The 144179-nt window shown below is 39.1% G+C and overlaps 3 protein-coding genes and 1 long non-coding RNA gene across 13 annotated transcripts; 2 read left to right on the top strand and 2 right to left on the bottom strand.

Annotated features, from left to right (window-relative positions):
- Positions 1-8756: 8756 nt before the first annotated feature.
- LOC138107387 (uncharacterized) lies at positions 8757-41450 on the bottom strand. Of its 2 annotated transcripts, XR_011149473.1 has the most exons (6): positions 41317-41450; positions 39762-39821; positions 39339-39498; positions 29109-29183; positions 27194-27293; positions 8757-9437 (listed from the first exon to the last, which is right to left on the bottom strand). It is a non-coding gene; the product is annotated as an uncharacterized lncRNA (long non-coding RNA). The 2 variants fall into 2 exon arrangements; XR_011149472.1 differs by lacking the exons at positions 39339-39498; positions 39762-39821.
- Positions 41451-55592: 14142 nt separating this feature from the next.
- On the top strand, positions 55593-76907 carry ALKAL2 (ALK and LTK ligand 2). Of its 3 annotated transcripts, none has more exons than XR_011150025.1 (7): positions 55593-55672; positions 56558-56881; positions 59291-59344; positions 59454-59534; positions 61929-61995; positions 68534-72584; positions 76027-76907. XR_011150025.1 is itself a non-coding variant. In XM_069011507.1 (6 exons), exons 2-5 carry the CDS (start codon positions 56623-56625, stop codon positions 61991-61993), a joined length of 459 nt encoding a protein of 152 aa, XP_068867608.1. In that variant the 5' UTR covers positions 55618-55672; positions 56612-56622; the 3' UTR covers positions 61994-61995; positions 68534-72495. The 3 variants fall into 3 exon arrangements, 1 of the variants encoding a protein (XP_068867608.1); XR_011150026.1 differs by lacking the exon at positions 76027-76907 and having other exon boundaries at positions 68534-70121; positions 72396-72495; XM_069011507.1 differs by lacking the exon at positions 76027-76907 and having other exon boundaries at positions 55618-55672; positions 56612-56881; positions 68534-72495.
- On the bottom strand, positions 72582-93481 carry ACP1 (acid phosphatase 1). Of its 2 annotated transcripts, none has more exons than XM_069011510.1 (6): positions 93275-93481; positions 82198-82271; positions 81812-81925; positions 76927-76988; positions 74585-74690; positions 72582-73697 (listed from the first exon to the last, which is right to left on the bottom strand). In XM_069011510.1, exons 1-6 carry the CDS (start codon positions 93315-93317, stop codon positions 73620-73622), a joined length of 477 nt encoding a protein of 158 aa, XP_068867611.1. In that variant the 5' UTR covers positions 93318-93481; the 3' UTR covers positions 72582-73619. The 2 variants fall into 2 exon arrangements, with proteins under 2 accessions (XP_068867611.1, XP_068867610.1); XM_069011509.1 differs by lacking the exon at positions 81812-81925 and adding an exon at positions 81981-82094 and having other exon boundaries at positions 93275-93467.
- An 82-nt stretch (positions 93482-93563) lies between these two features.
- On the top strand, positions 93564-142499 carry SH3YL1 (SH3 and SYLF domain containing 1). 6 transcript variants are annotated; one of them, XM_069011502.1, is made up of 11 exons: positions 93564-93683; positions 105022-105352; positions 108193-108303; positions 109354-109467; positions 109968-110032; positions 112637-112749; positions 115979-116107; positions 116828-116972; positions 117644-117716; positions 118422-118478; positions 141902-142499. In XM_069011502.1, the coding sequence occupies exons 2-11, from the start codon at positions 105292-105294 to the stop codon at positions 142099-142101; spliced, it is 1068 nt and encodes a 355-aa protein (XP_068867603.1). In that variant the 5' UTR covers positions 93564-93683; positions 105022-105291; the 3' UTR covers positions 142102-142499. The 6 variants fall into 6 exon arrangements, with proteins under 6 accessions (XP_068867603.1, XP_068867602.1, XP_068867606.1 ...); XM_069011501.1 differs by having other exon boundaries at positions 116828-116990; XM_069011505.1 differs by lacking the exon at positions 115979-116107 and having other exon boundaries at positions 116828-116990.
- Positions 142500-144179: the final 1680 nt, after the last annotated feature.

Here is a 144179-nt window from a genome sequence, read left to right as displayed (position 1 = left end):
AATAAAGAAAGAGTAGAGCTGCATCACTCCTTGGGAGCCATGGAGAAAGTACTTCTGCACACCTGAAGGAATGTAAATTGATTTGTAAGGCATCCCCTTCTTTTTTTAAATCGGTTTGGCAGGAGGAAGGGTTGGGGGCTGGGACTCTTCCCCTTCACTAGACCCACTGCGACTGGCATACCAAAGATGGATGCAGGTAAAAATCCACACTGATGGCATCTGTTTCAGACCCTTCACTGGTAGAACATGAGAAACAACCTCAGTTCCAGTGTAAATTCACCTCCACAGCTAATCCAAATTTAGGAGCATATTAGATTCCTTACACTCATACACTCAGCTGACTGTTATCAGATGGCTGAGTTACTTAATCACCCAGGACTTTCAGTGATGAAAATAAATAGGTGTCTACAGTAATTCAGTCTTATCTGAGAGCACAGATCAGAGTGAACTGCCTTCTGAAAATATCTGTCATTTCCTCTCTTCATTGAACACCAAAGTTCCTCAGCTAAGCAGCTGAAATTAGGAGAGGTAAATCTGGGTCTGTTAGTCCCAGAGGCACTACACCTTTAAAAGTGCTAAGGGTCTGCTTTAAACTTCTGCTAAAGGAGTACCATGGTTCTGCCATTCTGCTTGTACATGGTTCTATTGTTCTCTTAATGGTCTTCTTCCTGGTTAATAAAATTATAGTTTAATATTTTATTCACTCTTTACTTTTGCTAAATTTATGCTTTATACTGGATGCTAACCACTTTGAAATCCAATACTATGCAAAAGTGATGGTAAGACAGGATAGGATCTTCATTTTGTGGGACAAAGTGCTGAATAAAAGCACTCCATTTACTAGCTGAGATAATCAGTAATTATAGCAGCTCTTGTTAATAGAGAACAAGATAAGAGATGATTCCTTGACAGTCAGATATAACATGTTCACATCAAATTGTTTTGGACTCCTTTTTGAAAGTTGACCACTAGTGAAATAAAGTAGCTGATTGAAAAAATTCATAACTTAAATTCAGTTGTCCAGATTCCTCCTTATAATCTCAAAACTCAGTCCAAAGGGTTGTCTACATATGGAAGAAGGAAAACTCACCATCTTAGAGGAAGTCTAATGAAATCAATGACTTAGCATTGCACATAGGTAAAACCTTATAAAATGAAGGCCTTGTTGCCTTTGTAAAATCATGGCTCAGGCCTGTTACTTCGGCTAAGTAGAAAAGGACTGTGGGAAAGAGACACAGCTGAATTAGGGGTAGAAAAACAAGCTGTGCAACTGTCACGTGCTCACATCGTGGTGTATGGTGGTTGGTTGAATTATGTTTGTTATGCCTTAAAATTATGTGAACTGATAACTGGCTAAGTGCTTAAAGAGGCCAGGTTTTTGCAATAAAGCAGCTCTCCTTTGCACCTGCCTGGGGAATCTGCATTGCTCCTTATCGCTACAACTTAGATTAGATTTTTCACACTCATCTGGTCTATCCTGATTTACAACATCCATTTTTCTACAACCATAACAGTTTCTGGGAGATGATAATCAATTGGGTAAGTGGTGGGAATACATTTATGTTTTCCCAATTCACAGCATTGTTGCTGATAAAGAGCCTCATCAAATAACTTGGTTTTCTCCACATAGAAGCAAGTGACATATTTTTGTTTTTCAATCAGGCTGCATCAAATAATTCATATTTAAAATGAGGATTTTTTTCACTCATACATTCTGCAGCCTAATACAAATAATAATCAATAAAAATATTTACAGTTCTCAAAGAACTTTTTGGATGACATATTTGTTTAGGCACTTTTACAATTTTACCTCTGGATTGAAAAAGAAGACATCACTGAAATAATACTGCTCTTTAAGTTGATACTCTCCAAAATTATGAGCATAGTCAAAAAATCACAGAAGTGTTAAGTTTGGATGGCATCTCTGGAAATAGCCGAGTCCAACTTCCAACTCAAGAGTAGGGTCACCTGAGTAGGGTGCCCAGCACTGACTAATCTGGCCTCTATGATGGGAGTGTCTGCATGAGTGGCTAAGGAAGAGCAACTGATGTTGTTTACCTGGACCTCTGTAAGGGCTTTGGCCGGGTCTCACACAACATCCTTGTCTCTAATAGGAGAGATTTGATGGATGATATATTTGATGGCTAAGCAATAAGCTGGATGGATGCACACATAGAGCTGCAGACAATGATTCAATGTCCAAATACAAAACAGTATCTAGTGGTGTATCAATATCTTTATTAATGATATAGACAGTGATCAGTAAAAGGTCTTCAGTAAGAAACTTGAGAATTAGCACTTGTATTCCATTCTTTTTTCAGAAATATCTGGAGAATGAGATTGTAACAATATGCTACTTGTGCTACAAATACTGCAAATCTATGTGCACCTGTGCACTTCCATTTACCTGCATAAACATAAAAGATTAATAAACAGGATAACTTATGCTAATCTTGAATAGAACTGGTTTTCTGATCCTTACTAATTCTTTGTTTCAGAACATATTACTGAGACTTGCTAACAAAGCACATGCTTCACTCACCTCATGTGCTAGCCTGCATAAAGATGAGTAATCTGCAATTGCCTGGTGTTAATGAAGACAACTGTACTACTTTATTGCTTGTTGTTATTATTTTAGATTTGCATAGTTTCCAAAATGTAGTCTCATCCCTTAATATCAAAGGGATGATTTGTGATTCATCTTATCTTTTTTTTTCTACTTAAAGTGATAGAAAATTGGAAAATCTGTTTTCAGACTCAAGTTGGTAAAAACACATGGTTGTCCATATACTACCATTAAAGTACTTTGAATTTAAGAGATGTTTACCTAGGTCCATTCACATATACTAAGAAATTCCTGCTTAATGCTTTCTCTCAGTAAATAAAACCTTTGTAGATTTTGCAGTCTCTTCTCATTTGTCCTGTATTGTGGCTGAATTAGTAAAATCCTCAGACTGTGTAATCTCTATCTGTAATGTCCAAAAACATCTTCACCTAAAAAACACATATCCGAAACCTTTTTTCCAACAGTTAGATCTAGTATGCCTTGAATTTAATAGACATCATGAGATAAATAAAGAATTACATCTACAATGCAATGTCTTTACGCATTTTTCAAAGTATGCTCATAAACCCTGTCTGCTCAGTCATGAAAAACTTCCAGTTGAACAGTGAACAAAACAGCAAACAATTTTAAGCCGAATTGCCAGAATGTTCCCCACAAATAATTTCTATGAATGAAGTTTTTCTGTCAGATGAGCAGTGTCACTTTTTACAACAAAGCCAGATAGATTCATGAGGCCATAAAAGGCACATGTCCTCTTCCAGCTGCAACAAGGCTCAAGTGCATGGCCACAAAAAGAGACAAGGATTTCTAATACGCTCTAAAGAGGTTTTATTTTGTTCCAGTTTTTGTCAAGACTTGATATAAAAGTAAAGGTAGGTGACAGAATCAGAGTAAACCTAAAGCAGAGAAGACTTTTCCTGCTAGCAAGCAAGCAAGCAAGAAGTCAGCTGAGCAGAATGATCCTACATCAAGTTAGAATGAGCTGCTGGAGATACCCAGTGGACCAGAGTCTAACAAGCTCTTAAAATTCTGGCTTTTTCAGCTTTAAACAACAATTGCTTTTAGTCTACAAGAAAATTCACGAGACAGGACACCACCACTTTAATTTACCACAATAGCAAGTGTGGCAATTCTAATTCCCAGAGAGGTTTGAAGAAATACTAACTATCATAATTTTATTTTGGATTCCTAACTCTTGACATTGGGGATAGATCTTTGATCACCAGCAAGTCCCACAGAGAAAAAGCCATGTTTGCTACCAGGATCACCAATGGTCCTGTTCTATTTAAGTCATCATGCAATTTCCGGATGTTAATAGTCCCAGACTGAGAAGGCCACTGTGATCTCTGAAATCTAGGATATCTGTGGCCACCAGGTCTACCTGAATTTTCATGTTTTCTTTATCTAAACTTTTTCCTGTACCTAATTCACTCATGCCTTGTGTCATAATCGAAATTTTACTTACCTCAGGCTCTAATCTTTAGATTTTTTTATAACCTTACTTACTAGATTTGGAAAGCTTTTCAACTAGCAGTTTTCTGTTCCTTATGTAGCTACTCAGAGACAAAAGTCAAGTCTCTCTTTTGCCTTTCTGTGGGCAACTCATCTCAGCGTACATCAGGAACATCTGAGCAGACTTTACATTAGTTTGAGCTCATTCTTACACACTCTGCTGTGCAATCATGACCCGATTTTCCTCTACAAACTAGATTACAGATGTGCATAGTCAATGATTTTTTCAGTCTCTTGTTGATAGCACAGTACCAAATGTAGTAGGATTTTAGAAGAAACATTTTACTTTCTATTCTAGAATTATGACATTTATTATTCTAAACCCAAACAATTTCTGTACAAATACCTTTTACTTTTTACTAGTGTTTTCCTTTTTGATGTTTTGTATTTTTTTTTTTTTTTGGAGGGAGGTGTTTCATTTACAAAAACTTTTTTTCCTCTCTCAGAATTACCCCCATCCCCCCAAGCTTTCAGTCTATGATTGACTCAACAGCTATTAAGATCAGCTGGAAAATTAAGTTAATCTTTGCTGGGTTTTAGACCAAAAATAAAAGTCAACATGTTTACATTATGATGCTAAATTACAGTCTGTTTTGAGTACAAAGAAGATTCATTTCACCTAAAATCTGTGTCTAAAAAGTTAGATGTCTAACTCAGTTCCTCCCTTTATATATAATGGTGTATGAGAAGTATCTTCACCAAATGACTCATAGCATCATAAAATAGGTGTCTAAGATGAGTTAGTTACCTGACTCACCCTCTCTTAGTATATTTTTCTCTTCACTGACTATAGAAAGGATTATTATCCTAGAGTTAGAAGAACAGCTTTTAGGTATTTCAGGAATGATTCAGGTGCCTATACAGAGCTGCTGAAGATTATCTGACCTATCCTCATGGAGCCAACACAGAAGTGGAGGCCCACATCCATCTGCAGCACTCTGATCACTCAAAGTTGAGCCTCCTGAGGTTTTGGGAGGGTAATTTGACCAGAACCATGAAGGCCATGAGCATACTGGATGTATCCAGATGCAGGTTTGTGTGCCAAACCAGCCACTGAGCATAGAAGTGCCAAGGCGAGCAAGTTCAAGCAACTTAATAGTGGATGAAAGCGAGGGTGTGTTTCCTCAAGATCAGTGCTCCACAAACGCAGTTGTCCTCTATCTAAGTGGTGATATTACACAGTGCTGTGCTCTGCAGGTCTACCGGTCACTAAGATTATGCACTACATATTAGTTCAACTTGAGGCACATGAAATCAAGCATTAGAACCCCAAAAGCTCTGCCTTATCTGATTTCTTGAGAAACCTACATTTCTTTTAATCCACCTTTCTTGAATGAAATCCCCAGAACAGTGAAGCAAGGATGAAAAGAATTCTCTCATAGTTAAATAAATTGTCTGATCACTGGAATAATGATTAATTTTTTTCCTTTTCCTCCTTCCTTTCTGCTCAGTAAATAGTAATTAAATAATGCAAAGTAGAAGAGTTTTGCATTTCCTTTTGGCAACAAGAAGAATGAGCTTAAATGGACACATTTTGGTCTCTTCTCACTCAGGGAGGACCAGTTCTGGTTTAGGCACTTACATCAGGGACCTAATGAATAAAAATCAGCTCTAACTCAAGATTATTGCTTGAAGCTATGCTAAAGCACATAGAGGACAGGAGGTGATTTGAGACACCCAGCACCGCTTCACCAAGGGCAAGTCCTGCCTGACCAACCCAGTGGCCTTCCTTCAGTAGAGTGACTACAGCAGTGGACAAAGAAAGAGCTACAGATATCATTTATCTGAACCTGTGTAAAGACTTTGACATCATTCACAAAACATCCTCCTCTCTAAATCAGAGAGATGGATTTGATGGGTGGACTGTTACATGAATAAGAAAGTGGTTGACAGTCACATCCAGAGGGTAGTGGTCAAAGGCTCAGAATCCAAGTGCACATCAGTGAAAAGTGGTGTCTCTCAGGAGTCCATACTGATACCAGTGTAATTAATATCATCATTAAGTACATGGATGAAGGGATCAAATGCACCCTCAGCAAATTGCAGATGACACCAAGTTGAGTGGCGCAGTGACACACCTGAAGGACAAGATGCCATCTAGAGGGACCTGGACAAGCTCAAGAAGTGGCCCATGGGAATCTCATGAGGTTTAAAAAGACCAGAGCAAGGTGCTGCACCTGGGTTGGGGCAACCCCCGGTATCAACACAGGCTGGGGATGAACAGATCCAGAGCATCCTGGCCAAGAAGGACTTGGGGGTGCTGGTGGATGAGAGGCTGGACATGACCCAGCTGTGTGCCCTTGCAGCCTAGAGAGCCAAATGCATCCTGGGCTGCATCAAAGGCAGTGTGGGCAGCAGGAGAGGGAGGGGATTCTGTGCCTCTGCTCTGGTGAGACACCCCTGCAGTGCTGCATCCAGCTCTGGGATCCACATGAAAGACATGAAAGACATGGACCTGTTGGATCGAGTCCAGAGGAAGCCACAAAGATGATCAAGAGGGATGGAGCACCTCTGCTATGAGGAAAGGCTGAGAGAATTGTGATTTTTCAGCCTGGAAAAGAGATGGTTCAGAGGTGACCTAATTGTGGCATTCCAGTACCTGAAGTGAACCTACAAGAAAGCTGGAGAAGGAATATACACGGGCATGTAGAGACATGACAAGGGAAAATGGCTTCAAAGTGAAAGAGAGTGGGTTTAGATTAGGTATTAGGAAGAAATTCTTCATTGTGCAGGTGGTGAGGTACTGACACAGGTTGCCCAGAGAAGCTGTGGATGCCCTGGAGGTGTTCAAAGCCAGGCTGGATGGGGCTCTACGCAACCTGTTCTAGTGAAAGGTGTCCCTGCTCATGGTAGAGAGATTGGAACTGGATGATCTTTAAGGTCCCTTCCAACTGAAGACATAGTTTGATGGATCAGAGTGAATCTATTGCACTGAGGTACCCAACCCTATGTGCATTACTAGCCCATGTCAAATGTGTTTAAAGTGCATTAGATTAAACTTCTTTCACTGAAACGTAAAATAATACATTTGCCTTACATTTAGGATGAATTAAGAGTGTGTAGGTGGCAGCATACAACAGATGGGTGACTGTGGAAGTCTCTGCAGAGATTCTCTCCCCCTGCTACGCAGCCTTGAAGGAACTCAGTTCAGAATTAAGACACCCAAAGACAGGTGTTTACACATAAATGTCTGTAGATATGCTGTTTCTTGAATTTAGATTCAATGGACTATTATTCAACAGAGTCAACCAAAATTAAAAGAGTTACTCAGCTAACCATAAAAAGGATATTTGATGGTATAATCTGAAGTTGAATTTCGAACACTATCACTAAATATCAACAGCTGACCCACCACTATGAGGTGATTATTTGTCCACTCTGACTGCAGAGAGATCCTAAACCAAGAGATCACCTCAGAAGCCAAATTCTTACATGGCTGGAACTAGACGAGATCAATCTCACTGGTTTTATTGCAAGCTTTTTCCTTTTTCTCACTCTCATATTCATCCTTTGGCCATTATTTCTACAAATTTCTCTGCTACATGATGAGTAAGCAGCTAACATTGTTAGCAGTGGTTGAAAAAAAAATGGGGACATATCCTGATCATTTTAATTTATTTTCTCAAGTTTCTGTAGACTATTTTCAAAATGAAAGAGGTAAATAGGTCTTGGCTTTTCAGTGGAAAAATAATTTGATAAATTCTGCTTTCCTAACATGTATTTTTAGTTGCTCAGGACAGTCAGACTAGGGAAAAAATCTTTGAAAGCAATATGACTTGTAATGATGAATCACAGCTGAGAAAGGGGATATACCAAATCATCTTCTTGGCTGTATTGATTTCAGTGTACAGACAGCTCAATCTCTGATGTAATGGGAAGCACTGTCCATGGCACTTCCCTAAGGACTAAGAGGCTTTATGCTATTACATGAATGTCTCCTAAATGAGAATGAGGATTAATTTTAAGAACTCTGAAACAAAAACTGTAAATTTTGCTCTCTCACACTCAGTTGGATCTGTTACATAGTAACTCCCACTACTTTACTCTCCAAATTGCAGCAAATTGGCCTTGACTTTTTGAAAGTTGGCCTTATCTCATGCAACCCACAGATAAACTACATTATTTTGTATTGGTTTTCTAAATTAAAAGAGCAAATTATACAAACTAAAGTCCTCCCAAAGTGTTCTGTTGAAATATGCACCTAAACATGCTGAGCTGGGAAAAATATGAACTCTTGATCCTTTTCTCAAATCTGACACAGAGATGAAAAATCAACAAATTTTGTTTTCAAGTGATACAGGGTTTAGGATTGTGTCTTTACTGTTAGAGAGTCATTGATTAAATTAAATACAGTGCAATTTGAGATCTGGTCAAATCAAGCACAAATCTTTTCCACAAAGAAATTCTAAGAGTCCACTATTTCCTTAATGATGTCAGTGTTCAAATATATATGCACCATGTATAGCACCTTCATGCTGAAATTCACAATCTCCATTTCCTGTCATTGTCTTTCTTCTTATTTGTATATAGTTCAAGGAATGGAATATAATAATATGACCTGTTGAGAGCACTGAATCTCCAAATAAAATGTTTCAAGCAGCATGATTTTTATTGGCTCAGCACTACTAAACTCGGACTTGGGTATCTATACAAATGCAGGCTGTTAAATTACAGGTTCATGTTTGACATTGTTAATGGAAATATATTTTTATGTATGCACAAATACGGACCAATGGCACACAGAACAAAAGCCATATGCTATTAGATTAAGCATTTACCTGAGTTAAAATCATGGTGTTATCCTGAAACTTGATCATTTTTCTTTTGACTGAAACACGGAATTTTTTCCCTTTGTTGAATGTTTTTTGGTAGGTGTCTTGTTAGAGAGACTGACAAAGCAGAGTCACACAGAGTAAATTAAAAACAAAGAGCAGTTTTCATTTTAATAGAACAGATATTGTTAAAATGAGATACCAACTGAACTATGTTACTCTGAGTCTTTCATTAATAGTGTGTGAGTTGTCTTTCAGTATTACAGCAAATACAGCTGAAATTCATTCAACATGCAACAACAGCCTGATGCTTCTATCACTCCACAGAAACCATTACACAGTTTCAGAATTGCCTACAGCTTCATATATTTACCTTACTGAATCATTCTTTTAAGACAGAAGTTTAATCTTCATAGCCATCTTCATGTTTAAAGAGGCTGGCAAATTAAAATGAATCCTCTTTGGAGAACAGCTGAAGAATACACTAGGAAATCCCAGGTGATTTCTGATCATGCATGAGATACTGTATGACTGACAGGCTTGTTCTTCCTTCATGTATGATGCATGTAAAAGATCATGTTGGGTGACTGCAAACAGTAGGTAAAAGCCATTCAGAAGAGGAGATACAGATCTGTAGGAGTTTTTGTATCTAGGGCACTAGAATAAGACCGCAATTAGCCATGCTTGGTATGGGCATGGAATTTATATTCTGATTAAAAATCTATCATATCAAAAATATCCAAACAGAAAATATATCTTAGTGAAGTTATGGACTGGCCAACACTTGGCAGTTGCCATTTAAACCTTAAATTGTGCCCACAACTGTCATTTGGCATATATATCACACAGGACAGAGAAATAGTGACATTCCTGTCTGACTACTGTTTAAAAATTATCTAACACAATCCATCTTGAAATCTGGCATGGAAGACCACAGGTATTTACAGCAGCATGAGACCTTTTCTCCCCACATTCAGTGTGTTACGCACTTGTACTCTGACAGTCAAAAGTACTTGCAAGAAAGTTGCCTTACATAAATTTTCTTAGAAAATTTAAGATAGCTACAAAAAAAAGGAAAGGATACTATAGTGTTTTTACATTAGTTTCACCTTTATTTGAATGCCACAGGAATCCAGTATTGCTACTTTTATTGATTAGTCTCTTAGGAACTTTGTCTTCTGCACCATCACAAAGACTCAGACTAAATAAGAGAACTTTGGGAGAAAAGACCTTGCTAAGTATCTTTATCCTGCTACAATTAATAACACTACTACAATATTTTACCCTTGGCTATTCAGTTACTTGGGTTCTTCAACATTTTAACTATGTTCTTTGTAACTCAGATCCGTAAAACCTTGATTTCCTGACCTTGTTGTAAGAGCTGGTAATAATTATAATACTTTCTCTAAAATTCTGTTAAATATTCAACTTTTCCATTTCAGAAAGCCTCCAGTTTATAAAGGAAGAAACCAATGTTTTAAATTTTCCAAGAAGTAACTTCCACATGGGCTGCGTTGAACTTTTAAATGTCTGCCATTTATTTCATTATATTAATGATGAACTTGAAATAATTCAGCTTCCAAAACTATCTTGACCTGACCATAAACTTTTTGAGAGGATGAGCTAAGATTGTGGGAGAGAAAGGGGGAAAGAACAACTGTGGAAAGATGGCTAGGGGTGAATTAGAGGACACTGAGAAGTTATATTTGCATCCTAACAGAAATTATAACAGTACGGGGATTATAGGGTAAAACGCATCTGCTGCTCCCTGGCCGGAATGCAGTTGGCATGCTTGAAACCTATTCCACAGTGATTCCCTGTACACACGCACCTAATGAGGGGGTGGAATGGAGGGTGGAGCAGAGTGGAGACACCGTGGCCAGTCTCTGTTGAAATCCTTGAAGGGAAGAGAACCTGACGGTATTTTGCAGCTGATAAACCACATAACACCTGTCAGCCAGGGCAGATAGGGGAGGAGATGTCCTGCTGCTGAGCCAACAACTGTGGCAAAATCTCTCTCCTCACATGAACTTGGTTCATTGTAGCCTCATTGTAATATTAATACACACTTCCATCCCAGTGTTACTCATCTCCATGGTATGACCACCCCTCACTGGGCATGCACTCTAAATTCTTTTTGAATGTATCTTTAAAAGCAAAGCAAGAAAATTTTACACCAATCAGTAACAAAGATATGCATGACTAGAGTCACTCATGCTCTACCTAAACATAGAGCAATAGTGTAAAACCAAGTTGAGAATGGGGAAAAGTTAGGGAAGGCTCCATTGTAACTGCTGGGATCAGTCAATGGGCTGAACCCGTCCTCTCCCCTGTAGGGAGGCCTGTTGGGTAAGAATCACAGTCTGTGTGCACTGGACATTTTACTGGGGATTAGAGCATGTCCATGTATTGCTTTGAATATATTTCTGCAGTCAGATACTATCACCAGCAATCCTCAAACTTGAAGTTGTCACGATCTTATATTAATAAAGAGGGATAATCCATCAACTGTTGGTATGAGTCCTTCTTATGGGCTGGCAGTCCCCAGCAGCCGGGAACGTACTGGAGTAAAGAGGAACACCTGCTGAGGGGTCTCTCTTTTGCTGCTGGTGCATTTCCCTGAACAAGTCGGTCCTGCCCTCCCATCCAGCAGGACTGCTCAGTGAAGGGTCCCCATAACGCGACTGACAGACTGGCCGGGCACAAGGGTCTCGGCTTTCCTGGGGTGCTGACAGACAAATCAAACAGGGTCGAGGAAATCTCCCCCTTTTACATGACAAACAAGCATGACCAAGCATTTCTTTTTGGAACTCCAGATTTAGATATGATGCTTTTGGGCTGGTAGAAGCTAGAGGAACTAATGAGATATAGCAGTAGCACACAGAATATCAGATAAAGGTGAGAACACAGCAGTAGCAGTATGAGTGGCCAGGGGGGTGTGGTACAGATGTAGAAAGAGAGCCAGATCTGGAAGAGGACTGGGGGGGTGAGGCCAAGGCAGGCAGGTCCAGGTCAGCAGAGGATAGAGAAAAGTAGCTAAACCACGCTATTATGTTTTTGTCAAGGCATAATGTCTTTGTGCACAGATTTGAGAGCTGACTGAACAGGATAGGATGTGACCATCCCAGCATCAAATCCCATGTTCTCCAGATGTCTTGGACTCACCAGAAAGGCTCAAAGTTCCAGCTTGTCCCAGGCATCTTTCAAAAGGTATGTGAGCACCCCTGTGATTATCAGTTGTTTCCTGTTTGTGCATCCCCAGACTGTCTGCTGTCATGACAGCTACAAAGACCAACTCTACATATGGGTGAGTAACTATTCCTGGGTCCAGACATCCAGGCATAATGTACTCTTGAGTCCAACTTTAGGCACCTTCTCATCACTGATAACAAGCTGCCTTATTGGGCTGCACACCTAACACTCTGACCCTCAGGCTATGCATCTTTCCCTTTATAAATGGACAGCAGGATTGTCATTCTCAAAAGAAACATTATCCATTAATAAGAAGTCAACAAAAGGTCTTGCTGTTGATATATCTTGCTGACTGAATTTCATATCATGCATCAGAAGCATGCTCTGGCATCTGGTGACAATTTGGGTAGGGAAATATCTGTCCTAAATAATGACACTGCACTCCTCTAGACTGTGCAGAAATGCCCAGAACATAGCCAGAATGTGTGGCCACTCGTCTAGGGAGATGTTCATTTGCTACTAATGAAAAAGATTTCAAAAAGACCATGAAATATCTCATTAGCTAAAATTAGGGTCTGCCTTCTTAAGAACAAAGCTAAGAAATCAATATTATAGAAGTTCTGCTTGAAAGTGGTATGTTCAATTTTTTCCCACAAGTCATCTGAGATAAATGAATGAAGTTACATCTATTGTTTAATCAGACTAAACATCCTTATCCTGGTTATAAAACCAGGTCCACTGACAAAATATACTGTATACACCTACAACACATCTGCACCAATTTCTCTGTATGAAAATAGAAATGTGGGTAGCATTACATAACTAATTCTGTAGTTGCTTCTCAAATTTCAGTAGTAATCTGCAAAGATCTATGAATCTATATGATGGTCTAGATTTGACCATCTTATGTGTTAACATGTACAGTAACATCCTGCATTTTAGACAACCTTTTCTCCAAAGCTCATAAACCTATCAAATCCTTATGCATATCATCAGTTTGATAGACTGAGGAGGGGATGGAGAACCATTCTTTCAAGAGATTCATTGTCTCAAGAACAATGATCTGTCAATCAGCAGTGCATACCATTTGCTTTTAACATTGTAATTTTTGTTTTAATCATGTGCCAAAGAGGATAAAAATACTCAGGGTAGAATTGGAATAAACAAATTACAGAATGGATGACATTGCAAAAGACCTGTGGAAACTGTCTAGTCCAACACCTAGCTCAAAGTAGTGCAGGTGATGCCTTAGGTTTTAACTTTTATATTTTTCAAATCCTGTACTGCTTAGTGTGTAACTCTGAAGTTTCTTGTAGCCTGTTAATTTCTGCTCTCTCATGCTAGGTAGACATAACAAAGCCTCTCCGGGCCTGCTCTTCAAGGACACCCAGACCGTCCTAGACCCAAAAAGTATAAACCAAAAGGCCTCTAAGGGGGAGCAAGCTGAGAGGAATTGCATCATTAAACTGAAGCTTTAATTGGAGAATTAACCCTGATATGCAAATGAACCAAACCTATAAAAGAGTGAAGAACTCGTGACCTGTTGTCCATCTTGGGGTCCATCTTGGCAATAGCCTCTGGTTCCACAGGGTGTACCTTTGAAGGTGTCATACATGAAATCCCTATTTGTGCTTGGTCTTTGCATATTAAGTGCTTTAATTAATTTGAGCTTAATATTTTTAAATTGAATGTTAAAATCAATCCATCAGTCCAGGTACACTAATCAAGTTTTTATGGTCTTCCTGTGTTTACTGTATACCTTTACAAGTGTTTTAAGATGTGTTGGATGTATTTTTATGTTTTACTTGTATCTTGGTTTCAAGGCCGATTTTAAAAAACCCCAGTTGCAACAAACAGCCCAGCCCCCCATAAGCACATGACCCTTATCTCAACTAATATCACCCCTCTGACCAGGAGGAGCCATTGGTGGACAGAGGTGGTCTGTCAAGGGGAAAACACCAACCGCCTTGAACCAGGGGGGTGGACTGTGGGCGGACTGTGGGCGGACTGTGGGCGGAGCAAAAGCTATAAAAGGAAGAAAAGACACGCCTTCCTCTCTCTCCCTTCCTCTCCAGCTTGCTAAGGCAGTGCTGGAGAAACCTACCCCTTTCTAGGGGCTTTTAGAAATAGATTTCTTTTTTGACCAGCCAAAACTGCAAGTTTATTTTTTTCTCTACCTGAGGTTCAGAGCTGTCTTAAGCCTAAAGTTCCTGAATCCCTGCGCTCCTGGGGCATACCTTTTGAGCCACTTGGATCCAAAATTTTTATATTTTGTTAGGTTTTTTTGCAATTTTTCAATTTTTCTGTTTTAATAAATTGTTTTAATTTCTACAAAGAGTTGTCTCATTCCTCACAACTCTTTTGGGGGCTCTCCGGGATCCTATTTTTGCCCTAAAATCCAGGTATTTTGGTTAATTTTACTATTTTTGAATTTTTGCGATTTTTTTTGGTTTTTCCCCTTGGATTTTCTGGGCTCCAACAAGGATTACTGCAGCAGAGAAAGGACACCTCCGGTGGAGAAAGACTTGTGGTAAGGCTTGAACCCTTCTTAAAGGGAACTTAGTTAGGGACTTACCCTTTTTAAGGGCTATTAGTTTTTGGGGAACCTCCGAGTGGAATTCCTTTTGTGAGAGTGTGTGTGGGGGGGTTGGCCGCCCCCAGTGTGTGTGTGAGTGTGCTTGAAAGGGTTCATTTTTAAGGGCACCACGAGGGATCACCCTTTAGAGACACAGAGGGGAAGATCGAGTGTGGTGATCAGCCTTTCTAGGGGGAGGTTTCCACGTTTTAGGGGTGTGCGCAGCCCCAAATTCATTTTTATTAGTGTCTCAGTCTCCTCGGGTCTAGAACTGAGGAGAAACCTCATTTTAAACCCCTCTCTTTTTCTTTCGCCGTGTGGTCGGCGGCCATTTTGAAATTTCGGGCCGCCGCGTGGTCGGCCGCCATTTTGAAATTTCGGGTTTCCACGTGGTCGGCCGCCATTTTGTGTCCTTTTAATTTGAACTGCACCCCTTTTGCCGTTTTAAGTGCATGTGTGAACTTGTTTTAGCTGCACTCTTGTGGTCAGTGCTATCTAGCACCTTTATACTTCCTGTTAGTTTGGAGTGTTTGGGTTATTGGATTGTAGTTGTAATTTGTTTTATCTGCTCTAATCATAAGACACTACTTTGATATTTTGAATTACTGTTTGTGTTATTCATTATGATCTTTTTCCTTTAATTCGATTATAAATATTTTAAATTTATCTCTCCTTTGATAATAAAGACAACTCTTGTTTCTTAAATTTTAAGTATATATGTATAAAACTATCTAAATTTCAGTTATACTTTAACCAATTTAAATATTCACTAATTATTCTTTTTATAATTAAAATTAATTTTTCTTGCAACATATTTGTTTCTCACCAGCCTGCCATATTTAATTTTTTTGCCACAGATTCGCCATCATTTATTCCCTTATATATCTACTAACCCTGCTTGCTTTTCTCTACATTAGTTGTATTGTATTTTATGCTTATAACTTTATTATCATTTTTTTTTATTGTGATAGTGTATTGAATTTAGGTTATTTTGTAATATTATTTCCTTATGCAATATTTTAATTGTTTTATATAATACAATACTTTGGTTTATTTAATTAGAAAAAAAAAAAAAAAAAAAAAAATTTTTTCTTCTGCACTAGCTACTTGTTTGCTTCCCAGTAACAAAATGGGACAAGCGAATAGCAAAAAGAAAGACCTAATGAAGAAATACAAAATCTTCCCAGACAGTCTGTTAGGGCAAATGCTCCTAAAGTGGGAAGAAAATCTTTTAACTAAAGAAAAAGACCAGTGTCAAATGATTAGGTACTGTGTTTTTAAGTGGCCAAAACATAAAATTAACAAAGATGGACTCAGATGGCCCAAGTATGGGTCTTCTGAAAAATGGCTTTGTGAGGCTTTGCATTCTTATGTACATTACAAAGCTCCAAAACATTCTGATGAATTAGACTATGCTAAAATTTGGTTAAATTATTGGCAAAAACAAAATGAAGACCAAAGCAAAAAAATAGAATTGGAAGAGGAAACTAAATCTAATTCAATTGGACTTAATAAAAATTCAGACCAAATTTTTTCCATTGCAGAAGAACACAAACAGAAGGAAAAGCAAAAACCTAAATTAAATAAACCAAAGTGGGACCCCCTAGACTACCTTCCTCCAGTAACTCCTCCAGAAAGGAGGGTCCAAATTGAACAAGAAAGGGTCCTTCCTTCATCAAGCCACCCAATCGAAAGGGACTCAGAAAATGAGAATGAAAGTGAAAAAGAAAATTCTGTTCCTTCCTGCTCTCACAAAAAGACAACCGGACAAAGGATTTCTTCTAGCCAGGATGGCCCAGCATCTTGCACTAGAAAGAAATCATTTAAAACACCTGACTGTCCCATCTGCCTTAGCACTCCCCATGAGTCTAAAATTTTACCTCTTAGGGAGGTACCCATGGGAAATGCTCAAGGAGGAATTGGTTATGTAGTTGTACCTCTAGCTTCATCTGAGGTACGGGAATTTAAAAAAGAAATGAAAAGCCTGATGGCTGACCCCATTGGTCTAGCTGACCAATTTGATCAATTCCTCGGCCCTAATATTTATAATTGGGGAGAGATACAATCCATCCTTCACTCCTTATTCACCATTGAGGAAAGAAAATTGATTAGAGCTGCAGGAGTGACAGTCTGGGACAGAGAAAATAATTCTAATCAGGGCCCAATTGGAGAACAAAAATTACCACTGACAGACCCTGAATGGAACCCAAATTCAGAAGAGGGCAGGAGGAACATGAAAGACTACAGAAATTTAATTATAAAAGGGATTAGAGAAGCTGTTCCTCGAGTTAATAATATGAAAAAAGCATTTTGTGGGGAACAGGAAAAGGATGAGTCCCCAACAGCTTGGATGGCTCGGTTAAGGAATAACATTCAACTTTATTCTGTCATTGACTTAGACAGTGAGGGAGGCAAAACTATGCTAAAGGTACATTTTGTGCTTCACTCCTGGCCTGACATCAGGAAAAAATTAGAAAAATTGGAAAAATGGCCAGAGAGGGAACTAGATGAATTACTGGAGGAAGCCCAAAAAGCCTTTGTTAGGAGGGATGAAGAGAGGATGAAGGCTAAAAGCCGAATAATGAATAACAGTACTAATGCTCCAATCCACAACCCTCCTACACAAAGAACTTCCCAAAGGGGCATCCCACAACAGCAAACCCAAATCTGCTCTCAGCAACAGCCACAGGTTTGTGTTTGCAATAAACAATCTACCCCAATTGTTCAAAGACCTGAGAGGTTAATTTGCACATACTGTAATAAACCAGGCCACGGGCAGTGGTACTGTTTTAAAAAGCAGAGAGACCAAGGAGTCCTTCAAATGGAGGGACAAATTTTGAACAGCTGAAGGGGTCAGGGGCTTTATTCTCTGGGGCAAAAACATCTTAAAGAGCCCTTGATAAAATTAGAAGCTGGACCCCAGAGACAACAAGTGGAGTTTTTAGTGGACACAGGTGCTGAAAGAACCTGTGTCACTGAAACACCTCCAGGATGTTTTATTTCTCAAGATACATTAGATATATATGGTGCTAATGGTGAAAGCTTTGCTGTTCCTGTAATTAAAAATGTAACCCTTTCCATACAAGGACGTACCCATACAGGGGATGTGCTATACCTACCTCAAGCTGGGATCAATCTTTTAGGACGTGACTTCCAAATACCTCTGAGGGTTGGGGTGGTACCGCAGGGTGGAAAAATGACCACTAAATTGTTTGTTTTATCTTTAGTAGATGAGCAACACATTGACCCGGTAGTGTGGGCCAAACCTGGCAACCGGGGAAAAATGGACATCACACCTCTAACAATTGAGTTGCTCCCAAATAGCCAGCCAGTACGTGTACCACAATATCCCCTCTCCAAGGACAAAAGAAAGGGCCTGAAGCCTGTTATCATGGACTTATTACAAGATGGAATTCTTGAGACCTGCAAATCCAGTTACAACACTCCAATTTTGGCTGTCCAGAAACCAGATAAGTCATTCCGGCTTGTACAAGATCTGCGTGAGGTCAATAAGAGAGTCCAAACCAGGTACCCACTGGTGCAGGACCCCTATACACTCCTGAGTCGGGTACCCCCAGCACATGCCTGGTTCTCTGTTATTGACCTTAAAGATGCTTTCTGGTCATGTCCTCTAGATTCTCGTTGCAGAGACATCTTTGCATTTACCTGGGAGGATCCAGACACTGGACGGAGGCAGCAGCTGCGCTGGACTCGCCTGCCTCAAGGGTACACCGAGGCACCCACACTCTTTGGCCAAGCGCTAGAAGATTTGCTAAGTTCCTTTTCTCCACCCGAAGGGATTCAGGTAACTCAGTACGTAGACGACCTGCTCCTCTCTGGGGAACAGGAGTCTACGGTAAGAACTGCTACAATTCAGTTACTGAATTTTCTAGGGAGGAACGGGCTGAGGGTGTCAAAACCTAAATTACAATTTGTGCTACAGGAGGTGAAGTATTTGGGACATCTAATTGGCCATGGCACAAAAAAACTCAGTGCTGAAAGAGTAGAAGGAATCCTAAATCTACCACCTCCAACTTCAAAACGAGAAATCCGGCAATTATTAGGCCTATTTGGATACTGCAGACTGTGGATTGATCAGTATTCACAATCTGCCAAATTTTTATATGAAAAACTAATAGAAGAAGAACCTTTTAATTGGACTAATTCAGACACACAAAAATTACAAAATCTGAAAGAGAAATTAACAAAAGCACCTGTTTTAAGCCTTCCTTCACTAGAAAAACCCTTCGATCTATTTGTTAATGTGGAGAAGGGAGTTGCCTATGGCGTCTTGACCCAGGAGTGGGGAGGAGTCAGGAAGCCGGTTGCTTTTCTTTCCAAATTACTAGATCCAGTGTCCAGAGGATGGCCCGTCTGCATCCAGTCCATCGCCGCAGCAGCTGTTCTGGTCTCGGAGAGCCAAAACCTCATTTTTGGTGGAGACTTGACAGTGCATACACCACACTCAATCAAAACCATTTTAGCTCACAGGGCTGCAGAGTGGTTAACTGACCCAAGAATAGTCAAATATGAAGCCATTCTCATGCACTCAGACCACCTGAGGTTAGTTGTGTGTACACACCAAAATCCAGCTCAATTTCTTTATGGGACCCCATCAGAAAAAGAAATTGAACACAATTGCATTGAGATAATTGACATCCAAACAAAAGTCAGAGAGGACCTGGTGGACTGTCCCCTCAATGAAGGGGAAATCCTCTTCATTGACGGGTCATCTCGAGTGGTGGATGGAAAGCGATGCTCTGGCTATTCAGTGGTCGATGGACACCAAATGTGTGTGCTAGAAAAGGGCAGATTGCCACCAACCTGGTCAGCTCAGGTCTGTGAGCTCTATGCCCTAGAAAAAGCACTCCACCGACTAGCAGGAAGCATCGGGACCATTTACACTGACTCCAGATACGCTTATGGCGTAGTCCACACCTTTGGAAAAATCTGGTCCGAAAGGGGGTTCCTAAACACCAAAGGGAAAGATATCCTACATAAGGAATTGATCCTAAAAATTCTAAAAGCACTGCAACTGCCTCAGGTGATCTCAGTGGTGCATATTCCAGGTCATCAATTGGGAACCACAAAAGAAGCTCGAGGGAACAACCTAGCAGACTTGGCAGCAAAAGAAGCAGCAGTGGAAGAAGAGGTAAAAGTGATGGAAGTAAACCAACTTCCAACTAACACCACCACATCTGACACTATTCCACAAACTAACATTTTACCCACGCCCATTTTTACTGATCAGGAAAAACAGAAATTAGTTTTAATTGGTGCCAATGAGGATTCTCAAGGCCGCTGGTATTTACCAGATAAACGCCAAATTTTAAACAAAAATTTAACCCGAGAAATTCTACAAAATATTCACCAAAGCAATCATTGGGGTTCAAAGGCTCTGGCGGATCACTATCTCAGAACCTTTGGATGCACTGGTGTTTATGAAATAGCCAACCAAATAACCCGGGACTGTGTAATCTGTCAAAAAGTTAACAAAAAGGTAATGAAAAAGAACACGGGCGGAGGAATTGAATTAGCAATCAGGCCTTTCCAAAACATTCAAATTGACTTTACAGAAATGCCTCCTGTCCAGAGGTGGAAATACCTATTGGTAATCGTTGATCACCTTACCCACTGGGTGGAAGCTATTCCAACTGTCAATGCAACAGCCCAGACAGTGAGTAAGGTGATCCTCGAGCAAATTATCCCCCGTTATGGGATAGTCCACCGCATAGATTCAGATCGAGGTACTCATTTTACCTCCCAAATTGTACAACAATTGGCTCAGCAATTAGGAACAAATTGGAGATTACACACCCCGTGGCATCCACAGAGCTCTGGGAGAGTGGAACGGATGAACCAGACAATCAAGAACACCCTCACAAAATTAATGCTGGAAACAAAATGGACCTGGGTAAAATGCCTTCCACTTGCTCTTCTTAGAATTAGGACACAGCCAAGATCTGATTTGGGTTGTTCACCATATGAGATGTTGTATGGATTACCCTACCTTGCTACACCACAAGAGTTGAATGTGAAAGAGTGTGGAAACACCAATGTACAACAATATGTACAGATAATTGCCAAAAATCTAGAGTTGCTAAGGGAAAGAGGTTTTCTACCACAAACTCCCCCACTTGATTTTAATTTACATCACATCAATCCAGGTGACTGGGTGTTAATAAAATCCTGGAAAGAAAAGTCATTAACCCCATCCTGGGAAGGTCCATTTCAGGTCCAGCTAACCACTGAAACTGCTGTCCGGACATTTGAAAAGGGCTGGACGCATGTCAAGAGGGTGAAGGGTCCGGTGGCACCACCAATTGAAGAGAAGAAACCTCCAGACAAACCATCAAACTAAACACCCTGTTTGAAAGCTCCACTCAGCATCCCTCACTCCAAGTTAATAAAATCCTGTACTCCCAGTTCTTCCCCAGTTATACCTCAGTAATAAGTGCTAGCTACAAGTTGTTAAACTAAGTTGAAAATATTTTGCTGTTAATTCTGTTCTTTGTTATTCCCTTTTACAGATTCTGCCTTCACACAACCATATTGTCACATCAACTGTATAGTAAGGCTCCATTTGAAGCCAGCATTCTCTTCCAATAACAGTCCAATCAGACTCCAAAATTATGGGCACGATAACTCTAATCTTTGACAAGGCCAACCCTAAAATAACCATGAGCTTCCAGAAGCCTGAGGTCACTGAAGAATCATCTGAAGGTGAGATGCCTAAAGAAAGGACGAAAGAAGCAAAGATGACAACCCCCACCAGCAGAGGCAACCCAAATGCTGACAGCTCCTCTCGGGTATGCCTAAAGGGGAAAGTGAGCAACATCCTGCTACTAAGTGTCATCTGTCTCTGGGTCCTCTGGCCTCCCTTTACACAAGCAGCCGACAGCCGCTGTAACAGATGTTACAAGACTGTGTACCAGGCAGAAGGAGGCTCTTTTCAAATTCGACACTTTTTCCGAGCACATACTTATGTTAATCCATCTTGTTACAACATAACAAGGTTGAGTATCTGCTCAGAAAAAGGTCACAAGTACTGGATTGGCAAAAACATTGGCACCCAAATACATAAGCAGAAGGGAGAGTGCCCCTCCCAAGACGATTGGCTCTGTTTCAATTTTAGATACATAACCAAGACAGAAGATTTGTTGAAAAGAAAGACCTATGACACTGACCTGATCCAAGAGGTGGTCATAGAAGAAAAGGAAAAACAAAAAGAAAACAATCCTTTGATGTCAAGGAAAAACTTGTTTATTGACCTGGCAGAAAGGATTGGACAACAGCTAAATTTAACAAATTGCTGGGTGTGCGGAGGAACTTTAGAATCGGAGAGTTGGCCTTGGCGGGGAGTCAGTCTTGGACCCCCCGATTTACTCCGACTGAGTAATCTCTCCCCCACAACCAGACATGACAATGAAACCTGGCTGCTAAGCAATACTGTTATTGGAGAAGAATGCATCTGGAGGAAAGGAAGAAAATTTTTAGAAGAAGTTGGTGAGACAATATGCAAAAGGTACCTGGTAACTGATGGGCAAAAACATTGGTGGATACCTCAAGAACCAGATGTATTCTGGTCTGCAGAAAAGGTTAAAAACAAAAACTGCATTTTGAATCCTGTTAAAAAACTCTGGCAGTGCTGGGATCAAGGAAATCCATATTCTGTCCTGCCACAAATTTCCAAGTACTGGATTACAGCAGCAAGTATACAACCCCACTTCTGGGAAGCACCACAAGACCTCTACTGGATCTGTGGTAACCGAGCTTATTCCAACTTACCACCTCGCTGGAAAGGGAGCTGCACTCTTGGAGCCATTCAACCAAACTTCTTCCTACTTGCTGAAAATGCTGGAGCCCACCTTGGAATCTCCCTTTATGATGAACTTTTCCGTACTAAGAGACATGTAATAGGAGGGACCCAGAGATGGGGAGAAGAAGAGTGGCCAGCTGAGAGGATCCTAGAGACATATGGACCTGCAACATGGGCACAGGATGGGAGCTGGGGGTACCGAACTCCCATCTACATGCTAAACCGGATCATCAGACTGCAAGCACTAATTGAGGTAATCACTAATGAGACCTCTCTTGCTCTTGAACTACTTAACACACAGCAAGGGCAAACTCGAGCAGCCGTGTACCAAAATAGGCTGGCATTGGACTATTTACTAGCTGAAGAAGGTGGAGTATGCGGCAAGTTTAACACCTCAGACTGCTGCATCCATATTGATGATCACGGTGAAGCCATCACCAAGATTACCCAAAACATCAGGAAACTAGCCCATGTTCCAGTGCAGAAATGGCAGCCCTTGATCACTTCTGAATGGTGGGAAAATATTTTCCAAGGACAATGGTGGAAGAAAGCTTTAATTATTGTTGGACTTTCCCTTACAGGACTTATTTTTCTCCCTTGTTTAATCCCTTGTTTCATCCGTCTAATCACCACTGTCGTCCAAGGCATGCCACTGATCCAGGATCTTCAAGGACAACAGCAGCGTCCACCATTCGCTCAAAAGATTATGCATGTCAATAATAGTAACAATAAGAAAACTAGAAAGGAGAGAAAAATTGCCCAGCAAGTTGGGACAGTTTTAAAGAGCTTGAATCTATCCCTGAAGAGTTATCCACCTCCACTTAAATGCAAAGACCAAAGATGTGAACATAAGAGAAAAAGGGGGGACTTGTCATACATGAAATCCCTATTTGTGCTTGGTCTTTGCATATTAAGTGCTTTAATTAATTTGAGCTTAATATTTTTAAATTGAATGTTAAAATCAATCCATCAGTCCAGGTACACTAATCAAGTTTTTATGGTCTTCCTGTGTTTACTGTATACCTTTACAAGTGTTTTAAGATGTGTTGGATGTATTTTTATGTTTTACTTGTATCTTGGTTTCAAGGCCGATTTTAAAAAACCCCAGTTGCAACAAACAGCCCAGCCCCCCATAAGCACATGACCCTTATCTCAACTAATATCACCCCTCTGACCAGGAGGAGCCATTGGTGGACAGAGGTGGTCTGTCAAGGGGAAAACACCAACCGCCTTGAACCAGGGGGGTGGACTGTGGGCGGACTGTGGGCGGACTGTGGGCGGAGCAAAAGCTATAAAAGGAAGAAAAGACACGCCTTCCTCTCTCTCCCTTCCTCTCCAGCTTGCTAAGGCAGTGCTGGAGAAACCTACCCCTTTCTAGGGGCTTTTAGAAATAGATTTCTTTTTTGACCAGCCAAAACTGCAAGTTTATTTTTTTCTCTACCTGAGGTTCAGAGCTGTCTTAAGCCTAAAGTTCCTGAATCCCTGCGCTCCTGGGGCATACCTTTTGAGCCACTTGGATCCAAAATTTTTATATTTTGTTAGGTTTTTTTGCAATTTTTCAATTTTTCTGTTTTAATAAATTGTTTTAATTTCTACAAAGAGTTGTCTCATTCCTCACAGAAGGCCTTTCAAATAAATACCTACCTTATTCCTGTACTCTTGTCTAGTCTCTTCTAGGAGGCCTCTCAAGGCATCACAGGTAATTCAGGACTATGTCCACTTTGGCTTTGAATATCTCCAAGGATTAAGCCTCCACAACCTCTCTCGGCAACCTGTTGCAGTGTTTGACTCTCATTATATAAAGTTTTCTTTTCTTATATTTAAACATCTTTTTTCTGTGTTTCAGTTTGTGCCCACTGCCTCTTGTCCTGCCAGCAGGCACCAAGGAGAACAGTGTACTTCCCCTCTTCTCCATTTCCTCACACTGATATGGTCCCCCTGAGCCTTCTTTTCCCCAAGCTGACTTCTAGCTCTCTCAGACTCCTCTCTCCATCTGACAGATGCTTCAAGCCCTAAATCATCTTTATGGCCCTTTGCTGGACTTTCTCCAGTATGTCTGTGTTCTCTTTTGTACTAGGGATACCATAACTGGACACAGTACTCCGGTATGCTCTCAGCACCACTGACTCAGTCATGACATTCTGCTAGGCCCATTTCTCCAGCCTGCTGAGGTCTGTCTGAAGGGCAGTACAACCGGCTGGTGGAACCGACCACTCTTCTCAGTTTTGTATTGCCTGTGGACTTGCAGAGTGCAGTCTGCTACCCCATTTAAATCATAAATGTCAAATAGAATTGGGCCAAATATCAGTCTGTGGGGTATACTGCTAGCGCCTGGTGTCTGGCCCAGCTTTGTGTTGTTGGCCACAAGCCCTTTGAGCCCAGCAATGCAGTTTTCAGTCCTCCTCACTGTCTATTTCTGTAGCCTTTGTCTCATCCATTTTTCTATTAGGAGGTGATGGACACAGTGTCAACAGCCTCATAAAGTCAAGATAGGCAACAGTCACTGCCCTTTCCTTATCTACTGACATGGTCATTTCACTGTGGAAGACTATGAGACTGTAAAGGTATTATTTCCCCTTTGAAAATCCATGTTGACTACTCCAAATCATATTTCTGTCCATCACCTTCTGAGGCATTGAAGAGAAACTGCCTATCCTGTAATTCTGTGGATACTCACTCTTGGCCTTCTTGAAGATAGGAGTGTTATTTGCTGTCCTTCAGTTGTCATGAGCCTCCCCCAGTTACCATGACCCTTTAAAGATTATTAGAAGTGGCCCACATGGGTATTGGCCAGCTCTCCTGACATTTCTAGAAACATGCCATCACATCCTGTATACTTGTGCATTTCCTGTTTTTTGGAAAGCTGGGAGGAGACACAGCCTGGACAGCTGACCCCAACTGACCAAAGGGATATCCCAAACTATATGCATCATGCTTAATATAAAAATCTGGGGGAACAAGGAGGAAGGGGGGTATATTTGGAGTGATGATGTTTCCCCAGTCACCATTATGCGTGATCGAGCCTGGCTTTCCTGGGGATTGCTGAACACTCACTGGCTGATGGGAAGTGATGAATTGATTCTTGGTTTTGCTTAGCCTGTTTGTGCAGCTTTTGCTTTCTCTATTAAACTGTCTTATCTCAACCTATGAGTTTTCTAGTTTTTAGTCTTTCAATTCTCTCCCCATCCCACTGGTGCAGGACTGAGCATTCAGCTGTGTGGTGCCTGGTTGCCAGCTGGGGTTAAACCAAGACAGTGCTACTGCCATGATGTATATTTTCCTTTGACCATTTGGATGTAGAATTTCTAATGACTTCTTCCCACAAAGGATATAAATACTATGTCTCAAGCCTCCTGAAGAAAACTGAGAAAGTAAACAACACTGTGTGGTTACTCCGTAATTAATATTTCCCCATTTGAAAAAAAGCTTTCTTGTGTTTGAATGGGCAAAAATAACTAATCTCTATATATAATTGTTAGAATATTTCCTAATTCTATTTTGTAGTCTATGATAGGGAAGTCCAACTGCTGGAAAATTTTATCTCTTGCCCCAGTCATAATGTTCACCATCATCACCACTTTACTGCTGTACTTACCACCTTAGTCCTCTGCTCTTTTTTTCCAGCAAATGCAGCAGGGTTTCCTTGAAGAGGAACCTGGGGGGCTTGACTAAATTCTTACCCTGAAGGGAAAATAAACTGGGGTCTCCTTCATATTTTCTCAATTTTTGTCCTTTCAAGCTTGATCCTGTCACAGGCTGCAGCATTTATGGGCCACAAAAACAACTGGCAGAACTTCCAAGATAAGGCAGAAACTAATAAACCCAACTCAGCAACTGTGCTGAAAGCAGCTCCAACTGGGTAAAAGGAGATTCTGGCAGGGGGAGATCTGCAACCACTGACTCAGGGGCCACTGACACAAGAAACCCATTGACCCAAAAGAAGAGAAACACTGAGAATGGCGACTGATTAGCATGAGAGGCGAGAGAATCATTAACCAACAGAAGACAGAATACTAATTAATAAGAGAACTATGTAACTTGTAGCCAATGACCACTAATTCCTTTGTTTGCTACAATGTATAAATAATAAAAAGTTGTGATAGTTGGTGTGCTTGATTTGAGGAATTCCACAAGCACCCAGGCTTGCACAACTCTGAAATAAATAATCAGTGTCTCACATAAGTGTTAATTATTGGCTTTTTGCACACCACGTAACATCCGATTTTTGCAGACAACATGTGAACTGAGATCTCTTGCCACAAGTTTACAATCTGAATAAAAATTCGACCATGAAAACGTGTTGGAATGTTAAAAATGCCTCAAATCCTTACATAACTTGCTTGCAAATGGGGATTAGCAGTTACCTTTACTTGCCAGCAGATGCTGGCAGAACACTTTTTCCCTGCGGAGGTTTCTCTCCATCTGCAATTTTAAATAACTTTGGATTCCTCTTTTGATCCATTTATCAACAAAGGTCAGAAGCAAACTTTCTGTTTAATGTTTCAAACCAGCATCTTAGTAGGCAAAAGGGACTGGGTAGTAGATATGTGTGCTCACATACCCTTACTGTTTTTCATACTGTTTGTTGTTTTTGTCCAGTCAGTGGCACAACTGCTGGAAGAATGGGTAAGGTTCTTATATCTACTCACTCTTATGGCTAGTCAATCAGGATATTTTGGAGGAAATTGAAGTAAGATGTTAAAAATGCTGGGAAGAACAGAAAGTGAGTTATTCAAATTCTAAAAGTGTGCACATACCTCTAAATCCTTAAGTTGTAACCTTTAGCCTGGGAAATCTTGTGCCAGGCTCATAAGTAACACATGTATGGATCTCTTCTCCTCCTCACTGAGTATCTTCCTGAAGGACAAACACTAGCATTGTGAGATCTGTGTTGGACTCTGGGCTGGGCTTACATGCTAATGTGTAGTTTTTCCTATTGTGGAGCTAAAGACAGCCAGCCCTAGAGGATGGTTCCGTTGTGTCAAGATAGGACAAGCAAGAAAATTACTGTGAAAGTGTTCTTCCTTAGACCTTTTACCTGCCCACTACTTCCTCATTTAGAGGCATTGTGAATTTCAGATAAACATCAACAGCTCCGGCATCTGTTATATCTTTTACAAATATACACTACCATGTCAGCTACAATGTCAGCTATGTTGTGCTTGTGATGATTGATTCTGTGTTTATAACATTCCAGCTGACAGATAATACAGTTGAACAGATTGGAAAAATATTGTGCCCTTAACAGTCTGGCTTCTGTGATAAAATAGTACATTAGATAAATGACATATTATGTTTTGCATTGATGTCTCAGCAGAGTTTTACATTTTCAGTATTACCATTAGGTAAGCAGCCTTCACAGTATGTCATTATTTACACTTATGCAGTATCTTTGAGGGTAGCATCCAAGAGCAGATGTCAGACGTTCTAGCCTTGCAACAAAAGCCTCCAGCATATGATAAACATATAAAAGGAAATGTTCTTAAGAAGGCTGTCAGGTCCCTGCCTTTCTGAAGCCTATGAGCCACATGGCACCCAGTGGAGTAAATGGAAATCCTTCCATTAACCTCAGTGAGCTTCGGATTAGTACTTTCAATTTCTGTAGTAGTCCTGATCAGCCTCTATACAAATGTTGATGAGATGAACTGAACAATGCCCTTAGAAGCTGCAAAGACAGAAGACATTGTTTCATCCATCCATTTCTGGCAAGGGTGAAGTGCCATGATGGAGGAATGCAAGGAGATACCACACAGTGTCTCAACATGGGAAATGAAAATGCTCATTATACTCTAAAAATCCGAAGGGATTTAGATGGATGAATTTTTGTCGGCTCCCTAATAATTCCTCTTAAGGATAAATCCATAAGAGGAATTAGAATGGCGATAATGACTTAGGTTGATATACATTTGCTGAAACTTCTTTCCTGTCAGGAACATGCCTGTAGGCTTCTCAGCATTTTAGTACCACTCCTGAAGTGGAAAGTCACAAATGAATACTTGGAAGTAAGTAAAGTGATCACAGATGATCACTCTGAATTCTAAAACAACCCCTACTGTCTCACAATGCTAACTAATTGCTACAGCAAATTAGGGTTAATAAAGACATAAAAATGAGTTCAAATTTTTGGTGTATTTTTGGAAAAAATATTCTTCAAAAAGTATTAAAGATAATGGTATGGATACTGACTTTTGTGAAGTTTCTATGAAAAATGTTCATGCCAGGACATACTTAGGAATACTATTTCCTAAGAACCCACTCTTGGCCGCTATCACTAAGTGGCTTAGATAAACTGGGATGTCCTGATTTTCAGTGCAAACCCAAAACTGTCTGCTACTGGGTCAAACAGCCCATCTTAAATGTTGTGATTATCAGGTAGGGAGACAGAAAATAAGGAAGACAGAACAAAGACATTTAAAGACATAAAAAGAACAGTTGTGCATTAGGTGGAGGTGTCTCACTGACATACACAGTTCATGTTACTCTTCTGCAACAGAAAACATCATGAAAACATAGCAAAAAAACAGCTTACTGAAAGCAATAAAACTTGAATTAATATTAAGGTAAATAGTCCCATATGTCTATACTTGGTAAGCTTTTGTCCACTAGGTTGTCACTTGCCAAGATCATATGTCTTGAAATAGATATATATTGTATGTATCTTGGAAAACTTACAAATTGCTGTGTCTCTCCTTCAAGCAGGAAAGCCTGGGTGGAAGATGTTTCTCACTGTTCTCACATTAAAACTTCCTGTGTAAAAACAGAAAAATGTCATGATACCTATTAATTTTGTGAACCCTCAAATAATTTCCTAACGTGAAAAGAGAGGACACTTCAGAAAACAAAAACCTTTAGACTATTATAACATGAAGTGTTGGTGATACCATGTTTATTTATTACTGATTTCATGTTTGTTTATCTGTACACTTCCAAATTGATTTTATTCCAATATGTGGTACATTTTGCAGTATACAAACAATTAAGCTATTGGAACAATCTCTGTCAAAACTGTGAGAAAGTGAAATCATACATTTCATTTTTAAGCAAGATATGATTAAAAAAACTTTATTTTAACACAAGAATTACTGGGTGAAATTCTAATATAATTACACTGAATACCAGACTGAATTAATGCAGTAATTTTGTTGGAATATGATACATTCCACACAGGAAAACTAATTTTGAAATTTTAAACATATGGAGGTTGACATGCCCTGTTGAAAGAATTAATAAAGTTACATGAAGAATTTAAGAGCACTGTTTGATTTCCAACTAGTCCTTTGATTCCTTGACAACTAGAAAGAAAAGAAATTCATACTAAATGGAAAACTACTAACTTTGATGTAGTCAGAATTGTACTGTATCTGCTGCATATGGTTATGCAGCTGCAGGTGTATTTCCTTGTTTATAAAATAGTCATATTGCTTTTCTTTCTCCTTTGTCTTCTAATATTTTGCATAACAAAAACAGCTGCATCTTTTAAGCTACTTCTCACATTTCAAGACCATAAGTGAAATATTTTCACAAGAAGTTAGTATCAGCACTGAAATAGGTATTTTTCAAAGTAATTTACTTAAGAAATATAATATTTTTCTCCAGAATAATTTATTGCCCATCTTAATATGCTTATGACCATAATTAAAAACATAACAGCTTGATAATGATCTCAGCATTTCATTCAATCTTTTCTCTCTTTATGTATTACTTTTTCCTTGTTTTGTGACTTAGCATCAAGGGTTTTGCCACAATTTCAAATGAAATAATTTCCAGAGCCATGTAATTTGCTCTTGCTCTTCTAGTGAGCCTCAGAATAAATCCTTTATGTTATTGATACTGAGTCAGATATCTCTTTGGAATGCTCTCTTTACACACCTAATCAGAGTTTCTGGTGGTCATTTATTTACTTATTTCACTCAGAACAGCAAGAGCAAAAGGATATACTGGATGTCAAGTCTACTTTAACATTGAAATGCTGCAACTTGTTGTTCATCTGTCCACAGATGATAGCTAAGTCAGCATAATCATATCATAGGACTGTCTTTTCTCTATTCCACAACTTTCTGCTCCTCTCCCTATGACAGATAGCAAAGCCTGACAAGAAACCCTGTCATAATTAAAGACAGAAATTCTTCCTTAGGAATCACATTCCTATTAAAAATGGAAATAGCAGCAACACATCAATGCAATCAATGCAGCAGCAACATAAAAATGCTGTTTTGCCCATTTGGGAATTTTATAGGAAGTTATGTTTTGGAAACAAGCAATTTGTCCTACATGGGCTTCCCTGCTGTGACTACTATGTGGACAACTTTGTTTCCATGTGCATCTTGCAGGAAGACAAAGGATTGTGGCGTTTTGACTTTGGCCGGCAGAGACACACCCCTACCCAGCTGCTCTCTCATTCCCCTTCCTCAAAAGGATGAGGGGAGAAAATAAGGTGGAAACCTCATGGATCAAAGTAAGGACATTGAGATAATTTAACAATTAACATCACAGGCAAAAGAGACTCAGCTTAGGTATAATTAATTTGATTTACTGAAAATTCAAAATATAGTGGGATGGTGAGAAACAAAGACCTCACCACACCCTCCCTTTTCCCAGGCTCAACTTCACTACTTAATTCCTGAGTCCTTTATGTCTTTCTCCCAACCCCAAGTGGCACAGGGGGATGGGTAATGGGCACTGCGATCAGTCCATATGAGCTCCTCTCTGTCGCTCCTTTTTCTTCCACTTTTCATCTCTGCCAGTCTTTCAGGGTAAACGTGCTCCAGCATGATGTCCCCCACTGGCTGCAGCTTCTTTAAGGAGTCTGCTCCAGCATGGAGCAGTATATATCCATGGCTACAGCTTCCTTCAGAACACATCCACCTGCTCTTTGTGGTGTCCTCCATGGACAGCATTGTCCCCTCCACAGGCTGCAGGGGAACCACCTGTGTCACCGCAGGCTCCTCCAGGGGTTGCAGGGAAATCTCTGCTCCAGGGCCTGGAGCAGCTCCTCCACCTCCCTCTGTTCTCACCTTGGTGTTCACAACGTTGTTTGTCTCATCTGTCTTTTCCTCAACACCTTTTGTGCAGTGTTTTTGCCCTTCCTTACACACACAGTTGCTGAGGTGTCCCTGCCACAGCCGTGGGCGCAGCCACGCCCTGAGATGGATGGCTGGATCCGGCTGGATCCGGCTGGATCCGGCTGGGGCAGCCCAGTCCTCCCCTCAGAGCCCCCACAGTTCCCGCTGCTGCCAGGGCCTGGGTATAGGAACTCCATAGAGCATCTCTGGAGAACATCAAACCAGCAGCTCTGAGCACAAGCACCCTCTTCAGACTGGCAAAAGCGACGTCCTTGACTAGTAGAGCTTCTTTAAAGCATGCCTTTGAGGGTTACGTATCTTTTAGACACCGTAATGATTTTCTGTCACTATGGATACAGCCTGCTTACAACTCAGTGTGGATACAGTGTACCCAGAGAAGTGAAGCTCTGCAGTAAAAACGAGGATGATTTTTTTGCAACTGCACTGCCCACTGTATGATGGGGCCTGGGATGCAGGATGTTGACAGGAGACTGTCATGACTTGTCCAGCCCTCACGCTGTTCCCCTGATTTCTCCAATGGCATGGATATGCTGGTCAGTAATGACATTACCAGGAAAGACCCAGAGTGTACCAAGCATGACTGCAAGGCTCTTGGGGCAATGGTCAAGGGCATGGTAGCCCAGGGTTCTTTCTCTGTAATCCTCCTGGGTGAGAGGGAAGAGCTCAAGGAGGATTGGAAGGATCCTGTGGGTAAACAACTGTTTGCAGACCTGGTATCATCATCAGGAATTAAGCTTTCATGACTATTTTTGAGGATTAGAGGACTTCCAGCAAGATAGAGAACCATCTGAGCAAGTGGGGCAAAATCATCTTTGCCAACTGGCTGGCCAACCTGCTGAGGAGAGCTTTCAGCTAGGAAAGATGGAAGAAAGGAGGTGATGATCAACAATCACATGAGGAAATCAGAGATGGGTGGCAAGCAAAGGATGCAGGGTGATGTGGTCAGGAGAAATATGGTAATCAAATCAAAATCATCATGGTAATTATAATGGTAATCATTGAAAGAGGACTGAAGACACCATTTATGATGCCATAAATAAGGGAATGATGAGAGGGCTGCATTATGGGAGAAGATGTCACACTTCTGGGAAATCAGCACAGCTATGGGCTGTACGCTAATTCATGTAGCATGGGGAACAAGCAGGAGGAGTTAGAGGACTGTGTGCAGTCTCTAGGCCTCTACACCACCCATTAAAAGAAAGCACTCATTCTGATGATTCAGATGTACTTTATAACTTTATCTCATCCACAACACTGTTGTTTTCAAGATATATCAATGAAGTGGTGCTAAACTGAACTGTTGCAACTTCTTAGACTCCTGTCTAGCTTCTTTTGTTCTCTGATGTTTTGAATGACTTCTCTGTGGCTACAGCTAATAATGAGCTGTACGAGTGTTGTTAAGTTGGGTGGAAAAAAGAGACAGTGGAAAAGAACAGATGTCCTTAGAGACAGCATCTTTTTAAAGTTAGGAGTACTATAACTGACATAATAGAAAAGGTTTAAGTCACAATTCTTCAGATTTAAACTAGAATCCTTCATCAAAATGACCTCATCCCATTTACACTGTCAAATATATCTAAAGATACACAAAGCTCAGTTTTAAAGACAGAGGTCACATCTATAAAAATATAGGGCTTTTGCAGATTAGTCTAGATTTTGAGGCAGCTCTTTTTCAATGAAATTCATTTTTTATCAGTGTAATGGATCTGACAGAGCTGGAGCTCATTTTCACCACAGCAGCCCTCATGGTGCTGTGCTTTGTATTGGTATCTAAAAAGGTGTTGATAACACACCAGTGTTTTGGCTACTGCTGAGCAGTGCTGGCACAGAATCAGTACTGTCCCTCCAGGTGGGCAAGATCTTGGGAGGGGAAACAACCAGGACAGCTGACCCAAACTGTCCAAAGGGATATTCCATACCATATGATATCTGCTCAGATGCAAAAGCATTCATCATTACAATGCTTGTCTTCCAGAGCAACTGCTACGCATACTCAAGCCCTGCTTCCCAGGAAGAGGCTGATGGGAAGTAGAGAATAAAGCTTTGTTTTCCTTTGCTTCTGTGCCCAGCCCTTGCTTTTGAGTTTATTAAACTGCCTTTATCTTGATCCATGAGGTTTTTCCATCTTATTTCTTGGCACTATGGATAAGAGCCTGGATCCATCCTCTGACACCTCCTTTCAGATACTGACAGACATTCACAAGGTCCCCTCTCAGCTGTCTCTTCTCAAGTTTGAACAGGCCCAGCCGTTCTTTGTAAGAGAGATGCTCCAGTCCTTTAATCCTGTTCACAGGCCTCCGCTGGACCTGCTCCAGGGGCTTCTTGGTATTCTTGTACTGAGGAGCCCAGAACTGGATACTCCAGATGCAGCCTTACTAAGGCTGGGTAGAGGAGCAAGATCACCTCCCTTGAGCTGCTAGAAAAAACTATGAGGAAAATGTTTTTATTAACATCTCTATAGCCTAAATTATCCCTGGTGTGCTTATTTCCATTCCAACAAAGAGCTAAGAGGGATTTCATGTCTTATTCTGGAAAAATACTAAGAATGCAATCTTTCTGTCTTTTCCTGATTACTGCAGACATGTGCATACACATCCCTTGTGAAGTGTGGAAGGATTTGACTTTGTTCCTCAGTCTAGACACACACACACTTTCGAGTGACTCACGCAGTTCTCTAAGAGTTGTCATTTTGCGAGAGGAAAGGACATTCTTCATATCTCCTGTAGACTTTTTATACTTTGAAAGATTTAGAGAATCATCCATGATTTCGTATTTCTGAAAAAATAAAGATTTCATCCAAGAAGTAAAGACGTAACATTGATACCAGGTAGCTAGGACAATCTTCTGGAAATGAGGAGGGTTGTTTATCAAACTGGTAACTATCTAATATAAAATGTAGATGGTGAACAAGGAGCAGAATTACAACGGAATTGCCTTCTCAGCCGAGATGCCTGGTCACTAAACTAGGAAAGCACAGTCCATCCTCTGGTCTCACACTCTTAATCTTGAACCTTTTCTAGAATGGAAAAACAGCTTCTGTAAGGATGCAAAATGCCTGGTCAACACCACCCAAAGCAACCTTAAAATAATACTCTTATGGAGATGTAATCTCCTGGATCACATGATTTCCCTTGACTAGCACATGGCATACAGTTCAGGTTCTCTGCTTTCTTGATGGAAGCTGTAACTACGTGCCACTATACAGAGGGGAAAAAGGATTGGACTGAGCTTGGTTAAGCTTGGCACAAAATTATGCTCATGTTTGCAAAGACTTCTGTTTGTACAGGGCACCTTGCACCAGCTCAGCATCTACCGAAGACACACAGTAGAACACAAGTAAAGGTTTCTGCTCAGAGTTCTCTAAATTCATCTAAATGTTTTAAGTATGTACCAAATGGGAAAATTGTAGGGAAAGGAAGACTGCATGTTAATTAAGCATTTAAGCTGTCAAATTTTGCCTTCCTAAATGAAGAAATGCATGAAAATATTTGAAAAAAACTAAATTTTTTTTTTTTAAAAAGTTTTGCCACCAGGCTACTGAATGTGAAACTGAGGGCAGCTATTGAATTTAAATACAAAAAATTGATAGGGTCACTGGGAAGTAAAATTGTCTACACAGAGTTTGGGCAGCTGGTAGAGCTAATACAAGTATTTTACATGTAAGGACTAATTATGATAGTTGTTACTGCTAGTAGAGAGCTCTGCACATTTAGACTGTGACAGTTTTAATTAATTTATTTGCATTAAAAAAAGCACAAGTATTTATTGAAACAAGTGTGGCAGAAATATTAAAAATAGGCATTTTTATGCTTATATTTTAAAAGAAAAGCTCTCAGGTCTAGGGGGATTTTTGAAGGTAGCAGGGAATTTTTTAAGCTTTGAAAGGTAAAGAGCATTTTTTTCTTATGAGGGCTACATGTCTTACTAAATGCTCTCAAATCCTGAGTTTGTAGGTAAGGGACAATTAAAGAGACCCCAACTATAATTAAACTTTATCATACTCAGAGTCAAAAAGACATAAAGAAACCCACTGTGCTTTAGAGGTCTAAGGTAAATATTAAAACAGAACTCTGATCTCCCCAAGATGAGTTCTATTGGTACTACTTAAAACATTCAGAAAGATCTAATACAAATGAATAATTTACTTTCAGACACCTAAAAAGAACTACAGAAAAAATAACCCTACTTTAGTTTCAGTCACACAATCAACAACTTGGAAATAGCTACATTAAGGTTTCCTGTGCTCTCTCAGTTTAATTCTTTGTTTATTATATGATAATTTTTTTCCTAAATTTATTCAGTTGTAAGCAAAGCATTCAATGATACATGCAATTATTTTAGAGTATGGAATTAACAGATTTTTGGAGTAACATTTTTTATTTGTTTATTGACACTGAAATTTTGCGTGGAGTAGCAGTCTTGGGAAGACTTTATTTTCAGCACCTGTTAGTATACTAGGACTGAGTTCATATATTAAATAGATCACTCTTACAACTGTGTTCTGTTGTTTAGGGTAACTTTTAGGGAAAGCAGGTGGAAAAAAAATAAAACTGAAATAATTTTAAAATAAAAAATTAAGGAAGAAAATTAAATGTTAATAAAGTCATGTAATATTTCATAAGCTCTACAAGCAACTTTGTACTTAGTTCAACCCACCAGTAATTTTTTTATATATAACATATATTGGTAACATAAATTAACATCTCAGAATCTAAAGCTCTAGTTCTCGATTATTCAAAAACTATGAGTTTTTGGAGCTGTCAGATAATAAATCCAAAATTGGTTTAGTTACACAGTCTAGAGTAATGAAGTATTTTAAAGCTCAGTATTTTATAATAGCACATAATGTATTTGTATATACTGTACCATAGTGAAGTTAAAGGTAGCACTTCATCTTGACATTTTATCTTGTAAGCATTTTCACAGAGTTCACATAGAAAAAAAAAAAGTAAAAAAACCCCAAACCTACATCTTTATTTTGTCCAGTAATTCTCAGATTAGTGTTACTTTTTTTGTTTTTTTTTTTTTAATAAGCAAGGAAAAGAATTTAAGTGTTTTTAGTGAGCATCAATTCTGGATTCTGAAGTCTCTTGGGCATGTTATGTTATTAAATAACTCACTCATTAATAGAAAATACAAGGAAGCATCTGTAAAAAGATAAAAAATTAACTCTGATACAGAAAACATAACACAATTTTAATTAAGTTCGGCAACTGAGTACTGAATTTTTATTCTAAAGGTGAGCAGCAACCTTGTTTAAACAGTGAAGTGGGAAAGCAAAGTCTATTATTTAATGCATGTAAGAAGTTTTTACTTCAGACCATGGAATATCTTAAAACAATCATATCACGAGGAAAAAGATTTGTGTATTTGTAATGAGGATATATACACATGTATGATAAAGATGTATATATAAGATAAACCCTGCTTCATACATTTTTTTCTTAAATAGACTCAAACTGGGAGGGAACCTCGTGATGCACTTCAGAAGTAAACCTACCACAGGTCACATATCAGGCAAGTCTCCTGTGGCTGAGAACAGAAACTTGGCTTAGCACTGCACTCCCTGGAGTAGCACTGGCAAACTCCTAACACTGATGCCAGGTTTGGTACCAGCAGAGATTTATGCTAGCACCAAAAATGCTTAAAGCACATTTAAAATAAATTTTTCATTAGATGTGAAAAATCTTTCCTATTACACATTTCCAGATCCCAGAGAGAAGAATCTGAAAAGCTAATTTATTTGCATTTGCAAGGCCTATAAAGTTGGTACAACAGTGAAGGCCAACAATAATTCTAGCTAGTTCCTTATCTTTTTAAGATATTTGCCTAAATTTGGAGTTACAGTTATAGTTGGACTGAAGATCTAGTTTTATTTTTGGATTCTGAACACAGATACCAGAGAACATGAGAAAATAGCATTAAATGAGTTAGGGAAGGGAGTTCAGCCTCTTAGTATGGTTAAGGCCGGATTAGAAATAGATTTAGTGTCTCAGAAGAGAAGGCTGAAGATCTAGGTTAATTTCTGGATTCTTCAGTGCCTAGAGAGCTAATCCAGGGGTATATGAACAGACAATGACTTCTGCTTACTTTGGAGGCAGATGTGAACTGCTAGTTCAAGAAAAGCGGTAAGATCCCCCCAGGAGAGATACAGGAGCATAGTGTTATTGGCAGCACTTGAAAAGCACAAAGGGCTGTGAAAGACTTGGTGCTAGAGCAGCAAATTGGTTTTGGTTAATTGTCTAGATGTTATTGGTTCTCGGTACCAACTGGGTTAGGGATAAAGTTTAGCTCTGGGAATATGATCAGAATTCACCAGCACAGGCAGGGTTTACCAGCAACGCTACCTACGACAAGTATGAATTAAGTATCTCTGAAGAAAGCTTTTATTTAACCTTGAGAACATGAAAAAGTGAACAAGATTTTTTTTCAGGTTCCTGCAGCTCTTCACTCTAGAATGCACAATATCAGAGGCTTGAAGTGGGACACATACACAATAAGGTACAGTGCACAACTGTAGATTACAAATAAAATTTATATTTTGTGGGCAGTTTAACTTTGAAAGCAGGAACTGCATTTTTCTGTTACGTGTGATTTACAGGCCTAAGATGGTATGTTTAGCAGAATCAAATAGGTCAGAATGACATGGACCTGGCCAGCAAGTCTACTGTTTGGTTTGTATTTCATTCCAGTTCAGAGATTCAGGCCAAGATGTACTGAAGATGTGGGGAACATGTAACCACTAAGGCTCACAGAGTCAGGGACAGAAAGGGTTAAATTGCTAAGACTATTTTTGGAAGCAGCAAAAAGACAGAAAACAGGATCTGCAAACTGCATATTTCTTGTAGTTGACCTCCTGTCTTTAAGAATCCTAACTGCAATAAATAACTTCTTTTTAACAACAGTCAATGTCCGCATCAATATTAAACAGCCTTTCAAAGACCATCCCACATCTTGGTTTAGAAGATGCTGAACTATACTGTTACCAGCTTAGCTCTAGAGCACTTGCTTTATAGCACCATGAAACAAGCAGAAATATAGCTTTAAATAAGATATACAGTCTAAATATGCTTCAAACCTAAAGAAAACTCACTCATCCCAATTGCTTAGTATTTATTCCAGATCTGAGAGACCTGTAGTTCCAGTATAAACCTAGATTTTGGGTATCATGTCTTCTAGCTCCTGAGACACTCACCCTTGCTCTAGTCTTAACCACAGTTTTCCTTTAAGCACCAGCTGTTTTAGTCTATACAGACTGGGCCAATTAACTTTTTTCAGCTGCTAATGAACTGTTATACTCCCTTACAATCACACACCTATCTTAAATTTATGTGAAGGACATTTCAACAAGAAATAAAACCATTTATCCAGACCAGTTGTGGGATCACCCTAATTCTGCAAGAATTAAACCCACAAAATTCCCGAAAGTTTTCAGCACCTCTTGTACAGAGCTTACATGTCACTTTCAATTGTAACCCTTGTCTCAGCTTTAAGGACCCAAAAATACCTTTACAGAACCTTTTGGTCCTGTATGCTCTGCTCAGTCTTGCAATAAGCTTAATTTCTTCCTCTGATCCTCTCACCTACTTCTATTCCTAAACCTCATTAGAACATTAAATTCTTCAACACAATCATCATAAAGACTCAAAAGAAATAATTCACAACATTCACTGGAGGGGTTTTCAGCCACTGGGAGCTGGCAGAAGGGGTTTTACCCCTCGCGTGCCGACACAAAGAAGTCCAGAGGTCAACGCTGAAACCCCTCTGGAAGGCGGCACTCAGTGCCCATCACACAATGAAAAGGGGCAGAGCTCCTCACCCAAAAGGGGCTGGATCTTCCTGTCACTGTTCAGCAGGCACGCAGGCGAAGGCAGAGAAGTAAAGAGAGGGGATTCTCCATATGTGTTCCACGCAGTTTCATTCCCATGAAATCACAGGGACGAAGAGGCCACTTGGTGGGAGGGACCAGGGATCTTATACTGGGTACAGAATAGGTGGGGAAGGAGATCTCAGCCCATGGGATAGAGACAAGCAGGTGGGATTGACAGGAAGGGAACCAATGGGGACAACACATAGGAGGGACTCAGGGAAGGATCCAATGGGGCATCGAGGAACAAGGAACTTTCTAGAGCTAATACATATTAAAGAAGGAAAATTAATATACATAAAACAAAGTGACAAAATATTAACCAATCGGGGAAAAACATGCAAAAGATAAAACAAGGGAATCATGGGTTCTCACCATGACTGAAGGTACATGCTAAACTTGGGTTGCTGACCACCACAGCTGCTTCTTTGAGTTCTGCTCAGGAGAAAGAGTTGTTGCAGTCATCTGTACTCCTACACTCTCTTTCTGCCTCTTCAAGTTACATGTTTAGAAACTTTAGTCCCTGTTTCTCTTAGTACTACTCCATACCATAAAATTAGCCCCAGAGTATACCTTTTTCAGTGAACTATACTGCCTTCCCTTCCAGAAGTAATTTTCTCATTCAGGCCAAACTGAGCTACAATCTGTCTGATCCTACAAATTTCACAGAAAAAGCAAAGCCATTATCCCAACTCTGTAGCCATTGTTACTATAATCCTCCTTATTTTTAAACTTGCTAACAGTAGTCTCTTCTACAGGAAGGAGTCTCTAAGGAGTACCGCCTAGGAGATAGCTCTGTGGCCACCCTGGCCTGCTACTGTGCAGTTAGGACAAAGGAAAAGATTGTGGTTATGGCAAAATTCATTATATTGTGAAGGAATGCTAGTTGGCAAACTGAGACTTGGGCTGGAACTGGCAAGGTCTTTTATCTTACAGTTAATTCCTAGGTTATGGTAGGCTAATGGTAAGTCTAAGAGTAAGATTTGACTTTGGTGTTGGTAGTGCTATTGGGGAGAGGAGATCATAGAAATTTCAGAATATAGCCACAGTGCTTTCACCTGCTCTCCTGCAGGTGAAATGTCCCACCCCCTCCCAGTTTTGAGATTAAATTTAAGAATAGGAGTGATTGATTTCTTGAGGTTATTGCCAGATCTTGATAAACATGCAAATATTTGATGAAAGCTAGCTCTGGAATGCCTGTATCCTTTTTCCTTCTCAACCTGATATCAAAGCATACATCTACCTTTAACCAGAAACAATGGAAGTTCTTAACACCCATCTTTTGCTATTGTTTCACTCTATGCTATAGACTTCCTACTCAGAAGTTCTGCAACCACTGTATAGAAGTGTCCAAAAACATGCATATCCTTAATCCCAAAACAAATGTCTCTGAAAACTTCTGAGGCAGCTGCTTATCTTTTCTCTTATCCTGACGACAGAATCTTCATGTCTGTTACTGTGCCTCATTCCTGAAGATCAGGTGCCAGTTAAAGCATCAACAACTTGCTAAAAGTAATAGATCCAGGCCCTGTATATTATAGTCATCCTTCACAGATGCCACAGAATTCCATGAAGATCAACAGCTTAATCTCTCTTAAAGAAGTAAAATACACTGTTGGTCCATGTATACCCTAATAGCTCCTGAGAATGCTTTTCTTGTTTAGATCAAGCAACTAGTAAGACCTAGCCTTCACTTTTAGTTAATACTAGACCATATTTTGACATGTGACCTTACATTCCCTACATGAATTCCTGCAACAGGTCTGGGATTTTCCAAACTATCTTCCACAAACTGGATAGTTTGACAACCCAAGGGTGTCTGGATCACATTAAGCCACTTGAAAGTTCTACAAATGCTTCCAGGTTACCCTCAGGCTGATTTTACTGGGAGACAACAATTCCCTGTGAGTTTCAACATCATTGCACTTACCCTGTGTGCTGGTTTTCTTTTTATTGTGGTCTGCTGATCAGAGCAACAGCTTTTAATCCTTTTCCTTAGTCCTAGAGCCTCTTGTTTTTAGTGTTCCTCCTGGAGCAATTGCTCTTACTGTGCCATAAGTTTTTGCAAGTGCTCACCAGTTCTCGGGATCTGCTGCTGCCCCCTTTAACGGCACCTATAGGTACATTTGATGCACCTGTTGCTGGTGGTGTGCTGCTACCTCCTGGTTTTCTTACCAAGGAACTCTGAATCTGCATTTCTACTAGTAACAGTCTTGCTGCAGACATTCTCCCTCTCGGGTAGTCTGCCTTTGCCTATGGTCACCACAGGATCACAGGTATCACTCCACTGAACAACTCTTGATCAGTGTTTCAACACAAAGCAAATGTAGCAAGGCTAGCCAGGGAACAACAACAGAGCCCTTCTTCCTTGAGCAGACATCATTTTTTCACTTATTACAGAAGAATCAGGACACACACACTGGCAGCCCCACACTGTTAAAATCCACAAATACTTGAAAAATTGATATGCAAGCTCTTCTACTCCTTCACTGAGGTAGGAACTGACAAGCATGTGTGTATCATTTTATTATGGAATACAGTCAATTTGCTATTCAAAAAAAAGACACATGAACTCTATTTGAGGGAACTAACAAAATTAGTTCTTGTGAGTCATCACTGTATTGCTTGTAAAGTGAAAGTATTCAGAACAGGAAGAATAAATTAATTAAACTTGAATGCTGCAAAGCTCACATGGCTAAGATAAAACCAGGAACCAGCAGGCATATAATGGGGTTTATTTTATTTTATAGCCAGTATTGATAGGTGGTTTATAAGGCTACCAGAGCTGAAGAGCAAAGCATAGTCATCTACAAGATTATAGAGATCATAATTGTTATGGGTTTTCGATCTACAGTAGAGTTAGTTCTGCTTCCAATTAAGGTTTCTCAACAGAAACAGCTGAATTATTTTTAAGAGGGATTTTCAAGATGTCCAGGGATGCCTGTAGGTCTGGAGCCAGGACATTTATTTCTGAAGCAAGTATGATCATCATATCATGTAAGAAATATAGTTGGTTTTCAACAACTCAAAATAAATTACAGTGCATGTGATGGCGTCCTAGATTGCTATTAAGCAAATGGTTTTGTCTGGAAATGGGCTTGAGTTCAGGACTGTAAAGATCTGGGACAAGTACTGTACAACTCAAATATTTGGTTGACTAGGGTGAAAGCTGTATTTAACAAGTATGGGATTTTGGTCTTCTTGGGTGCCCAGTGTGAGGCAGTGGCCACAGGCATCGGGATTTCCACATGGAAAAATTGCACTTGCCTATGAGTTGCTCTTGCCAATGAGGAACCTACCACCTGTGATCACCTCATGATCACCTGTCAAAAGTGACGGAGATCTATTGGATCTCCTTGGAAGATCCTTGGATCCCCCAGGAAAGATAGACACCAGAAGAGAGCAGAGACCATGGAACTACCAGGTGCAATGAACCAGGACTTGAAGAGGAAAGCCACAGACACTCCTGAGGAGTCCCTTCGAAAGAGGAAGAGAGAAGAGAAGGAGGAGAATGATAGAAAATGAAATCAGAAAAAGAATAAAATCATAAGAGTCTTCAGCTAATAGACTCCAATAAACTAAAACCACCAAAAGTTTAATCTGAAACGCAGAAAAAAGATCTGCTGCTCCTGCCACTGCCACATATGTCTGTTGCACAGTCTGCACTAAAGTCAACCAAGATGGCCCAAAAAGAGACACGTAACTAAGACTGACAAGCTTGCCCCTATGGATAACACTGCCAGGAACAAGAGCAACCACAAGGATCCTTTGCTCACCATGCAGAGGAAAGTGAAAAGAAATCACATAGAACTGTCAAAGGGTGTCAAAGGATCTGCAGGAGATATTAAAAATCGTTTCCCAGTGCTTTCTTTACCAAATGGTACTTTCAAGTCAAGGAGGCCTCTAATCAATTCTGAAAAACAGCATTCAAAGAAATACCACTTAGAAGAGACCAAGAGGCTGAAACACAAAGCTGATGCAACGACCGAAAAGGCTGGAAAGGCATTTCAGCACCAGGCAGAGGCTGCCTTTTTATTCATCAAATATGGGATTGCCTTGAAACTGGATGCACTAGAACCAAAATCAGTTTACAGCATATTCAGCGACACCATAGTTCTCATCAAATTCATTATGACATTGAAACCATTTGCAGACTGCTCAGTATCTTCACATAGAAAAATCTTTTGCATGTTATGAATGTGCTGCAAGTCCATTTTGTATATGGCCATGTTTGGTAACATTATTCCAGGCTCCTGAATGACCACTTCAAGAGTAATTCCACAGTAAAACAAGCACTTCTCCAGATGTTGCAAGAAGCACAGACCTGCCTTCTTCTCTTTATCCAATACCCTCTCCTGCCAGTTTTGTGAGTTCTCAGCTGGGATCAAATTCCAGCAACAGCATTGGCAAGAATGGCATTGTCTAGAACAGCTTCACTTCTGAATACATTTAAACTCTTACCATTTGGGGCATCTTGTGTCAGGGTGTTTTGCAGATAACCACAGGCTAAGAAACGCTTCCTATCATCTGTTTTGAATCTAAGGCCCCCACACATTTCATTGCAAGGCAGAAGCATTCCCTATTTATTACTCTGCCAATAGCACTCTTGACTTAATATTGACTGGATTTTGAGCAACAGGATGATATTTTTAACATAACAATCTATTCTAATTCAGAGATGACATTCATAATAATAATAAATTCAGTCTCCTTTCTCTGTAAAATCTAGATTTTTTTCCCCATTTTGCTGAACAACAGATGTATCTGTACTGAGTTTCACCTGCCATTGCAGTGACCATACAGTCTTACACAGCTCTTTCCTACTTTTTTTATGGTCAGGCTTTCCTGAATAACTTAATATTAGTAAACACTGTCACATTTCCCAAGGAATGGCTCATTTATGAATATGCTGGAAATTATCAGTCTTAGGACAGATTCCTGAAGGGCTTTATTGGTCGTTTTACAGAATCAGCTAGCTTGGAGAAGACCTTGGAGATCATCAAGTCCAACCTATGACCTAACACCACCTTATTAGCTAAACCATGGCACTGAATGCCACATCCAGTCTCTTCTTAAACACCTCCAGGGATGGTGACTCCACCACCTTCCTGGGAAGCCCATTCCAATGCCCAACCACTCTTTCTGTAAAGAATGTTTTTCTAATGTCTAGCCTAAACTTCCCCTGGTGCAGCTTAATACTGTGTCCTCTTGTCCTGTTGCTGGTTGTCTGGGAGAAGAGACTGACCCCCACCTGGCTACAACCTCCTTTCAGGCAGTTGTAGAGAGTGAAAAATTACTGCTTAATCCAGTTTCCATTTTCTGTTTTCTACACATCTACATGTGTAACAATTTTTGTTCTAACTCAGTGGATGCTTTATTTATGTAGGAGCCTTTTGAGATAGCTTGTTGACAATATCAGTCAGATTTCCCTGATACGTGCTTATTTCTCAGACAAAAGCACAACAGGTATTATGGAATTTTAAGGTATGACTTCCTTCTGCAAATTTTGTTTAATAATACTGCGACACAAAACCCACCTGAACTAAAACCACCTGGACTATAGGAAAGCTAACAACAGTGGAAAAAAATCCATCTGCAGCACAGCTAAGAGTGAGGAATTCTAATGCACTGCAAAAGAAATGAATCATAGCAATGAAACGGCCTTTTAACTAGACATGGATTGTTAAATTATTAATAGTGCAGAAAAGGAACATTTATTCAATTAATACTTTTGTTCTGTCTTTAAAAGAAAGACAGATAAGATACATGTGTCACATAGGAATAAAGGCAAGATTCTTAATTCACTAGCAACTGAGAAAGATATTAGACAACATCACAACCAAATAAGCATCTTACAGGTGCATAAGATGTTTCCAGTAACACTTAATTGTTTGCTGAGGAAATTTCTGGCCTCCTAATTTGAATTTCATTTATTTATTACAGTGACAATAAAACTGTAGAAGACTGAAAACACTATTTTTTTTTCACCAATCAGGATGAGGAAGTGGAGCGTTAATTGATTAGTCTGATTCCAGTCAGAAGTAAATTAATCAAAAATTATTTCAGAATCAATCAATAAATAATTAATATACAGAATTCTAGTTAATCTCAGTTAACAAATATTTTAAAAAACCCAAATATTTTTTTAAACAAGATAGAATGGATTTTTGTAGATAATATAGATCTACAGATAATATAGATAATTTAAAGAATATATATTTTTGATAATATTTTAGATGGTCTATTTTTGTTTACAAAAGTCTGTTAACCAAACAGATACTGTATCATTAAGGAATTAAATACATGCTACTGACATCATAACTCAATGCCATCCTGTGGCAAAATGATTGAATGAGTTTGCACTTGAGTTTACTAACAAGAGATACACAAATGGAAATCTAGATACAGCAATGGTTACTGTCATACTATGACCTCTTCATGTTTCCTTTTATAAAATGTAGTAGGGGAAAACATGGAAGTCCCACAAAAGAGGGAACATAAAAATAATTTCAGGGTTGTAGAAAGTGCGAGAAGAAACATTCTACATAAATTGGAACAGGAGTCAGGTGGTCTTGCCTTGAATAAAATGAAAATCTGTGAAAATAGGCAAACACAGTAACTTATCTCTGTAATCTTTCATTAACCCATGATTAATCCACTGATGTTTGAATAGTTAATTGGGCTGGCTTCATTAAGACCTTTTCTGGAGTCATAAAGTATATGGATATTTCATCAACTGAGAGAATTAGGATCCAGGTTAATGTGGTTTTACTGAGTTAAATACCACCAGAATTTGATTTTCTCCATGGATTCCTTTGGGTAAGATAAGAAGGAATCATTCAACTTCCCTCTCATGGCAACAAAAATGTACCTGTTTTCCACATTATCTGGAGCAACTAATCAAAGCATCCATTTGTTCCGGACACATATATTATTAATATTGGAATAATGTTTCTTTTCCAAAGTATGCTATATAAAACTGCTTGCCATTCTTGTGGGATACACTGCTGACAGGGTCATCTCACCTTGAATATAGATTAAGATTAATAAAATGAAAATACTGATTTTTTTCATGAATATAAAACCCCAGAACTTTTTCTGACTTGTCTTCATGTCTTTCTGTTCAGTATGTATCTGCTAGCCTACAGAAGGACTTGCTTGTTCAATACAGTGAGTTTTACCTTGTCTGCAGAACAACAAAAAATCCAAACAAACAGCAGCAATATTTAGTGTTCTGGTACTAAGAAATACCCTAAATGGATCATGCTCATTTAATTTCTGTTCCTTCACCCAGTTTCTCAGACTGAGAACTTCCTACTACAAGAAGAGAGCAAGTAAGATATTTTCAAACATGGCAATATTTCATTTGAGGAACACTACTTTGTTGAAGTGCTGCGGAAATATTTTGCTATCAACCTCTGACAAATCACAAATGCTGCTTCCTAGTAGGTTGCACTACACAGATCTATCTCTTCAGAGTCCAGCAGCTGGGCACTTAATGGAACAGCCAATCTCAAGTTTCCTGGCACAGTCAGGAACTGCAGAACATCGTGGAGCCAGGAACACGGCAGCCTTGGGAAATCTATATTCAAGCTTTAAAGAACCTGGAAACATCTTCAAGGCATCCTGTTCCACATGTTCATTGTGCTAGTCCTAATTCTGGGGAATTCCCCAGAATGCTCCCACTTCTGAACAAGATGTGTGCACTGTTTAATTTTGGAAAAATCACAAGATATTCTGATTGCCTGAAATTCTTTTAATATTTATTCTCTATTTTAAATATCTTTGAAGGTTTTTTATTTGTTTGTGAGATTGTCTTATATAAAATCTAAAATATTTTGAAATGTTGGACTTTTTCAGAGAATGGAGGTTCTGGATTTCATCTAGCTTCTAATCATTATTACTGTGGTCATGATGCTTTTCCTTTGAGTATTGTTCTCTTGCTCCTCTAACATGTGAGGAATGGACAAAGAAAAGGTGATAAATAGCTCCATCTGAAACAAGGGTTTTTTTCTTTATTTTGAATCTAATGTTTTCAAATAGAATAATTGCAGAGCTCACAGTTGCATTGGGTGACAATGCCCAGGGAATATTCTCATTCTATGACAGTTTCTAACAGAAACATCTGCCTGCAACTTGTGACTTAACTGACACTACCGAAGTGGTATTTCCACTAAACCAGCACTGCAGAATAAGAAAACGGGCATAAATATTGATATCTATGTGCAGTACCTGATGACTGTGACAGAAGTCCATCAGCTTTCCTTTAATCATAGAGACAAATTCTTCGGTATATAACAACGTTTTACAAAATTTGCATACAAGAGAATGAATATGTTAACCAGAAATTAACATTTTAAGATAGAAGCCCTTCTCTTGTGGTATTTGTCATTAAATCTTTAAAAAAATGGATGAAGACTTCCCCAGATGAGTATGCCATCTGGAAAAGGCGAAAACAATTGCGCTGCTTCTGTTATTCAGGCTGAGCTCAATGTAAAATTTAAATCAATGGCATAAAACAGTGAATCATCAATTCAGTTTTTATCTTTTATGCTAACCATGTATGTACTAATTCAGCAACACAAGGTCTTCTCATACCTGTATCTGTTGTTGTTGTTCTTTGCTAAATAGAGTGAAAATTGTAAAAGAGACTTTTATAATGTGATTTTTTGAATATGATACTGCAACACCAACAATAACACATCCCATAGAAATTGAAGCTTGGCCCCATTTGGGGATGTGTCAAATTCAAGTCAATTTCCAGTTTCAGAACCATTTGGCATTAATGTTCTGAGACAAACTGGAACACACCTGACATTTTAGCTTAGAGTAAGGCAAAACCAGAAGTGACTATTACTACTACTACTACTACTACTACTACTACTACTACTACTACTACTACTACTAGTGCTACTATTAAATGACCCCTCAAATGAATCAAATGTTTTGACTGGTCTCAATATGGTATTATTCTTTCATGTGTGAAAATTTCTCCATTAAAGAATATGAGTAATTTTGGCAGCAGATGGAGAGGGGATCAGGTCAGGAAAGAGGTTGAAAGAGCAGTCATAATAGCAAAACATTCAGTAGGTATGTTATAGCTTCTTAAAAACAATGTAATGTGAGACAAAGTTATTTTCTGTCTTAGGAGAAAGACCAGATTGTAATGGTCATATAAAATTATTTTTTAATCTTTTCTTTTTCTTTGGACTAAAACTAAAGATATTGATAATTTTGGCCCATTGCCATATGAGATCTAAAAGACCTTGCATTTATAAAAACAGTTGATTTGAGGGGAAAAGAAAAAAAACTTTTTATTCTGTTGTGTAACTAAGTTGATTTCACTGTGGTTTTGCCCAAGTTGCATTGATTCTTTGCTGCCTCCAGGGGAAGCTGTGTACAGCTGCCTGACCATAAAAACATGGAACTATTTTTTAAAGCTAATTTCAAGTCTTGAGGCTGCTTTTAGAAGCTGCTGCAGTTCCCAGATTCTGATGCTTATTTTATTCCCATTTAGGCCATGATGCAAAAAAGCTCATGTCAGTCTACAAACTGGTAAGAGTCCCCAAAGCTTTTGCCTCTACCCCTTGAACACAGGTGGGATCCACAGGTTGTGACTATACCAGAAGACAAATGTGAAAACTGCCAGGGAGGTTTCCTGGCACTGGAACCCAGACATCAATACTGTGAAATTGTTAGGGCGGTCCCTGGAACATGGTTAGTCTGTGACAACTCTCCTGATCGATCCCTGTGTACTGTTGGGAAGCCAGGCAGCCCAGGAAGTGTTCCTAATGAGTAGTTTGCGTAAGGCTGTCCTCTTGCTGGCAGCAAGAAGGATGGACAGAATAGATGTGGCCTATCTATGTGCCAGCTGGCTTAAGTGCCACAGACTTTATCAGTGCTCTTGAGCGCATTATATTTATTCCTGCAGATGTATCCTGCATATTCCAGGTCCTCGGCTTCCCGCAGTTCAGCTGAACCAGAATGTTTTCTCTCCTCTAAAGGACAGCAAACTTCCGTACAAGAAGAGATAATATTCCTTACCCTGGGCTTGTGGATGTACAATACAGTATATTGAAAATATATTCTGGACTTTCATATCTTTGCATCACTTCAAGTGCAGAATCAAGAAAAGCTAGAAGTTGAACTCGGAAATCTAGAGACAGCCCTTAAGAGTCTTCTGTTGCTGTTGAATAAACTTTCTGGCTTTACTGTGAAGATATCTTAATCCCATTATGAAGCTGGCCATGAGGCTGCCTGGGTACAGTTTGGGATTGCAGTGCTGGTTTCTGGAAGAAGATAACCTCTGGTCAACAGTGAACACATGTAGGGGGCTCAGTGCTGCACAGCAGTTGAACTGTTTATGGCCTGAATGATAGCTGCCTAGAAGGGGATTAATCCCCCTTCCTTCCTCAGCAGCTGTTGTAGGCACATGATCTTCCAAAGGGTGTGCTTGCCTACAAGAGGTCTCTGGAATACAGTCTGGCCAAAGGGGCCTGCTTTGCATCTGATCTGTAAAAAGTCATCCAGCTCTCCACTGGATAGTCATGAGACCTGCTCACTAAACCAGCAGTGTGCCTGCCTACTGATGACCTGCAGAAGGAAACAAGTACCTCTGCTTTTTATAGTTCTTGATGCTTGTACTTAGCATTCATATGCTGATGGTAAGTCATATGGGATATCCTTATGTTGCCTGAGATGGCATTTGTTTTTCAGCATAAATTTTTTAAGAAATGGTGCAAAGACAATGTGAGATAACATTCTCAGATTTAGAGTACACTATCAAAACATGTCATCATTTATCAGCCATGGCTCTAAAAACCACGTGATCCACTTGTCTCTTTGAGCTAAGAACCATGGCTGTGATGGAAGACGAAGCTACTCTGCTTCTAAAATTACTAAGTTCTTATGTACACTGAAGCCATCCTCTTTCCTTTGGCACAGAAAGACCAGAGTAGGCCAGAAAATGTAATGCACTCTATCAGCTAATGAGACATCAGCTAGGGCTTTTACTTGTAATCTTAATTTGATGTAGAAAGAGTTTCTGTGGCTGCAGCTATATAACCCTAAGTGAACAGATAGGAGTCCACAGTGAATCCACATGTAGCAGACTCACTGCTGCACAGTAGCCATTAAAGGTAGTTTCTTAGAAGGCATAAACTCCTACCCTCACTTACCTGCTTAAAAGTTCAGGGTCTGGTCTATGTTAGAGTATTCCTGTAGGCAATAGTCTACAGTTGGAGAGGTTTGACTTGCTTCACTGGGGCATTTATCTTTATTGTGTTAAAGTATCTCTGAAAACCTAAATACAGAATAATTGAGAGAAGTGGTCTCTGAGACTTCAGGGGGTACCCTGAAGACCATGAAAAGCATCTAAAAAAGTGAGACTATTCTCTCAAGACACAAATTTCGTCCTGCTGGTTCAGTAGGATTTCCAAAGGAGCTTTGTGTGGGTGCAGCACTGTTGTCCTGCTGCAGCACTGCAAAGCTGATTGAACATAATTTTAAAACTGGCTCAATAACTGATGCATTCGCCAACTCAGAGCTGTCTTTAGCCTTGAATTTACAGGCAGAGAAAAGTTCTAGCCAAAAATCTGGTTGGGAATTTTTGTTGTGGTTTCTTTTTTTAACTTACTACCAAACATCAAGCCGGCCCTGGCTTCAGTTCTGATGAAACATTTGGGAACTGTATCAAAGTTCTTCAATTTTGGTTGCAGTGATGATTAATGGGATTTTAATCTTGTTGGCATTTGCATCAGGTAGGAAGTGGGGAAAGCCCTTAAAATGCTCAATTGGCTTTAATACCCCTAACATCTGTTGAAGTTTTTGTTCTAGTTATATATGTTCTCTGGCTGATTTCAGTGCTATAGGAGTTCTTAATGCCTCATCTTTAGTCTCCCCAGCAGCTGTCATTGGACATTGCCTCTGAGAGTTGGAGGCTCACAGAAATGACTGAGCCAGGTGCATAAATATTATTTTATACTTATGTACAATACATTATATTGAAAACATTCTGCATATTCATTAACTTGGAACAGAGATTTTGGAAAGTATCATCTGTTGGAAGCAGTGTATATATTTTTCTATACAGATTTTAAAAGTAACTATCACACATCCAGATTCCACGTGTGTGGTCAACATTTTGTGAGCTGAATAGCCATGTCAACCAACTGATACTCAACTCAACAGAACTACCAGCCCCATCTCATTCTATAATACTAACTAGTGGGATTGGCATGTAACCTGAAGATTAAATACTGCTTTTCTTTTGTGAGGCATGAAAAGTCTGGTTTTTAAACCAAGGGTTTGGTATATTGATGTGATGTCTAAGGGAAAAAATGTATTTCAAAAATTTTTTTTTTGGTTCTGAGGTCAATAAAGAGCAATGCAAGAAGCATTTCTTTAGCCTATTCATATGAATGTCCATTGGAATTTTCTTCAAGGTGTACACACAGTACAGGTTCAGGTTATGAGCTTGATTTAGACAATCAGCTCTGCTCTGCAATCACTTTAGAAAATGTTGCACTTGCTTTTATTAAATATAGATAGGAACCCTTATGTCTGTTATAATCAGCTGAAACAAGAGCATGCTTGAAACTTTAGGGCTCTTAGCATGAAAATTTCACCAGTCTAAGACAACAGAACCAAAGAGAACACATTTTCTTGTTCTCATGTACACCACGTAAGTAAAGGAAGTGGAGATGTCTTTCCTTTTCTGTCTTAGCATGGCATACTAGAATGGCATACTAGAATGGAATTGGAGAAAACAGTGACTAATGTGTGTTATTTAACAAAGCTAGAAATTCTGCCTGGCATTTGGTCTGAATCCCAAATGTAGTGCCTCTGTTTCATAACCAAGGGAACAGGGAACAGTACACTGGCTAAAACTATCCACCAAACACTGCATTTGATCTCCTCATTTGTCTATGCTTACTTTATGAGGTTCTTATCCTGAGGATCACAGTGTTTTCTTTAAAGATGGGGCATTTTTAGTAACACTGTATATCGATCTACACATAGATTTTGATTGTGGAAGAGTTAACTAACTTGGCGTCCTGTAAAAATAAGACCAAAATATCACATCACTTTTAAATGAAAACCACTCCTCCAGGACAAGCCAAAAAGCTAACTGCATAGCATTACCTCTAGGGATCTGCTCTCTCAGGTACATGTTGCATTTTGAGACTGAGTTTCATATCTCCCTCTCCACCTTCTTTCAAGGAAAGCAAGCAGGTTTTTGTCCTGGCAGGGTAGGTGTGTTCATCTTTCATCTCTGCCTGAAAGGATTAAAACTTACATCTTGTAATTCCTGGAAGAATGCTTTCTTCACCATCCTGGCTGTTTAGTGTTGACAAGAGTCAGGCGCTTCCCGGTATCCAGGGAAGAAGTCCAAGATCCTGTGAGCAGTCATGGCAAACAGTGCACCTACTCGCTTTAGAAGCCTCAGGAGTCACACTGAGGGTGGGTGGAAGGCTTGGGGATTGTAGTTTTGACAATATATATGCAGAGTGGGAGCTTGGTAGCATATAGGCAGTTATCATCTAGATGGCTAGCTTAGATGGAGCCCTAAGAAAATGTACTTGAGAAAATCTAACCTGTTGGAATATTAAATTACCATCCTAAACCTATCAGTGGGAATTTCAATTTAACTCTATTGAAGTCAAGGGAGCTATTATATCTTTGAATAATTCAATGTAAACAAATCAGAATAGACCCTTGCCTCAGAAAAAGACAACAAACTGTTTATCTACCTCATATCTCAGCTAATACCTTCATTGTACTTCAAGTGTATGTTTATATTAGTAAATTTAAAAGGAGTATTCCTGAGCATTGGAATTGAATTGTTTATGATATTAACTTGTCCTTAGTGTGTCTTAGGGCAGTTCCAGCTACCCCATTCTCAGACTCATGGTGGAGATACCTCAGAAGAGGGATTAATGCAGTTTCTCCTAAGGTCCACTGTCTCTTCAAAAGGAAGAGAGCTACATAAACCATATTATTCAACAATTTGCTGGTTGTTCCTTGACAGCTGGTCTCCATGCCAGACATAAGAGGCATGTCTGGGTACATCTAAGGTAGTAGAAATGATGCAGCCTAGCATTCCTGACTTGAATTGGTGTGTACTCAAAACTCATCCTTATAGGATGGTGATCAAAAATGACATAGAAATTGTAGCTGTAAGGAAGGGGAGAATCCACCCAAGTGTTTAGCTGAATTCCTCTTTCAGTTCTGCAGTTGTATCTACCTTTTTCCAAAGAGATTACTTCGGGTGAGGGAATACTTGCCATGTAATCTTAGAACAGAACACCAGGCTGTATTCTGCCCGCCTCGTTTTCCATCTTCCCTGTCTCCAATTGGTGACCTCAATGTGTCAATATTTGGAATGACTAACATGTAAATACAGCCATACCAAGTCATGTCATGCAAAGGGACATTCTTTCTCACTGTTGAACTGATTGTTCACTTTCTTTTTTCCCCTCAGTCTTAAGGTGACTGGAAACAAACCATGAAGCCAAGAGGAGGAAGGATTCTGGACACCTGACAAAGCACTCCTGTTCAGTCTTGCCTCTGGGTCTCTTTCTTCATCACGTGGTGTGTATTTTTCTTTTTTTTCTTTTTTTTTTTTTTTTTTTTTTTTGGTGTGTGTTTTTGTACCTTCACTGTAACAGCATGGGCTGAGATTTTTGTAGTAAGAGACATGTGTGCCATTCACATTTGCTTTTGAAGAGAAATCGATTAAAATAACGAAGTAGTTGGGGAACCCAACTGCATACAATATAGAGGAATCCAGAGGATGAATTTGTGGACGCCCCATCTCTGGCAGCGTTCCAGGCCAGGCTGGAGGGTGCAGTCCGGGGCGGTGGAAGGTGCCGCTGCCCGTGGCCGGGGGTCGGCACCCGGCGGTCTCTGGCCCCGGCCGGGCCCTCAGCGCTCACGGACGTGGGGCGCTCAGCGCCTCCTGGCGGCGGGCGGCGGCAACGCCGGGCGCGCGCGGGGTGGTGGCCGCTGGGGGTCGCTGTTCCGGCTGCGCGCGGGGAGCCGGCGGCGCGCGGCCCCCGGAGAGGCGCCCCCGGGCCCGCGCGAGTCCCTCAGGGCTCGGGAAGCGCGCCCGGCACGGGGGCAGCTCCGCGCGTGCCCGCCGCCGCTGCCGAGGGACAGGTTCATGCACACAGGCACAGTAAACACGGAGAGTTCCGCCGGGTCGGGTTTCAGCCTCCCGCTGCCGCGCCCCGAGGGGCTACGCAGGGTGGGCGGCAGCCTGTGTGTGCTCTGGGGAAGGGCTCTCGTAAAGGGGTCGGCGCTCCCCGCAGACTGCCCCGCGCCGCCGGTGCCCTTCGGTCGGGCTGTCACCCCTGCCGAGAGGCCGACAGCTGCCGGAGCGGACAGGGCGCTCCCGGCGGTGTCACTGCCTTCGTCGTCTTCCTCCTCTTCCTCCTCCTCCTCTCCCGGCCCCGCCGGGAGCCCAGGAAGCCGCCTCGCCACCCGGGACCGCCTGTGCCAAGAATCGGCGAAGAGGCGGCACGCCCGCTCCTTCCCTCTGCCCAGATCCACTCCAGCCGCCCTCTCCGCGGGCTTCCCGGCCGGCGGGAGCAGAAATAGCCTTCCCCTTCCCCGGCAGCTCGCCCCCGCCCCAACACCTCCCCTTCCCCGCCGCAGCCGGGCCCGGAGTTCCCGGTAAACAGGCGGCTTCCCCGCCTGCCCCCCGCGGGGCTGCAGCCACGGGCCGGGGACCCGCCTGAAGAGAGCTGTGCCAGGGACATCAATATTTCAGTGACTCCTCAGCGCGGTTCTAGTTAAAGGCTCGGGCGATGCGCCACCCCCGTCCCCATCTTCCCGCCGCCGCCCCCTCCCACTCCAAACACACACACTTGGGACCGTCTCCTTACGTCGGAGAGCAGCGAAGGAGTGACTGAGCCCTGCCCGGGAAAACCGAGCAGGGGGAGGGACGGGGGGGAACCGGGGCGGGAGGGGAGAGAGGGCGGGAAGGGGGGGGCTTGTGCAAGCAGCGACGCTCCCGAGGTTGCCAAGTGGACTTTTATTGTTTTCCACCCACTTCCAAGTCGATACTATCTGCCGTCTCATGTCCATCCTATAGCCTATATAAGCGGCTGCGCTGGGGCTGACGGCGATGGAGTAGTTTGTGGATACGGCGGGAGCGCAGGGACGGGAGGGGGGCGGGCGGGCCAGTCGCGGAATACTCGGACTCCCTGCCGTTCGCGGGCTGCTGCCGTCCGGGGAGCGGCTCCCGGGGGGAAGACACCTCGGCTTCTGGGACGGAGACACAGGTAAAGCAGCCGGCGAGCACCAGCAACCTCCTTCCCCTCCGTCTCCCTCCCCACGCCCCCATCCCTCCCGCCCCGCCGGGCCGAAGCGCTGCGTGCGGCGGGACCGGTGACAGCCTGCGGGCGGGAGCGGCCGCCGCCGGACCCCGCCGAGTTGGCAGAGCAGAGCCGCCTCACGGAGCGGCTGTGTGTGAGGGGCGGTCAGCCGTCCGAAGGCGAGCGGCTCCAGGCATGATGCTGGCCGCCGCTCCGGGCTGCTCCTGCGGGGAAGGGGAGTGAGGAAAGGGACGGAAAAACGGGAGACTGGCGGTGCTGTTCCCTGCCCCGGCCAGTTGCCCCCCAGCCGTGCAGCTCCCGTCCCGCCGCTCCTGCCCGCAGCCCGGGCGCTGAGCTCCGCAACCGAGGGTGGGGACCCGCTCGGTGCGCAGCTGCCGCGGCTCTCCGGCAGAAACTTCGGGGAAAGTTGTCGCCCCTCGCCTGTGCTGCTCTGCTCCGCTCCGTGGCCGGGCGGGGAGAGGCGGGGCGGAACGCCCGTCCCGGCCGGGGATCTGCTCCGCCGGGGCACCCCCAGCCTGGCCCCGCTCCGGGGCTGCGCCCCCGCCCTCCCTCGGGGCCCGGCGCCGGCTGCGGGGAGGCCGTGCAGGCGCTACCCGCGGCGCTCGGACGGCTCTGCCCGCGGGGCGGGCGCTGCGGGGCGCGGGGGCAGCGGCGGGGCCCCGCGGACCCCCCGCCCCGTCCCGCTCCGCCAGCCCCCGGCAGCCCGGGGTGGTCTGTGCCCCCGCCTTGTGTAACCTGCGAAGCGGTCGCCGCTCTTTTCTCCGCCAGTGTTTCCCATTTCATCCCCACGAGTCTCCCCACCTTCGACCCACCCCCAATTTTCTCTTCCAGTGAAACAGGAAGACCTCCCATAGCAGCAGATCCTTCCTCTTATGCACTCTTCAGGTCGGACTGCAATGAGTGGACTGAGGTCTTCTGGGCTGCTGGGGCTGGTACTCTTAATGCTCTCAGCAGGGTACTGCAAAGAGAAAACGGACTCCGCAGATTTGAAGGACAAGCAAAGTCTCTTGAATCTCATCATGGAGATCATTCAGGAACTGAAAAGGTACCACCTGGAGAAGGACAGTGGGATGCAGTACTTCTCCAAGCATGACTATAACTTGGATCGAAGGCAAGTGGCTGACTACGGAGGGTACCAGGATGAACAGAGAGTTGGTAAGTCATAGTCCATTTATTTTCCCTATGATGCCTTGGTGAATGAGATAATAGGTTACTAATTTTGTATTAAGAATTCACCACTCAAAATACTTGCAGATTCCCTTTAGTATCAGAAGCAGACACAGATGGCAAATTTGGGATAGAAAACCTCCATTAACTTCTCGCAGTCTTTTACTCTGGATAATGTACTCAACTGAAAGTCAAACTTCCTGTGGTTTTGAACAAAACCTATTAATAAGGGAAAAGACTGAAATGGGCTGAGATCAAAGAAACAAGGGATGAAAACGCTTTTTCCTGGAAGGTTACCACTTATTATCATGTGCTTGGTTTAAGTGTTTCTTGGAAATGACCCTAGCGAGATTCTCCTGCAGGATTGTGGTATGTCCTAAAGACCTTACATATAGTCTTCTCTGCAGCTCAGTTTCACTGCACTGTTCACCCTGCTTGTTAGTTCCTTCTGTACTCGAGAGAAGTACACCTTGAAATACTAGGGAACTGAGACAGTACTTGTCTGTCACTGTGACCAGTTTGGGACACTCCTGCAGTCATCCTTCTGCTCATTTGACTAGCTGTTCTCTAACCTCCAGTGAAAGCACAGGTTTGTTCATGAGATGTTCAGGATTGCATAGAGCAGTCCAGAAATACACATGGTGATGGATAGTTACTGCTTAGTTTGGTGCTGTACTTCTGTGCATCCAGTTGAAACTAGATTTAGTTTCTCCTGCTGCCATGTCTAATTTAGTGTTCCCTGTCACTCCCAAGCCCCTACAGCATTACTGCTGCTCATTTGACCCCTCCAACTGAAAGTGACTTTCTGAATATTTTCCAGCAAATGTCTACTCACCTTTTCCCAAATTTGCTTTCATTTTGATAGTATGCTATTTATTTTGTCTTTATTGATCTCATAAAGCTTCATTGTACTTTTTCATAATTCTCATTCATACTCAAGTATCTTCACAAGTTTGCATTTATTGGTGGTTGTCATGAAAATATTGCTTCTCCGTTTGGATGATTAATGAATGTACAGAAGACGATAATTTTGTTCTACTTAAGGTCAACACAGGAGAGAACATTTTGTTCTACAAATGTTGAAAAGTCAAAGAGGCCAGACTAAGCAGGGAACCGTGATCTGCCCAACTCTAAATCTCATCTTGGAATGTGGGTGTAGTTTTTGGTCACCCTGCTGGTGCGAAACATCTGCCTTGTGTGGAATAGTTATCTATGAAATTAATAATCCTGCTTCATAGCAGATTATTTGGTAGTGTTGTTATTGATTCTGAAGCAGGATTTTTCGTTCTGGTATTATAATGGAGTTTTTCCCAGCAACTCTGAAAAGGAACTACTAGTTAGAGTCTTTCATTTTGGTTTTGGCATCACTTTCCTAGAGAGCCTGTCCCATGGGAAATTTCTGAGTGAAGCATGTGTGTTTTTAATGCTCTTCATGACATAATTAGGTCAAATAGGATAAGGTCAATTTTACTTACACTGACTAAAGTTAGAAGTAAATGAAGAATGACTTTCGAGAAGTGTCTAAATTCACAAGTGGATCGGATCTGGATGGAAATGCTCTCTGCTCTATATCTGATAAAGAGGTGCCAGGGGAACGAAAAAGGCTGCTCACACATTTATGGTCAAGTAAATAAAGCACCATATAGTGTATCATACACAATCAGCACTAAGCTATCAGCATAGCGTTTGTAACAGAAAGCAATCAAAGATAGTTGTAAATCAGGAAGTCACAAGCAGGGGTTAGGGCTAAAATGGATTTCAGTAAACCAGTTTCATTTTGCCATCTGCTGAACACACAACACAAAGCGGTAAACCACAAACATAGGGAGCCAGAAGAGAGCAATTTGCTTGGAATCATTTCCTGTGAATTTTATTTACTGCTAAAGGGGGGAGGTGGGGGGGGGGGAAGATTCCTGTAAGTAGATCAATCCAGTTTCATGATTAGAGCAGAACAGTGCTTCTGCAAACATACCTGGCACAGAATAGTGGATACATTTGCATAAGAGAATTAGAAGACACAACCCCAAACTTGAATATATCTTTGGGTCTTTACCACTCATGTAATATGAAAGAATTTAAATCTAGGTAAACTTGATAATGTAGTTCATAGAGGACTAAAATCTGACTCTTAGTTAATAACCATCATTATAAATGATCTCTCACCTAACAGGCACTGTTTCATCAGCACTGTGTTTCACAGAGCATTTTACAGGGTCTCCCTATGTAAAGCAAATTCTTGCAATTTAGCCTACTGTATGTGAAGGGCTTTTGCCCTCTGTGCACCTGTCAAGACATAGTGGTGATGTTTTCTGGACAGAGTATTCCCTGTCCTCATACTGTGCTTGGCAAGCATAGTTCCAGTGCAGTAGAGTAACTATTCTTTTTTCTGTCTGACAGAAATAGTTCCCAGAGATCTGAGGATGAAAGACAAATTCTTGAAGCATTTAACAGGTATGTTTGAGTTTTGCATTGGTATCCATATTTCACATATATACCATAAGCTGCACTACTCTACCTGTGAGCTGTGCTGATTCATAACTTATTTTTCTTTATATTTCAGGTCCACTTTACTTTAGCCCAAAATGTAGCAAACACTTTCATCGGCTTTATCACAATACAAGGGACTGCACCATCCCAGCATGTAAGTAACAAAAGCACAGACTTCCCTAAAGCAAGGGGAAACTCTAAAATTTATTAGCTCTATCCAGTATCAGTAGTGATACAATCTCAGAATGCACTCCCTACAAAGAAAAACTTGGAGTGCTCTGAAATGTACTAAGTATCCTCTACAGCATTGCTAGAACAGCATCAGCATTACAGAGAGGAAAATGGAAATAAAACTTTCTCACTGCATCTACACTATGTAGAATGGCTGTAAACACTGCATCCTTAGGTACTGATGTATTTGCCTCATGGGTTCCAAACCAAGTGTTTGCTTCTTACAGGAACATAACTCCTCTCACGAATATCTCATATTTAATTTCTAGTGCTGTAAATTCAAGAGAGGATCACAAATCCAGGTGGGGTTATTTACTTTTCATTGATTATTTATGTAGGACACATTTTATAGACATTTTGTATTCTGACTATTCAGCTACCAATCTACCAGTGATGTTGATAGTGAATCTTTGCAACACTTGTCTTCAGTGAATGACAAAAGTATAACTTCATAAGGCTTAGAAAAAACAGAAAAGTGCTGATGGACACAACTAAGCAAATGCAGCTTATGATACCTCATCACGGTTGGCAGCATAGAGAATTAAATAAAAGTCAAACATTGACATTTATTAGTCAGTAGATGTGACTCCAGATTCACACTGAGGAGGACCTGTTGAGTAAGCAGATGCTATTTTAGTATAGCCTTTTCAGAATGGAAGCACACTTTATTTTACTTGTCTGAGGTCAACCAGTTGGGTCAGTAGCAGAGCTGGGAATAGAAACAAGAGTTACAGATTCCAAGTTTCAAGTATTAATAAATATTTCAGCCCAGTGCATGTTAAAGGCATATTTGGTAAGAATTGTGGACATTTTCTCTGTTTGTAAGGCTTCAGATTAGGAATTCCTTGGAAAGACAAGGATTCTAGATGAGAGGTAGCCAGATCACGTTCTGTTTACATGGGTGGAGATGTAAGTTGTTCATAATTTGTCTGATCTGAACAAGCAACGGTCATATTACCTTTTTCATAAGGATCACAACACAAACATCGTTTGGCTCAGCACTAACAAGTACTCAAGCTGTGAAGTTAAAGACTAGTTGGCCTTAAAGGCTCGAAATTAGCCTTTTCCTTCTGCCAGGTGACATATCCACCAACATAATGTCTGGATAATGGAGGATAATTTGTATGAGTGGCAGTTACAGCATAACTATGCTGTGAGTTGGGGATCGCTAACATTTCATCTTTAGAAAACATTAAATGTAGTTACTCATTAATGAAATAATGCCTAAAAAAATCAACATCAGTTACTGGACTGGATTGACTAGCATCTCTTTAAAGTAATTTTCTTCTAGGAAAATGAGATGAACAGCTTGCTTTAATTCTTCATGCAGAGAATGATGTTACTTTTTGATAATATCCTGACTTCAAATTATACCGTTCCTTCTGTGTAGAAATCTGAAGGCCAAACAGCAAAGAAACTAAAAGTGTCAGTGATGCTGCAGCATGGTGGTAGCCAGTACAAAAGCACTGTGTTGGCATACTTTCTAGTACTTTGAACAGTGTGGCAGCATTGGCACCTGAAAAATAATTTACTTTTCTATGTGTCCATAACCAACTTTCACAATATTTGCTTTCAGTTTTTCATGGAAATGAAAAAAACCCCTTTTGATTAATTTCTTTAGTTTTGCATTGCTTCTGTCTCCTACTATGAATGCATCAAAAAGTTGAAGGTACCTAAAATAGGAACAACTAACAATAGGACTACAGTGGAAAAAACAATTTTACTAGTTTTAAGATAAAACTTCATACTCTTATGAATGTTTATGATGTGGTCATCTCCTTGGGCTGGACTTAACATTTGTACGACTAGAAGATGTTACTTGTCTAATTTAACAGCTTTCCCAGGAAAAAAAATCTATTGGAGAGTGGCATTACTTAATACTAAGTTGACAGACTAGCTCATTGAGGGCTGGATTTCAAAGGTGGCTGAGCACTATTTATTCTTTCTCTAATATGGAAATACTACAGTCACATGTTTAGATCCCGCACAGAAGCAGAGGCACAGATGTATAAATTTTTATACACACATACATACACTTGGACAGACTCCAAGTACATTCATGCTGTTTGTTTACAGATAGAACATGTGCATAAGTCAGTTGCATAGTTAAACGTGCCATTAAACACGGCTTTCAGTTATTACACAATTTTTACACGCTCCTTTTTTAAGTCAAAGGAGTTGATTTTTATTCTGTTGCAAACTAAGGTATTCATTGAACTTCTCTATGACACTAATTTGCACACTGATACCAATTTTGATTTTTAAAGGCAAAGTTGATTTCTGTGGTAATCTAGTCATGCTCTTTTTTTTCATACAGACTATAAAAGATGTGCCAGGCTTCTTACTCGATTGGCAGTAAGCCCTATGTGCATGGAAGGATAAAGGTAAGCTTTTTTTTAGCAGAAATGACATTCCAGTGCATAGCAAAGCAGTGGATGTTGTATTTCATACATGAAAATTCATGGGAGTATAATAACAACTGTCCTGTAGATAAGGTATTCCCCTCCCAGAGGAGTTGAAGTAACTGGCTTAATCTGGCAAATTTTGGCATTAAGGAAAGGGTACCCCCTACTGGAAGTCATTACATAAACGTCCATGTGCATAATCTGTGAATTATTTATAGCAGCATACACTTAGCAGATAGTGAATTTGTTGCTACAGAACAAAACACAACAGCTGTGGCTTATTTTTCAAGAGTTTACTCAGTACACAATTGCCTGTACCGGCAGCAGCAGCCGCCCTTTTATGTGTGCAGCTGTAGATCGGTGCTGTAGTCAATAGTATGAGTTAATGTATACACAGCTATACACACGAAAGCTTTATAAATGCAGATAGGTCACAGGTGCTTTCATAGTAATTCAATTAAAATATATTGATAGGAGCATTGATAAACTAACTTCAAGCTACTTGGATTTTTTGGGATTTCCTTGTGTACACCTCTCACGTCTATCGGTTCATTGCCTCCTTTTTTGCCTAGATGTGCCTCTATTTCCCAGAAATAGTCGGGAAATTTCATCACCCACCAAAATAAAAACAAAAGCCAATCAACCAAACCAAAAAGTACTCCCAAACTATCTGTATTTTTAGAGAACTGTAACATAAGAGTACAGAAGGAGTAATTTAAATTCTGTCCTCAGCCTTTACCTGAGGCAAAATGTGATCTTGGACAGAGGGAGAACTAATAACCATGTAGATTTGTCAGTAACAAATGCTGTCAAACCAAGATGCTTTAACTCTGGTACAAAACTCACATCTTGTGGAAGGAATCAGTGACAAAAAGTAATAAATATTAAGCCTTTTATGTATTTTTTTAAAAGTATTGACACTGTTTTGCACTTCACTCTCACAAGCAAGCTGGGGAAATAGGATCAAGATAAATGTAAAAGTGACTGGAAAAAGATATATAAGTTGTTAGTGCTTCATTGTCAAAACTGGAAAAATGTTATTGAGCAGTGTCACACAGCTTCATTATGGGTTTGATATTGTTCACTATTTTCATTAATAACTTGGGTGACAGAATACTGTATTTATGTATTTCAGTATTATAGGAGAAGCAACTATGATACAGTACAACCTTGAAATTAAAAATAATCTTGGAAAATAGGCCAAATAGTCTAAAACCAGGATAACAGATAAAGAGCAGAATTATGAAGTCACATAGAATTATTCAACTGCAGAAATACACGGAATTTGGTGAATAGTTAAATAGTGCTGTTGAAAACATGGAGGTTGACGTGGACCACAAACTAAGGAAGTCAGCAGTGTTACACTTGAAGAAAGTCAAACAATACTGGAATTTATAAATAGAATAATTGTTTATGAAATTCCCGACATAATTACTGTTACTGGCATACTATATTTAATTAAGGGCACCACACTTGAAGACATGTGGGTTCTTCTTGTAAGAGTCCAAGGAAGAGCAACATGAATGGCCAAAGGCCTAGAAAACTCGGCATACAAGAACAGTTATAGGAATTAGGATTATTTAATCTAAAGAAAACACGACTGCAGGAAAACATGATGGAGCTGTTCAGTTTAATGAATGACTTGCTGCAAGTCATTCTCTCTATCCAGTCTGACTAAATGAGACACAATTTGTTTAACTTTGCAAATAGGTGAATAATGTTATTACCAATATCAATAAGCAGATACAACAGAGTATGAAATTCTTTTCTCCCATTCTTTAGAAAATTTTATCTGTATCTTAACAACCTGTCCTGTAAACACGAACTTGTAATATGAAGGAATAGCAACTAAAGTAGTTCACATCTCAAGCTGGGAGTCTATTTAAAAATGTCCATCTCTCAAATAACACTTTTGCTCAACTAGCAGGCATGTTTCAATGCTAGCAGCAACTCTCCTCTTATTCACACAGACACAAATCTGTAGTGGTAGACTCCTTAAGCAGCCTCGATTAGCAGAAAGGAAGACTGTCCTGTACTACACACATCTGGAGATGCACAGGTGTCTCCATAAGATTAAGCCTCTTTTCTCCTCAAAGCTTTTCCACTGCATCAGTTCAATTTGTGTGAAACAAATTAGGTTTCCTGTTTTGTTCAGTATCTGATTCTTGCTTCATTTCAGACTCTAAGTGGGCTGGGTTATAGATGGACTGTTACTTTGGCAGACTGGTAGTTCTGGTGGATTTTTCAGATCTGTGGACATCTATCCATTTTTAGAGATCAATTTGGAGAGAAGAAGAAATGATAAATTTATTTTTATTTGTACTTAAAATGCATTTTGGACAAGCACAGCTTTAAAGCACACAAGACATTCAAACTCAGAGCTAAGATCAAACAAGAAAATAATATGTGAAAACAGAAATTAGACATCTGTTACTGTAAACACACACCTAAATGGGCACATGTGCATTTATGGTACAATGTGTCTTATGGAGCCTTCACTTTTTCTCATTTATTCTATACATGTGTAACTGAGCTGCATCTTCTCTTTTTTTTAGAGCGTATGTTCCCTTTCTGCCTGTCCTACAGACATGAGCAATGCAGGGAGCCAGTAACAGCCCTTCAACTTGTTGAGATTGCATGAGTAAAGCCAGAGCAGCAGATTTGTATTATCACATCTCTCAGTAGACCATTTTTTTTTTCCATTCAGCCACCCAGGCTGTATTCCCTGGCTATCACCAGCACCATCTCTGATTAATTTTATTCTGTAACCCTTCTCATGGTCAACACAGCTATGCTGGTGTCCTGTCCTTGATGCTCCTTTTTTTTTTTGTTCTGGTCTTCAGCCTCATTCTTCTGCCAGCTTCCTAATAGTTCCCATATTCCATGCTTGCTTTGTTCCACTCCATGCAGAACATCCCACAACTGTTACATTGACCGTATCTGCAGTAGGTAAGAGATGCCAGGAACACAATTCCCAAAGTCTTCACCTAAATAAAGTTCACAATTCAGATCATGAGTATTTCTTGTGACAGATGGTGATGAATCCGAAAATCCCTTTGACAGCATTTGTCCCAGCCACTTTGGCTAAAATCATACAGATTTTAATGCTTTTGCTTGAAAACTGCAGGTGCTACTGTTGGTGCCCTCCCTTTTCCATTACCTGTTCTGTATGTGTTTGCTAGACACCAACGCTGATCTCATAACTTATATTGAAAACTCCTTGTACTGTGAGGAGTAGTTCAGGGACTAAGGACTGCATTATCACATAATATTACATACTTCTGTTTTGAAGATTTCCCCTAATTTCTGTACTGACAACTATTAATGGGGTTTTTAAAACCTTCTTAAAGCATCTACAGTTACTTCAAATAAACAAAGTAAAACTAATTACACACTTTTACGCTAATAAATACAAGACTGGTGCAAGTAGTTGGAGTCTCAGGCTAAGCAGAGAAAATGAGACTTACATACTACAAAAAGTGTATTAAAGAAACCTACCAGTTGTTTGTTTCCTTAAGATGCAGATACACAGACAGGTCAAATATTCTTTTCAAAATTCCTAGTAAGCTTAAAACTGACGTTTCCTTTGGAACTCAGAAAAATCTGTGTAAACTCCTCAAGATGCATTGACCATACTAGTTATATGTGACAAATGCTGAAAATACAAGATAAAGTTGGAAACTTAAAATACATGAAGAAAAAAACTGAAATACCCCACTAAATATACCATTCCTTTACACCATATTATATATCCATTTTTTCAAATTATTCTTAAACCACAGTATTTGGGCACTTGAATTTTGCTTCAAGTGTTTTTAGCAATGGAAACAACAGCCCTTAATTGCATTCTCCCTTAGACTGGTGCTTACTCAGAGTAACATTGAGTGCATTCAAGAAATATCAGACACTTGAATTCCATAAAAGTGAAGGAAAAATTAAGATGAGGGGGTTGTGTATTATTCAGTGAAGGTCTTTTTTTTCTAGAAAGTATAGCTTGATCTGTCTTACACAGCTGCTCAGGCAATGTTCAATCACCTCTTCTTGGTGCCAGGAAGTGGTTCCCAAGTTAATTAATTTAAGCCTTTTATCAGAACTACTACTTTGAGTTAAAAAGGCAGTCAGTGCATATGCTTACTAGTGTGGCATTGTCCAGGTTTATTATGTCCAGCATAGTTTTCCTTGCTGTGGGATGCCTGTGGCTAGCAACAGATGGGACATTAAGAGCTTCATAATCTTCAGTGCATGGATCTCTCTGTGATAACATTACAACAGAATTCCACCTGGGTGTGTACACTTGGGAAAAGAATTTTTTTATGTAAGCATGGGGAGTTTCTGCCACAAAAATCCTACTGGCACAGTATTTAAAGTTTATATTGATATTTAAACCACTAAATTCTTCTCATATAGATTAGCTTTTTCCTAGAATCAAATTTGGAAAGCTGTAGTATGCCTTTATAATAGCTTTCATTTGTGCTTTTAAAAATTAGCACAATTGGTTGGGGAGTTGTATAATTACCTATGTTCTCAATAGAGGCTGTAGTCAAATTGCATTCAGGATCTCCATTCAGACTATCCATCATCCTTCAGCTAAGTTCCAGCCCAATTTTCTTAGACTGATGGATATAACAGACTATATGAAATAAAAACTTTTTTTAAAAAGTACAACAGATTTATGAGTGCTAAAAATCTGGAGTCTATTCAAGGGTTTCTGAAAACGTCAGGGGTTTAGAAAACTCTAAGTTAGCTGATACAAAACTGTAAGTTACCCATACAAAAGCAGATGTAGATGAGATGACAAATGAGCATCCACTGTTTTTCACCCCCAGCGAGCTGCATATTCTCGTTAGTAATGAAAAATCTTTTTATTACATTTTCACTGTTTAACTTGTAAATTGTACCACACACTGATCAAACCGAAAGCATGGTAATTTCTTCTAAACATCACTTTTTAGCATCATAGCTTAAATAGAGTACAGTAGGAGCATACATACAGAAAATAAGCCAGATGAAAATGCAAGACAAGGAAAATTTACATCAGTTTCTCCTCTAAGGAAGGATATTAAAAAAAAATAAAAGTAATTGTCCTATCTGCAAAGCCAGAAAAAAAACCTAGATTACATTAAGCTTTTCTGTAACATTATTACATTTCCTAATAGCTTTCAAAAATTGCAAAACTAAATGTTTAAATACTACTAACAATATTTCTGTATGCACCAATAGCTTGATTTTCAATGGATTATGTCAAGTCCAACTGACTTTGCATACAAATGATTCTATTACAAATTACACTTAAGCAGTAGAAAATGTAGAGAAACTCAGAGTATCAGAGAATTCACACTGATCATGGGAAAGACAGTTACCTATGTTCAGACAGAAAATATGAAAGCTTAACTGTGAAAAATATCATCATCAGAATTCTAGTATCAGAGTACCAGTGGTTTTTATCTCTCCCATGAATTTTTGATGGCTGTAAGACACCAAAGCTTCAGCTGAATCTGTTTCCATGTAAGAGTCTTTCAGCTGTGGAGTTCCTGCTGACTAAAAAGACATTGTACAGTTTTTACTTCTAAAAAAGAACAATAACAGGCATAGAAACACATGAAACAGACTTGGAGAATTCAGTGCTCACCTGTCTAGAAAATATCTAGAAGAGGTCACCTGTCTAGAAGAGGATAGACTTCTAGATAGGTGTATATGCAGTTACACTACATTTTCTTGTAAGCTTTAAAGGTGTGAGGGAGTAGGGTTTTGAAAACCTTCACCATTCAACCTTTAAATCAACATTTCCAGAATAGAGACAAAATACCTACATAAGCAGTGTGGAAACCTGTAATTTTGTGTCTGTGATTTTGATATCCGTGTCATATGCATGGTTGTGATTTCATTCCAAGAAACTATTTTGGGAAGACTTGATAGAATAGGCAGTGAATTTAACCACTGCAGCTCCTGATTAGTTTGTGGTGGCTCAGTGGTGGCATGTTCCAGGGGCTATATTTATACAACCAAATCTAAAAAAGTTACTTCTATTTGTTTCTTGTTTATATGAATCCAAGTTTCTTCACAAATGGGCCCAATGTAACATCAGATCCTTCCTAAATTCTTCAAACTGGGCACCCCATCAACAGCTTCTGACACCAAGGCATTTGGACAGCATTTTGCAATTTGTTAATGCTATTCCTGAGGTTTATTCACTTTTTTGACTTCACAGATGCAGTCATTGGAACAGGCCAGACTTAACTATGAAGACATTTTGAATAGACAGAACTGGATTTTCCTAGTCTTTCTACCAAACATGAATCATCAAAAAAAGTGATGCTTTCCAGAATTTCAGCCTTGATTAACAGTCAGGCTGATATGAACTGAGCTAAATCTGAAATTCACTACTGATCTTTCAAAAGTTATTACTATTTCTCCAGTTTCATTTACTATTTTCACTATGATAAACACGTTCTCAAACGTATATATATGAGTATAAAAATGATGAAAGGCAATTTTCTTCTCTCTTTTAATCCACCAGATGTTATTGCCATGACAAGAAACACCAAGAACCAAGAGAAGTGCCTTGGAAACCAACAGGGAAATAGAACTTACTACCTTTTAGTGAACTCCATTGTGAACAAGAGATTTATTTTTGCAGATCGACGGACTACTTCCCATAACTCTTTTAACATGCATTTTGTATGTCATTAACAGTTTGCAGATTGACATTCTTTACAGTAGCATAACTGCCAGTAGTACTTAATGCTCCATACTTAAAAACACACTACAATTGATGTGTAATGCTGCCAAAAATTATGTAAACACAAATATTTCACCAAGAAAATTCATGTTCTATTGCTTAATTCTACAGTTTTAAGGAATGTTTGTTTGTATATCTAGAACTACTAAAGATCTGCTCCACAGTAGTTGTGGTCACTTGATAGCCTTCATGCTTATGCAATTTTTTAAAAGTTTGGTTAAAACAAACTTGCATTGGGGTCACATTGTACCCTGGAGTACAAATTGCATGACAAACAGGAACGTAATTCCAAGTAGACATACTTTTTGGGACAGTGGAGCATGGATTTTGTACACAAACACAAGCTGCCATTAATTTACTTTATATAATAAATGTATGAAACATTCCAGCAAACGTGCAATATGTAAATACTGTAAATAACAAGCGTAAGTAATAAAGTGTTTGGTATTATGTTGCTCTCAGTTTGCTTTCTGTTCACTGAATCCAGGTAAACAAGCAACCTTCTGGTGGCTACCATCATTTATCCACATGTAAAACTCTTTCCACTAAGAGTTCACAAGTGTAAGAAGGACAGATCTGTATGTTTCAAACCCAAAAAATGCCCAAGACCACAAGGCTGCTCCAGTTCTCTACAGCATTATAAAATGGAATATTTTTTAAGACTAACAGTTGTTCTGGGGTTTTTGGTTTTTTGGGAGGGGCTTTTTGCTTTTTTAATAATCTGTAGTCTAGTCACGATACTGCAAGTCAGAAATATAGTCAGAAAATGTCCAGTAAATAATTTTAGTATTGTAGAATTTTTAAGGAATTAGTGAACACTTACTCCGGAAGCCTTGACACACATTTCCTTTTCTTTCTTAAATCTGATATTAAACCCAGTTGCCACAGTAAAATTACTCAAAAAGGAAGAAAATTTTTATGTGCAATCTGCAAATGCATGTATTGGGTTTGCATGGCCAGGTTTTGGTAGCAGGGGCGCTACAGGAGTGGATTCTGTGAGCCGCTACCAGAAGCTTCCTCCATGTCCAGCAGAGCCAATGCCAGACAGCTCCAGGATGGACCTGCTGGGCCAATCAGAAATGGTGGTAACGCCTATGGGATAACAGAAGGGAAAAGCTATTGCACAGCTGTAATTGCAGCCTGACAAGAGAAGGGTAAGAACATCTGAGAGGAACAACTGCAGACACCAAAGTCAGTGCAGGAGGATCATGGGGATGCAGAGATCCACCTGCAGCCCATGAAGGAGACCCACCCTGAGCAGGTGGATGCCTGAGAGGAGGCTGTGACCCCGTGGGAGGCCCATGCTGGAGCAGGCTCCTGGCAGGGACCTGCAGACCTGTGGAGAGAGGAGCCCACACTGGAGCAGGTTTGCTGGAGGGACTTGTGACCCCGTGGGGGACCCACACTGGAGTAGGCTGTGCCTGAAGAAAGGCACCCAATAGAAGAGTGACCCATGCTGCAGCAGTTTGGGGAGGACTGTTGCCTGTAGGATGGACTAGAGAACTGTCTCTTGTGGGAGGGGATCCCACACTGGAGCAGGGGAAGGACTCCTCTCCCTGAGCAGTGGCAGAAACAACCTGTGATGAACTGACCATAAACCCCCATTCCCATCTCCCTGTGCTGCTGGGGGAGGAGGGAGAGCTGGGAAGGAGGGGTGGGGGGGAAAGTGTATTAAGGTCTTATTTTACTTTCATCATCCTGCTCTGAATGTGATAGTAAAAAATTTGTTTAATATCCCCAAATTGAATCTGTTTTGCCCATGATGGCATTTGATGAATGATCTCTCCCAGTTCTTACCTCTGCCCATGAACCCTTCAATTGTATTTTCTCTCCCCTGTCCAGTTGCAGAGGGGAGCAAGAGAGAGTTTGGGGGGTGCCTGGCATCCAGCCAGGGTCAACCCACTACAATGAACCACAGCTACTTTTATCTGAATACTGGCATTCATAGTTTCCATTCTATCCTCAATTTGAACCACAAAATGTAAAATCAAAACCAAACACAACCATCCCCACCCTTAGAACTACAGGAGCTGAGATTCTGAAAACTGACACTTCAGAGCCTTCAGCATCTAACTGTTTAGAAGAAAAGAGAAAATGGCCGAAGTACAAAATCCCATCCTGGAACATAGCTGTATTTAGCAGGGGAGAAGTACATATTTTTATTTGCTTTCAATGATGACTGAATGCTGAAGTTCCACATCTCAATGGATGTAATAAATGCCTGCAGAAAACTTGGTTGTTAAAGGAATCAACTTCTACGGGATTCACTAAAGCTGCTCATCTACATGAGGGTAAACGTGGGTGGAACTCTGCTTCACTGTGGTTCCACTGACCACATCACAGCCCAATACTTAACATGGGAGTTTAAAATAGTGTAAAGCTTTCTTTTTCTAGTAGGATACCCAAAATCTGGCTGAAGAAAAACCTTTTAGAAAATTTCCTTGTAAAAGGGAAATAACCAACTTATTTAATGATTTAAGCAATTAATATAAATAAATTAAACCCATAGAAGCTTTCTCTAGATTTAGCAGAAGTCAGCATGCTCTGACAGAAAATACACCTATACTATAGCAGTTTTTTTTTTTTTTAGTCTTAACTTTACTACCTAAAATATAACAAGCTGTGGGGGTGGGGAGGGAGATAGAAGTTGGTTCTTTTTTCATTCAAAATTACATTTTTCATGAGGGGTATTTTGGATGTGTGAGCGCTTAGTCATCTGTATGATACATGATTTGTATTCACTGTTTCTCTTTGAACCCAAATAATGGTTCTGTGCAACTGTCCTTCCCGAAGGCAATCCCTGTCCTGTATTCTGGGCTTCAACAAATTTGTATAAAATACCATAGTGCTCCTTCCCCTCTTCCATAAAAAACTTAATTATAAAAATAAATCAACCAGCTTATTCCTCCTAGTAGAGGTGGTGAATTCTTTAGTCAACAGATTACTTGCTGAAAATCTGTCTCAAGGCTGAAACTTTTAAAACATGAACTGAATTTAACACAAAGAGCTTTGACCAAGTATCACTTTACAGGAAGATTCCCAAGCTTAGTGAAGGTAAACCATATCCTCTTATTTCCTTTGTTACCCCAGCAGCTCAAAGATAAAGATTTAAGACCTCTCAATCTTAGCTTTAATATGCAAGAAACCATAGGCTGAATTCCTACACAGCCATGAATGGGAAAGCACAAACCATCATGTTGTCTATCTTTTGAGTTATTTTACTTTCACTGGAATATTTGAAATGGTCATTCTGGCAAGGAGTAACATTAGATTATGCCTAAATATTTCCACCACATTTAGGATATTTTGTCCCTAACTGCCTGTTATCTTCCCCCATTTACCTTGTCAAAACGTTCATAAAAGAAATTGAAAATAATTTTTCCAGAGTCAGTGCTCAATTGCATCTGAAACACTACTCTTTGTCCCTGAAAAGTGAAACAGCTATTAGCTTGCAATTCCTAGCTTGTTTTTTAGAAGTCAAAACTGATGGTAATGCAATAATGCACAAAGATTCTGATTTCTGTATTTAAGTATTTCCTCTACCATCTGCCTTTTCTAAGCAGGTTCTGAAGTTTTATGTGTGATTGGAATTTTAGCACAAAACAGAAACCTCACTAACACAAACACATCTATTCTACAGCAGTCCCAAGAAACTTAATCGCCATTGTGAAGTCTGCAATACACACAGAGTGACACCAGGATTCCAAACTCCCCAAGAATAACACAATCTTCTGTTGAAATCCATCTCTCTCCCAGAAGGTTGAGCAGGTGACAAGCAGAGAGACTACAAGTTTGGAAGGCAGCAAGAGACAAAACCAAGGCTAAATAAGTAAGAAAACAAATTTTATATATCCAGTTTTACAGACAGTGGTAATGCTAGTTCATACCAATGCTGAGAATATTCAAAACAGGAAAATCATCATGGTATCACTTACATTACTAATCTCAGTACATTTACATGTCTAAGGCAGACAGGAAAGGTGATGTTCAGACGAGCAGGACATAGATTTTTACAAAGCATTCAAATTTCATCCAAGAGCAGAACTCTCTACTTACTGGCCTTCTGCTAACTTAGTACTGTATTACAGATGGACTGTCTTTACACTGGACTCTACTCTCAAAGAACACTTTTGACAGGCTGAGTAAATCTGGGAATACTGTCTGACCCTCATGAGGAACTGGAATTACAGGAAATATTCCATTATATTGCATGGACTTGAGTATTTTACTACTTTGAGATACAAAATGTGATTTCACATTTCAGCTTTTATGCTGGTATGTCTTCTCCCCAAAGTAAATGCTGTATTACATGTGCTTGTGTTAGTGTGGTAGGAACTGACCAGAAGACCAAAGGAAGACTTAGCTGGTTCTATGAGGCAGCAGATCTTTTAGTCTAGCAGGCTCCACATGAAACACCTTCCATCAAAAGGCTGCCTAATGATACTGGGATGACACACCAAAGTCATACATCAATTATTATCTCACTGATAACCATTGAAAGTTGACTGAAATTAACTCACTGTGGACACAATGACAAGACCTCAGTTCAGTCAGCATAGCATATAAAGAAGCAAGGTGTTACTTTTGCAGTGCTTGTGAGAAAGCACTGGAAGAGTTTACAGCTAAATTTATCCTAAATTATATACTTTATTACTACACCGATGTGTGACAAAATGGTTGATCATGTAATCCAATTAAAACCTTTCTGTATTTTTTCATTAGATGACAGAACAGCTAAAATAGAAAATTAAACTAAGTATTGAATGTAGAGGCATAATTTTACAATTTAAATACATCAATCAAGTAAACTTTACATATTTCAGGAGAAGCTAATTATTTCTTTTAGAAATTATATGATGAAGCATTAATGATACTTCTCCAAAAATGCTTTACAGCATCTAAGACACTGCTCATAAACAGTTTCAAAGTCCTTTTCGTTCCCCTAAAAAAAGAAGAGAGGAAAAAGACTGTAAGAATAACAATACTGGCTAAAGAGAAAGTACAAATTGCAGACTGGTTTCTCCGCTGTCAGTAATGGCAAACAACAGACATTAGGAAAAAATAAAAACAGTGCAAATACTTGGTGACAGCTTTTGTGTAGATCTCTCTAGTCCGAACTCAGGAATTTCCACAGACAAACTCTGTGACTTTGTATTTAACAATCCTGCATGACTTTCCTTCATATATTTCTCCCACTCACTTTTGAGCCCTTTTAAGTATTTTCCTTTTTTATGCTCACACTAACCTGTCATGTTGAGCTTCACAGTTTAATGAAGCACTGTGTGGGGAAAAAAAAAAAACCAAACCAAATATCGTTTTATTTTGAACCTGCTCCCCACTAATACCATTTGATATTCTCTACCTCCTGGGTAATGAATAGCAATTCCTTATTCAGCTTTTCATATCAAGATTTTATAGAACCATACTGCATCTTCATCCACTTCTGTTTCCTAAACTGAAGAATATTAGTCTAATTGTTTGCTCTTGGCTGGTATTAACCAACTTTTTTGACCACCTGTGTCCATGTCTTTGTCTCTATCTTTCCTGATCACATCCTCTTTGCAGGGAGGCTGATCAAACAGGGTTTCACCCAATATTAAAAAGATAGGTGCACTGCATTATTTAAATTTAGTAACTGTTATAAGCATAGTAACATTTTCCTTTCCAATCCCAGTAAATATATAGTTTTCTTAAGCCATTTAAAAATGTTAACATTTCAACTTTGTATAACATCAGATTATATATCATATACCAACTGTGGGATCTGGGAAGACTATATACTACACAAACAATTTTTATCAAGCCACCCAAAGAATTTCTTACACATACATAGTATGGATCTTCAATAATGAGCTGTTTCTGTGGATCGTAAGTTCCAAGTAGCTCAATTTTGGCCTTGCAGTCTTTAACTTGGTTGCTTTTCCTGTTCAAATCTCTGTAAAAGAAAAAATAAAATTTTCCCCTGAATTTTCCTTCAGAGTTTTGGCATCAGGACAAGATGTTCATGATCTTTTCTAGACAGACAGGAAAATAACGTGTCTGGACTCTGTCAATCCTGTGGACTCTATGCTGCTGCTTGTTTTTGTTTTTCTTGTTGTGTGGGGTCTTTTTTAATTGAGTAAGGAGGACATAAACTGAATTCAGAGCATAAACAAGCAGTCAGGCACTTGACCCACAGCTTAAAAAAACTTTGTAACAGTCAGTTCATCGGGTTCTTCCTCAAATCAATCATTAGTACGTTCAACACCCACCCTTAGCTTGTACTGAACAAAAAACAATGGAAATTATCCAGGTATTTTCCCAGAAGTACGAGTAAGATTCTCCTATCTGCTCAAAGCCAGTGTTTTAGATTGGTATGCTACAACTTCTCGCAATACTACCTCTAGCTCATGTGAAATCTTACCACATTCAGTTAACAGAAAATGGTAAATCAGTGAGCTACACCTGTTTTCCTTTTGATATACTGTAACATTTCATCAGTTGTCACATCCTCTTCCCTCTACATTGAGTCTCATTGATAAAACATTCTCATTTTGAGATGGCATTTTCCCTATTTGCTTAAAAATGGTCATCCATTATCCCAAAGGCACTTAAAATGCACCTCTCATCATCTTCAGATTAAAGGCAGCTCAGTACTATCATTTTCACAATGAACTCCCAGAACATACTAAATTATTTTAACATTACACATCTCCATACCAAATCATCATTTTACTTACTCACCATTAAAAAAGGCAAAAAACCCTCTTGTGAATACTTAGTCATAACCATATCAGTTCTAAGAAATTAAATTTTAATTATTAATTCTGATTAAGAAATTAATTTCAGATAGTTTAGAAATAGCAGTGAGACCACAGTACTGTTTTTGCTTGAAGAAAAATCAGAGCTCCTCTATCAAGTTATTGTTTGAATTTACAGATTTTTCAGTAAATTCTCTAACCTTTTATTATTAAAAAAATGTCAAACCATCTTCTTAAAGGCTTTTGGCGTACCACTTAATGAACAGAAGAGGGTCAGATGGGGCTGGTACTAAAGAAAAGACATGTCCCAAATCTTCCTTTTCTGATATGACAAGGCATTCCACCAACACCTGGAATCAGCCTGCCCTCCTAGAGCTACAAATAGGCATTCCTAGGCAAAATGGCTGAACTCAGTGCAAGTTAAAGGCAAAACTTTAGCACAGCAGTAGCAATATCCCTGTCACAGTTCTGACGTTTCTTCTGCCCTAGAGCACATATCATATAAATTGTTAATTCAAATTTCTGTTTAAGAATTCAAGTGAAAATAGACAGAAGCCTTGTCACGTCATTGCCTGAGATGCTGCAATCAAGCCCAGTGTTACATACCCTTCATTTATGAAGACTGTGGAAGAGAGCTTATTTAAGACATTCTGGAAAATTCAACATCATCATACTTATTTCAGTTAAGTGGTGCTGCTTCTATAAGACTTTATGTGCTACTAATAGGGTCTTTATTTAGGCTTTGTTGTTGGTTGTGGTGGTTTGGTCTGGGCCTTCTTAAACTAACTTTCCAATAGCCCTTACAAGCACTTTGGCACTTGTAGTTTATTAGCTCCTTAATCCTCAATACGTATGTAACTGAGTAGAAATTTTGCTAGTGATACCCAAATTTTTACACTAGGAAACTACTTAAACAGATCTTTCTAAAGTATGCTTAACTAGAGCACAGCTAACAATAAAACGTTTCCCCAAGCTAACAACCTTGCTTATTTCAGAGTTCCCTCTATTTCTATAAAAGAAGTAAAAAAACCTGCACCATATTTAATCCCTTCCCAGTTCCCAATTTGTCTTTTAACTGCCATGCAATTAGAAAAACAGATCACTTCAATCAAGACAGTAAGTACATCCTCATTCTTAATTATACAGGCATCAGCTGTATATAGCACAAAGTAACTAAATTTCCATGTCCTTAATCCTTGAGTGGCATGTATCACACAAATAAACCATTGAATTCTGACTCTAATTAAACTTACTAGAAGTGAAGAATCCATCCATTAGCACATCATTCACATACATGTAAAAAAATAAAACCCAAACAAAGAAACCCCAACACAAGCTAAGCAGTAAAATGTGACATCTGTCTTCAGAGTAACTTGTGAGACATCACTGCAAGTAATCCATATGAATTTGTTCCATTTCTTCATACATTACCTTAGATTGCTCTCATCCATACAAAGTATATGATCAAAGGTCTGGAAATCCTCTTTAGTAATCTAGAAGTAAAAACAGGTGCTTTAGCCTACAAACTGCATTTGATTAATAAAAAGGGGGAAAAAAGTGTTTTCAAATTCTGTAGCTCTCATTTATTAAAAAAGACACAGGTGGAAAGAATAGAACTGCACCTTCATCAAATTTTACAATAACCCACAACATTTTAAATATACTCTACCATGATTATTTATCCATTTCTGCATGTGTTCCACAAGAAAACAAACAATCCAAGTCAGCTATTTAGCGAGCCTTTTCTATTTTTTTTTTGACATTTCATGCATCAACTTAGAACATCATTAAAAGCAACATTTCTAGTACTTTTCAACTAGTAGCACTAAAGCAATTTCCAATCATGGGAACCATGCAATAAAAATGGTTAGAAATAAAATAGAAAAATTACTTTTTTTTGATAGGACAACAAAAATGTAGGTAACCTGGAATCAGCTGCAATACTTCCAATCTAGAAATTTGCCACTGCACAGGAAAAGATACCAAGTGAAACTTAAAGATGAAGTATGAGGGTATGAGTTACAATCTCTTAAAAACAAATGCATCCACAGTATTTTAGACCATGTAAATTCACAAAATTTGTAGTATGATGTGAAAAAAATCTGGGATCTATTGTACATCTTCCTACCATCATATCATCTGTTCTTTTTGTTTCTTGTAATTTATTGACTTCTAAACATGAATATAAATTAAATTCAGAGATCTGAGTTCAGTCATGTAGGCAAACATAGCAGATAAACTGCTGGCTTAAATATTAATGTCATCTTATTGTCATAAGGATGGCTGCAGATATTTGCCAGTTGTCATTTTATTTCACGTTACATTTAAGCCTAGCTTAGGGAAAAATCTTCCTGGACCCTGCTCAGAATGCTGGGATAAGATATCTGAACCAGGTGTCCATAATGAGGATGAAGAAATGGAATAAAATTTCTAATATTAGAGTTCACTTTAAGACTGCACAGTCCTGTGTGAAGCATCATAGCCAAGAAACTTGGGAAAGTTGTTCAGAACAGGGTTTTCTGGCAGGCATCTCTAAAAACGATGGGCTAGAGAAGTGAGTAAGCAAGTAAACAGCCAAAAGGCAAAACACATTATCCTGCAAGGCAGAGTTTTAACCTGTAAAAATTATTTATGTATTTAAAAAAAAGGTTTAGATGGCAAAACAGCCACTATTTTTTTTTTTTGTGCTGATGCCTTTTCCTGGTCTCAAAATCAAGAATCAAACATGGTTAGAAAGGGAAAAGGGATTTTACCTTGGTATTTATTTTAAGGATCCTTAGGTGCACATGCCCACGTCGAATGCACCGAAATGCACACCACAATGCTCACCCCCAAAAGATCTGGTACAACATTATAGATTTTACTAATTAGCATATCTATCAAAAATTCCCCAATGAGAGGCTTGAATGAGCCCCCCTCCCCAAGGAACCTTCCCCTGGAAGGTTCTATCTTAGTTTACAGAATGTGTTCTGGAGAGGATTTTGGGGTCTGGGGCACACTGACCCCTAACTACAAAGCTTCTAAAATGTTTAGTCTCCTAGCTGAACAAACAAGTCCAAGAATGTAGGCAAAAAGCACTAAGAATACAGAAGTTGTAAAAAGGTGTAACAGGAGTATAAAATAAAAGACAAAAAATCATCATGGCATCAGTGCAAACAGCAAATAGATACTGACTAAGCTCCCATAAAAGGGAGTAAGAAAAGACAGACAGAAATTATCACCAGAATAAAACCATAAATGAAACATTACACACAAAGAGAATTGAAGGAGTGAGGTGTGTCAGGAGTGAACATGAAAAGAAAGGGTTAATAATGAAAACTAATACAGACTTGTTTATTTTTACTGTAAAAATATTTGCTGTATTCATGCAGTGCCTCTGACCTACGAAAAAGTATTTTTGCAGTGGAAATAGCTCTGTTTTCCTGGCAAATCTAATCTGGACTTCTACAAGCTGCTTCTGATTGCTCTACACAGCTGAACACTTGCCCCTGTGAAAATCTGAGGGCACGGATTTCTTTGTTGTACAGACAAATATAAGAATAAACTAGGAACACTTGACAATGTGGCAGTTATTACCCTATGACCACCACTAATACAGTTGCAAATGCAGCCCTAAAACCAAGGTTACCATTTCGCTTGTACTTTTAAGCCCTAACACAGTGTCAGATAAAAAAAGCTTTAATTGAGCAAACTCCAGTAACTGAAGGTACTCCTCGAAACTATGAAAACTAGTACTTTGGGGGATGAAATTGAGGATGTAAAAATTGATGAACATTTTGAGAAGTGTAGTGGAGAATTCAAGTAGTCAACTTTGGATGAAACTACACAGATAACAATAACTTTACATTTAAAAAATGCATATAACAATTATTAATTTATTAGTGAAACATTTCCCTTTATTTACAGAAGGGAAATCTCATTTTCTCTGTCTAAAACCCACAGAGAGGCAGTAATCCTCAAATTTATCCAGTTGTGAAACAGTGTTTAATACAACCTTCTTCTAATCTCAATTTCATATTTAAAGCAAATGGATGGTATGAGTCATACCAAAATCAATTTTGGCCTCAGCATGAATAAAAGTGAAACTGATTAAAACCTCTCAGGTTTGTGCATGAAGAATAAGAACTTAGAGAATTTCATACAGCAACTCACCATTAACTAAAATGTTAACAACTTTATTTTATATATAAATATATACATTTATTTTTATACTTCACTTTTAACTTAGAAGTATAATTCACTTTTAATATCACTGTATGTGATAGTAGGACACAACCAATTTAATATTCTCTTTGACATAAACCATTCTTGTAGTATTGAATAAAAAAGAAATGCTAAATTCCATGATTATCATAATTATGCAAAAAATTACATGAGAGAAGGTGCCTTTCACTGGGTGGATAACAGTTTTCCACAGGACTGAAGAGGATAATTGTACAAGGTACTTATGACAATACTTCAAAGGCAACAGAAGGTAAATCCCTACTCTCTATTTCTGCAGCTTCTGTATTAAATCTTCCTTAATCTGTTCTGAAACAAGTGTCACACAAAAGTCTATCCTTAAGTTTGTCTCTAATAGTGAAACAAATACACTTCCACTTGTACTAACCTGACCACTCTGAAAAGTCCTATTCTACACTGTCAAGTACCTCTTTTTTCAGAAGTACTACAAGACCATAACAGGTATGCAGTTCAGAAAATCAGCAGAGACCATATGACAGAAGTTTGGAAAAAAAAATTTGGAGCTACATAGTTAACATCAGTGCAAAATGAACAGTTAGCTGTAGTTCAGGGATTTTAAGATTTTCTTTACAAAACAAACTATGTGTACTGGGATGATTTAGACAAATTTTCATCCTGTTAAGTCTTTCATTTTATTACCTTATTTTTTAATTTTTCTCTCCCTGTCTGTGTAACATTTTAGAGTCTTCTGATTGAAAAATCTCTTCATTTGCCAGAATGTATAAGCAACATTAAACTGTTTTCATTCCTTCTCTGCCAAAGAAGGATACAAAGATCTGTTTCAAGACAGAGGATCAACTTGTTTTGGGTCTTTTGCTTTAATTTAACTGCTCATAAACCACTCTAGGAATACCCAAGAACAGTTCTCAAGTTTCCAAGGCATATCTTCTAAGAAGACAAACATGTCACACTACTGTGATGACTGAAATACTGACTGAATAGCTTCAGAACCATTTAGCTTGTATATTGACAAATAATGATGTTTGTAAGCAAACAGTAAACAGTAAATCCGGACGTTGTAACAAAAAAAGACCACAACAGACTTTTTTAGTAACTATTCTAATAGTAAATTACTGAAAAATGTGAAATGGTGCTGGGCTCAATTCTGTTTATCATATAAACAGAGATTAACATCAGGAGAGGTCAGCAGAGGGCAATTGACTAATTGAGAAAATTTATTTTTGAAAGTCAAAAAACTAAACATGTAGTCTTTGAAAAGTGAAGAAAGTAAATACGACCTCAGTGAGGTCTAGAAAAATTCTGAAGGGAACAGAAATGTAAGATAATAACAAGACTGCTTGATCTTTTTGTCAATACAAAAACTAGTGGCGTAAACTCCAACTAAGTAAAGGTCAAGCCCTAAAGGAATATCTTATATCCAGAGAATAGTTAACTGAAGTAAATTATGTGCATTTATATGAGTGTCTGAATGATTTAAATAGATGCAGACACATTTACTTCCAATCTCTCTGGAATGCAGTATGGAAATACATGTTCTTTTGTTAACAGATACAATTTTAGGTAAAACTTAAAGGATTCCACTAAGTGGCAAACCTGCCTTTGACTTAAGAATGCTTCAAGGATATGTTTTCCTCTGAAGTTACCACCAACTGTGCTACTTATCTTGGGTTTGAGTGCTTTCATTCTAATTTAGCACTCCAGATATTTTTAAAAGATATTCATGCGAGTGCAGAAGCTTTTTGTGATGGATGAACAGGTATTCTACTTCGTTGTATATAAATATACAATTCCTTGCTGAAGGATGCAGCACAGATTACTAGAGTAACTTAATTTTTAAAATGTATTTTAAAAATGCTCAAAATACTAAACATTTGGAGGCAGGATTTTTCTATAATGAAGAAACTGGTTCAATGCTTTCCCATTATACTTCCAATGAACCTTAATAACAAAAAACTCCTGAAGCTCAACTAGAAGCGTTAGGCCACTTTGGAGTCCTTTAAAAAACTGCAGAGAGTATTTATTACTTGATGCTTATGCCCTGGTCAAATGACTTCTGTGAGTGCAATGGTTAGGGCATGGGTATGAATAAGAAAGAAAATATTCTCTCTTCTACCTGTCGTGCTTTATGTGCTGTCTCAATGCCACGATTTCTTAGACAGCTTAAAGCCCTTGAATCTGGGGAGCGCCCCACGTTCCAGTCTGAAACAGCAGCACTGTCTGTCCTCCACTGTAACAACAAAACAAATATATACACAGATTTAAAGAAAATTAAGGTACAGTACCTGCCTGGCAATATGATTCATGGTAATGCCATGCTTCTTCATGCAATTCTGTCCTCGATAGTCAGGAGGGCTTCCTATTTCATAGGCAGATGTCGCTGCACTGTCTATCCTCCACTACAGAAAAACAAATTTATATTTTTATGTTTCTTTTCTCACTGCTTATATTTCTAACTGGCTATGAGACAGTTATTTCTTGGAACAGAAATAAATAGCTTACCTTATGTTCAAGCTTTTCATCAGCTACAAGTTTTCTGAAAACTGCTTCAGCTATTGGAGAGCGACAGATGTTTCCTATGGAAACAAGAGATTCAAGTGAATTTTCAGACTATTGAAAATAAAAAACCAGTAATTGTGTAGATTTTTCAGCCCAGATCAGACTAAAGATTTTTATTTACTTAGATAGAATGAGGACTTTGTAAAAACCTGGCGTCCTGTGCCTGGGTTGGGGCAATCTCCAATATCAGTACAGACTGTGGCATGAAGGGACTGAGAGGAGCCCAGTGGAGCACGTGGGGACGCTGGTGGGTAAGAGGTTGGATAAGAACCAGCAGTGTGCACCTGCAGCCCAGAAAGCCAATCATATGCTTGGCTGTATCACAAGCAGCATGGTCAGCAGGTCTAGGGAGGGGATTCTGCCCCTCTACTCAGCTCTCATGAGACCCCACCTGGACTAGTGCAGCCAGTTCTGGGACACCCAGGACAAGCGAAACATGGAGCTGTTGGGGTGGGTCCAAAGGAGGGCCACAAAGATGATCAGACAGCTGAGCACCTCTGAGTGGGAACTAAGGTTGTGCAGTCTGAAGAAGAACTGGGGAGATCAGATCTTACTGCAACCTTTCTATATGTAAAGGGGGGTGCAATGATAGGACAAGGGACAACAGCTTTAAACATAAAGAAATGGAGAAAACTTGTATTGGACATAAACAAGATTTTTTTTTTTTTTTTACAGTGAGGGTGGTAAGACATTGGAACAGGTTTCCCAGAGAAGCTGCAGTGCTCCATCCCTGGAAATGTAAAAAGCCAGGCTTGGGTGAGGCTTAGAGAAACCTGGTCTAGTGCAAGGCATCCCTGCTTATGGCAGGGGGCTGGAACTAGATGAGATGATCTAGCTGATAATCCTCTCCCACCCAACTCATTCTAGGATTCTATACTATCCACTGGTCTCTTGAAATGCGTATTATTATACGAAAAGATATAACTTATTAAAATAAATAGGACAAATGCTGTGTAAGCACATCACTCTCTTCTCCTTTATAAGGGATATGTGATCATAGAAGACAAAAACCACAGAATTTAAATGGCAGCATATAACTTTTATCTTTGAATCTTCCTACACACTGCCAAATTTCAACTAATACCACCTTCAAGTAATGCATGGAGAATCATGAATATTTTCCTGAATACTTTACTACATTACTACCTCACTATGAGCAAAACCTTTTGGACAACTCCAAAACACAGCCACCACCATTGTGAGAACATAGTGAAATGGCTGAACAACCTGTAGTAAAAATACTCTTGGTCACTGAAATCAAGTCACTACAGATTAACTGAGCCTTCATCAAGAGCAGCATCTAGAAACTAATTCTAACCCCCAAAACTGAATACAATTACACAAGCTCTAAAAATATCACAGAAAAAAAATTCCCAACTTTTTTTGTCCAAAATACATTAGGATTAGGAACAAAACCAAACATATGTCAAAGCTTAAGTGCTGTCAATCAGCCAGCAAACAGTTAAGGTATTTATACAAATACATAATCAGTCTTTCCTTCCAATGGCCTCCAACTGCACTAGCCACTTGATCTGACCTTATTTCAAAAATAACCTATTTCAACAATGTATTACAGCCCCATTAAAAACTAAAAATAATGGATCTACAGCATATTTGTTCTGAAACTGTAACTACAACTGTAACAATCTATGGTAGACCTCTTAAAATGCATACAGAAATTCATATTTGAAAAAGAATGAAGTGTCTCAACAAAAATAAAAAGCCTATTCAACTATTACTTTAACTCTTTCTACCTTTTTATCCTTCAGAAATTTTCTGTAACTAGATGGATACTCATAATACTTGATATATCACCCAGATGGCAGTAACTCATACACACAAATCTTCACTTTCTATCAAACAAAATGTGTAACTTTGCTCATCCCTAACTTTTGAGCAGGTAAGTATAAAAACCAGAAATGGCAAAACTCATCTCTGTACCCTTAAATAAATCACTCTCCTACTACTGATTAAATTCTTTCCAAATCTCAAACAGTAAAAAGAAAGAAATGCCCATGAACAAAGCTAAATTTCCATCAGCAAAAAGAAATTTTCACATGAGGCAGTTAATATCATTTTCAAACAAAACACCAAGGTAGATACTTCACTGCTAAAGAGAGAAGCTACTTTGACCTGGGCATTTAATAACTTGCTACCTCACTCATGTCAACTATAAAAATCACAAAGAGGGAAGTGAAGGTCTGAAGCAACACAAATTGACTGTCAAAGATTTAGAGAACATCAAATCACTAAATGGCAAAGGGAATGGGCTAACCATTGAAAAACTGATCTTGCTGAAATATTAAGTGAGTTCTGATGTCAGTATATCTTCTTCCAGGAGAAAACATACTAATACTATTTGAATTAGTTTATTTCATGCACAGAAATTAAATCAGTCTTGGGAGAAAAATAAAGCAGAAAAATTTTGGGGTCCTTTTGTGGTTAAATGAGAAAACTGGTTAGTACTACTAATTATGAAAGTCTTTAAAATATGGTAATAAAGTAAAAAAATAATCTCACTTCTTGAGTGAGTTAAGCATTAAACAATACAATTTCAAAACATGGTAACATACAGCACAAGACAGAAAATAACCTTCATATCAATGAACCCAATCCTTTGATATTGCAAGCATATACAGCACCGCTCCTCTTACATCAAGCTCCATTTTAAAAAGCATCATTATTTTAAAAGGCTATTCCAGATATTAATTTCATGTGGTAGCATAAGACCTTCCAGTTTCAACTTAGTATTTATTCCTGGAAGTCTCTGCTCATCTGATCTTGGTTAACATCAGTCTCTGTCCTTCCTTCAACAGATACAGAACCCTTGCCAAGCATAACTGTGCTAAACTAACCCAACCAAACTCTCAATCTCCTCATGAAATTAACTGACCTTATCTAATCACTCCAGTAAAGTCAGATCTGGACTTCTTCTAGTTTGAATTTACTTTTCCTGAATACTGACAAGCAAAATGACTGACTACACTACAGGAAAAGTTTGTTCCAATTTTTAAAATAAAAAATTAAGTCTGTAATAGGTTCTTTTGAAAATAACCAGAGAACTTCTACAATCACCTTTGATTCATTCATGAGTATCAAATTTATGATTATAAACCCCTCCTACTAATTTGTCCCTTCCCTCTCCTTCTTTGTTGCTTCAAATAGGTGATCTTTGAGTCTTGTTTCTAAACTATTATGTTCTGTTCCCATTACACCAGCTGTTGAGGCCATCCATTTCTTCCTGTACAAAGCTTTTTCTCTGTATGAATGATCCCACACAACTGTGTATGAACAGTAACTTTCATTACTACAGTCAACATTTCAGTAAAAACCAATGATTAATACTCTTGGTCCTAGTCATTCATTAACTAGCTCCCAAAATTTCAAAATGGTGTTTTTGAAATAAATCCCTCATGGCTTTTTCCATTTGTTTAACCTCCTGCTTTGTATGGATTGAATTGCTCCATATTTTCACTCTTCTATAGTTTGCCCACTTCTTAAAATAAATGTCATAAATACAAGCTTTAATTAGATCATATAAAATACCATAATGATTTTATCCATCAGCACCATGATCACCCTTGATTAAACATATTAACTACCATTTCTAGCAGTAACTATAAACTACAGTTGTATCATTTTTGAAACAAACACTTAACCCAGTTTGTGACTTGAAAAATAATATCCTCCCTGATGACACATTCCAGATATCAACAGAGGTATTAACACTGATAGGGAAATGCAATCAGCACTGAAATCTATTCTTGGGAACTATGGACAGAATCACAGAACTGACTTAACAGAAGCTCTTTTCCCCACATACTGTGCCATATTATTTTCATCCTAACCAACTTTTACCCATGCTACTCCTTGCAACTGCTGTCATTCATCTCAAGATTGATGTAAAGCCCTATCTTATCCCACTCATATATGCAAACTTAATCCTTGTTTTCTAGTCACTTTTCTCACTAACTTCTGTCCATTTCAGACCCAGTTTTACATCCCACATTGGTCTTCCAAGGTTTTGCTGAGGTTCCTCATAGATGTACAGTATTTCCTAAGTTATGGATTGACAGACATATTTGGAGAGTAAAAGGGGAAATTTCACAAAAAGAGCCATAGGGCACTTACCTTCCTCCTTGGACTTTAACCATTATTTTCATTAAATGTTATCTACACCTTATCTTCACTACCTAACCCCCTCTGGTGTTCCTTTCATCTTTGTTGTATTTCCAAGTGATCTGATCATGCTGGCTTTATGTAGAAGCCAGCAGTATTAAAGTTCTCAAAATCTCTATCTTCTCCCTTCATTTTTTTGCATTTCAAGTTCTTTAAGTTGTAATGACATTTTCTATCATACAAAACTAGTGCCCAAGGTACCTAGAGTCAACCCACTGAAATTAATCCTACAAACATCTCCAAATACAATGATTCAAGGACAAGGGATTTCAATCACAGAATCAGTATTGGAACCATTTTCTCACTCATTTTCTAAACACAAGGCCTCCAGTGACAGTGATCTAAGCTAATGCTTAGTTTCTTGAGTTCTTACTCCAGTCTCTGCACTAATCTTTGACCCATTCCCAGACAGAAAGGGAAGCTCTGCTTCTACTGATAGGAAAGATAACTTGGATCCATTTCATGCTCAGGTCCATTGCCCATCTCTGGGTATGCTGATCCAATTATCTATTCTCGCAATTGTTTTTGTATCTTAACTGTTCCTTATTCAGCTCCCTACATCTCTCAGACCTTCCCCAAATGCAAAGAAATGCTTTTCTCTTGTTCCTTTATTTTTCTGTCTGCTGTTAGTAACTAAAGCTTTACTAGTTTTCATCCTCTCACATGTAAAACCTGATTTTTATTCTGCTTATCTTTCTATGAATGGTCACTTATCCAAGTGACTGGAATAATGTTTCCCAGCATCATCTGCATCATTCATCAGGTCCCCTTCACAAGCGTTTAAAACCGACCAGTCACTTTATTCCATTCTGTACTCAAATTCCTGTCAGAACTTCATCACAAGTCCTAGTTCTTTCCATCTTGTCATACTCAGCATTCAATTACTTTTGTGAGGAACCATTCAAGACACTGATTTTAGTTCAGATTCTCTGGTCTTTGCATTCGTGTGTGTGTGTGTGTGTGTGTGTGTGTATATGTGTGTGCATCTCAAAAAACTTTCCTTGCAGCAAGAATAATTATCCTGAATTATTTAACTGCTGGTACGTTATGCTTTTCTAATCAACCCAGAGGTTCATCAGGAAAACACAAGTTTTCAACACATAAGCACCTAGCTGCAACAAGCAGACCCTTAACATGTTTTAAGCATGTATCTTGTTTTTCAATTCCAAGATTACTTTTCCAACCATGCTTTCAACTCTCTAGTACTTCTGCATCATTTCTAAACACAGATTAAATAAGACACTGTATTCTTACAGCTTTATTACCAATACTGCATAGAAGAAAGATAAATTTTCCTTACACTTATCTAACATTCTCTTCTTTGTAAAAAAAGACATAATTTCTTTATGTCAACTTGCCAAGAATCCTCATTAAAGCAATTGTTTTTCATAACTTCTTCAATGTCTTACCCAACCTATTGCTGTCCCATTCTGCAGCTATAAATAGCATTTTGTCCCATGAAACCTAGTATTTGGCTATATCTAAACACATATGATGAATCATGACAACTGAACTAGGAAACTCGCATCACCCTGTAACTTTGTCTAGTGTCCTCATACCCACTAAGTTAGTTGCCATTTCAGAAATTATTCTATGCAGTCTGGGTCCCCAGGGAGAAGACTCAAAATCAGTGATTCACAACAAGAATTAATCTGCTGAAGACCCAGCCAAACCCACTTTGCTCAACAGTACACCCATCTTACAACTGTTCCTCTATCTATGGAGAAGATCAGTAAGCCAGTGCCTGCTCTAAGATGCCCATTCAGCTTGTTGTGTTATACTGGAGAAGTCATCAGAGAGAAAGAGACTGATTTATGTAACGCAGCATCATATTAAGCTCATTTCTGGAGCTGAACTATTAATTACATGAGCTACATAAGTGTAAAATGAGCAAACTGCATTTTGATTCACCTCCACTTTTAATTATTTCTTTGCTTAAATGAAAAAAAAAATTATTTTCTGGTGCCTTTTCATATGCTGTAATTAGGTATGTTGCTGGGTATTTCAATTATTTCTCAGGGATGAGAAACTCTTATCGCTAACGTATTTATGCACATTAACTAGATTGTATTTTGTTGTGTAATGAGTATATGCTTATTTCATCACAAACAAAGAACAGAATCGATAGATATTTCAGTAATAGGTTTCTTTCAAAACAATGTAGAAAGCAAATGTAACTTTTCATGAAGGATTGTCCTTTCTGGGATCCTCACTAGATGTGGCAAATTTTAGAATTAATGTACTGCATTAACCAGCAAAGAATACTACAGTTAAATGCAGCTCTAGAAATCTGTTTAGTACTCTTTTCAGCAATAATCTCAGCTATTATTCCTAATAGAATTTAGGAGAAAAAAAGTATCACTCTTGAAGAATAACCAAAAAAAAATTAAGCAAACTTAAAGCAGGAAGAAGAAACAAGCTGCCTCCAAAATTTAACTGAAAAGAGTGTATATTTCATTGGGAAAAAAAAGAAATTCTTATCAAGTCAATCAGCTTTTCACACCACATATCACTAAGTTTTTTTTTTTATAACCCAGTAACACAGAAGAGGAAATTTAAAAACTATTTACAACATTTGATTAAAAAAATCCTTCCTATTAACATTGGTACTGACTTGGCCACCCTTTCCTCAGGCTTAATAATTAATATAAACTATTATATTACGTTACACTAAAAAGAGATCCTGCATTAAAACCTTGTTATAGTGCAAATCACCATTTTGGGCTTACAAACCCACATGTATGAATTGCTTCACAAAATCATAGTATAGGTTAGGTTGGAAAAGACCCTGAAGATCAAGTCCAACTGTTAACCCAGTACTGCCAAGTCCACCACTAACCCATGTCCTTAAGCACCATGTCTGCGTGTCTGTTAAATACCTATAGAGCCTCTTCCAATGCTTGACAACCCTCTTGGGATGAAATTTTTCCTAATACTCAATTTAAACCTCCCCTGGTGCAACTTGGGGCCATTTCCTCTCATCTTGTCTCTTTTAACTTATTTCAGGTATTGTAGAGAGTGGTAAGGTCTCTCCTGAACCTCCTTTTCTCCAGGCTAAACAACTCCAGCTCCCATAGCCACCCCTCATCAGACTTGTGCTCCAGACCCTTCACCAGCTTTGCTGCCCTTCTCTGGACACACTCCAGCACCTCAATGTCCTTCTTGATTGAGGGGCTCAGAACTGGACACAGCACTTGAGATGCAGCTTCACCAGTGCCGAGTACAAGGGGACGATCGCTGCTGCCTTGGTCCTTCTGGCCACACTGTTGCTGATACAGGCCAGGATGCCATTGGCCTTACTGGCCACCTGGGCACACACTGGCTCACGTTTAGCTGTGGTTAGCCAGCACCCCCAGGTCCTTTTCCACAGGGCAGCTTTCCAGCCACTCTGTCCCCAGCCTGTAGCACTGCAGGGGGTTGTTGTGATCCAAGGGCAGGACCTGGCACTTGGGTCTTCTTTAACCTCATATCATTGGATTCAATTCAGCCTGTCCAGATCCCTCTGCAGAGCCTTTCTACTCTCCAGCAGCTCAACACTCCCACCCAACTTAGTGTTGTCTGTGAACTGACTACAGTAGCCCTCAATCCCCTTGTCCAGATCATTGATAAAGATACTAGACAGGACTGATCCCAATACTGAGCCCTAGGGAACCACTATTCATAACCGGCTGCCAACTGGATGTAAATCCATTCACTGCTACTTTGGGCCCACACATCCAGTTTTTTACCGAGGAAACAGTGCCCCTATCCAAGCCCTCAGCAGCCAGTTTCTCCAAGAGAATGCTGTGGGAAATGGTGTTCAAGGTTATAGTGAAGTCCAGGTAGCCAACATGCACAGCCATTCTCTCATCCACTAGGCAGGTCACCTGGTCACAGATCAGGTTGTTCAAGCAAGACCTGCGCTTTCTAAACCCAGCCTGGCTGGGCCTGATGTCCTGGTTGTCCGGTGCCACATAATGGCACTCCTGATGATGTGCTCCATGACCTTCCCTGGCACCAACATCAGGCTGGCAGCCCTGCAGTTCCCCAGATCATTCTTTTAAACCTTCCTGTAGATGAGTGCCACATTTGCCAACCTCCAGTCAACCTCTCCAGCTGACCAGCACTGATGGTAAATCATTGAAAGTGGCTCGGTGAGCACTTCCAGCAGCTCCCTCAGTGCAGGAAACATGGCTGGAAAGCAGCCTGGCAGAAGAGGACCTGGAGGTGCTGGTTGACAGCCAGTTGACAACAGCATGCCCAGGTGACCAAGAAGGCCAGTGGCACCCTGGCCTGTATCAGCAGTAGTGTGGCCAGCAGGTCCATGGCAGTGATTGTCCCCCTGTACTCAGCACTGGTGAGGCCACACCTTGAATCTTGCATTCAGGTCTGGGCCCCTCACTACAAGATACTGAGGGGCTGGGGCATGTCCAGAGAAGGGCAACAAGGCTGGAACACAAGTCCTGTGAGCAGCAGCTGAGGGAGCTGGGGTTGTTTAACCTGCAGAAAAGGAGGCTCAGGGAGACCATACTGCTCTCTACAACTGCCTGAAAGGAGACTGTAGACAGGTGGGAGCTGGTCTCTTCCCAGGCCATTCACAATAGGAGGAAATGGACTCAAGCTGCACCAGGGGAGGTTCAGATTGGATATCAGGAGGAATTTTTTCACTGAAAGGGTGGTTAAGAATTGAAAGGGAACTGCCCAGCAGGGTGAGGGGAGTCCTTATCCCTGAAGTGCTCAAGAACTACCTGGATGTGGCACTTAGTGCTATGGTTTAGTTGACAGATTGGTGCTTGCTCAAAGGTTGGATTTGATGATCTTGGAAGTCTTTTCCAACATTAGTGAATCTGATTCTATTCTATGAATCTGCTCCCCATCCCTGTTTTCCAGTTCCAGGGGCTGGTACACAGAGACCAACTGGTCTTAGTGTTCAGGACTGAGGCAAAGAAGGCATTAAATACCTCAGCCTTTTCCTCATCCTTTGTCATTGTTTCCCCCTGCATCTAATAAAGGATAGAGATTCTGCTCAGCCTTCCTTTTGCTGCTGATGTATTTACAGAAATATTTTCTTTTGTCTTTTATGGCAGTAACCACTTTAAGTTCTAGCTGCGTTTTGGACCCTCTAATTTTTCTCCCTGCATAACCTCATGACATCTTTTAGTCCTCCTGAGTTGCCTGCCCCTTCTTCCAAAGCTCACAATCTTTCCTTTCTTCCTTCAGTTCCAGCCAGAGCTCCCTGTTCAGCCAGGCCAGTCTTCTTCCACGCTGGCTCACCCTTCAGCACACAGTGATGGTGATTATCACTGTCTTCAGAACATCATGTTTGAGAAGAAGGATTCATATTAATTAAGATGTTTTTATACAAAAAATATTTGTACAGACCACTAGCTTCCAAACACACAGCAACTGATAATCCCTTACTACAGGATGTTTTCCCTGGATTATTATTAGGGGTTGATTTTACTCTAAGGTAAACATCAGAAAATATTTCCAAAACTAAACTCTTGGTTTGCTATTCAATTAATCTGCATGTCTCCTATTACAACAACAACCAAAAAAAACAGTGAAAAGCCCAAAGATTAACTAATGGTTTTGCAACAAATGTGGCAAAATGCTAGGGAGTCATAGCACATAGGTAAGATTATAGGGGCTAGGAAGCAGATACTGTTAACAGCCCTCCAACATCAGAGCAGAGAGCCATCCAGCTTGTTATCCCCTGAAGAAACCAGAAGTTTAGAGAAAGCATATACAAAATGGGGTATAGCTCTGTAATCTATGTAGTTAAGTTAGCTATTTGCTAGTTGTCATTATCTTGTTTACCAGTAACTAATTGTCCTAAGCTTCAGAAAAGCATTCAAGTGATTTCTGATCCCATCTGCACTTCTATTTTCTGTGACTTTGAATGACAGGATTTATAACTTAAACATACAGAATATCAGTAAAAGAAAGTTTCCTACTTCTTCACTTTGGTAGCCTTTCAAAAAAGTCTTACTCTTTTCACTCATTTTCATACAGACCGCAAATTTCATTATTAGATCATAACAGATCAGCCCCCACCAAGTTCTTTTTCTTACTTAAAGTCCTAACCTTCTTTCCCTCTTTTTACAGCAGCTGTTACATTAACTTCAGTGGTTTTTGTTGTGATTTTCTCTCCCTTTCCCATGTCAGGTGTTCCCAACAGCAAACCTGTGGGCAGGCTCCCCGTTCCCATCCCGCCCTTCCAGAAGCCAAGTGCTGCACAACCCATCTCAGAAAGCTGTTCAAAGCCACCTCACCATGCTGCCCCCAAGCAACAGCCTTAGGTCAGAGCTGATTTATGCCTATTTAGGTGTTGCTCTTCCCCACACACAAGCTTCGCGTTTGTCAACACTGGATTTTACTTCCTTCACTATTTCCTACTGATTTCACAGAATCACAGAACTATTAGGATTGGAACGGACCTCTGGACATTAACTAGTCCGATCCCCCCGGACTCTAGGGTCACCTAGAGCAGATTACACAGGAACGCGTCCACGTGGGTTTGGAATGTCTCTAGAGAGGGAGACTCCACGACCACCCTGGGCACCTCTTCAAGTGCTCTGCCACCCTCAACGCTAAGCTCTTCCTCGTTATTCCTATGACGAAAAGGGCGCAGCTCGATTCCGCTTTCTACCTTCCCTCCTGGCTACCACTCCGGCCCTCCTCCTTAAGGGAAACCCGCGGAACCATGCGAGGGCGGGACGCCTACAGCACCGCAGTGGGCCTGCCACACTTCCCCCGGTCCCGGCCCTCGCCTCACCGCGTTCCCACCCAACCCCTCCGGTGCCCTGGGCCGAGAAGCGGCGAGCGCAGAGCGGGAGCGGCCGCCCCTCGCCCCGCTCACCCAGGCACACGAACAGCACCGACTTCGCCTCCCCCGCCGCCATCTTCGCTGCAGAGGACCTCGCGACTGTCGCGCCGCCCGCGCCTCGCTTTACGGCACCGGCTATTATAGGCGACTACGGGGTTTGCCTGTTTTGAGGGGGGACAAAGGAGCGCAGTGTGGAACGTGCCCGGGACAGCGGGAAGGGAGGGAGGGACAGGATGGCACCGGGCGGTACCGATGCCGCCGTGGAGCCGCTGGCGGGAAGGGGAGCGGGCGCTTCGCAGCCGCCCCGGCCCCGCCCGCCTCACCTGCGGCAGGTGCGCGGCTCGGTGGGGCTGCCCCGGCGCCGCCCAGTGAGGCTGCGGCGGCGGCGGCGGCAGGAGGAGAGGCAGCGAGGGGGAGCGGGGGTGCCCCGGCCCGGGCAAGAGTGAGTACCCAGCGGGGGCAGGAGTGGGGATCCCGCGGGGCAGCAGTGAGTACCCAGCGGGGGCAGGAGTGGGGATCCCGCGGGGCAGCAGTGAGTACCCAGCGGTGGCAGGTGGGCTCCTCAGCGGGGGCAGCCGCGGCGGGCACGGAGCCGCCCCCGCGGGCGGAGCGAGCGCGCTCGTGCGCGGCGGGCAGGGCTGCGCCGGCACATCGCATCCCCTTCTCGCCCGGGGTCGCAGCGTGTGCTGCGTCCTCCACGTAGAAATCTGAGAAGCGTCGAATGCGGCTTTGGCCCCGCCAGGCTGCTGGTGAAATTGGGCACACGGACGCTTGGTTTTCCAGCCAAGCCTCGAGTGTCTGTTTTTTGGTTCGTTTTATTTAGCTGTGTTTTTTATCCATATGATATAGATAGACTGTATATGCCTACTATATATTGTAAGCTATATATATTATATATGTATATATTTTGTTTATATTTAATTATATACTTTTAAAAACTTTTATAAGTATTTTTTCTGCTGTGCTATCTTGTACACTGTATCTGTGTACCTGGCTGGGTTTTGTAACAGCAGACACAGCCCCACCACGGCGGGGTGTGGCCAGGACTGGATTCCTCTGCTGCTTTTTAAAGACTCGTTTGGCTGGTCTTTTGGTCAAAAATGCAGCACTTTGGAGGTTAAATAAAAAAATGCCAGATTCTTAATTTTCTGCCTGATCTGTGACTTTCAAATAAAAGCTGAAGAGCTTATATAACGTTTGCTGTGGAATGGAACAAACTGCACATTTCCTTTTATGCAGCTTGAAATGCTGTCCTGCATATGTTACTTCTTTTGTAAATACAGTTGTACAACCACATTTTTTAAAATTATCTATTTATTTTACTTTGCAGTGGAAGTGATTGGTAATCGGCAGTGTGGTTTCTGCATCCTGCTGTTATCAGGCCAGCTCACAGGTGTTGGGAGCGCGAGGTGGTGGAGCCAGGCAGGGGCCAGGGTTCTGCTCGCTTGTCAGACATGGCCTTGGCAAAGGAGGGCGAGATGAGTCAGCTGTAGCATTCTCACGTGTGGCTCTGCCATATTACATAAGTGAGCAGTGCAGAGTGCCTTTAGTCCTGCTTTCTGTAAAGTGAAGTCCCTTGAGGTATTGACATTGGAAGCAGATTCCCCCCCTGCACCCTTCCTATGTCTGTGGGAAGGATGTCATCTTGGGGAGGATGAGGCTCTATATAGAAGTGAGTGCTTTGAAAGGCCATCCTGGAGTTCCTATAAAACCCGGTCTTTGTATCTGTGTATGTCATATGTAGACACACACCTAGCTCTAATTTTGGGACAAAGTCTTTCATATTTCAGTGTCTTGGGGAGGGGACTGGGGAGGATCCTTATCTAAAGTGTTGTCCTGCATTCTTCATTGAAGGAGTTGTCAAGCATTGAAACAGGCTGCCCAAGGAGGTGGTGGAGTCACCATCCCTGAAGGTGTTTAAGGAACAACTGGACGTGGCACTTAGGGCTGTGGTCTAGTTGACAAAGTGGTGTTTGGTCAAAGGTTGGACTTGATGATCTCAGAGGTGTTTTCCAACCTAAATTATTTTGTCATTTTCATCCCTCAGCATTGGAAGAGATACAGTTTGTGCCTTCTTCAGCTAATGGCAACTTCATACCTTTGAAATGAACTGTGACAGAATTCACTGTTGTTCTTTGCATTGTGTCATGGTTTCTCACCATTAAGAATTACTGATGTACTACTTCTGATGTAATAAGCTTGCCGTATTTTGGGGGCTTTTGAAACAGCTGTTGCATTGTTGTAGAAGAGCCTGTAATGCAGGGCTGCTATGAAGGATAACCTGTATGACTTAGTGGAGAAGAAACGCTCTTGTGAATAAGATAATCTAAGAATTTAGGCAGAACTAGAGCTCTTCAAATTCTTGATTAATAAATATCAAGCATCTTCACTTTTTAAATCTTTATCCCTTTTAGCTTGAAGAAATGTTTCTTGTGTGATTAATTGTAGGAATTAATTAGCTGTGGGAATTAGTGACTTCTTAGATTTGATTCATGCACATAGTGAATTGGGACATCTATGAAGTGCAGAAATGAGAGGATCAGAATGATGGTGACAGTTTCCTTGCCAGAAATGTTAAGTATTTTCATTGGGAAATAAGCAGAGCCTGTATTTTGTTAAGGTAGTTAATATTTTTTCATGGTAGCATAGAGGGCTATTGTGTAATACTCATCTGGGTTTCATGTGTTACATTTTTGTTCTGTCTGTACCTCTGGCCCTGGTGAGAAGATAAACAAGATGTTTGTTTAGGATTATTGTATAAAAACAGCCTTGTTTTACTTAAAGCTTTAATGTGCAAAGGGTAATAATGTACTTGTTAATCTGCTTGGGTTGCCTTGAAGTTTATTCTTGAGGATTAAAATAGAGTTAACGAGTCAAAATTGGTGTTCTCTCTAGGATTTTCCTCTTACTCTCCTGTCTAAATTTCACATATCATACCAACTCTTGTATTAAGATGAGACAAGACAGGTAGAACTGAATTTGTAGCTCTGACTTGGCTTCAGTCATGCTACTTATCTTGCTTGGTGGGTAGCACCCCTTTGGTGCCAATTGTTTACACATCCAACATATTATAATAAGTGTATATGAAAGACTTACTAAAAGGGTTTCAAGTAGACAGTTTCCTGGGGCATGGGTGTAGGGAGGATAGGTGTGATGGCATGTTTTGAGCCAAAGCCTGCAATTCTTGTAGTACAAATTCTTGCTAGAGCCTCACATGTGAGTCTCAGACAACCCCCAGGATAACTCTGCTTTTTGTGCTTGTTTTAGAGCACATCACTGTCTCTATATTCTTGAAAATGCTGTTTTCTGGTTCTTTTTGCACAAATTGAGTGATTTCATCCCTGTGCTGCTTGTGTTTATCCTTTCTTTTAGTGCAAAGGCTACAACTTGGTTGCAGAACTGTGGACTTGGGATTTTAGTATTCTTGTAATTGCTAAAGGTTACAAGAATTTTTGAAGACTTTTAGCTACAGGTGTTCCACTATTCTGCCTCCTTTGCAGCTGAACAGATGTCTAATGTGCTTTTTGGAACAAATCCTCTGTGCCTCAGGCAGGTATCAACTGTCTTCACATGCCACAGTTCCTTAGAAATAAGGAACATCACTTAGTTCATCTTAGTTGAAACATCTTGCATATACAAGGGGAACACATTTTTCTTTAACGTACATTGTACAGCTTTGTCACTATCATTTTACCCTCATGTATTCCAGCTGTCATCAGAAAAGGAGATGAGAGGAAATTCAGCATCTCTAATTAGAATTTTCTCCAACCTGACTTCAGTACAAGAACTGCTGGGAACCCAACTCGTCAAATGCTTTTGATAACGCAGGAGACTCTGTGTTACAGGGCTTTTTTTCCTTGACTTGTCTCAAGGAAATAGTTAATTCAAAGTTGGGCTGAGGACTGATACCACATAAAGTTACAAAGTGATCAACTTGGTGTTTCTATTAGTTAAGTTCTTTCCTCTTTGTGGAGAAAAGTAATAAAAATTATGCCACCATGAAATGGGGCATGGGGTTTTTACATACTGTAGGGTTATTTTAGCATTAACAAAATGGATATTTCATGGGAAAAATATTGAGTTCCTGTGGTCTAGAAGTGCATACATAATTGGTAGCAAGATTTGAAAAGGCAGCTTGCAAACAATAGAGCCAACCAAAAATCTTTTATGCTTTTGGACACCATACATGACAACAGTCACACTGATACAGCTAACAAGCATTATTACTTTTATCACACTTCATATAATTTAATTTATATCAGATAGGCTGTGTAGAGCCTAAGCTTGTTTTGGATGTGTTCTTTTGTATAATTGTTGCATTTCAAATACATTTTGCTTTGCTTTCAAAAGGTTGTCAGCTAACATCTCAATTTCTATCTCTGTAATCCTGAGTTTACAAAATGCCTCTGCTTAGAGGACACCAGCATAAAAACTTGACCAAGAAGAAGTTTACTTACTCCTTTTAAAAAGTCATAGCAGAAAGCCTTAAACCTACATTCAGGGCGTATCCTCAGCAAGTTTGCTGATGGCACAAATCTGAGCAGTGCCATTGATACAACAGAAGGATGGGATGCCATGGACAGGGAGGGACCTGGACAAGCTTGAGAAGTGGTACCATGAGAACTTAATGAAGTTCAACAAGTCCAAGTACAAGGTGCTGCACCTGGGTCAAGGCAATCCCAGATACAGGTATGGATTGGAAGAGGAACTGAGAGCAGCACTGCTGAGAAGGACTTGGACGTTCTGGTGGACAAATGCTGGACATGAGTTGGCAATGTGCACTTGCAGCCCAGAAAACCAACTGCAACCTGGGCTGCATCCAAAGCAGCGTGGGCAGCAGAGTAAGTGATGGGATTCTCCCCCTCTACTCTGCTCTCATGAGACCCCACCTGGAGTGCTGCATCCAGCTCTGCAGTTCTTAGCACAAGACAAATGTGGACCTGTTGGAGCAAATTTGGAGGAGGGCAACAGAGATGATCAAAGGGATGAAGCACCTCTCCTATGGAGACGGGCTGAGAAAGCTGTGTTTGTTTAGCATGGAGAAGAGACAACTCCAGGGAAATGTCATTGTGGCCTTCTGGTACTTGAAAGGGGACCTATAAAAAGAGGTAGACGTGATGCCTAAAAGGGGACTTTTTACATAGGCAGATAGTGATACAACCAGGGGTAACATTTTAAACTAAAAGAGGGGGGATTTAAATTAGATATTAGGAATACATTCTTTACTGTGAGGGTGGTGAGGCACTGGGAACAGCTTGCCCAAAGGAGTTGTGGATACCTCATCTGTGAAAGTGTTCGTGGCCACACTGAGTGGGACTTTGAGCAACCTGGTCTAGGGGAAGGTGTCCCTGCCCATTACAGGGGACTGGAACTGGATGATCTTTCCAACACAAACCATTCAATGATTCTCTAATAAAGGCTGTGAAGAGTTACTCACCTTAGAGTACCAGCTAATGATAGGCATAGTGCACGTGCAGGTTGTTGTGAGGCAGTTTGCCTCTCCAGGTTTAGGGCTGCCACATTTACATGCTTCTGATAATTCTGGCTTCCTTTGAGTTATCTTCAGAAGTATTTTGATTTCTATAACTCATAGTAAAAAAACCCCTAAACACACACAAAAAACCCCCAAAACTCAGAACTACAGACTTCTAGAGATGAGAACAAACGAAGAATTCTGCTCATTTATCTCCATTACTTAATTTCTATCAAGGAAAGGCCTTCTGTGTTTGAAATGGTTCTTTTTTCAATAAAGATTTGTGATTCTTTATATTTTGGGTTGATTCCCTACTGTGTGTTTGCATGCCAAAATCCAAATGTGGATGCCTGTGTTTCTTCTCACTGTCTGACTTCTTAGCTGTCTTGCAATAACCATACAGATGTGATGCAAGTTTGCGTAAAGGTTTTCAGAAGTATTAATCTTAGTGGCTTTTGTTATTCTTCCCTTCACACAAATTACTGTGATTTAAATGTATAAATATATGTAATTGTGGAAATAGAAGCTTCACAAATTCTATAACAGTTTCTTATTATAATGCTCTCCATTTAAAAATGGTTCAAAATACTGTAAATATCTCAGCTTCCTATATTGATAGAAATGTCTGTGAGAGTCTCCTCTTTGACATATAGAATTGTTGGGCTATTTTCCTTTTAGAGAAGGTACTGTCTTCTGTTATGTGTCATTACTTTTGCATATGTGAGTTCTTGAAGGCTGAATTTAGTTGTAGCTTCAGTATTCTCATGAGGTTTTTCCTGGCCACAGGCTGTCATCAACAGCTAACTTTAGCAGGTTATTGCAGGTAAACCAAAGAAAAACAGGCTGGTTTTAACATGGATAAGAGTGGGGTTTTTTTTTTCATTTTCAACTTTATTTTTAAGCACTTTTTTACTTCCTTCCACTGGAGTGTTTGGACAGAATATATTTCCATCTCTCTTAGGTAAACCTTAAAATACTTCCAGCTCCTTGATTTCTGTATGCTGTTAGCTGCATGTTCAGCAGACCTTTCTTGTCTGCCTCTCTCACCACTACCAGCGCCAGCTTAATGCAATACCATCCAGTAAACCACTTGTTATCCAGGGTGGGGAAAGAGGAAAGTGTAGTTACATTAATTCACAGTATGAAAACCATTAGGGTTGTGAAAGCTCACGTTAGAGTCTTCCAGTGCAGCTCAGCTGACACTCTGCAAGGCCATGTAGTGCTTGCTGTAGTACTTGTACCCTACCATAACTTGTACTGTCACTGACATGTCACTAACTTCTCACACCAGTGTTGCTGATGAACAGTGAAGCGTGGAAGTTGGTAAAACTTCAGGAATCCAAGTTATAAAGATCATGGTAGAAATATATGAGCTTAGTGCAAAACTGTACAGAGACCCTGTTTTCTACTTTTAAGCTCTGCTTCCACTGCCTTACACTGATGTATTATCTGTTGTCTCCTGTCTCCCGTGCTGTTCTCGAGGTGCCTATGTCAGAATTGTACACCCTTGCCAGTTGGCATAACCAGTGTGTCAGTAATGCTTTGTCATTCCCTGTTAGTGCTTCGTAGACTCCTTTCCTATACCATTAGTCCTTTGTAGCAGGATGATCAAAGCATATGTTCTGAGCCTTTCCTTGTTCATGGTCCTTGGAATCGGGAGGAAACAGTATCTGCTTGTTGCTGTTGGTTCCAAAACCAGGAATAAGGAGCTCAGGCTCTGACAACAGTAGTCTGCTGGATTTCAGCTAAAGAGGGTTGTTATTGCCTTTAATTTTAACATCCTTTTCAACTTACTGCACTATTTCTTTGAACTCAACAGATCTTCTCTTGACATTTCATTAACCTGCCCTCTTTGCTTTCAGTCATTGGCTTCAAGTGTTGGAAGTCATAAATGGAGAGAGAGTCATAGAGACATGTTTAGCATAGGCTGCTGCTTGTCATCTACAGCTCTGTATTGCAACACTTAGGCTGGGCAAAATGCTTACAATGCATGTCTGCCATGCTGTTTAAGGAATTTCAAGTACCAGATGAATCCCAAGGCTGGAGCTGGCTACCACAGTATCATGTTGTTACACATTTGCAAAACCAAAATTGCATTAATCTCTTTAATTGTAATGCCAAATTGCAATCTCTTCTTTAGGCCCTTTTCCAGTGCTGCACAGTCTTGTTCTTCAGGTTTCTCCTTCCCATTAGATTGTTGTTCTTTGACTTTTCTTGACTGTGCTAGTTTTTATGTTTATGAATGTTCATAATTTTGAATGTTCTCTGTTCATACAAGCCTTTTAGCATTGATGTTCCTGATGTAACTACAGGTATTTGCAAATCAGCTATGCCTTAATGTATTCTTGTGCTGCTTCTGAACTTTTTAGTGAAGTGAAAGTAAAGACTGAATAACTATATGAGGCTTATGGAGGTATTTGTCATTGGTTTTTCTTCTTTTTGTAGCCAAAAAACCCCACAAAACCACTTTTCACCGAATGCTTCAAAGCTCAAACATACATGGGAAACATATGTGTGATATCTGCATACAAGTCTTTGTCTCCCCTTTGTCATCCATTCTTTGAAACTGTACTTTTGAAGTTTGGTTCTCGTAATGCCACTATGCTTTATTTCGTCTGTTCATATTCAGCATAATTTTGATTGGATCAGAATTAGTTACAGCTTTTAAGAAGGCTTTATTTATTCTTTGATGCACCTTGCTCAGATAATTTCACCAAACATTCAGCCAGCAAATTATTACTGTTAGTCAGAATGTAAATTAGAGGCTGACGCACTTGCCTCATCACCTTACAAATTAAGGAGTTAATCAATTTTTGTGTGATATTCCACCATGGGGTTTGTGTTGCTGACTCACATACGCTCAATATCTGCTTCTTTCAACAACAAGCAGGAGTGCAAATGAAGCTTGCTCCCAGCTGAGCATTCGCTGGTCACGGCATTCCAAATCCATCAGTCAGTGTATCTTCCTGATAGATATTATTGTCTTATTGCTCCTGGTTACCTCTTTCCTGAGCAGTGCTGGAATACAAAACAGACACTTAGCTATGCATACTTAAAGCTAATAGTGAAGACAGTGCTATAGGATTATTACGCATGTTATTGATGGGATAAACTGAACACGGAAATTCTGCTTATGTCTAAATATTTCATACAGTATTTTTGTTAAAAAGCAGATTTACACAGATACATCTAAATGATTTTTTCAATAGACTTCTGACATTAAATGAGTTTCTAAGGAACTAATTTTACAGTTCAAATTCTAAGGTAAGCTTGAGGGAGAGAAAGACAGTTTGATAGATGAACAGTTGAAATAATTTTTGAGGTCACAGAAATCCCACTTACAATTTGGTCTGTTTATAGAGTGATTAAAATAAACAGAAGCATGAATTTACTTCTCTACCTTCACTATAATATTTATTTATTTTATTTCTATTGTATTTTGGGACAGATGCCACCATTTTGTAATGCAAACCTCCATGTCTTTTTTTTTTTTAAGTGAATAACTAGTTTTGAATTGTCTGACATATTTGTGTTATTTTTAATAGGGTTTTTTTTTACTGAAGAACCAGTAATTTTCTTTGCTTTAGGACAAATTTTTATGAAATTGATTGATCTAAAATTTAATTGTAAGAGTCAGGCCTCAGCTGTGCTATATATACACTATATATCGAACCATTAAACTTTGCCTTTTTAGTGTTGATTGTTGACTCTGTCCTTATATAATCCTGAACTCTGTCAACAAAATCTTGAGTGTGGCATAGCCCAAGACGGAGAGCCAAACTTCCCCCTTTCCTCAGTGATAAAAATACTATATTTCTTCTGCTGTGGTTCTAACTATCACCAAAATGGGAGTCCAGCCAGGCCTTATCAGGCATCATATTATACATAATTAAGGTCAGGGTGTGGATTTGCTTGTTTGTTTTTTTTTTTAAACAAGTCATCAGTTCCTCAAGGCTCCTGTAGGCATCCTGCCAGTTCCTTAGTATCTACACAACATTATGGAAGTAAGTAAAGGAACTCAAAGTGAGCCACTGGGGAAAGAATCATATGGTTACCACTTTGAGTAACTGTGTTGGTTTTCAGCATGAAAGTGTTTAATCATGTCGCTTATTCATCCTGCCTGTTGTTAAAACCTCTCTGTGCTATGTTTGAATGCCAATTAATGTCACTTTCATTTTCATGCCTGCTACTGTCTAAATTAAAATCTTACTTACAGCCCTTCTCTACAAGGTATAGCTTTCAGTTGTTAGTGTGTTCAAACTCTTTCTTTTTTCCTTTCCTTCTCCCCTTTCTGTACCTCTGTTGTGCTTTAGAAATATCACCCATTTCTTAGCTTCTGAAAGTGCACAAGTCTAGCCACATGCAAATTAACTGGCAGAATGCTGTTGTCAAATTCACCTGCTGTGTCTTAGTCCAGAAAAATAATCCTGCATTACTTCAGTCTGTAGTAAGAAGGGAAAAAACAAGGGATAATGGAGGAGTGAGTTTCTGTGACTACCCAAGGAATGCAGAAGAAATAATGATGCAGGAAACAAGTGATACAGGGAGAAAGTGAAGTTTCTGGTGTTAGTTTGAGGATGGGAAGTTAAGCTTTTCTGTGCTTGCTGTTGTAGTGTACAGCTAGATGAATGTCTCTTCAGTTTCTCTATTCCGTGGTAATAAAGGTCCCCCACACTATATGGCACCAAAAAAAATACCCTTTTAGAAAGGTTGGAGTGGAAATACCTAATTTTCAATTTGCTTAAGTAATACTATTTTTCTGTGCAAAGTTTTTATTTTAGAATAAAGTTTTTGGAATCATAGTTCAGGTAAGACATAGAATGGTTTGGGTCAGAAGGGAAAAAGACATCTAATCCAACCTCTCCTGCAATAGGCAGGGACACCTTTGATTAGAGCAGGTTGCTCAGAGCAGCCAGTTATGTATTGAGAGGTGAAGGGACAGTGAGGTAGTAACAGCATTACCTTTGCTGACTCCTGAAGTTTAGCTTTGAGTTGTCTTCAATTAAATAGTAGCTCCTACGTGCACAGTGCCATGCGCACAGTTTTCTGGTAACCATCAAATCCTTCTGAAGCAATTCTGAATCTGAAAATGCTTACAAAAACTGTAAAGTGATTTTATTTTTTTCCCCACTCTATTCTTCCTGTTCGCAGACTTTTAGGTCTGAAAATACCTCATGTTTTCTCAATGGATTTAGTTAAGGGATTTTTTTTTTTTTTTAGTAGTAGGAAGAATAATTGGAGATGTTTCTCCAGATTCTGAGATTAGCCTAAGAGAAGCAAAGGGGAGGAAGGAATGCATGTGAAGACAAGGAAGAAGAGTTTGAGAAGAGAACAGAAGTTAATTTAATTTCTCTAATCTAGAAGCTGGATAATGCTTGCTTTTGCTCAGTAATGTTTTTTAACTGCCCAATATTTTCATGTTCCCAGTGTTTTTTTATCTCCAGTGTACACATCTTATTTTCATTGTGTTGATCACTTTGCTAGAAGTCCTGCATGGTCAGGCACATAACTGTCCATTTAACACAGTTTAATCTTACTGAACCATAAGAATAATTAAGTACCATGAAATGTGTATTTTGGGTAGACTGGGTAGGTGACCCTTCCCAGACTCAACACCTCAAGACTTGCAAAGTATCTTAAGTGAAAACCTACATGTAGAAGTGTTCACCTGATTTTGCAAATGGACATGCACTGTGTATTACAATGTTAATTATTAGTTACAAATTATAATATGCTAGGTTTATTCTTCGTGTGTGCTTGAGAAGAATGGTGTTGCAATATGATTTTTGGGACTGCCTCAATGTATCTCCATACAAAAGCAGAAATCTTATTTTTCTCTTACAATATGCTGGTCATGTTTGCCCTCTGACCTTGAAGATGCAGAGTGAAGTACAAAGAGCAGAAGTAGTGGAGACATTTGCTCCACCCCAGTTTGTTATTCTACTGAAAGCAATTGTGAGTTCATGTTTTATTTGGACTACATTGGCCTCTCTTTTTGCCATGTAGCCAGGTTCCAGCCTGGGGAAGCCTTCCAATCACAGAATAAAAGCATGTTCAAAACTCCTGCAAGCAGTTTGACAATTTTAGTACTGTAACCATCAGAGGAAATTCATCTGCCAAGAACTTTTCAGAATATCCTGAGCTCTTAGAGCTTCACCTTCTCCTATCCTTTCACACTCAAGGTCTTGCCTATCTTAATTTTCTGAAAAGAGAAGGGATGATTAGAAGATAGAATTAATATTTATACTCTGATACTGTGGTGAGGTTTAGAGTCTGTTGCATTCTATATATTTCGTTTTTTTTCCAGACAGGCTGATATTTCTGCACAGCCTTCTGATGACTGATGTCCCTTCAAACTCTCCAAGGTTATACCTGCTGCATCTTCACCAAAGCCAAATGTTGCTGCAAGCTGTCTCAGGGATGCTAATCTAGACATTCAGCTGTCAAAATCTCTCTTATTCATGGAATCTACCTTCTTGCCTGGAGAACATACTAGAGGAATATTCTCATTGAAAAGTGGAGGTGTATCGTATTCCAGTCAATGGAGCCTGAACAGAAGCTTGGCTGACTTGCTGTTATGCACTTCACTTGGCCTGAGCTGAATCGCTCTCTAAGCTTCATTGATGTAATCTCAAAATGTATTTAGTCCTTGCCTTGGTTTTGGGCGGGAATGTTGCCCAGAGTGAAGAGATGAATGAATATTCAGGGAATGCCAATTTATAAAATAGTCCACTTTTGACTGCATGTTGTTTCTCTATGCACAGTCTTTTTTATGTGTTTGTGAATTTAGGAACAGTAGAATTTTACAGAAATGCTGTCACTTTTTTCAGAGATGTGACGTGACTGGATGCATCTTTGGTCTGGCAATATATTCATGTGTTAGCTGGATGGTTTGTTGCTGATAAACTTGTGAGTGTTGTTATGTCTAGACAGGAAAACAAGAATAATTTAAGTGATAGCTCTGGGGTATTTTAGTAGATGTAACAATCAAGACTAACTCCTATCTCTTTAACTGCACTAAGGCTTCTTTTTGCAAATCTACAGGTGAAACATTGTCATAGGTTAGCAAGCATAGTCCCAGAAGGGATGCCCTTGCTAAGGGGTGCTTACAGTTTCCTCTGGGACCTGACAGAACCTATCAGCTGGCCAGTTTGAATATGGACAATTCTTTAAGCCACTTAAAGTTGTAACTGCCTCTGTGATCCACACTTAAGAATAGACAAACTCCCCCCCAAGCTCTCTCTCGTTTCCGGTGCTGGGACAGGTGGCTGCAAGGCCCAGTGGGCCCAGCCCCTGCTCGGGCCAGGCCGGGCCGGGCCACAGCTCCAGGATGACCCCCCCAGCAGGGCTGTGGGCAGCCAGAGAGGCTCGGAACCCCCCCTCTCCACTGCGGCCAAGATTTCAGCAAAGCGGCACCTCTGTCCGGCAGAGGCCAGGTGACCAACAGCGATAAGCCACATTCCAGCTGCAAGGCCGAGGTGAGATTAACCCTTTTATTGCTGTGAAGAGCTGAAAACCTGAGGGAAGAGCGAGAGGAGATGCTTAAAGCTGAAAGTCTGTTGTGAAGCTATGATATATCAGAGTATCCCGTTGTAATTTCATGAAGATATGGGGGGTGGAGTGTTCAACTCGTAAGCAATAGGCAGATGCTGCCGCAGCTGTAATTTCATGAGAAGCTTGGACAGGGAGAGATGAACCAGATGAGGACTTTTGCTCCAAACGGGAAAGGAGAAAACCTCAGTTCCTAGAGATGCTCCCAGAGATAGTCCTAACGATGAAGACGAGGAAGACCCTTTGCTCCCAGGGAAGGAGAAGGGCCTCTGTTTTTTTGTTTCTGAACGGCTCAACCTTAAAACTGTACCCCAAAAACTTCAAGAGTGGACCCTCGAAAGCAGTTGCGGGAAAAGCTGCAAGTCGGGGGAAGGGACACATGCAGGCAGAGAGACTCCTCTTCCTAAATGGACTGAACAATATTTGGAAGTGGGTGGCTGTCTCATTGTGATACTGTTTTCATAGCACGAGCAAAAAGAGACTTCTCTTTCTAAATGGACTGAACAAGGTTATTATGGAAGTGGTAAACAGACTGAACATCTCAAGGGTTGTCTTTTTACATTGTCAGTGGGAGAAGGGAGGAAGGTGGGGGGAGGAGGAGAGTTCTGAAGGTGGTATTTTTTTTTTTTTTTTCCTTCTTTTAGGTCTGTTAATAAACTTCTTTATATTCATTCAAGTTGGTGCCTGCTTTGCATTTCTCCTAATTCTTATCTCACAGAAGATAAACAGTAATGAGTATTTTAGACCAAACCACTACACTAAATTGGTGTTTCTGCCCGGTTACAAACCCAACCCGCAACAAACATTCATACATAAAATGTATTTATAATGTTGCAGAATACTAATATTTTATAATACTTGATTCTGTCCAGTCATTGACTAGTGGCAGCAGATCTGGTGGATCAAAATGGAATAAAGACATTTCTGTAGACTTTTTGACCTCAGCGGTTTGGAGGATAGCATTCAAGATTTTGTGTGTTTGCTACTGTACTCTGCAACTTTATAAAATAAACATAACTTACCTCTAATCTGTACTTTTTCCTCAGTTGAAATACATGAGGGGCTTATGTTAGATCACATTGGAAAGAAATATTGATAAGACCTCCAACAGGATGTAGATTTCTAAAGGAAATTTCTTGGTCTGAAACAGATTTTTTTTCACTTTCAGAACATGCCACATGTTTAGCTCTGTAATATAAGTGTCCTGAAGAGGTGTGAAACTTTTAGTGTTCATGAGTCACCAGTTGCCAGTTGCTCTGCTGTTTGAAGGACAGAGAGTTGGTGATATGGAGAAGAGCAGTTAGAGTGGTCAGTGATGGAGCAACTGCCTTGAGGAGAGACTAAGAAGGCCGAGACTCCTGAAAGAGTGGAGAAGGCTGGGGGCTTTGACTATTTATAAAAGCATGAAGGTAGTAGATAAGTTAAATGCATTAGGTATTTACCAGATCTTGTGATACTTGAGCTAGCAGGCATTCACTGTAACTAGGTGATTAATTTAAAACAGAGCACGTATTTCTTTAAGTAGGAGGTGAACGGCTGCTGCAGGAATTCCGAAGGCAGAGTATCAGCAGGTTTGAAAAGGCATTAGACAAATTCATATGCAATAAACCCATAAATAAATAGTGACAGGAACAGCTGAGGATATGTATCCAACACCCCTGCTGTTACCAGTGTGGATTCTGAACAAGTACAAGAGAAAGAGATTGCATAAAAGAATCAGGCTAGTGTGTTTTCCTAAGTGGTGTCTTCAGTTAAAACTGTCAGAAACAAAATGTAGATCCAGAAGATAATTTCTTGTATTTGCTTGCCATGTTTGTTTGATTTACTCTTTATTTGTAAAGAACAACTTTTCCCATACAAATGATACTGGTTTTTTCATATGAGATACCCTAAACTAACCATAATTTATTTCTTTCATGTTTTACAGTGAACAACCCTATACCTTCCAACCTGAAGTCAGAAGCTAAAAAGGCAGCTAAAATACTGCGAGAATTTACAGAAATAACTTCCAGAAATGGACCAGATAAAATTATACCACGTGAGTAAAGAAAATGCTTTGATTCAGCTAAAACCTTCAGGACTCCCATGTGCTGCAGTCATGCTGTCTTTACCAATTCCCTCTGTTTTCACTGACCACAACTTAGAGATGAATGAAGATTTTGGGTGCTATATCTTCTTTGAAAATATTTTGAAAGTAAAGGGTTTCAGTTTGCTGTATTCTTGGGAGATGTTACTTACTGGGAGAGATCTTTTGAATGTTTACCACTACAAGGTACCTGCACTGGAAGGCTTCCCTCTGGGATGGATGGACTGTCTCATGCTCAACCCTGTAAATGTATCTTCTTAAGAGAGAACCTGGAATAGTAGCTCTAGCTCTTGAATATCTGTGTGGATTAGAATTAGCTAGATGAAAATCACTTGAAGCAAAGAGATTAAGGGTGCATTTTCCCTTTGATACTGGTTTAGCACTCTTATTTGCTGCTGTCCTCTTTATTTTTGCACTTGTTACTCCATGTTTCTTCTAGCGTCTTCCTCCATCCAGTGTTGCTGGTTGTGGTTTTGAATCCATAACTGTTATGTTCTGGAAGGTCTGCAGTAAGATTTGCAGGATGATGACACTGTATTTGCCACAAACACTGTCTAACGATACAAACTTCTTAGGCTGCTCTGTGTTGCTGCGATTTAAGTTTGGATTCCTCCAAAAATTTGTGGAGACTACATCTCATATTCAAGTATTAAAAAGTTAATTCATATACACACTGCCTGTTTTCTGTTTATCTTGCCAAGAGTACTCACACACAATGTGTGTGGCACTATACAAACTAATTCTATGCATGCTAATCAGGACAGGTGAAGCAGTTGTGGCAGTCTATAGGTTGCCACAGGCTAATGTGACCTGCAGCTAGGTTTGTGGTTCTCTGTGGTGGAGGTGTCATTATCAGTTCAATTTTTTTTGCAGTTTTCTTTAAACTTTTGCTTCGATTATTTGTCTCTTATGTGTTCAAATTTATTAACTGTTGAGTTTTCTTTTCCCCTTCTCTTAGAACTTCTCTTACAAGATCTTGAATAAATGATTTTGCTGTTTCAGCTCACGTAATAGCTAAAGCCAAAGGCCTTGCAGTTTTGTCTGTTATCAAAGCTGGATTTTTGGTGACTGCTCGAGGTGGAAGTGGAATTGTATTAGCTCGTCTTCCTAATGGAAGTAAGTGGATATTTTCCTTTTGTACTTCATGAGAGAATTAAAAGAGATAAAATTTTTTTTTCATTATTCTTTTCACAGTATTAAACAGGAGATGTGTGATGAGTCAGGCAAGTAGGTGTCAGGTGACAATGTTTGGTGTGAAAGCTGTTTTCAAATCTTTGTACATTTGTTTGACTAAATGTAAATGCTCAGTATCTTTGTGGAAAAGGATGAAATATAAAAGTACATAATATAAATTAATTTAAAAATGTATTATATCTGATTATGAACAAGTGTACAATAAATAATTTGTAACAAGGAATTGTTTAGATCATGAGGGTTTGTATTTCTTAAATCCTTTCTTGTAGGATGAAGCATTATAGTTATGAATCTATTGTAGTGGTTTTGAACATAGTTTTAAATAGAGAATTTGTCTGTATTTTTTAGGTGTAATAATAAAATGAGTATTTCTTGTGATATATGGTTAAAATTTTGTAAATTTATCTTGTTTTACACAACAGCCTGGTCTGCTCCTTCTGCAATAGGAATTGCTGGCCTTGGTGGTGGATTTGAAATTGGAATTGAGGTATGATTTTTCATTTAAAATACTTGTTGGTAACTTTTTTTGCAAGAAATTAAAATTCATTGACAAAAGTCTAAATGTTAGTGAGAGTAGAATCTACTTTTATGTACAAAAAATTTATTATGAAATCCATTTATGCAAGACAAACAAAAGAGGAGTTTTGATCCTATCAGTCAAATTGTTAGGAGACATTTAGATGAAAAGAAGTGACATGCCAATTATTTCCTTGATTTCTCACCTCTAGCCGACTGAATTTTCCACTTTTTGAAAGCTTCCTGTCAGTGCTCACATGTAAGACAATTGAAGTTAATTGAAACAGTATCCTATACTTGATACTGTGTCAAATGCTTTGCTAAAGAGCGCAGGGACTCCCATCTGGCAAGAAACAGTGTAAAGAACTGAAGCTGGAGTGAAATGGACTCCACTTAATGTTACTGTACTTCACACATTTCCCACTCACACTTGTGGTTACTGATATGACGGTTCAGTTTGAAAGCACCAGAACTGGTGATACCTCTTCTGAAGGAATGCTATAGAAAAGGAGCCAGTTTCCAGCCAGCAGAAATGCTTAAGTAAAAGGACTGCCAGCATATTCAAAGAAGCCCTGGTGAGCTGAGCCCTGACAGCGTTCTGCCTCTGCTTCCCATTTCTTCTTCCTCACAGCTCCTTCACACTCGTATGTTTTCATCTTTCCCCTGCTTCCCCACCCTAGCCTCCAGACTCATCCTTCTCTTTTTCTCTGCTTTGCTTCTTTTGTGCTGATTCCCAAAGAAAATCAGAGTAACAATATGCTGCCAACAAGCTGTCTTGCAATGGGCATTCTGCTCTTCAGAAGAATCCATGTATAGCTGATCTGGGTGATCCATGTCAGCCCCCAGTACCTCTACAGCTAACCAGCTATGCCTGTCCTGACAGCCAGTCAGCCAGCACTCACATAATGAGCAACAGATCAATATTTTATTCTCTCCTCATTGTTCACTGTGTGATCTCAGGCATTATTGCATGCACTTTTTAAAGGATGATATGAATACAAAATCATTAATTTTTGTAAGGGATTTTCTTTGGTTGTTGGATTTTCTTTGGTCTACAGGATCTGAATGCATTATGAAGTGTTCAGTTTGAGCCCCAGAGTTTTATTGTGGGGTTTGTTTGGTTTTATATTTCCTTTTAAGCCTCTTCATGTGTTTTGATTAATCTATGAAATTTTCTTTTAATCATCCTCATCTGATATTTTAGATAACATAGACATTTCCTATTGATACTTAAACAAATAATTTCAATACAGAAGCTATTTGTGAGAGGGCTTTTTCTCTGAGTAATACTGTGCCCTTCATTTGAAATTTTAGTCAGCTTACAAAATGTTGTTTCCGTACTGGCATTATTATAACACAATCTTTTTTATTTCTTGTAGAAAATATATGTTACTCAGAAATACCTGAGTGACTTAGGAGCCCAGAGTCCAATTTCAGCATTCTTCTAGTCCTATATAAACTTAGATGTTTTAGAAACTAGGTGAAATTTATTTCTGTAGGAGAGATTATAGTTGACATAGCTGTAGTGATACATATGGACAGTTTTAAATAACAAGAAGGAAATCACAAACTTCAGAAGTCACAGTGACTGACCTCAAATTAAAGACCAGTTTTAAAATTCATATAAATGCTTTCCTTGAAGGTTTGCTCACTCTGGATTTTCTTATCTTTAACAACGGATTCATCCTCTTAATGGGTAAGAGGAGGAAGCAGTATCCTGAAAAACATTCTCCCTCCATCCCTGGATCATTCAGAAACTGCTCCTGTAGCCATCTTTTGTTTGGGATGGGGTGGAGGTTACCAGGGGGCTAATAACAAATACCTCTCTTATGCTGTGTGTAATACTTCTAGGACAGCCTTGTTTTGCAAATAATCTGGTATTTCCTCTTGTATTCCCTGCTGTCACTGTTTGGAATTTGGGGTAAGTTGAAAGTTTTTTTCTGAACCTGGCTTTCAGTCAAGTCCATCAGATGAAAGATCAGGTGCAGTAGTCCTTGGGTGCATTGCTACCTCTTCAGTTATTAGGTTTAATAGGTTCTTGAAGCAACTGACTACATTTCATATTCAAGTCTTAAAAAGTTAATTCATACACACACACCCCCACACACAGATATATAAAACTCCTGTCATGAAAATAAAGTTTTATCAATAGCACCTGTACCCTTTTTGGTTTTTATTCTTTGGACAGGAATTTTTGTTTAGTAAGTTCTGTCTTGCCTTTATTAATATAATTACAGAAGAATCAAAATGATTCACATCTGAAAATGCCTTCATAATTGTTTGTATACGCCATAGAAACTAAGAAATTGTCAGTTAGGAGTTTTGAATTAAGATAGAGTTTGTGTTATAGCTGTTGTTTATCACATACTCACCATATCAGCACTTTGAAAAAAATCAGTCAAATTTGATTAAAAAAGTAGTTGAAAGGATTTTTCATTTCAAAATACCTTGCAGAAAAAGAATCAACTTTGGCATGAAAGCTGTTTCAAAATAATCTTTTACAAGAAAGAAAGTTCTTCTTCTGTGCTGTTCTTTCTTCTTAAAAAGCGTAGTACTTTTATTTGATATTTTATAGGTCTCAGACTTAGTGATCATACTGAATCATGAAAGAGCAGTAGAAGCTTTTGCCAAAGGAGGGAATCTTACACTTGGAGGAAACCTTACTGTGGCAATTGGACCTCTGGGGAGGTGGGTAAAATGCTTTTGGAATAAGGTATATATGGAAGATAATTTTTAAAAGCCACATTGATGTGGCATTTTTTTTTTATATGTTACAGAACATCTTGGGCAACCTGTATGCTGACTGGACCATATTGTTCTTGCCAATCACTCCTTTCCTTTCCTTTCCTTTCCTTTCCTTTCCTTTCCTTTCCTTTCCTTTCCTTTCCTTTCCTTTCCTTTCCTTTCCTTTCCTTTCCTTTCCTTTCCTTTCCTTTCCTTTCCATTCCATTCCATTCCATTCCATTCCGTCATTTAGTGATAGAAGGAAAGTGTTCTGAGATTTGCTCTCTTTTTGCAGGAGGCTGCTTGGCTAGGCTCAATGAAGAGCACAGGTGCTTCTGTGCCTGATAGAATTGTGATTTTTAGTAACATATGGGTCTGTGCTTTCGGTCACCACAAATCTGCCCAGCAGTAAATAAAAACTACACCAAATAATTTCTTTTAAACCTTTTCTGTAGTTAAGGTGAAATAACCACTGAATAATTTAACTTTGAAACAAACCTTGCAAGACTGCTACTCCAACCTCCTGCTCAAAGCAGGAGATCTGTTACAACTTTAGATCAGGTTGCTCAGTCCTTTTTTCCAGTAGGGTCTTGAAAATCCCCAGTGATGGAGACTGCTTGGTTCTCTGGGCAACCTGCTCTACTGTTCAGTTATCCTGCCTTACATCCAGTCAAAGCATTTCTTCTTTCTATTTACATCAATAGCATTTTTTTCTTCCCCATACCATAAAGAACCTGGCTTCATACTCTTGATTGCCTCTCCATAGATACTTGAAGCCTGCTGTTAGGTTTGCCCCAAGCCTTCCCCAGGCTTACCAAGCACAGCTACCTTAGACTCTGCTTATGGAATATGTGTCTCCTTATGGCTATTTTTTTTAATGATGATGAAGTTTTTACTGATGGTTTTTAATCTTTTCTAACACAATAAAAGGATGATACTTATTCCACAGAAGAGAGAGAGATCTGTGGATCAGGGAAAGCAGTGAATGTCATGTTTCCCTGCAAAGACATTTAGTACACTGTCCTGCAACATCTCTGTGTCCAAGCTGGAACATAGGCGTCAGGATGGGAAGACTAGCAAACAGGTGAAGAACCAGATCATCAGGTTAGAAGAGCACTGGTAAATGGTTCATTTTGAAGTCTGAAGCCAGGTTTCTTTGGAATTCATCAGGAGACTCTTCTAGAACATCTCCTGCTTGCTATTTTTATCAGTAACCTAGAGGACCAGTTGCAAAATATACTCTTCAAGTTTGTGGACAACTCCAAACCAGGGGTTGCAGCCAATGCACTTCAGGGTAGGGCCACCATTCAGAGCAATGGACCTAGAGTGTGTAGAGCAAAGATCCAACTCCATGAAATTAAGCAAGGACAAGCACAAAGTTCTGCACTCCTAGGAGAAGTTCCTTGGATGAACCCCCTGCCTTCTCTATAGGGCTGAGCAGCTGCCCTATAGAGAAGGTGCTGGGATCCTGGTGGGCAGTGGGGCTAAGCCAGCAGTTGATTCCTGACAGAAAAGGCAGTGAACAGTGTAGGGGGTTGCATCAACGGGACTGTAACCAGTCGATAAGGAAAGTGATTATTCCCCTTTGCTTGACATTTCATAGACTGTGCCTAGACTACTGTGTTGAGTTTTAGCCCTGCAGAAAGCTGTTTATAAACCTGAATGTGTGCAGTGAACGACTACCTAAATGGCCAGGGAAATGCAGTGTGTGAACGATGAGGCTGGGGGAGCTCAGCTTATTGAACCTAGATGAGAGGCTGCATTCCCAACAGGGCATGACCAAGAAGACAGATCCCAGTTCATTATAGAGGTGCATGGCACGACAATGAGAGGTAGTGGTCATATATTGAAACAAGGAAGGTTCTGACTGGATATGAGAAAAAAAAATTGACATGAATAAAATTGAGTGCTGATACAGGTTACTCAGAGTGTTTGTGGAATTATATCCTTACAATTGTTCAGAAACTGGCTGGACAAAGTCCAGAGCAACTTGCTCTCAATTTGATGTTATATCCATTTTGAAATGACTGCCCGATGTGTCTTTAAACCTAAAATATTATGTGATCCTGTGAAGGAAAAATACTGTAATCTCCCAAATCTATTGAGGTCCAATAAGGGCTTACTTGAAGTGTTTTGTGCTGACCATAAAGTCTAGGAGGATTTGGAAATATTGAACAAGGTTTCAGTCACCAGTCCAAACATAACTGGATCATTTTAAAATGTGATTAAAGTGTGGCTTAATAGTTTTCAGAGGAGGCTGTTAAGATCCAGTTATTAAAATTATTACAGAGATGCTTCTGCCCAAACAAGGTGCAAATGAGACCTTATGCTGAAGTCAATGGTATGGATTTTATTTAACAGTAAATGGGAGTGGGGGAGAGAGTGAGAGAAAGAAATAGAAAAAGAGGAAGAGGGCAGAGAAAGAGTGACAGAGAGACAGAGTGAGTAGAAAATATCACCACTCTGTTGATTCCAACAGTGTCCTGTTGATCTTCTTCTGGTCTTCTCGGTGGTGAGGGTTCCACGAAGCTTAGAGTTCAATGGATTAATGCATGTTCAGGCTAGTTGAGAACACCCAGGTACCTCCCCTGGTTGGGAAGTTTGACACCATCTCTTGCCACAGGCTCCAGATGTGTTGTATCCCTTTGCATGGCATTCAGTCCTCTGGTGCAAGGCCTCAGGAATCAGTCTGAGGGTGCTTTGGGGGTCTTTGGTGGTTTATGATCCCTTCTCAGACATGACAGCTGCCTCTCTTGTCAGTTCATTGAGTCAGTTATGTCCCATCAGACCTTCCCCGGGGGAGGGACTGGGAGTTGTGTAAGGGAGAACAATTACTGTGATAAAAGGTGCCAACCCAGCTTGCAGGATTTGCCTCTTTTCAGCCTGAAAGCCCAGATTGCAGCCTCCCCCTCTGTCCTGAGTGACTCTCACTGCACACCAAAACTTACCTACTCTTGAAGGTTGCAAACCTGGCCTCAGCAAATCACCCTGGAGCCTCCTTGATGGTTCTGAGTCATAAACCATGAACAGTTCAGTCTCTTGGAGACCTAATGGGGAGCATTCTTAGGAGACAACTTTGTTCTGTGCTTCTGTCTGAAAACAGGGTTAAAATAAAATGAAGAATTAAAAGACAATTGTTGTTCATGCTACAAAACCGTTTTGAAGAATATCAACCAAAACTTTTTCCTTCTAGAAACTTAGAAGGGGATGTTGCCCTAAGAAGCTCTGCTGCTGTCTATACATACTGCAAATCTCGAGGACTGTTTGCAGGTGTATCTCTGGAAGGGACCTGTTTAATTGAAAGGAAAGAAACAAATCGCAAGTAAGCTCTTAAAATCTAGAAGATTCAGTGAAAGCATAGTGAAGAATTAACTAAGACACATTCGCTTTAGAAAAAGACGTTTTTGTGAAAACATGCTATACTCAGTTTAGAATTCCTTGAGGGACAAGGGTTTCTTCAATTTAGACATATTGAAACAGGTGTTGAGATGATACTAAATGTTTAGGGATTATTTATCTGTGGCAGGTTGACCTTAGCTAGCCACCACATGCCAGCCCAGTTGCTTTGTCACTCCCCCTCCTCAACAGGATGAGAGGAGAAAAAGTATGATTACAAGCTCATAAGTTGGGATAAAGGCAGTGAGATCACTTACCAATTGCTATTTCAGTGAGAAAAACTCCAACTTCATCAAGGGGAAATTAGTTAAAGTTATTTTCAGTTAATAAGAGAATAGGATAATGAGAAATAAGAACAAATCTAGAAAGCAACACCTTTCCCCTCATGCACTTTCCATCTTACTGGGCTCAACTTCAATCACAGCTTCTCTACCTCCTCCTCCCAAGTGGTGCAGGAAAATGGGAGCTGTGGTCAGTATTCCAAATTTACAGCTTTGAACTAGTTCTGTCATTCCTCAAAATATGATCAGTAGGAAAAATGCAGGGCCAGGGATGGAGATAGGGAGCATTTGCACAAAGTGAATTTATCTAGAACTTGAAATGTAATAATAGTCAAATACCTGCCATCTTTATTTTTTTGTTCCAGGTTTTATGGGCAGGACATTCGTGCTAGTGCCATCCTGCTTGGTGACGTGCCTTTCCCTGCTCAAGCAAATGATCTTTATGAAACTCTAGCATCCTTCACTGAGGTGTATGAAAATGAAGAGCAAAAAAATAATCCAGGAAAATCTGTAAGGGAACAAAGAAGGGTTTGTGCACTTCTTTTTCTTATAGGGTTTCTCTGTTCCTGAGCTGTTCACAGTCAGTGTTAATGCTGGTGTTCATGTGGCAGTTTTAGCTTCTCTATTGGATGACTGAAGGCATAGCACATGTCAGTTACTGCATGTGGAACATTTGTTCGAGTATTTCCCTGCTAGGCTCTTGTGGACAAGAATATTGCTGGGTTTGCTTTGCATCTTCCAGAATAACAAAGTATACCCTTGTTTTGTAATTGTGCTGTGTAATTGTTGTGTAATTGTTATCAAATCTGAGGAGATGATTAGGAATGTTTGACAAGTTAATTGCAAATTGGATACTCTTAGTTTTTCTACTTTTTCTGTCTTCCATTCAAACAATTACATTTATAATGTAATACTTGGACTGTAGAAGATGTTTTCTTACAGATGTTAATCTTACTGATAGACAAAGCATTTACTTTAAGCTTTGTTAAACCCGTTGTGATTTACTTCAGTGTCATGTGTATGTCACTAGTGTTTAGTATGCTTCTTGGGTTCCTACAAGTTCTGCGGAGAAAGTGTAATTGAAATTTTTTTTTCAATGTAACTTGACATACTTCTAGGCTCTGAAGTCACAATCTAGGTCCAGATGTGATGCAACGTTTTTAAAAAATTTGTGTATTTAGGTAAATGACCCACCTGCTAGACCATCATCCAGACCAGAGCCACCTAAACCCACTGTTAGACCTACACCACCAGGTGAAAATTTTTGACAATGACTAATTAATTCTCTTCATAAAATCAGAGCATTAAAGCTAATTAGTACTATGCAGTTATTATAGCAGCTGCCTCTATAAAATGTTTTTTAAATGCTCTTCCTTGGGCAAACACTGAAAGCCTGTTGATATAGTGCCATGAGTGATAAAGAGTAAAGGATTTGTTTGTTTGTTTTATATTAATAAACCTTTTCTCTCTGACAGATTTGCTATGGAAACAGTGTTTTTATAGTTACAAAATCATGTAATAATTCAAAGGAAATATTTATTTTACTGGACACATAGAAGCCTCATAGTACAATGAAACTTCTTAGTAAACAGAACAGTCCTACTAGAAACTGCTAGTCCTAGTTCTAGAAACTTCTGGTTTCTAGAAATCATAGTTTCTTTTTAGGTTGTCATTATCTTTTAATCATTAGAGCAGAAGAGGCAGAATTTTGGCTCTTTGACAGTTTGTCTTAACAAAGTGCTTTCATTCAAAGTGAGGCTTTACTGTGCAGCTCCTCTTGTTAACTTAATTCTCTAGTGAAGGATATGAGGCAAAGTCAATATTTCTTTCTTCTGCACTGCTCTTTAGTTAACTGCAATCATTTAATAACTGTTGAACTTCTATTAGAGGAGCAGTATACAAAATATAACAATATATGTGAGCATGTCATATAAGCTGCTACTTTATTGTCTCTTTCAGCTAAAAAGAATACAAACAAACTTTATCCTGAACTTCCCAATGATTATGCATCTGTGGGTAAGTATTAAGCTTACACTTGTTTTAGTAATACAGTGTAGAATCTGAGAAGCCCTAAAAGTACTTTGAAAGATATGTAAAAATATCTGGCCACTGATACTTTTCTTTGTTGTCCATGTGTTAAAAAGAGATTCACGTTTTGTATGCTCTCCTGAAAATATTTCATAAACATTAATCTTATTCCCTGGCTTTGCATTCTAACGATGATGTTCTTTTCTGAGCAGCCCAAGTTCTTCTATTTTATTCTGTGAGCTTGAAAAATGCACTTGAAATAGTAAAATTGGCTTATGTTACCACCTAATTGAAATTAAAAAGAAGGCTGATACAACAAGCTTCTGTCCAAGTCCTTATGCAATGTACTGTAGTTCCTGTTTTAATTTTAAAAGTGCTTCTACAGATCATACCTGATAATGCTGGCATAAACACAGATTTACATTGCTTCTTCAGATTTTTATATTGAAATAACTCCGCGTTATACAACTTGTTTGTTGTTCCATTGATTCTCTTATGTTTAAAGCACTTTCAGCTCTAACAGGAGAATCTTACGATCCAGTATTTGCATTCCATGTTACATATATATATATATTAATATGTACCTATATTTTCACCTATGGCATGCTCCACTTGAAAATAAAATTAAACAATGTATCTCTTTTTTACTTCTGCAAATAGAACTAAAATTGAGCTTGATAATAGATCACAGTGAAAAGTCTATTTCAGACAAAGAGTAATTAGAGCTTTTCACTAAAAATTAAGATAAATTATGTGTCATTGTTTTTATATTCTTTTTCATATCTTCTCTTTGTACACATTCTTGATATGTGTGTCTGTTGAAGGGGCCAACATAGGAGTATCTTAAGCTGAGATGTCGATGTGACTTCTGCAGATCAGAGACTTCCTGAGAATCCAAATTTGTTATTGTGTTGTAGGATTTTTATGAGGAAAAGAAGGATGACTCTAGTGGTCTGTACTCAATAGCTGTCATCCAAGAGAGAAGAACTGGTCTTCTGGCCATTAAAACTAAGCTTTCCCAAACTTACAAAAGCCCTGACCAGCTTAGAACAGGTTTATAAAGCTTGCACACATTTGCTATATTGAAGGGAGTGCTCTTCTATTCAGGTGAAAGTGACAAGGTAAAAATATTCCAGACCCATCTGTTGAATGGCTTTCAAGATTCCTTGAAATCAAAATACAGATTCAATCAGCCTGCTACTGGGGATTTCTAGCAATTTCTAGAAATATACAAGTTTATTTTTGAGGAATGCGAGGGGCAGTAGGATCTTGTCCAAATGATGGCATGGTATACCTTTCTTTCTGTTGTAGATTATATTTCCATAGGTAACAGTTCAAGTGCTTTCTGAATCCACAGAAATACTCTGTGTTTCTAGGCTAAAAGTTTTTTCTTATCACTGGGAGCAATCAAGGTTGAAGTCAGTTTGCCTGAGTGTTTCAACTACCGTAGCCTATGTGCATGTTGATGGGAGGCTGAAAAAGAGTTGCAGTCCCTTTCACAAGGGGTGTATTAATGCTGGGGAATGAACTAGAAAGAGCCATAAGGCCATACCTCCTGTCAATAATCTGTTTCTGCCCATTTATAGTCCAAATTATTTCAACAGAGCTACCTAGCAGCTATAGGACGTACTAGTCGATCTTTATTGCAGGAGTAGTTGCTGTTACAGATATTCTTCTACAGTGATCTGTAAAAAACATATTCAAAATTTTTTGTGTCTTTCTAGTTTAAAAAATACATATAGATAATCAATAGAAGAGTGAACGAATCTTATCTTTAGGAAGCTACATGTTAGGTATAATGGCTGGTGTGGAGTTAGGTTTTGATGTTGAACAACAAGCTTGTCTGGGTTGCAAGTAATAAGGACTTGCCTTTGGTTGGGGAAGGGGCAACCTGGCATTGTGTTACCAGCATTTGGTTTTGCAATAGTTATACAAGCAGTAGAAAGGCTGAAATATTAATTCTTCTCATTAGATGAAAGAAGAGCTAGACTTGTGGATGAAACATTTTTAATTATTTTCTGTGTACTTGAATTATGTAGATAAGTAATGTAATATAACCTACTTCAAATGCAAGAAGAACGATAAATGAAAAACATAATTCTCTAAACTGACAACATGATACTTGAACTTAGATGCAAAGAGATTGTTTTCATGTAACTGAATAATGCTTAAGGTAATACATTTAGTTGTAAAATGAGCTTCAGTAGTGTTTTAAATGTTTCCAGAAGCTTGGGAATACCACACATTTTATTTAGATGCAGTTTAAAAATTGCACAGACCTTTTATAATTCTGGGAAGTAAAACCCCGAAACAGCCACAACAAAAAACCGCAACAAACTAACAGCTGATACAGTTATTGTGATTCAGTGAAGTATGAAGTTTCTACACTAGCAGAGATTTTTCTGAAGACTCATTAAATAAAGAAATTTGATTTGCTTATGAGTATGAAAGTTCATGCATTCTTCTTTACTAGAATTAGGCATTTGCATCTTCATTTTTCTACTTGTCCCCTCTTTGTTGTAAAATCTACTAAAAGGGCTGACTGCCCTTCCAAAATTTGTCACCACAATCTAGCTTTTCTTTTTCTAGATGAATGATTCTTTGGACTTCGGTACCACATCTGTAATACAAAAACCCCATGATTCTTCAGTGACTACTTGGACATTGTAGACTCAGGAGTTTATTTCATTTGGACAATTTTTTTAGATACATTAAGTTCATAGTTTGTCACACTGGAATATCTAACCCTAGATATTAGATTTCATTAGTGTTATGATTTCTATGATTTTCTTTTTCTGCTTGGGGTTCTGCTGTGGAGCAGCAAGTAACCAAAACTGTAGATAAATGGCTACTTACCTGCCTACCCTCCTAACAGTTTGCTGAATAGTATACATTTCTGAAAATGTTACAGTGATGTGGTTTCCCAGTTGAACTGGTAGCAGCAGGAGTAGTGATCTGCTAGTAAAAGTTGGACCTGGGTTGAGGTGAATGTTGGTGAGAACTGAATCAATAACAGGCAGTTTGTTCAAATCAGAAGTCAGATATTTTTCACTTTTTCTTCAGCTCAGCTAATCAGAAAAGGACTGTTTCACATGTTTGGAAAAGAATCGCTTGGCATTGCCAAGATGCTAAAGCAATCAGGAAACAGACTTGAGACAGGAGTGGGGATGAAAATGGAAGAAATTCTTTCCTTCCAAGCAGAGTTCTTTCACTATTCATTCGCAATGATCAAAATTCACCATGTGCTTGAATTCTTACAATACTGAAAGACAAAATACTCATATTAAAGACAAAAGCAGTTCTTTTGCTAACAGTGTAAGTATTTTATGATAATTTGGAGAAAGTAATGATTCTGTCTGCATTGTTTAAGTGGACATATGATTTGCTCAAGAAACACATAGGAACTTGTGGCTGTGAAACCTAAATATTCAAGGATTTTTTTTTTTTAGACTTCTCTCAGAAACAATGTCTTTCATACCTTCCACAAGTATTGAACTAAATATTTGTAAATTTTATCTTGAGAAAAATATTTGCCCTCTTCTTAGATTTTTGAATGCAGTAAATTACCTGCAGCCATTGAACTTTTTAACTATTGTGCATAAAATTAACACACCTCATCTTGATTACTGTAAAACTAAAAACAACTTAAAATATTATTTGTGACTCATTTTTTTTTCAGCAGAAACCTTTCACTTTGAAAATAAAATAAAATATTAACAGATTGTTATTGTCCCATTAGGCATATATATATATTCTTGCATACTGAAAGAAGTGCTATATCAAGCCTACTGATGAAGATACGGAGGCAGATGAGAAAATTGTCACTGTTTTTAAGAATCTAAAAAAAACCCTTCTTCTTTCAATGACAATTTGAGTGATTTGTCAACCTCATTATTAAAAATTCATGCCTTCCTACATGAATTTGTCTGCAGCTTTTAGACAATATTTGTTGTGGCTTTCTTCACTATATTAAAGAGCCCTTTGCTTACCCGGAGGAGCCTTTTTTTTTTTTGGTCTCCTCTTGTTCTCTTTGAGACACTTATGCTGTAATCAAGCCACTTTTTGGTCTTCCTTCATCTTTCTTTTGATTTCCAAACAGATTGATGAGCTCTTTGTTAAAAATCATTTTCTCTTCCCTCTCATATTCTAAGTAATATTACAAATAGCAAATTCTCAGTTGTGAGCTCACTGAGATCACTAAGATTTGGGCTCCTAAAAGCTCTAATGAATTTGCACTAAACTCCAGTCCTTATATTTTTTATTATTTATTTATTAATTCATTTATTTATTTTAACCTTCTAGAGCATTACTTATCTAAGATTAAAGCAGTTGAGGTAATATCAACCCTTTTAGATTAGGTGATAAATTCAGTTTATTTAAGTAAATGCATCAGAGATGCTGCTTTTCATGATTACAGTTCTCCAGGAATCAGGCCTGGCCCACTTCTCTATAATTTCAGAGATGATCTCAGTGTTTCTTTTGGTAATCTATGAATGCCAGATGGCTCAGTAGATCTGTGAAAATCTGCTTCCCAAGAGAATTCCAAGACAGATTTTCATGCCTCTTGAAGTGTATTTTGTCAAGGAAACTTGAGGGTCTGTGTGTGAATTTGCCTTTGTTAGTACCTTGTGGATTTTTTTGTGGCCAGTTTAAAATGTGTTAACTAAGCCAACATAATTATATAGACTAAGAAATCATAGACCACTTCTGAAGTAAAGCTTTAGAAAAATATTTTTTGCTTGTGATTTCTCCTCTTGTTTCACTTATTTTACTTTCATACCTGTTCTGCAGTTCAGTTTCCATTTGATTTATTTATCTTGTTATTTTTAAGGGTACTACTCTCTAGGATAACATTGGTCAACATTTTCTTTCTTGGAAAAGAAAATATAACCTGGAACATGGACACCATTTTAGCAGTCTCTGCATTAATTAGTACCTCTGCTTATGTGTGGTGCTGAGCTTTTTTAGCACAGTATAATGAAAAAATGGAATTTTCAGTTAGAACTGCTGAAAGAGAACATCACTCTATGGGCTTGCAACTTTAAAACTGGCTTGCTTTGGTAAATATGTATTGAAGCAATGACCTCTATAAATAAATAAATATGTATATATATTTTTTTTTCTCAATTTAGGTTTAACAAAACCAGTATTATTTTGGAACAACTCAGATTAAACTGGAAATCTAACATGCAACTATATTCACTGTGCAGTTCCATGTTTAGAATTGCCCACTGACAAAAAAATTCTAACAACTGTGCTACAAGAGAAATGGAAGTGTGCCCAAATCTCCTCTTGATGAATGACTTTTTACTTGGGCATTTTTATTTTAATTAAGACTAAAAGTCATAGCAGGAAAGTAAAAATATTTCATGAGTTTTGAGACAAAAAAAATCAGCTATCTCTGTGGTGTTACACTAACTTTTTCCCAGTGTAATACCTGAATTTTTGCTTTTCCTTTGTTTTTAGAAAGCATATACAGTAAGTCTGCCTTCCTAGGATATTGTCAATATTTCATTATTTGCTTCTTTCTGTCTGTTCTGGGTCAAGATGATTTTAAATGGTTTCATCATTCTGAACTTTCCTTTGCCAACTTGAGTTGTAGTACAACTGAATCAAAAGCTTTTAACTTTTAGTTAAGTAAGATCATAAAATGTTTTTTGTACTTGATATCTGCATAGACCTGGAATGGAGAAGGAATCCAGAACCTCTTGTGTTTAGGGACAGAGGAAAACTGTTCACAGTGAGGGGAAAAATGCATTTTTCTTTTGAACTGGAAATTAAATCGTCCATGAAAACGTGATAAAATCAGATGTGTACATACTCCTTTAGGTGTTGTAGATATGTGCTGTGTATCTGAAACTGGAAAAAAAGCTACTTTTTATTCTTCAGTTTATGAATTACTCCTTTTCCAAGAAAGGAGGAGATTTGCTGTAGGATCAAGTAGAACTATGGTAAGGAAGAACGCTCATCAAGCTGTGCAGTAATCTGTTCCTTCAATACTATAATTTGATGAGAAACTCTAGCAGATTATAAACTATGAAATCAATAAGACAGCTCAGTGTGACAAATAGGTGTTCGTTTTAGAAAATTTTTACAAAGTGAGACATATGATATATCTGCCATAATCCTTCATGACATTGTCTACTAATTTGGTAAACTAAAGTATGTGAGGTGGGTTTTTTTTTGTTTTAAGAGTTTTTGCTGAGCTTGGTGTATTTTTATGTTTTTCATGGCAAGACTTGTGACATGTTTATATTTAGTTACTAGAAAAATAAAACATCCATCTGGTGGTTCCCCACAGTATTAATTTTCTTGCTATTATGAGCTCTTTCTTAATACTAACCAAACCCAGGAAATCCCAGGAAATTATTTTTGAGACTATTTTTATCCCTGATTCAGTTTTACTAGGATCGTACTATTACTATCATGAATGTGGTAAGTCAGATAATCAAGCTGCTTATGGCTTATGTTGTGGAAAGCTGAGAGGAAAATATGCATCATGCAGTCCTTCACTGGTCATACTGAAACAAATAACTGGATGCACATAATCAGCTAACTCAAAATACAACAAGGCACAGAAAGATTGAGGTCAGACATGCTAGAATGAAATTGGGGTCTTTCTGATGTATGTATGCATGCGTGGGCAGAGAGCTGTAGTGCTAAGCATGAACCAGATACTCTGGCATGGGTCAAAATATTTTTTTCTTGGCATTTTTTAATGGTTTGGAATAAAAATTAGGAAATTAAAGCTAGAGCACAGAAAAATTTCAGTGCAATCTGTATTTATTTTTTTAAGTGTAAAGCACCACTAAATTGATAATTCTGATTCACAGAATTAAAGCATGAAGTTGTTCATAGGAACATATAAATGTTAAATAGTATAGATTGAAGTCTTGTCTGAAGCCATTGTAACACACACAGATTAATGGAATATTTCTGGAATACTGGCTTAAAATGTTGTTTCAAAGCTGTGAGCTTCATTATAGTATTTTCTTCTGTGTTTTTCAAGCAGTAGGACTACAGCAAGCTTAAATTGCTTTTCTGTCTATTATCCAGAAAAGCCTTTGGGAGTATGGGAGCTTCTGCTTCACTTACAGTACTTGAAGGCAAACAGAAATTTTGACTCCTCAAGGAAGTGATATATATACAGGATTTCTCTCCAGAGTGTGGTGAAATGCCCTGTGCTTGATTGACTTGAGACAAAAGCTAACACTATTGTAAGAAATTCAGGTCTTTTTGCAGTAATGGTGGGCTGATGCTTTACAGATCCATCCTTGTAGCAGGGATGAGAACATCTACCTTATAGTAAATGCTAAGGGAAGACTTTCCTTTCTCTGGGAAATTAGTACTTTTCACCCTGATGGAACACCTAGTTTAAGTGTATTTTCCCATGAGCAGTAAAATTAGATACCACGGTTCCCCAAAAAGTGGTATGTTCTCTGTCATGGAGGGACCTGGAGTCCTGCATCTACCTTGGCTGTGCTGGTTCAGTGTTACATCATGCAGGTCAGCCAGCCAGATATTGCTGATTGTACCAAGAAGGTCATTCAGCTTTTGTAGAAACACTGTCAGTCCCTGAATAAGAAATAGGAGGCCATGGAGAAAGAAATCAATAAGAGAGACACTAATGTAAGCTAAACTAGTATGACAAATAGCTGTTCTAGAAATGGTGTGATAATGCTTCTCACTTCTACAAAAAGACATGGTTGCAGGAAACTTCTTACCTTTTCATGGGGAGGTCTGGCAAGGTTTGCATTGAGACTTCTCTGGTTATATTTCATTTGGTTTGTCTTTAACAACTTTATTGCCATATTAGGCAACCTTCAGATATTCTTTTTCCAGTTGTTTCTTGAAGAAGCTCAGCTAGAAGTGACCTCTACTCTTGTGGAAAGGAAGTGTTAATTTTTTCATACACAGTGAGACTTGTACCCCTCTTCCCCCTTTTTTTTTCAGTGGTGCATGTTTGTGTTTTTAGCAGCTCCTTTGCTATTTAGCAAGGAAGGTGTCAAAAGAAGATTAAAAATAGGAAAATAGAAAACTCCTATGTAAAAAAAATAGAATGGGAAGACTTGTTCTGGTACACAGTTTCAAGTATTGGTCTCTGCCATAAGGTTCAGACTGTGTCTTCTGAACTCCTGCCATTTCTGCCTTTTGTCAGCAAGTACAGAAGGATGAGCCAGAATTTGAGGCTGGGGCAGCAGAGCAAGTTTGGAGATACTTTTGAGGGAAAAATCTGCTTTCACATTTATTGCACATTGGACAAATTTGAGCCAGTGGCTGAATCCCATCTGCAAGCCTGAATTCATGCTTGAACTAAGGGATGTGATTGCTGTTAGCTTTTCTTCTGAAAGAGAATCTATAAATCCAGTATTTCACTTGACTTAAAAGCATATGTATGAAGAATACTGTTAATACCATTTGTAATTTCAACTGAAAATTGTGGTAGTTTGCTTTTTCATTTCAAGAACTTTATCATAACTGACTAGGCTGATGTAATGAGTATTCCACAAAGTTTTGTTGTGCTTAGCTGGGAAGTGTAATGTGAACACACCATGGGTGATAATGACTGTCCAAGATGCTTCATCCATGTGATGGTGGATGTTGCAGGTTGCAGAGTTTGCACTGATCAGATGAGGCTCTAGTTCATGGTTCTGTGCCATTTCCAGCTCTTGCTGAAGCTGTTCTGTAATGAGAAGGGCTATCTACTTTTCTCCTGCTGGTTTAAACTGTGGCCAAATGATTGCAGGATTGTGCCATGGGATACTGTAAGTGGAAGTACAATTGCTTGAGTCACCACTTGGCAGATGAGGGGAATATTGATTGAATACCTTTTGACATTATAAATTGATGGAGTCTGTGGTATAGGTAGAATTAATAATGGCTGTACTGCTCCTGAAGAAACATAAAATCAATGAGAATTAGTAATTGTTGCAAGAATAAGTCCTAGCATAGATTTCAACAAACCTTATGTCCCTTAGTGCAGCTAAAGTTAAAAAGAGTTTTCTATATATTGCAGATGTTCATATAGTATAAATGTTACCATGGAAGTGCTAGACTTTGTATTAAAACAGGATACTCACTTGTCCCTTTTACAGAAAGCAGTTTCTGAATCTTTCACAATGACTTGAAACTCTTCCTCCTTTTCATCTATATTTTTTCTTATCAAGATTAATTATTCTTTTCTCATGCTTTCTAGTTCTCTAGCAAAAATACTTTTCTATCTGATTCCTTTGCCTGGTAGTAGTAACGTCTTTCATTTGTTTTATTCTATGATGTTCATTTTCACTTTGCCTTGAAAACAGGCTTTCTGTTCTTGGTCCTCTGTTTTCCCAACCAGTTTTAAACATTGATAAGGATTGTGAACAGACCTTCAAATGAGGCCTTGTACAATATTATTATTTAGTATGTTTCCATATGAGATACTCTTTGTCTCACATAATTTTGTTATTTTAACCATTTTTCTAGCCAGTGCAGAGAAATATGTCTCCATGCAAGGCTGAAAAATAATTTCAATCTATTTTACAAAGCATTACCTTAAGAAACTGGCAGAAACTGTATAGAAGTACTGTATTTACTACTCTTTGTTTTTTTTCCTGAGACTGTAGACTGTTTCCCAGACTGGCATAAAAGCTAAGGCTTCTATCAAGTGAACCAGCTTATGTGCCAATAATACCCTTGGCAGAAATTTTGGAGCTGACCATACAGAGATTTGAGAATCAAAATGCAGAGACAGTGTATTGAGATTGAAATGCTAACTCGGTAATGTGTAGAGGAAACATAGAGAAGCTTGTCAAAATAAAAGAGCCCCAGATCATTCCTAAATCATCAGTTTGACCTAAATAAAACAGAGCTCAGTTCTTGTAACTGTACTTTTCATAATATGAAGGCAATGCTTAGCATTGCATCTCAGCTTTTGCAGTATGATTGAAGCACAGACATTACTTGCATTAATGTAGTGTTAAGCATGATAAAGCCCTTGACATCCATATGGTTTATTTGACCTTTTCACTTTGAATGAAAATCTAATTGTTTTTTGAAAAGGCAGAAAAATATAAAAAGTAATCAGCAAAAGTACTGTTATGGAATTGACTCTTGCAAGCAGGAGGTAGGGGTTTTTTATATCCTAAATATCAAAAACATCCACAGATGCTTAACAAAAAAGGCACTTCTTTAATGCAAAAGCTGAGTGTGCTGAAACAAAGATAGAAAGCATTCCATCAGCAGATGAAGATGATGAGCCAGCATGTTCCCTAGTAGGCCAGAAACTCAAAACCAGCGAAATATGTTTCATACTGATGAGCTAAATTTGCACAGTAACTTAAACTTTAAATATAGTCAAGTCTGTTTCAATCACCAGTTTTGTTTGCTAGACATGACATTGTTCAGTAACGACACAAGTTAGTAATATGGAATCTGCTTTGAAATGATCAATTTCTAGCTTACATAGAAGAGGTCAAAAATACATAAGCTTTTCCTGGGTTTTGTGAGTCTCTTACAAAAGTGTGTATAATATCTTCATTCCATGCATACAGATTTGCAGCTGATGATGAACTTTTTATCTGTTGAGGCTTTGTAGCAAAATTGAGGATCTTGTACCTTGTATGGCTAACTTTGCTTTGAATAGTTATTTCCAGCCACCATTTCTTTGTTAACAGAGAAGGTAGTTATAAAGTTATTCTGAAAATCAACTGGAGGGCTTTGTAACACTGGAAACCTGGACAGTGTACCCAGTTAAGTAATACATAACATCTAGCACTGCGACTAAATCAGAAAACAGAGTTTGTTGAGACAGTCCTCATGGAAGTGGAAGAGGGCTTAACATCTGGTTTTGCTTTCCTTTCAAGAATTTGGGTGTACATTTAATACAGAAACATATTAAAGAGTGTAGTTCCTGGAATGATACAGGCCTTCCTTGATTTTATCCACGTACCTTGAACATATTTTCCAGGTCACTGGAAAAAGGAAAACATTGTATACCTCTTTTAAAAGAGGGGAAAGGAGGGCTCCAGGAACTACACACCTGTCAGTTTCACCTCTGTGCCTGGGAAAATCATAGAACAGATCCTCCTACAAGCTATACTAAAGTACAGGGGGATGGGAAGGTCATTTGAGAGGCAGCACAGCTTCACTAAGGGCAAGTCCTGCCTGACCAACCCACTCAACTACATCAGTGGACAACAGAAGGGCTTCAGATGCCATTTATCTGGATTTTGGGTCCCTTCTAACCCAAGCCATTCTTTGATTCTTTGATTTTGAAATTGCTTTAAATCCATGGCTGCTGTAACGCAACAGCCTTCAGGTGTTCTAGATATAGAACAATTCTTTGCCCATACGTGAATGTAGAATAGAGCAATGCAACTTACACCTTCTCTCTCTCCTGAGAGCATGTTTGTTTAACTGAGCACAAATAGGCATTTGTGGGGCATTTAAAGAGTACTGTTTTACCCCAGTGACAGTGAAGCTCACTGAATGCGAAAAGTCCACCCTCATTTTCTTAGTCTTGAAGACCTAATTATTTGCAGACTTCAATATTGAATTTAAATACTTGAGTTTCTTAAGAAGCTTTTATTCAGAAAGTAGAGAAAGATAAGTTATTTTGTTTACTTGCCCAAAACAAGCCATAATTATTGGCAAAGAAACAGCTAAGGCAAGAGATTATTTGTTCTGAGTGTGATTTGCTGAATATCACGTCTTCTCCTGACCTTTGATCAGATGAGCATTATTGGAGATTATTTGGATCAATAATGGCATATGACATACTTCAAGTATCTGTACAGAATATATCTGATTATAGCAGATTAGTACCTGTAGATATAAAATGTCAAATCTACTGTGCATATTTAGGCCTTCCCAAACATCTGTTCAGTGAGATCTGAGGTTGTTGTTTTGTGTATACTGAGGGTTTTTTGAGGTGAGTCTACATTTAAAAAACAAAATTTAAAAGACCATTAAGGAAATTAATAGTTTAATGTGAATGCGACATTTGAGATTTCACTTGTAAGGCTGAACAAACACTTGGTTTGTTATTTGTCCAGAAACAACTAAAATTAAATTTGTAAGAAAGTATACATCTGTTCTGCTCTAGAAGTTGAGATAAACCCCTTTTTTCTTAAGATAAAAGATGAGAGGTGAGAGCTAAGAATATGGAAAATGAGCATACTGGGTAGAGAAAAGAGCTCATCTGTATACTGGTGTGTTTCAAGAACTGAAATTATTTTCATGACTTTTAGTATTTAGGATACAGTTACACTACTATTTTTCTTTCTAAATGGAAGTTGCTTGAAGACTTTTTCTAATAGCCATTAGTATGTGTAATATTTTGTTTCCATATAGGAATTGAAAAGTTAATTTCTTCAGAGCCGCAGTGTATAATACACTACACTGGCTCTTCTTTACTCCATTTTCCCCAGCCCTCACTGGCTGATGTTTTGTCTTCATGAGAAAAAAAGCCATGAAATCTTTTAATTTACTGCCCTCTTATTCTCTGTGTAGTAATTCATATGGCACTTTCTTTCATCCTTTCTCTGACTTTCCTTACTCCCATTTTCTTTGTGGGTTTTTAAACAGATCATTTACCACTTTGCCAAGATGCTGCTGTTTTAGGCCTATGTAGGCCTTTAGACATAGTGAATGATAAAGCCTGAGAATAGACATTGCCCAATAAGGGCCCAGTAAGTGAATCTCAACATTATAATGTGGTTTATTTCTGCTCATCACATTGTAACTTGGATAACTCAGTAATTTGACTTAACTTTTGTGCATCCTAGCTGTGACCATGCATTCAGTATCACCTTTGTGGCTTGAGCTGCAACTTTGAGCCAAAGCTGACATTACCTAAATTTGTTAGAAACTACTTACAAATGGTAAAGCCTCCAAATTCAGATACCATGAGAACATGGACCATTGATTTCATTAAACTTCTGCATCCATAAAATATTAAAAATATACGTATCCAGTGAACTTAATGACGCCTTACTCTCCAGGATGCCAGTTTTCAAAAAGTCATATGGAATGAGATTCTGCGTCTGTCATGTTCTTATTATTGCATGTGGTCATAAAGGGGACATTTTGAGGTAGTGTTGTTTCAATATTTCATGACTTTGGAATTTTTATTTCTTTGTTTACATTCCAGGAAGCAAATGACTCAGTCCTTTTTCATAAAAGAATTACATAATATATGCAAGAGGTTTTTAAATTGGAGGAGATATTCAAACTGGTAGTCACATCCATTGCAAACTATATATTTTCTATTTCAATATCAGAATACTATTTTCAGTTGCAGTTTTCATCATTTTGATTGCTTTCTAAAATCATGAGTAGAAAAATTAGTTGTAAAAAAAGACTACTTTTTTAATATGTGCATGTAGTAATAAATGTACAATTCTGTACTTTTGTAACTTTATTTCTTTACATATGAGAGTATCTTTTTCTGTGTTTCCAGAGGTGTTATGTGCAAATTTGACTGTTATAAAATAAATGAAATCGTTTTCATTACTTTTTTTCTAAGGAGACACATTTAGTTGCATGCATGTATGCTTTCAGATACTGAAGCAACTTTGCTTTTAGATTATCAACAGTTTTAGATTGGTTTTAGAATGTCAACAAAGTATCTTCAATTGTTTCTTTGTTCTAATTTGGAGTGTGACTCATTAGACTTATGATCAAGACTACTATTAATTCATATATTTTTAATTTAAAACTAGTATTCTTTCCTGTTTTAAAACTCTTTACAGCAATTATAAAATATAATAGTGAGATAAGGTGTGAGATCCTTAACTTTAAGGGACTGAACAGCTTTCAGGAAACTGGTATGTTGGAATAATTAGTGGTTTCCTCAAAAACCCAGCACTAAACCTTACATCTTTCTGCCACACCTCCTTCTCAGTTCCCTTTCAATGTTTCTTTGACTATCCCTGATGCAATTCGCATAAGAAATTAAATCTCTTTCTTAGCTGCTCTTCTACATAATAGTTCAGAAATAGACTTAAAATGTAATGAAAACCAAGAGAGTAAGTTTAGATATAGTAAAAGGTAGATACTCCCCAGTATGACTGATCATACATAACCAAGATGTTGGATTTGTCTCGTTCTTGAAAAAATGTGCTGTGTCACTGAGGCTTTAGTAGTTTCAGCTTCATAATTCTTTGGAGAAAAGAGCAACACAGAACTAGCGTTGTATCAGACAACGTGCCATCCCGTTTCTCTCTCTGTATCAGTGGTCCAGTACATAATTAATGTTTTGACTTCAACCTGATTAATGCTGCTCTTAATTATTTTCTAAATTAATATCAACAGGTAAGTTTTAGGCTTGTTTCCTTAGTCTCTTTGAAACAGCTGCACCATTTACATCATGTGCTAGTATTTTTTATTGTCAGGGAACATATCAAGGCACTAATCACAAAGACATCTTTATCTTTCCTCTAAACTTTGCATCCCTCTAGTCTTCTATTTGCTAGTTTCTTTTTTTTTCTTTTTTTAACCTTCAGGTAGGTTCCATTATTGTACACATAGGCTTCTCTCAAAATAGCTAATATTAAAAACCCACTAATATTAAGGCAGTTTATGGAACCAATGACTCTTTGGTGGATTAATGATTACCAAACTAATGAGTAACATCTGTGTTCAGTACTGTATTATGTTGAATTCTAATTTGGTTCTGGGTTTAGAGTTCTGGGATATGGAATACATCCATTTATTTTCAAAATCTCTGTCTCTGTATTTAAGTTTCTTTAAATTATGTACATGTTCCCTTAATTTCTTGATCTTTGTTACTAGTTTCTGTAACTTCATTAAGATTCTTCTAAATGGATTTGACCCCTTAGCTCTGTGTTGTATAGCTTTATCACATATTTTACATTTAGCTCAGCCTTCAGCTACAAGAGTGGCTCTACTACATTGCTAATGCTTCTCCTGTTCTTGTATTTCACCTTCCTATGGCTTCCGGTTCCTTCAGTGCTCTCTGCTCTCCTTTCCCTCCCATTTTTCATTTGCTGATTTCTTCATTCATGGTTATCTCAGACCTGTTTATAACCACATATTAGAAATTGTAGTCCATCCTTCTGTATGTAACCTGCTAGATTAATATACATCTTCTGTTTTATTTGGTAATACTTGTGATCCCTGAATTCTGTTGCTGGGCTATGTCTGTAATTGCCTTTACATGTATATTTTGAGTGTCTCACTGAGAAGTCTTCCTTATTCAGCCGTCTATTTTTATGCTAAGTTTTCCCAGCTAGCTGTCCTTTGTCCCTTTTAATTTGCTAGATAACATTTTCTGCAAAGAGCTATTTCTATTTCTCCTTTACTGGGGTATTCTTTTGTCAACTAATTAAGAATTCAAGATAAAAATTGTCAAGTAGAATCTTGAACTTCCTCTTGCTGACCCCTGCAGAGCTCACGTGTTCTTCAACTTGAATTTCTTAGAAGTTCTCACTTTCACTATCGGAGCAATGAGGCCTATAGATGTTCTCTGAATAACATTTTAAAGATGCAGCCTTTTCTTTCTGTCTCCACTTTTGTCCACACTTTTGTCCTATTATGATTCAATTGTTGCAACATCCTTCTCTCTGACCTTTGCAAATTCAATATTTCTTTACTTTCATCTAGATTCAGTTCTTGCTTCAAAGTTAATTTCCTGCCCTATCATTTTGCTCATCTTTTACATTCCTCCACTGGCTCTCATTTTAAGTATGTCTTTGAGCTCAGACAGAACCTAAAGCACCACCTGACAGATCCAGCTTTCATCTCAGTCTTGTTAGTATTACAGGTTTAACTTAGTGCTCACCTACCTACTTCGAAGTTGAACTTTAACCATTTCTCTGCCTTTGGGCATCATCATGGCCCACTGCTGCTGCATTCCCCGTCAGAATTTTAGATCTTTAGTTCCTCCTGTCATGAGCCCTAACACTACTTCAGAAAGCTATCCCTGTCATTAGTAGTTACCCTGATGCCTTCAGAATTTACTACATGCCATTTCCTTTGCCCACCCTTGCTTTTCATATTCTAATGTATAATATGCTGCATCCAGCAGAAAATGTATCTCTCTGGTTTCTGTAGTCCCTACTCAAATCCTACCTGAAATATAGCTCAATAAACCTTGAGGCTTCTTGAGCTCAAAGAGAACCAAAAGCACTCCCTGACAGATCCACCCTTCATTTCAAGGTTTCTTGAAGGCATTATAAAGCAGGAAGGGACTGTAAGACCCCTAGTAACTGAGTGCAGAAGCTGACTAACTGTTACTGTCTGGATTCCATACTATTATTTTAGTTCCACCCTAAAAGCTGGCTTTGACTGTAAAGCAGTAACTCACACAGCTGGGAATAAGCCATAAGACAATTTTTTCTCTTTTCTATTTTTCACTTGTCTTGCAAGGAGCCAGTGTTACGTTTTAGTTCTTAGATCTAGATCTGTCAGCTGAGAAACACAGCAAATGCAGACATACCTGTAAGATACTTACTCTGGCCATTTACTGCCTCATCTCATTTCTGGTATTGCTTGTCCACCAATGAATCTTTCTCTTCAGCCCCTTATTTTACTAAACTCTGATCCAAGTCTTAACAGTAACCCTAGTCACTCTGTCAGTCCTAGACTAAACTGATTAGTGTGCCAGTGCAACTCCCTACAACACACTGATCCATATGTTGACAAGAAGGCCCTGCCAGGAAGCATCCTCAGAGAGATGTGGGTTCCTACTGGGAGTGCTCCATGCTGGCACTCCCCTAGCTGGATACAGGCTAGTCAGTGTCTGACAGGAAGTCTGCTCTGTCTGGCCTGACCATCAGATGATGCTGACAATGTGACTTCCATTGGTATCAAACTGGGTTTTGATTACAGCTGTTCCAGTCCAAACTGCCTACAATACAAATTTTCATACTGCTTTTATACTTTCTGGTAACTTTATTTCAAAAGTCTCTTTGAAGTTTTTCACCACATTGCAGAATGGCTGAGGTTGAAAAGGGCCTCTGGATATCATCTGATCCAACACCCTTGCTCAAGTAGGACTGGGTCTAGACAGCTTTTTTTGGATGAAAACTCCATCACCTCTCTGGGCAACCTATTCAGTCACTCTTAGAGCAAAAAAGTGTTTCCTGATGTTTAGACAGCACCTCCTGTGTTTCAGTATGTACCCCATTGCCTCTGTCACTGGGCATCACTAGCAAGAGCCTGGCTCCACCCTATTTTCACCATTCCTTCAGATATTTATAGGTACAGATCAGCCTTTTCTTTCCTAGGCTCTCTCAGCCTTTCCACATAAGAGAGATGCTCCAGTCCCTTCAGCTTCCACATGGCCCTTTGCTGGATTTTCTCCTGCATGTACTTGTTTCTCTTGTACTGAGAAGCTTAGAACTGGACTCTGCACTCCAGGTGTGACCAAACCAGTGCTGAGTAAAGATCACCTCCCTTGACCTGTTGTCAATACCTTGCCTAATGCAACCTGGGATACTGTTTGCCTTCTTTGCATTGCCTCATCTATAGTTGTTGAGTTAAGCCAATGGTTGTCTTCCTCTTTAACAAGTTTGGTTGGAACCTGATGACAGTCTTCCTTTTCAATATGATAATTTGGAGCAAACATCCTTCAGGCATTTTAGTGTAACCAATAAATGTATACACGCAGTATTTACACTCACAGTGGTATCTTAGCAGGTGGTATTGTCCAGACCATTTTCTAAGGTGGGCATTAAAATTTCCTATCATGTCTTCATTGTTAAGGGCACCAACTATCATTTTTTATTCAGATTTGCAATGGGGCCCAGTCATTGACCTAGTTCTTTAACCTACTTTGGATTCTTTCCTGAACTCTGATTATAAACTCAATACTAACCCTTTCCAAGCAAAAGCCCATAATGGGTAAAGAACCAATATTTGTCTGTTCACTGCTGCTTACATCTCTCATACTATACCTATGAGCAATACCTGATCCTTTCAATGCCTCTGAACAGTGTACTAGTTTACTAAACCTTTCTGATACTTGATATATTTGTTTTCAAAAGCACAGGTTTTTTCTAATCTGTTAGTTGTTTTCCATCATTTTGTCTGTTTGTTGGTTTTATCTTACTTCTGCACCAACAAGGTCCATGTGGTTGCTTATTTTTCTAGGTCTCCATTTAAACAATGAGACTTGTATTACAGCTTTTCAGTAAGCTGGTGCTTTTTGGTGGAGCTTTTGTGCCTGCTCTATCTAACTCCTGTCATCTCTGATGCTGGAGACTCACCTGACTTGTAACATTTTGTGGCAGTCCATTTACCAAAGGAGATACTTAGCAAAGAGTGCATAATATATGGACAGTCAGCAACAAGAACACAGTGGCAGTGATCAGTCCTCTTGATCAGAAGGCTTGTTGGTGGTGACAATTGAGTCACAGGGCCCTTTCCTGCAAGTTCTTTAATATGGTTGTGATGAACCCAAAACCAGCAGTAATAGTTTCTGTTAGTTCACTTATAGTTTCTATCATATAGTTTGTCCTGGTTTTGTCTGGGGCAGAGTTAATTTTCCTCTTAGCTGGTAGCGTTAATAGCTAGTAGTGTTGTGTTTTGTATTTAGGATGAGAATAAAGTTGATAACATGCTGCTCTTTTAGTTGCTGCTGAGCAGGGGTTACCCTAAGTCAAGGACTCAATGGCTTCTCATGCTGCACTGTCAGCAAGTGGGCTGGGGGTGCACAAGAGGTTTGGGGGGGGGGACACAGCTGGACAGCTGACCCCAGCTGGGTTAAGGGATATCCCACAAAGTTATGCTCAGCATATAAACTTGGGGTAAAGCTGCCTGGGGGGCCACTGCTTGGGAGCAGTCTGAGCATCATTTTGTTAGTGCTGAGCAATTACTCTTCATTTGCACCACCTGCTTTTCTTGGGGTTTATTTCTCTCTCTTTCTTTTTTATTTTACTTTTCATTACATTTTTTAAAAAATTTATTATTATTTTATTTAAATTATTTAACTGTTCTTATCTCAACCCATGAGTCCATGAGTTTTTTTACTTACAGCCCTCCAGACCTCTTTCACATCCCACTGAGAGGGGGCAGGGAGTGAGGTGTGTGTGGTACTTAGTCACCGTTTGGCATTAAACCATGACATCAGTGCACACATGACCCACAAAACCATGCTAGTTCTCAAATTACTGACAATTAGTGAAACTTGCAAAGTGCATGTTTAGCAATCTCACCGCTAACCTCAAGTACATGAAACTTACTTCAGTTTTATTGCTGTGTCCATGGCCAAAAGCAGCACATCTTCTGCAAGCTGTTCAGCATCAGGCATTTGGTGGCTGGGGGATATATGCATCTATGCCAGTAAAATTAAGTTTGGGGCCCACAGCTGAACTGTGTTCCAACTATTCTGTGTTCCAACTCAGATTTGGGTTTTGAAAGTCTAATAAGCTTAAGCCTAAATGATTACAAATGACTGTTCTTCTCTGAAAACTAGTCTTAGAAACAGCCTATGGCTTTACTAATATTTTATAAGCTCACATTAGAATAGTGGCTACTTTATTTACTAGTAAATTAAACAGTGTGAAGGCATGGGCCCAAGCAGTGTAACTCATTTAGTTATGTGATTGTGTTGTTAGAAAATGCCTTGGCATTATTCTCACCTTCCACTTTCACAAATAATTCCAAGATGTGGTTCAGTTGTTACTCCGGTATAGAAACCAGTAGGCAGTTTGCATGTGGCTTTTCTCTCTGGTCAGTGTTTACTGGTATGTGTGTGGCCAGTCTATGCCAGCTGGCCTCTTAACTGAGTCAGAGAAGTGTAGACAGTGCATCTGTTCTACAGAGACTTCTCAACAGAGAAAATGCTTGTATTCTGTAATAAATGTGCCATAATTAAAAATAGTTTTATTGCTCTCTCATTCACTCTGGGGCTGTATTGTAGCACACCCAAGAGGCCATAAATTCACTCTAGTTTATACCCCTCCAAGTCTTTTATCTGTAGCAGTGTTCCTTCACAAAATCTTCAAATCATTTTGGTATGTAAAGATGAATGAAATGAAAGGATATTGTGGTCAGAGAAGTTTGTTGTCAAGCATATGCTATGCCTGTGTATGCTGGAGCATTGAATATATATGTTGGCTACTGTACTAATTGATCTTCAACCAAAATTTCTATATTTCTGTTTTGACCACCGTGTTTGTGGAAGTGTGGTGTGTGTGTATTCAAATACCAATAGCAAATAAGGATTTTCTACGATGTAGTTTGTTTTTCTTGCAGTGTGCATACTCATGAATCTCATGATTTTAGTATCATATGCTGTATGTAGCACTGTAGCACCATCTTGTGTGAGCTGCAAATGTGGTTTCTGTATATGCATTCTGCAATCTTCACGTGGAATGTAACAATTTTATTTAAAACCCTTTCATATAAAACTGAAATTGGGAAAGGAGAACATGAAATAGATCCTCGTTATAATCTGTGCAGTAGGTTTCATAATAGTGCATGCATTTAAGATACCTCATTGTTAGGATGATTCATATAAGTGAAGCATGGGATGCTGAACTCTGGAGGCAAGAAATATGCATTCTGTCTGCTTTGTGCTACAAAACTACAGAATTAAAGCACAGAAATTGGAATATTTATGAGAAATAAAAGCAAACAACTATAGTATAGGAAAAGACTGCTAGGGAAAATTAAGTAGAAATGGCTATGAAAGAGCTGACAGGAATAAAGCTGAAAAATGCTTTTAAATGATTGCAGGTAGCAAATGGGGCAAGGACACAGAACTGAGTGTTCATATTCAGCTGTCGTGCTTTGAGGTTTCTCTATGTTTGGAAAGATGCACATGTACAAGGGCAGAAAATGGGAAGAGAAACACATAAAACAATTTTGTTTTATGCAAACAGTAATTGGAGGCATGGTTGTGGTGCATTGAATATACCTCCTACCCTTTGCTATCTCACACATGGATCTTCTTTTCCCACCTTTTCATGCTTTAATTTGTGCCTCATTTCATTTTTCTTCCTACTTTTACAGAGCCAATTTCAGAATACTCAGCAGTTTGTGTAAGAGGAATTTCAGTATTATTGCAGGTCCAGCCATGGAGGTGGTAACTACTAGTTACTACCATTGCTATGAGTCCAGCATATCATTGTGGTCTTGACAGCTCTTCTTCTGAATGTAATGAGAAGAAGCTCTCACATCACTTTTAGCACTTTCAGTCTTTTCTTTTGCTCTGTCAAATATCTAATTTTTCCATATATATTTGGAGAAGTTTTAATTATATAGTAACTCCAATTCTCTTTGAGTGATTATTCATTTAGGTGATGAAAACACATAGGTTTAAGAACTCAAAGTATAGGAATTTGTTGCATTCACAGTGATGTATAAAAGGAACTTTTACCCATGTGTGCTGCCTGAATGTGGCACAGGGGTAAAACATACCCTTCTTCCTTTTTATATGCAGCTGAGTCATAACTATTTTCATGCCATACCACCTAAAGAGTCCTGGGCCACAGTATTTTCTGACTATTTTTCAAGTAATACTAGGAGTAAAAAGTTGATTTTTTTGCTTTTGTGGGTTTTTCTGCAATTTCCTCAATCAAAATATCTAGCTTCACACTGTGCATGGGAGCACATCATATCATCCCAAGTGCATCAAATGTTTGAATTTTTGGAGGAAATTCATATAATTGCTAAATATTCAGTCTATCAGGTTTCAGATGTGACAGTAAAAGAGCTATTTAGAAAAGCTGCATTGCTGCCTTTTTTGGTAGGAGTAACTGATGGAGATATGGACCTGATAATCATGGTTTTATTTTCACACCAAAAGAAATAGTGTTGTGTGGCTTTAGATCATGACTATAGATAGCAAGAGAGAGAGATTTTGTGATCAAGAAAGACAGCATTTGACTTCTCTGCAATCAAATCTCTCCCAGCTCATGGCCAAATAATTTTGTATTATTCTTTGATGATTGCTAAAAGTTCAGATCATGAAGAGAAAGCACTGGCCTGTAGAATGAACATACATATTGACAGATGCTGGGGAAAAAAGCCCTGTGCTGTTTATGCATACATTTGTGGTCCATTGTTCTTCTCTGTCCTTTTTTGGCTACAGTTTGTGTTTATGAGCCTTAAGAAAAAGAATTTTTCCTCTTTCTTTTGAAATGAAAAAAGCAACCAGAAGAAAAGATCTGTGTCTGTCAGTTGTTGAAGACAGACTGCAAAAAACCCCAAAAAAACAACGTTGTATCAATGCTTCACTCACCACCCTTTCTAGCTCTGCGCTTGCAATGTGTAGACTAATGAGAGCTTGGATTTCCCCTTTTCCAGCAGTTTTGACAGCAGGAAGGTGCAGCTAATGCTAAAAGCCTTTAATCTTGCATGCTTGAGCATTTATGCAGCCATCATGTCTATATGAGAAATACATCCTGAAATCTCTCTACCTGACTGTGTAAACATTATTTCCTCTTAACTAATCTTCCATTGCACCTTCCATTTTTCACTTTTAGATTCACTCATGTGAGAGATTTAACTGTTTTCTAAATCAACATTAATCTAATGCAACTACCTCCTGTAACTCAGACAGTTGAAGGAATTGAGAGAAAACATAATTATTGTTAAATTGAAGATACTCAGATTAAAAGTTCAGTGGTACTAAACATTGAGATATTGGGTAAAAATTTTCTACAGGAATAGAGGATGGATAATAGTATCCAAGATTTTCATAATTTTAAAACTATTTTAGAAGACTCATGGCATGAATCCAACCGCAGCTGAGGACAGGAAGAGTTATGTAAGAGATTGGTGTAAAGAAAATAAAAGCCATTTGTATATGTGGCCAAAAATACTACTATACAAACCAAGTCATTTCCAGTACATCAAACTGTAATCTGTTACTTCCACTGGCACATTTTATGTGTTCTGTTTAACGTCTGAGATACACCAAAATCCCAGGTACTGCAAAACCTATGGAACAAGAAGGGAAGTGCTGTGGATACTTTGTATTTTGCCATCCTATATCCTGAGTTTTGATTAAAAAATCAAATTTTCTCCTTTGAGTTTTGTACTTTCTATGAAGAAGCTGTCACAAAGAACACAAACAAAACTCAAACCTGAGCAGTGGCTCTGACAGGAGTCGTTCAGGAAACACTCATGCTTTCCTCAACACACCACTTTTGTTGCCACTGTCTCTGACTGTATGAGGCATACAGAAAAATGGCTTTATTTTATTTTGTACAGAGTATAATTTTATTAAATAGACTGTACTATTAGTCTGGAATTCAAATTTCTCTTACCTAAGAATGTAGTGGAAATGGAGGGGATTTTTCATTAGTGGTTTATATGCTCATATAGATTATTTTAGTGTCTTTGTCACCCTTTTCTACTGTCATTTAAGAATATTCTGCTTAAGAACTTCGTGTATGTGCTGACACTAGTAATTTCCTTTTAGTAATTTCCTTTTTATTTAATATCTTTAATTTCAGATAACTCTCGGAGTGATCCAGTAGAAGTGACTGCACTTTATTCATTTGAAGGACAACAGCCAGGTGACTTGACTTTCAAAGCCGGAGACAAAATCACAGTGACAACTAAAACAAATTCCCAATTTGATTGGTGGGAAGGAAGAATAGGAGGAAAAACTGGCATCTTTCCAGCCAATTATGTTGCCATAAGTAACAACTGAATTTGTACAGAATAAAATGTTGAGGCAGTAATATATTTACACTCAAAAATATATTTTAATTTTTCAGATTTTATTAAAATGAGATTTTTGATCAATACTATTCTAACAAAAAAAAAAAAATTAAATGCTTTGAATGACCATAACTTTCCCCTAAATTTATTTCTTAAGTAAACAGTAGGTGATAGTCAATTTATAAGAGCATTATTTTTGAGCAAGTTGCCCTATAAAAAGTAATCCAATTTGTGTATAGTTTCAATTCTGTCTTAGTATATGGATTAATTTTTCACGTGAGGGAAAAATTAGAAAAAGTTTAGAATTAGACATGCTGAAAAAAATGTTGATTTCTATTAAATTGTTATTTATGGTCTCTTTCTCTAATAAATGCTCTTAAATTTGCTTCAAACCATGTCTGAGTCAGAGTTCTTTACTTGGTAAATACAGATGTTTTTTCACAGGTATGGCAGGTAAAATCACCTTCATACTTGGTTTTAAAAATCACTCTAGATATTGCAGGTTTTTAGTAACTATTTTAGATCTGGTCTGTAATGTTTCTCATTGTTAGGCACACAAAGATCTTTTTTAAAACAACTCTGTGACAATTAAGCAGTTCAGCTTCTCTGATAGCTTGTCTTGCCCTCATCTTTGGAGAATGTAAGCACTTCTGAAAGTTTGTTTAGTAAAATGCATGAATAGTCCCTCAGAAAACATACAGGCTTATCCTTGATTCCTGTAGGAACTTATTCCACAGGTCTCTCTATCCACAAAATAGAGAAATTTCTGCTTCACAAGTGAGCTTGAATCCTTCCTGCTTCTTCCCATTTAAAACTTTTTGAATGTTTAATCTTTAAGAAAAGAGCAACATAAACTACAGAGTAAGTAGAGTACATTTATAACAGGGAAGATATAGGGAAGATGTTTCTGTAGGATAGATGTGATAGTAATGTATAGCACCATCATTCTTGGGTTTCAACTTCATTTTGAGTATATTTGTAAATCAACTTTATTATACAGATACTGCTTTTAAAGTTGATGTGACAGAGCAGAAGTGAGAATGAGATTTTGAGTTTTTTAGAACCAGTTTTGTTTCCTTCTCAATGCTGAATATGCTGAATTTGCCTCTTATATGGAGTTAATACCAAAATGATAATTATGTTCCATCAGTCTCAAGTTTTCCCCACTTGAAAATGTATTAAGTCCTTGTTTCTTTTAACTGTGCCATGAGGACCAGAAAATCAGTATGTATGATCTTTCCAGCAACCAAGGCATAGTTGATCCGATATGATCCACTAATCTATCAGGTAATCTTTAGCTTTAAGTTATCTCATCTGAATGGTAAGGCTAAGCCTAGTGTAGATGAAGACTTAGCATTAGGAAGTTATTGAATTCTAGTTATTGGCAAAAGTTTCTGGATTTCTTTCAGACTGGACCAAAATACATTTTGATAAACAAACTCAAAATGAGGCAGAAGAGACTGAAACCAGAGTCAAATGTGTTTACAGCCTTTCAGTGAAAATCCTTCATATGCTTTGCCTCAAAAAATCAGAGACTTGTCTTCAAATAGATACTACCACCAAACAGATCCACACTGCTTGCACATGTTTTTTTAGTAAATATTTTCTAGCTAGTGAGAAAGAGTTATACAACCTCAGGTAGCTGCAGTGGAAATGCACACACTATGCTTTTAGAAGGACTGCTGTAGCATCTGCCAGTTTGAGGTGAGAAAGCAGGTTCTGTGTTTACCTATCTTTGACAGACTGCATCTATTGCTTCCTAAGCCAGAAAACACCAAATAAGCCACTATCAGGACTCAGTGAACAGGATTTCTAATAGTGTGATAGTCCCAGAAGTTTGATATTGTCACATATTCACAAAGAATAACTCCTGCATTTATGATAACCTGTTGCTGCACTGTAGCTACACAGTTTAAGCTGAAGCATCCACTAGCAGAATTCTGCTGTAATACTTCATTAGTCATTTCCAGAATGCTTGCTGCTTTTTCAGCCAATGTACTTGCTTTTATGTAGAGTTGTTAAAGCTTCTTAACTCATCTCAAGTGTCTTCTTCCATTAAACTGTTGA

The sequence above is a fragment of the Aphelocoma coerulescens genome, chromosome 3 (assembly GCF_041296385.1).
Source record: "Aphelocoma coerulescens isolate FSJ_1873_10779 chromosome 3, UR_Acoe_1.0, whole genome shotgun sequence".
Lineage (NCBI taxonomy): Eukaryota > Metazoa > Chordata > Aves > Passeriformes > Corvidae > Aphelocoma > Aphelocoma coerulescens.
The sequence above is the reverse complement of the archived record's forward strand: the minus strand, read 5'-3'. Positions and strand labels throughout refer to the sequence as shown.

Coding starts and splice junctions, on each gene's coding strand:
- ALKAL2 (XM_069011507.1), top strand. CDS start 56,623: ATGAGTGGACTGAGGTCTTCTGGGCTGCTGGGGCTGGTACTCTTAATG. Junction 56,882..59,290: donor CCAGGATGAACAGAGAGTTG/GTAAGTCATAGT, acceptor TCTGTCTGACAG/AAATAGTTCCCAGAGATCTG. Junction 59,535..61,928: donor GGACTGCACCATCCCAGCAT/GTAAGTAACAAA, acceptor TTTTTCATACAG/ACTATAAAAGATGTGCCAGG.
- ACP1 (XM_069011510.1), bottom strand. CDS start 93,317: ATGGCGGCGGGGGAGGCGAAGTCGGTGCTGTTCGTGTGCCTGG. Junction 76,989..81,811: donor CAGCACATAAAGCACGACAG/GTAGAAGAGAGA, acceptor TTTTACTTCTAG/ATTACTAAAGAGGATTTCCA. Junction 74,691..76,926: donor ATGGATGAGAGCAATCTAAG/GTAATGTATGAA, acceptor TTTCTTTTACAG/AGATTTGAACAGGAAAAGCA.
- SH3YL1 (XM_069011501.1), top strand. CDS start 105,292: ATGCACTTCACTTGGCCTGAGCTGAATCGCTCTCTAAGCTTCATTGAT. Junction 108,304..109,353: donor ACCAGATAAAATTATACCAC/GTGAGTAAAGAA, acceptor TTGCTGTTTCAG/CTCACGTAATAGCTAAAGCC. Junction 116,108..116,827: donor AGGAAAGAAACAAATCGCAA/GTAAGCTCTTAA, acceptor TTTTTGTTCCAG/GTTTTATGGGCAGGACATTC.